At 34.4% G+C, this 121,896-nt stretch overlaps 1 protein-coding gene across 1 annotated transcript; it reads left to right on the top strand.

Annotated features, from left to right (window-relative positions):
• Positions 1-53,088: 53,088 nt before the first annotated feature.
• Positions 53,089-121,652, top strand: Cmc1 (C-X9-C motif containing 1). The gene is made up of 4 exons (XM_076843063.1): positions 53,089-53,286; positions 72,528-72,617; positions 118,429-118,519; positions 121,460-121,652. The coding sequence occupies exons 1-4, from the start codon at positions 53,268-53,270 to the stop codon at positions 121,578-121,580; spliced, it is 321 nt and encodes a 106-aa protein (XP_076699178.1). The 5' UTR covers positions 53,089-53,267; the 3' UTR covers positions 121,581-121,652.
• Positions 121,653-121,896: the final 244 nt, after the last annotated feature.

Below are 121,896 nucleotides of genomic sequence, written 5' to 3' on the forward strand. Positions count from 1 at the left end.
AAAAGAAATATTTTCAGAGAATAAGTACATTTTTAATGTCATCATTTTAATTCACTATTAATTATCCATTATTAATTTTGCTTTCTCCTTATGTTTGTATACCCTCCACTCCATGTCAAGAATCATCTTTTTTTCCTAATTTTTTTACTCATTACAAAATATTTAAATTGAAAGTTTCCTTACACACATTTTTTCAAATGGAGTATTATGAACTTTCACAATTCTAAAATATTTCAATAGAGCATTTGCTTTTCTTCCTATATCCATATCAACGTTTCAGATTAGGAAAACTGTAAAATAAATAAATTTGGAGTAGCAAATCAAATCTAATCACAAAAAGTGATATGCACACCAAATAGTCATTCTCAAACTACAGCCCTTAGGCAAAATCTAGCCTGTAGACTATTTTGTGTGTGTGTGTGTGTGTGTGTGTGTGTGTGTGTTCGCGTGCATGTGTGTGAAGTTTTGTTGGAACACAGCCAAATCCATTCATTTACGTATGATTTTTATTTGTTTTAACACTACAAGGACAGAGTTGAATAGTTGCAAGAGAGGCCTGTGACCGACACAGCCTAAAATATTTACTACATATCTCTTTACAGAAAAGGCTTGATAAACCATAATAGAAATGACTTAGAGGATGATGCCAGAAGGATTTGTGGTTTGGTCCCCACTAGAAAGAAAGACATTTTTGGGAACACAGTTTGAACCATACCATGAATGCTTTGCAATGTCTAGTAAACTTCCTGATAAGGAAAAAAATGAAGGCATAGTATCACAAGGAAAACACCGATGCCTAAAGGAAAATAATGTATTACTAGAAAAACAGCAATGACAACAAAAGTGATCTCTTTGCAACATGAATGAACTCGTGAAACAAGTATTTTTAACATTCCAAACTCAGAACATAGTCAGGTGTGCAATACCAGAACTTAATTACCCAAGCTTTTGCTCTTGATGTTAAACAAGTGTGGGGGAGGTTGGTAATTTGGTGGACGATGCTAAGAGCCACAGTGAAAGTATGAAACCTAGAGAGATAAGCAAGTGATAAAGAGGGATAGAAGGGTATAGTGGGAGCCCTGTGGCAAATTAGTTCACCAGCAATTAATTCTGGCCTTCCATTACTTCACATGTGAGAAAATGGATACTATTATATAGAAGCTTAAATAAGAAAATATGTGTAAAAGTGCCTGGCAAAATCAAGTTAATATACCCTTGACTAGGCTGACTGGATGCTATAATTAATCATGGACACTAACAGAGTCAACTCCCCATAAATAATAGTGATGATCTTTAGTGAGTACATTTAATTGTCCATATAGGGCTGCATTTCCGCAATTAGACATTGCAGCAAAAGCATTGCATTTTTTGTTACACGTGGTAGGAGGTTACAGAGTCATCTCACAGATGTGACACTTGCCATTTTGTAGTACTATCTGCCATGATATCTTTTCTGTGAAACTGTCCTGGTGTTTCTGTCTGAACTATTTCCACCAAGGACCTGGAATCACTATTAGATTCTCCTCTCTGACTTCCAAAGTCACCTGAGGAAATCCTGGCCCTAGGGATAGGCAGGTAGCATTACCTACTACCCAATCCTTCCTATAGTTTCTTTAAGACAATCTCTGATCTGGTCTGTTTGACAATGACTTTCCTAGAAGATCAAAGAATTGTGCTTATATGGCATTTTTCTTTGTTCTTCTATAGCGAGCATGCTTTCATTTGCTCCTTGAGGATGTATTATCTGCCAGATATTCGCCTAGGATTTGAATACACACTACTGAACATTAATATTTCTTAAGGTAATGTGAACTGCTGTAATGAATAAAACTCCATATTTCATTGCTTTAAACCAACAAACATATTTCTTAAGGCACATATGCTTCTAGTCTTTGTGAAGTACAATGCAGGGGTGGTCTGTGCCGTCTAATCACTCAGGGATCACACGATAGATATGCCAAATCTTCTATGCGTGGATTCCAAGAAGGTCATAAGCTTTGACATGGAGTTAATAATGAGGAGTATAAGAGGATAGAGATGGTCCAGGGCATCACAGGTTATGTCTGGAAGGGGATTTACCTCACTTATCCACATTCCACTGACCAGGACTTGGATTCAGTGCATGCTGAGAAATGGTTTCTATGGCTAGAAATTCTTTCTGCAGCTCTATGCTATTAAAGAACATGAACTTTTGCCAGACAGTTGACCATTCTGCAACACTTCCATACAAAGATGAGACACCATTAGCAATTACATGCATAAATATTTAAGCAGGATTCCAGTTCTGAAAAAAGGCAAGCTTGTCAAAGGAGACACAGAAGTTCACATTTTCTGTCACTAAACAGCTCACTAACAAATTTAATAAGCCGTATCAAAGCCTCTGAATGCAATCCATAGGAGATTTCACACCAAAAGCAGAAGAGGATAGACATACAAAAAAAAAAAAAACGCAAAATTAATGCAAAAATAAAATTTTTCTTTTTTTTTGTTTGTTTTGTGTGTGTGTGTGTGTGTATAACTATCACTTTTATTAGATCATTTGATTGTTTTCTTAAAACTTTTCCATCTTGGATTTGTTACTATCTTATGAGGGTATATAAAGTCTCTGTTTGGAGACCTGCTTAATGAATATCTGTCATGGTGTTTAGTTGTATATCCACAATAATCATAAAAATGCATTCACGATTTTAGCAGTCTTTATCTGTGCATCATTAAATTGTCTCAATTTTGTATTATGAAGTTTTTGTCAGAGGAGTGAGTAGAAGTTTCCAACTATCATAGGAACTCTGGGTCCTAATTAAGCAATTGGATTTGACAAAGTGTATATTAATGGAAGATCGCATACCTTGGGGGCATTGAAGTCTATTCTCTGAAAGTCAATTACAATTTGTAGTGTCACAATATCACTGTAAAATGGAACCAAAAGTATCTCCAGTGGTAAGCAGAGAGAAAGTTTTCATCCTTACACTGTAGGTCACTAGGTCTAAAAGACATTTACTTCTTAGTCCATACATAGTTTTATTGTGTAATAGTTCTGCTTGTTTATATATAACAATATCAGTGTGAGACTAATTTTTTAATATCCTCTCTTACATCTGTATTGCATCAGGTGATATTGCTTGTCAGCAATAATGATGAAATACAAAAAGATAAAACATTTTTTAAAAAATAGCACATTTATTAAAGGGCAATGTCTCCACAGGAGCAATAGTGCTCTTGAGGGGCTTTTGGAAATTTGTGGAGGGCATTTATTTGTTTCAATCATTGGATGGCACTATTGGCACTCAGTGGTAGTCCCCAGAGATACCAGCCATCCTGTGACATGTTAAATATCCCCATGTAATGAAGGATTATTCATAAGTTGATAGGGTTTCGCGTCTAACCAGACATTCTTGAGCTGTGCTATCCCTTCATTATCTGAGTTCAGAAGCTTACTGTGCCTTACATACTAACACAAAGTATTTTCTGTACAATTATTTTAGATTCACTCACCTTCCTGGGTTCATATCCGCCATGTAAATTGATGGAATCGTGTCTTTTGTTTTGTTCAGAACTTTAAAAAGACATGTTCACCATTTCAACAGTCACATTCCTACCTGTAATGCTGGTTATGATATTGAATCACCAGTATCATACAGCCAGCATTATGGCTCTCTCATTTATATGGATTCTAATTTTAAACAACCTTGTGACCACATTTTTTTTACAGCCCATACCTGAACTTATATTTTTCTTTCATTATAAACTACTTTCCATGTTTTGTCTGTCCTTTACTGTAAGTAAGGTGCTGGGGAATTGAACCCAGGGTCTTGTACATGTAAGGCAAGCACTCTATCAACTGTGCTATATCCCCAGCCCTTACTATAGGTAAGTTTTTATTGGACTTGGTTTATTTTGTTCATTTAGGGGCAGGGGTTGGTACTGGACATATAACCTAGGGGAACTCTACCATGAGCTACATCCCCAGCTCTACCCTGCGCACTTTTTTTTTTTTTTTTTTTTTAATGAGACAGGGGTCTCACTAGGTTGCCCAAGCTGGCCTTGAACTTGCCATTCTCCTGCCTCATCTTCTAAGTAGCTTGAATTTCTGGGCATGTGCCACTGCACCTGGCTTTTTAAAAATCTTTGAATATTGGGAAACTTGTAAAAGTTTTGTGGCACTGAGTCCGAGAGGATTGAGAATCACTATTTAGAACAGTGTAGGTTTTTAGGACTTTGATGAGATCATAATTATAATAACTGCCACCACTTACTGGTTGTTTAACATGCCCCAAGCAGTGTGCTAATCACTTCACAAGTATAATTTCATTCAATTCTCACAATAAACCTATCAATAAGTACTGTTTTTACCTTTACTTTACAGTGAGACCATGAAGCATTCAGAGGTTGAGTCCTTCAGCCAATGCACATTAACAAATAATAGAAAATTTCTTGAATCCTAATGTACCTAATCTTAGACCAGGGTGTGTGAATACCAGGCTAAACCAGCACTCTGGAAAAGACTGAGGGAACAATCAAAAGAAAAGGTAGTAACTATATGTCAGAACTATAATTGCTTCCAACACAGCAAAACAAGACTTATAATTTCACAAGAGCAGAGAGACTGCTAAAAAGTGTTTCTCAAACTTTAAAGGACATTAAATGTACCAATCCCCAAGTGAATACCTGGAGATTATATTAAAATTCATTTTTTGATTCATTAGGTGGCTGCCGGTCTACAGACCACTTTTTAAGGAGGAAAGGCCTAAAGATAAGTTTCAAATAGAAATTCATCCAATGTATAGAAATTTGTTAATTTTCATGTAGTTGAAGCAATTTAAAAAAAAGGAGCATGCAACATTTTTGACTTTTGATTGGTATGATGCATTAATATGACATAAAGAAAAAAACATTAAAAAATAAAATACTTAAAAAAAATAAGAAAATAGTCAAATAAATGAGGTTTATACACAACTAGGAATCTCATCAAAACCCCAATACACAATAAGTTCTAGGAATGAGAGATGTTTTATGGGAAAAATATAAATAATGAAATATTAAATGGATCTATAATGAAATGATAAAACATAGCAACTGGTCCAATATAAAAACATTAAACATTATTTATTTAAAAATCATAGTAACGCCAGGAATTAGCCACAATTTTGTTGTCAGTATGCTAGTTAATACACATACACACACACCCACATATATATACACATATATATCTAATATCTAATATATATATACATATATCAACCTAAAACTAGGTTGGTTTTGGCTTTGGTAAAATATATCTATTGACTCATGTCAGGTTGCAGTATGAACAAATTTGATCATTTCATAGGATAATCTTATTAAAACCTTGAGTAAGTTCATACTCCATGACCAAAATCCTTTGTACTACTAGGCTGTGTATAGTACCAAAGCTGTTTCTCTCATTTTAGGAGAAAAATGCAGCAGAAGTCTCTACAGGCAAAATCTTCTCTGTACAGCTCTTCTCTGTGAACAACTTCTTCATATACTCATGAAAATCTTTGACCCCTAAGAAGCCAGCATCCTTCATAATTATATCTCAAAAACAACTCTTTCTATGGTAGTCACTTCATAATGGATTCAGAGACATGAATAAAACATCTTAATTTTCAAGTATTTCTTTTTAAATTAATTTTTGAAAGAAAAATGTCTTGTAAAGAAAGATTTTTTTTTTTAAGGCATGCTGCTCTTGCATACAGGAATATAGTTTCCCTGGCCTGTCTTGTTAAAACTGTTCTAGTACCCATCTGATGCACACTTATTTATGGATTTTAGACTAAAAGCTCTTTTTTTGCCAGTTTTCTTCACGAGCACTTATCTTGACATCCTCATTAGGTGGTTTTTCTCTTTTCTTTTTTGTGGAGGCCTAGCCATGCCCTTGGTACTCTCTTTTGTTCCTTGCTGCAAAAGGAAAGGTTTTAAAGGCTCCCTCTCCACCAGTCCCACCTTTTTTTCCTTTGTAATTAGCCTTATTTGAGGATCAGAAAAGCAAAAGACTGGAAAGAAATACAAAAACTGTTGAACAAAAGGTACGATGTTCTTTACCCCAACCATATGCTGTACAGCTCGTGTACAACCTGGGTCAGATGACTTGCATATATGCCTTTAAAATGAAAAGAAAAAGAAAGAAAAAGCACTGACTTACACAGCAGCTGCATTGGTATAAACAGGCTTGGAGTAAATGGCACAGTCTAAGGAGAATAATACATTTTACCTTCATTGCAAAAGTAATTCACTTTAAAACCAAAGAATATGAAGAGACTAGTACCTGGTAACAATGCTTGCAGAGAGCCATTTGAAATATGTTAGTATTAATTTGCTTTAATGGGAATGATAGAGACACTTCTTTTTTTCTTCCAACCCAATTGCTTTGTCTTTTGAGACATATGCAACTGGAATTGTTCAGCTAATTCCTTTAAAATGGGTTCATTGGATACAGTGATGATTAACCAAACATTTTCTTCTGCCTCTAGCATTACTTCATTGGGTAAAAGCCTGTGTCTAACTATCTGTCAGCCTAGTATCTTGAAGTAAAACTCTAGCTTTTAAAATATTAAAATTCATGAACATCATGAAACTATTGGACTTAAAGAGTGTTCTGCATTCTTACAAAAACAAAAACAAAAAATTCTGTACCAATAAAATTTCATGAAAATAATCATCAATGGTAACTTTAAAGGGGTAAGTTTTACAAAGTATAGAGACAGGATTCTACAGTTGTCAGGAAACCAACTTCAGTCTTATAGTCCACTCTCAGTCATGAAGTTTGTTCATAGGACCAGAGGTGAAAAAGGCAGAAATCATGATCGAATCTAGAGAGGAAGCATTATAAAATGAACTTTTGGCTTTTGGAAGAGAGTTGTAGCCCACCCACATAACCTTAAAATACAGATGTTAGAGGAACAAATACCCTAACCCTTCTCTTTCCCTGCCTTCTGATTTTCTGCAGATGTCTCCCATTAGGCAAACCCATCTGGAAACCAAAGAGCAGAGAAAGCTACTGATGCCACCTATACAGATCAGGCTCCCATGCATAGAGAAGGTAGAAAAGGAACCCAGAGAGGGGCAGGGGGGCAGGGTCTGCAAATGAAAGTTCTCCATTTTTTTGAAGTAGCAAATAAATGTCTCTTTCTCCCTGCTTTTTTTTTCTTTTCTTGTTTACTATTGATAAAGTCATCTATTTCCTTATTCCCTTCAAGTTTTCTTTTCCTTTTACAAAAATCCAATTTAATGCATTCCTTTAGGAAACAACTCTGAACCTGGAGCTTGTGTCCTCTTTATGACTTTACCAAATCAAAAAGCTTAAGATAACAGAAAAAGGTTACCCTCCTTCTCACTCCCTATTGGTTAGAAGGTGATTAGTGGATATGGGCATTTCATTCAGCAAATATTTGAACAGTTTCTAGAGACAAGGCACTGTCCCAGAACCATGTGGTACTCAAATAAGTTTTCCATCAAATAAGTTTCCCATCAGTAGCACATATCTCTGTTATTCCCTGTCCTGCCTCACTTTTTGCTCTTTTTTTTTTTTTCCTTCTTTCTGTTGTCTGATATTCGCCATTGAGTTGGATGCATGACTCAGGCCAACCAATTCACATGCTGTTTCCTGTGGGTCAAAGGGATACTCAGGACAGACAAGTCACCTATGATAGGTCAGTAACAGTTTTATTTGTAACATCATTGCAAATTTATTAAGAAAGGGTTTTGTTTTTTTTCAAAAGGAACTTAAAAGGATGTGAAAAAAGTAAGTTGAGATAAGCAGAGGTGAAGAGTCAGAGACTGAGGCTTTGGCTCTAGCCATGCCTGAAACCCATTAGACTTCTCAGTGTTCTGAGACAATACATTATCTATAATTTTAGCCCTTGCAACCAGATGAAGCTTGGTGAATACATTATCCTCAAGAAATTTATACATAATAGAGAAGATGTTTGTATGTAAAACATGAAATATAAAGTAATAAATGCCCTTTTAAAAAGATAAAGAATTCAGAGAAGGTAGGTTTATTTCTAGAACTAGTGGGCCTGAACAATCGAGGCAAGTAAGATGCCATTTGAATTGGGCCCGAAATTATAGAAAAATTACAGAAAATTGATCTTTGGGAGTTGAGACATGAAGAGAGGTGGCAAATATAGTATTTCCTTTAGGAAATAATTCTGAACCTGGAGCTTATGTCTTCTTTATGATTTTAACATATCAAAAATCTCAAGATAATAGAAAAATGTTAATACCCTCTTTTTCACCTGCTATTAGTTAGAAAGTGATTGTGAGTACAGAGGGGAACATACTACAACTTACTGCAAGTAAACAAGGTACATCTAAACAAGGTACATGACTTTAAAAACATACAGAAAATTTTAAAACAAAGGTTGGCTTTTTAAAAATATTTCTAGTTGTGTGTGGACAGCAGGTCTTTATTTTATTTATTTCCATGTGGTGCTGAGGATAGAACCTAGTGCCTCAGACATGCTAGGCAAGTGCTCTGCCACTGGGCCACAGCCCCAGCTCCAAAGGTTGGCTTTTGATAGTAGAATTATGAATAATTTTTTTCTTCCTTTCAAGTTACATTTTGTTAATAAAGAGAAAATGTCAGAATTTGTTTCAAAAAAGGGAGGAAGGTCACAACTAATATCAAACTTTTTAAATGCTGATGTTTTTATTTGTTCTAATTAGTTATACATGACAGTAGAATGCATTTTGACATATCATACATAAATGGAGTATAACTTCTCATTCTTCTGGTTGTTCAAGATGTGAAATCACACCAATCCCATAATCATATATGTTCATAGGGCAATAATGTCCAATTCATACTACTATCCTTCTTACCCTGGTACCAGTTCCCCTTCCTTCATTCCCCTCTTTCTAATCCAAAGTACCTTTATTCTTACCTAGCACCACCCCCTGCATTGTGAATTAGCATCTGCATATCAGAGAAAACTTTTGGCCTTTGGTTTTGGGGAATTGGCTTATTTTGCTTAGCATTGATATTGTCCAGCTCCATCCATTTATGGGTAATGCTAGAATTTCATTCTTCTTTAATGGTGAGTAATATTTCATTTTATATATATATATATATATCTCACATTTTCTTTATCCATTCATCTGTTGAAGGGTACCTAGGTTGGTTCCATAGTTTAGCTATTGTGAATTGAGCTGTTATAAACACTGGTGTGTCTGTGTCACTGTAGTATGCTGATTTTAAGTCCTTTGGGTATAAACTGAGGAGTGGGATCCTGGGTCAAATCATGATTCCATTCCAAATTTTCTGAGGAATCTCCATATAGCTCTCCATAGTGGTTGCACCAATTTGTAGTCCCACCAGCAATGTATGAGTGTATCTTTTCCCCCACATCCTCACCAACATTTATTGTTGCTTGTATTCTTTTTTTTTTTTTTTTTTGAGGGTGGGGGAGGGTAGTGAGGATTAAACTCAGGGGTACTCAACCACTGAGCTACATCCCCAGCCCTATTTTTCCATTTTATTTAGAGACAGGGTCTTATTGAGTTGCTTAGTGCCTTACCTTTGCTGAGGCTGGCTTTTAACTCACTATCCTCCTGCCTCAGCCTCCCAAGCTGCTGGGATTATAGGCATGTGCCACTGCACAATCTTGATGATTGCCATTCTGACTGGAGTGAGATGAAATCTTAGAGTAGTTTTGATTTGCATTTCTCTAATTGCTGGAGATGTTGAACATTTTTTCATATATAAAATACTGATATTTAAGTCCATTTAGTTTTGAGTTTTTTCAAGTCTAAAGGTGCATTTATTGGTCAACAACAGTTCTTAAATTCATGCCCACAAATTCACTCAGGCCATTGCAGCTCCAGGCTGAATGCCTCTCCCACTCAGTTTTTACAGGTTGCCTAAGATCAATGTATGCGTCAGAGAACTTGTTATAACACTTCTGAATTGCTCTAGGAAACTAGATTTTAGTACATGGTTTTATCATAGCAAGCCAAGAACACATGCCACATCCTGGCATAAACCTAACACAACAATCAAAAAAGAAAAAATCCAAGCAGATTGTAGGGCTGCATCAAAAGCTAGGAAGAGTTTGAGCATTTACTTACATGAGGAACAAACTCATTTGAGTTGCGTAGAACAATGCTAAGTGTATACATGCCAGCCTTTAACCATGTGAACTATCAAAATAAAAATAAGATGTTTTTAAAAATTGAAAAAGACCATCCCCAGTTTAGACTTGGGAGGAGCTGAAAATCTTTTGTTACTCCATAGAAAAAAACTCCAGTACATTTTAGATTGTTTTACTTTACCCATTAAACAGGTTTATAATCAGAATTTGGGTAACACAATTCTTGGCATTCTTCCTACCCAGCCAACTTTAATCTTCTCAGTTTCTTTTTCCTCTAGTTTGACATAGTTTTCATTGTCTTTTATGCGACTGGAAGTCTGGGAAAGCAGGAAGAGAGGTTCTGGAGCCCTTGGAATATGAAATTTAAGATTGATTTTATGTGACATCACACAAAAATATTTTGTCAAGGTAACCTTTAAATTTGTTATTGGTTTCAGATATTGCTTGTTTTGCTGTTAGAGCTTCTTCTTATGGTTCCAAAATAAAATGTAATTTGTATATATTTCATTTTACAAAATTTTAAACGTGTGTTAATACATTTTACATATTTATATACACAAATACACAAACCTACTGTTTTAACACATCTGAATTTACTCATTTCAAAATTTTTGAGTGGGAAGAATGCTTATACTTGAAAGAAAAACACAATTTTAAAAATCATGCTATCATATGAATGGGGGGGGAATGGGATTACCAGGAAAAAAAAATCTAGAATCAAATCTATATTACATGCAGGACTTATTCACTTTAAAAACAAACAAACAACAACAACAAAAAAAAGCAAAGGCAAAATTCAATAAATAGTCTTATCTACTTAGGGAAAAAATACTATAGATTTACTGCATACCATCTACAAAAGTTGAAGAAATATAAATATTCAAAAATTTTTTTCTTTTTCAGTATCAGGGATTGAACCTAGAGGCACTTAACCACTGAGTCACATCCATAGCCTCTTTTATATTTTATTTTGATACAGGGTCTTGCTAAATTGCTTAGTGCCTCACTAAATTGCTGAGGCTGGCTTTGAACTTGCCATCCTTTGATTCAGCCTCCCAAAATGCTGGGATTACAGGCCTGTGCCACCATGCCCAGCTTGAATCATTTTTTAATGTAAGACATTATAGTAAAATAGATTTATAATCTTACTATGAATAAGACAATAAAATGTTTTCCAAGGAATATAGAAACTATGAAGGAAAATTTCTAAGCCATGAGTACACAAAATTTTGTTACTTTTGTTATTCAAAGCTACCATAAACAAAGATGACTTGAATCAATAGATTGAAATAAAATATTTTGAATACTTATCTCAGACAAATGGCTAATATCCTTAATACAAAATGCTTAATACAAATCAACAATGAGAAAAATAAGCAACCCAATTAAAAATAGCACCAGATAAGATAAATTAGGTGCTAAACTTATATAGAGATATTTAACCCACTAATAAAGACTTTAGTAAAATAACAATGAGATATGGTGGTAGTAATTTAGAAGCTCAATAACAAAATATTAGTAAAAATGTAGAGAAACAGGCAATTAACAACATAACTGTTGGTAAAAGTGTAACTCTATATAACCTTTAGGAAAAGACATTATGACAGTATCTATATGTTTAATCCACATACTCAATTACCCAGCAATTTCACCAGAAGGAATATATATTATGGAAATACTGACATGAGTTGCAAACGTATCTACAGAATAATGGATTATTGAATCTTATTCAAAAAAGAAAAAAAGACAAGTCTACAAACCCCAAACAAAACAAGTACCAATGCCTATAGTTTTTAATAGAATACCAGCAAAATGAATCATAGTGTATCTATACATTTCACTCATCTATTTATGTCTAATTAACCATTCCAAAACTTATGCCTTAACACAGCATAACTGATTAGATTTCACAATTCTCTGTGTTGGAAATATAGGGAATCTTTCCTCTCTATGTGATATTAGGCTGTGGCCAATCCTATGCTACAATAGCCAGTGGCTATCCCGGGCTGGAAGTTCCCAAATGCTTCACTCATATCTGGCACCTTGACATTCCTCCATACAAAAGCTGTCTCTTCACATTGCTACTTGAGCCTCCTCACATCATGGAATTTTCACAGTAGTCAGAATTCTTACAGGAATGTAACAGTCCTCTAAACACACAAAGATAATAACACAATTATTTTAAAAAGAAGAAGGATGAATCATTTTTTAGTTCTTGATTGATATAAAATTGTCCAATAAGTTTTTTAAGATATCTGATCACAATGCTTCTTTTTAAAGCAAAAATATAAATACTACTACATGTGCTTTTCACACATATGGTGTGTGTGTGTGTGTGTGTGTGTGTGTGTGTGTGCATGTGTGTGTATGCCTGTGAAAGAGAGAGATGGGGTGGAGAGGAGACCTAAAAGAGTGTATTCCAATACACTCCAATACACATCATCAATGGTAATTACTGTGATTAGGATAGAGCTTGGCAAGTTGTTTATTTTTTTTTAATTTTTGTTTGACTTGGATTATAATTTTTAATTCTCTTTTGTATTCTTTAAATTTATTACAAGTATTATGTGTTATTTATGTGGTGTTTAAAAAAACTTATTTAGAATATTTCCTTGAGTTCATGATACGGATACATAGCAATTACAACAAGTCATGTACTGATTGTCATCTGCCAAAACAGGATACTGTGGAGGGGCAATAGGTAAGCAGCATAGTACAGGGACATGAGTTATGGCAGGACAATCTACTGTAATGACTTTTTAAGCAGATTTCAAGTCTGAAGGATGACCTTCATAATCCCTCCCTTTTCTGAGCATTACCAATCCTAGGCAAATACAAGTGTGATTTTGGTAATGATTACAATTTGATTTGTTTTGCCACACACACACAGACACACACACACACACACACACACACACACAACCTTCTAGATGAACTTTTCATTTCTTTTCCTGTGTTGACAGGGTAATAATCAGAACACAATGATGATGATTGGTGGTGATGGTAGTGATGATAATGATGATGATGATTTTGATGTTGATAGAAATGGTGTTTAGTAAATGTCAAGCCCTGTGTTAGGCATGTCACCTGCACAACAGCACTAGGAAGTATCTACTACTATCATCTGTATTTTCAGTTGAGGAAACTAACACTCTCCCTTATTTTCAGTTGAGGAAACTAATACTCTCTCTTACATCATATAGACACTATTATGGAAACTGAGATATGACCTCATGCAGTCCTGGTCCAGAGCTCTTACACTGTTTCTCCATGGAATTGATGGTAGATGGTTGCTGTATTATATATACAAAAATATCCTTAAAGAATTAGAAGTCCTATTATCGATATAAGTCAAGGAAGGCTAATAATTGAAAGCTTACACTACTAAAACCCATTTTCTATTGTCATTTGTGGTACAGCTATCTAATGTCAAGTGTGCATTTATGCCCAGGATCTTGGCTTCCATATAAACACTTGATCAGTTGGCCAGCATATCCAGAATGATATATCAATTTCTCTGTGCCATAGAGTTGTTATGCCAGAGAAAATATGATATACCAATATTCTAATTCTGAAAGTGGAGATCTCAAACAACACTGATTGCACACCATGAGATCCATTAAGATCTGACAGCAGGTATATTCACCAATTTTGACCATAATGATGCAATAAGGAGATTTTCTGTTAAAGGGACAAGAGAACAGATATCTGGCACTGGGCACTGGAAAAAAGTAAGACAGTTTTAAACAAGTACCACATGTGGTGACTCATTAGATGTTGAGAGCTAATAAGAGGTTGAAGATTTTTAGCTTAGCACTGATGCTGTGGACAGCAGGATACCCTAACATCTAGAAATTGAGAATGAATCAGGAGTGGTGATAAATCCTGTGCTGCTGCCTGCTGTGCAGAACTGTTTTATTTTTAGGATAAAGGCAAAGATGTAAAAAATCCAAGAGAGTGCCAGGGAGAAGCATATATACTGAGACCGGCACATTTGTGTATTCATTCATTCACTAAGCAAGTGCTACACGATGGGCAGCATCCCAGGTTTCAGAATGCAGAAGTCCACTAAAAAGACAGAGCTGTATCAGAAAGGGAGCTGTGTCTAACAGAAAAAGAACTAGATAATGATTATAATATGTAATGGGTGTTATTATAACAGACATATAGGATATCGTGCACATCCTGGTCTAGAAAAGTGAAGAAATCCCTGTGGGGTTGCAGACCCAGGACAAGGAGAAGAAAAAGCACACAGAGAGGAAGGAAGTTCCCTAAGTAAGGACATTGGGAGACAGGAGAGGAAGCTTGTTAATGGTAGGACATCAGAAGAAAAAAAAATGGTAGGATATCAGGATGGACAATGGATAGATGCTGATGCTCCATGCAAATGCATCTCTATTTTTATAGATATGCAAGTTATTTTAATGGCTGCTGTTCCTTCAAAGCAGTCAGCTAACCAACATTTATATTTTGAGAAAATGCTATGTGCCACATAGTGAGCAAGACAGTTTCCGCCCTCCAGGGGAGGATTCAAACAATAAACTCATAAAAACAAATACAAATAAATACCTACCAACCACTAGGAAGAAACAGAGTGCCACAGAAGAGAATGAATGAATGAAGGAGCAGGGGGCACTCTAAGTTTGGTGGTAGAGGATGATCTTTCTTGAGAAAAGATATTTGAATCAGGATCTAAACAGAAGAGAAAGGAGGAGTCATCTGAAGGTCCAAAGAGAACATTCCAAACAGAAAGAACAGGAAGGACAAACAGCTTGTGGCAGAAACAAGGTGAGCTTGTGTTCAAGGCCCAGAAATTAGGCCAGTGTGGTCAGAAAGAGTGGCTGAAGGCAGGTGTAAAGGGGTGATGCCCAAGAAATAAATAGATGACAAATCTGTTGGATCTTGGAGGAAGAGTGACCTCACATCCAGCTAGGTCCATGACTATCCCAGATAGTGCTCCTTAACCCAGTTTAATTATTAATAATGACCCCTTTGGATGTTGTAGTCCAGATGAACCACTAGGGGCTTTTAAGCATGGGAGCAACAGGATTTGATTCATGTCTTTCAAAATTTGCACTGGCTACAATTTGAGGATGTTCTGTTAAAGGGAGAAGAATAAAGTTGAGAGCTCAGTCAGTGGGCCTCATACCTCTATCCATTCTGTTTAAGTCCCTGATACCAAATAGCTTCTAGCACTTCTTACAGTACTCTAAATTCTTTGAATTTGGAAAGATTCTGAGAATTCACTTGGTCTATTCTTTCATATCCTGTGAGATTGTTTCTACAACAGCTGATGCTTGCAACTGGCTCTAATGAAACTAAAATCAAAGTTAGCTTTTCAGTAGAAAACTGCAATGGGATAAAGAGACAGGAGACTTAAAGCAAAAGAGCAGAGTTTTTGGAGCAAGAAAGAGCCAGATGTCAGTCCTGATCCTTTACGAGTTTCATGAGGTTGGACAAATGATTTAACCTCTCTGAGTCTTCTATTGCCATTCACAAAAAAAGAAATAATAATAACCAATTGACTTCCCAGAGAGTATTAAAACTAAGGAGCTTTGAGTGCTGCCTGGTACACACCCAGTATTCCAATATTATAAAAATGAATTAAACAATAGAGATTCTCAAATGCTATTTCAAAACACAATCCTACAGCCCACCCTCAGCATCCCATCTTCTTGGCAAGGAAACTTAAAATTTTCTCCTTCTTGGGCTGGGATTGTGGCTCAGTGGTAGAGCGCTCATCTAGCACGTGCGAGGCCCTGGGTTTGATCCTCAGCACCCTATAAAAATAAGTAAATAAAGTAAAGAGATTGTGTCCAACTACTTCTAAAAAATATAAAAAATAAAATTTTTAAAAAAACCCTTTCTCCTTCTTTTGCTTGTACCCGTTTTCTACCTGTGGTCTAACTGACCTCATTAAGCAAATGGCTGTTAAAAGTGATTGTCAGGCACAAAAAAAGGCGAATTTTATGGAATTTCATAAGGAAAAAGGAAACTCATTGAAGGTCTCCAGCAATCACTGTAGCAATGTTTTTCAGTGCAAGTAGTTTCAGTCCTGAAAAATTTGGTCGTATTTGACTATTCCTGAAATATACATTCACAGAGTCTCATTCATTTCTGCAACTAGAATAAATGACCCAAATTGTTGTGATTTATCACTGGTGCTAAAAGACCAGGACCACAAACAATTATCCACTTCTAAAGGAGCCTCTTTTTCAGAGGACTTCATTGGTGACTATACTAGCTCTAAAAAGAAGTCATCATAAGGATACCAGAGACACTTTCATTCATTTTTTTAAATACTTTTTAAAATTGTAGATGGACACAATATATTCATTCATTTATTTTATGGTGCTGAGGACCAAACCTAGTGCCTCACACATGGTAGGCAAGCGCTCTACCTCTAAGCCACAACCCCAGCCCTGCTTCCACGTTTTACCAGCCCCTTGCATTCATTTTTTGAGAGCCACCATTACAAAGGTCCACAAACTGAGGGGCTTTAACAACATAAATGTGTTTTCACAGTTCTGGAGGCTCAAAGCGGGCAGAATTGAGTCCTTCCTAGGACTATGAGAAGGCATCTATTCCATGCCTCCCAAGCTGCTGGGATTACAGGTGTCAGCCACTGTGCCTGGCTGAACTTCTCTAGTTTTAAAAAAATTCTGACTCTTTAAGATCTTCAGGGTTACTTAGGACACTTCTTTTTAAAAAGCTATTTCCTTTGAAAGTCTTCTGCCTTGATTAAAAGAAAAAAAAAAAAAAAAACACAGCATTATAACAAGGAATTAAAAATGGAGAAGAATCTGGTGCAGATCTCCCTGCAGGCCCCCCTCTGCCACCACTTGTTCACAAAGTTGACATTTGGGTCTCATGGGCGATCACAAACATGGAATTCATTCGGAAAAATCTCTGCTACCCACTTGGTACAACTGTTTGTATTTATAAGGCACATGCTATGATGAAAGTTCCATTTATTTTAGATTAGTCTGGGGCCTGGCATTGTAGTTCTAAAAGTTTGAAGATGAAATTATAAATGTAAACAGCTTAAGTTAGTAGCCAAGCCTGCTGTTGGCTGTAACAGATGTCATCTGTGCTCTGCCTACTTGCATCCTATAAGCACTGTCCAACAGTACAGCCTGCGACTCTGCCCAAGGGCTTTCTTTAGGCCTGCATGCAGCACAGACTAGAAGTGCTGGGGGGTTTAACACCACTTGGAGTAACCCTTCCGTCAATGGTTGATGGAAGTTGGCAGATGAATGCTCCAGTTTCTTACAACTTGGTTAGGAAATGTCTCCACTGATTCCCAGCAACTCTAAGAATTCCCCAGCTGCATTAAATTTCAGTTGCCCATTCTAGCAACTTGATTTACAATGTACCCTTCATGAACTGCTTTCCTTTCCTTCTCTCAATTCCCTACCTTCCTAGCATTTCCTAAATAATCCACTATACATAGTTTTAGGAACCCAAACTAGACCATTATCTTCCCAACAGCCATTCCTTTCTTACTTGTTTATAACACTTCAATTTGCATGAAGTTCCCACCCTCCTTGCCAGTACCATGTATTTCAAGGGAGGCTGGCCACCCCGGCCCCTCAGAAGGGTCCTGCCTGGTCTAGATCAATCATGCCATTCTTACTCTGAGAAGGTGGTTCAGTTTTGACCAGTGAGACATGAAGCAAAGTCAGCCAGGGGTCGTGGAAAATACACAAAAAGTCAGTTTACTTTTAGCCACTGATTTCATCATGTCCAGATGAAATGTTGGAACTTGTGCAACTATCTTGCAGCAATGAGGGGAGCTACTGAGAGAGCAAAGCTAATGCAGCAGATGGCAGGGCATGAGATCTCCTAAGAGAGGCAGAGCTCTAATTACTGAGATGCCTGGTCTTCGAAATTCTTTTAATTTTTTTTTAAATCTACTTCTCCATCAGATTTTTTATAACTTTATTTATTGCATGAAATAATTCTAATCATTTAAAGCAGTCGAGTGAGGATTCTTTGATACTCCAAGTAGAAAGCATCCAATTAATACATGTTTATACCTGAAAAACTGTCCACACTCCTCAGAATGTCAAGAAGCTAAATATGGCAAATCAAGAGCCCAACAGGGTCAAATAGACATCAAGACAAACAGGTCAGGGGCAGGGGTAGGGAATATGGAATCATGTTCCCTAAGTAATAATGGTAAACAAAGCTAGAATGTATAGATTCCAGAAAGGGAGGACATCAATAGTGGAGAATCTGCTGATTGTCTTCTTTCTTTTCTTCCTTCTTTCCTTCAGCTATCATTTGCTGAGCACCTACTCCATCCTGGGCACCTGTGGGAATTATGCATTCAGTGGTAGACAGGAGCAACATGGCCAGAGCCCTTGAAAACCCTGCATCCAAGAGTGTCATGGGCAAGATAAAGCCTAGGATTACTTAGTAGTAACTTAGAGCAAGAAGAGGGAAGGTGGACACACATATAGGCCCAGATAAAACTCTGGAGCAGCTAGGGTACTGTTTCTCTATTCTCTCCCACAGGTGGATCTAGGTTCACATTGAATCTAGGCTTCAAAGGGGCCAAGGATGACTTCTGACCTCAGACAAAAAATACTCATGACTAAGCTCTGCTAAAGATAGAAAACTCTTCAGAAGGGCATGCTCAAAAACATATGAACTGGTCAATATTTGGCAAAAAACGGTGCTTAAGAAGAGAAAAATAACTTTTACCAAAAATACAATGTGAGATGGACACTAGTAGGTGGCAAATTATTTTTCTCCTCAGTTAAGCAATGGCCTAAGTTGGGAGCATCAGATAATAGCAACTGAAAATCTGTATTGATAAATCTATTCTCATTAGGGAAAGAAATGCTGCAATGTCCGCCATTGGCACAGAAAGGATGACAGCTACTAAAATACCCATCTGCAACAGCCTAATTGTAGGAAAACTTGGAAGTAAGATCTAGCCTTCATTCCTCCAAGAGAAATCACTTTGTACCAAAGGAGAATAGAACCAAAATGTAAAAGTATACTTATTTCTTTCCTTGAGATCAAATTTATGGCACAAAAACTGGGAATCCCATTTTTGCATATTGAGTAATAAATTGAGTCTGTTCAATCAAACCTTTCATATATGCAAAGTGCACATTACATAGGTAATTTAAATGTAGATTATGCTTTATTATTTGTGAGCCTCTGAGATTTACTTAAAACATTTTACTGGATTTTTATTATTTGAACATTAAATTTGATAGCACCTTTTTGTGTGTGTGTGTGTGTGTGTGTGTGTGTGTGTGTTTGCACTGACTTGCAGATGGCTGTTACCTACTGCTGTTCTGCTTTGCATATGCTCTGCTTTATTTTCAGACAAACCAAAAATATCCACATACAAACATGTAAGCTCTCTTTTTAAGGCAACATGGCTGATAAGGGTGTTATTGAAATATATTATTGCTAAAAAGAATCTTGTGGGTTTTATTTTTACATTCTGAAAGCATAAAGACAAGTTTTTATTCATTTATTTATTCGTTCATTCAACAAGTATTTTTGGAACACCTAGTAATTGGTAGATTCTAGAACACTGGGCTTGAAGCTAGATTTAGCACTCTCTCTGAGAACCAAACAGAGGTGAACCAACTTTTCTACTATAGCCTTAGGATGGAGCCATGAATTGTGTATACCAAGCTCTAGAAAGTGAATCAGTACAACATGGCAATTAAAAAGTTCCAAAAAGAAGAGATTTGATGATACATGAGAACCAAATTTTTTAAGGAAAAAAAAAAAAGTTGGGATAAGGCCAAAAGAAAAGTTGGGACAAGGTCAAAGTTATATAGTGAGTGTATATTATCAGTTACACTGTCTTAGATTAGAAGATTCAAGATAAAAATGATCAAGAGAGAGTATGAAGATCATGGGAAAATCGGAGGCCCCCAAACCACAGAAGCTTACAAATAGATAAGCAATCTTAGGCTGTGCTTACTTGATGTGGGCAAATTCTTACTGACAGAGAACTGTGTTGACGACTCTGAGCCTCATCCTTTTGTCCCAAATGGTGTCTGAGAGATAACATTGAGGGGCACAAGCAAAGTACTGTTTTCAACTAGGGAGATTTTACTATTTCATCACAGAAAGCCAGTCCTTCTCCAATTTCTATTTTATGTTTATTCCTATTAACTTACTGTTGCTTTCCACCTGTGAATGCAGAATTCCAACACTGTTTCACAGGAAGCATGATCTGGATTTCTTCTTCCACATTAATCTATATTGTATCTTTGATCCATGGTATAGGTTCACTAGGCTACCTAAATCTCCTAAGATACAAAGAACAGAATATCACATCATCAAAGCCAGAATATTAGAAAAAGGGAGAGATGAAGACAATAACAAATCCCAATAAAATAACCTCCTACTAATGAACAAAGTTTAGTAGGATGGGCAGGAAAGCCTGGCAAGCCTCCTCAAACAGCACTGGAATTTAAAGGAAAAACTCTGAACAATGGTATAAAGTCAGAAATTTTGCTTTTTTATTTTTCTCAAGGCTAACCAGGTCCTGGAAACTGATAGATTAACTACATCTCTGAAGAGATAGAAATACATATTGGTAAGTTGATTATTTATTTACAGGAAGGAAAGGTCAAAATTCTTATTTAACTTTTCCAAATCTCACAAATTTCTCAAACCTATTAGGAGTTTTATTAGGGATTGAAGATTAAGAATAACAAAAGGTAAAGTGTCTTGAGGATCTCTTATTCAGGCAGTGGCCAAGCTTGGTGATCTGATCCTATCCCAAGTCATCTAAGCTCTCACACCAGGCAGATGGGGCTGCAGAACTCTGAATAAGTCTCAATACCCATGTCCTACAGTTCTCAGAGTGAAGAATGAACACTGGAATAGATCAGAGTTGACCCAGAGCCTAGTGTGTGAAGCCAGTAGAGAGATAAGGGTAGAAGTTAGGTAAAAGAAAAGTCATAACTGAGACAAAGCACAAAGCTTAAGAAGACAGGAAGTAGAGGCACAAAATGCTGGGTCAGAGTCAGAGACCTTCTTCTGGGGTGCTTATCAGCCTCATCAATACATGGAGAGAGATCTGTCAAGGGTGCCAAGTGGCTCAGAAACAAGGCACTGGAATTCCATTAACTGGAAGCTTTTATGTTTCCATAGTTACTATACAAAATACAGATTTACCTCTTATTTTCTGAATTCTATGTATTATGGTTTGGATGTAAGGTGTCCCCCCAAAAATCTCATGTATGAGATAATGCAAGACAATTAAGGTGTAAATTATTGTGTTATAAGAGCCTTAACCCAATTAGTGAATTAATTCCCTGATAGAATTAACTGAGTGATAACTGAAGGTAGGATATGGCTGGGGGAGGTGGGTTCCCAGGGGTGTGCCTTTGGGATACATATTTTGTATCTAGTAAGTGGAGTCTTCTCTCTGCTTTCTGATCATCATGTGAATTGCTTCCCTCTGCCACACTCCTCCACCATGATGTTCTGCCTCACCTTGAGCCTGGAGGAATGGAATCTGCTGTCTATAGATTGAGACCTCTGAAATTGTGAGCCCCCAAGTAAACTTTTCCTTCTCTAAATTGTTCTGGTCAGGTTGAAGCATTGAAAAAGGTGACTAAAACACTATGAAAATCACAACCTTTATGCAACCCATGAGTCTTCTTAATGGTGAGACTGAAATACTAAAACTGAAGTGCCTGACAAGTCATTTGATCAATTTTACTGTACAATTCCTCAAATAGGAGAAAATTGATGATAAGATTATTTAGCAGTATATTTTCTTAGGATTTTGAAGGTTATAAGTTAAACCTAACATAGCAAAAAATATTACCTCTGTTAGATGTGCTGTGTTTGCCCTCAACATCTATTCTCTAACCTCATCTACCCTGCTCTGTGTTGCAGAAAGCTGATGTTTGTGGCTACATTAACCAAGTTAGCTCCTCTTCTGGCTTCAACCAATGGAACCCACTAGCAGAAAGTTAGAAAAATGGAAGAAGGAAAAGATTATTGCAGTAGGCCTCAAAGTGTTTGTTTTTGAAACTCATTTCTACTCCTAAGAGATAAAAGTTGTGTCTATTGAGTTTAGAAAGTATAACAAAAATTATGTATGTTGATATTATCAATGAAAACTGAAGCTGAAAAATTGACATTAATTCATTTTCAAAATAATAAGCCCATTGTACATTAATATAAGTAATACTTTTCTGAAAAATAACTATATTCTCCCATACAAATTATGATTAAATTGACATTGTTTGATATTTTTGCAAATCTCTTGAATATCTCGCTTAATATAAGGCAGCCAGATTTTCATATCAGCTTCTGTATTTGTGCTAATCAGTTTTCCATCATGGTGACAAAATACCTGAGATAAATCAACTTAAAGGAGGAAAGGTTTATTTTGGCTCTCATTTTCAGAGGCTTCAGCCCATGAGCCGTTCATTCTATTGTTTTTAAACCTGTGATGAGGTAGAAGATCATGGCAGAGAGCATGTGGCAGAGCAAAGTTGCTCACCTCATGGGCAGCAGGAAACAGGAGAGATTGGAAGGAGCCAGGGTCCCACTATCCCCTTGAAGGGAATGTCCCCAATGATCTAACTTCCTTGCTGTAGACCCACCTTCTAAAAGGTCCACTACTTCACAATAGTGCCACAGATTGGTGACCAAAGCCTTTAGCACATGGACCTTTCAGGGTCATTATAGATCCAAATTATGGTTACATTTAATCTGTTTCAAGTCACATTATGCAGTCCCTGAAAAACTCCTCTGCACATTCATGAGAAAATAAGGCAAAAGTTATCTCAATATTACTATAAAAAATATTATTGAAAAATAGTTATAAAAGGCCTTGGGACACCCAAAAGTCCCCCCCAAATTTCTGATTATTTATTTCCCTGGTTCCCTTTCTGCCACACTGGAAGTTGACAGTGGCAATGTTCCCTTATCAGAGTTGTATCTTCTATTGGGTAGCCAGCTTCCCCCTACACTTAAGGGATAAATTTTCCATTCTTCAGCCATCCTTTTAAACTCATGGGTGATAAAGGCTCCCGGTTATTAAAAGACCCAAGATGCTTCAGCATTCCTTTTTGGCCTTTCTTAATCTTGCTTATACCTTTGCAAATAGATCTTTCATTAAACTCTCACTCATATTTCTGTATGTGCATATGATGGACAACCTGGCCCTCCATAATCTCCACTTTGTGATATTCCTGATGTTCATGCCTTTGTATAATATCTTCCACTTGAGTGTGGAGAGGACCTGAGACTTGCTTCTCAATCATAAAATCTAAAAAGGTGATGGATGCCTCACTCACAATCACACCATGTTGAATAAGACCTATCTCACTAGTAGATGCATTCTAGAGACTCTTCCTCATGGCTTGATGAAGCAAATGATCATGACAGAGAAGTGATCATATGACAAGAAGACTTATGGGTGTCCCACAGCTTATACATACACCATGGAATATTACTTAGCCTTTAAGAAGAATGAAATTATGATATTTGCTGGTAAATGGATGGAATTGGAGAATATTATGCTAAGCAAAATAAGCCAATCCCAAACAGTCAAAGGCTGAATGTTTTCTCTGATATGAGGACACTAATTCACAGTGGGATGTGGGGAGAATAGAGACATTTTGAACTGGACAGAGGGGAGTGAAGGAAGAGGAGGGGGCATGGGGGGTAAGAATGATAGTAGAATGAATTGAACATTATTACCCTATGTGCATATATGATTATACAACCTTTATAACTCTACATCATGTACACCCAGATGAATGAGAAGTTACACTTTATTTCTGTATGATGTGTCAAAATGCATTCTACTATCATGTATAATTAATCAGAACAAATAAAAAATATTTTTTAAAAAAGAGTGCCCCACAGCCTGCAGCCAATAGCCAGCAAAAAGTTCCACCTCAACTCTCAGCCACAAGGAATAAATTGTGCCAAGGATGTGAGTGAACTTGAAAGCAATTCTTCCCCAATGAAGCCTCTAGTCAACACCTTGACTGCAATACCATGGGACCCTTAAGGATCTGCCTAAGCTGTGCCCATGTTCCTGATCCACAGAAACTCTGAGATACTAAAGGCACGTTGTTTCAAGATGCCAAGATAGTGGAGATTTTTGCATAGCAGTAGATAACTAGCAGAATGCCATTTGCTCCTCCCCCTAGAACTCTGACCCATAAATCATTTACACATTAACTGTAAAAACAAAAAAATACATTTTTTTTACCAGTCTTTCAACTTTTACCAGCCCTTCCAATATTCATCTCCATATCATACAATGGCTACAAAATCATTACCAATTAATAATGTGAAAAAGTAATGATGGTGTTAAGCATTTTGGTCGTTAGAAATTTTTATCCAGTTAACATTTTTCCAGGTTAGAAGGAGATAGTATATAATGGTTATACATATAAGACTCTTCTGTTTCTAATTACAGAATAATTAATATCAGTAAAGTACAAAGAATTTTTGCATTTGCCTCAATATAAAGTATGATTATATTTTTAAATGTATATAGTATCATGATCACTTATGTAGTCATCATCCACATTAGAAAACTGAATATTATGGAAACCTTTGATGCTAACTTCTTGGCTGTACAACTAAAATCATATTTTTTTGAAAAAAAATTATTATAATCATTAGTGCATAAAAATTGTAGAAAATACTGAGTCTGTGTACATTTTCACACATGTGCATAACATACTTTGGTTGTATCCACCCTCCCTAATTACTCTTTCTTACACCTCTACTCTCTCCTCCTGGTCTCCTTCCTCTTCCCTAACAGTCCCCCTCCACTTTCGTGTCACCTCTTTTTCCCCCTAGATTCCATATATGAGAGAAAACATGAAGTATTTTTTTTTTCACTTACTAGCAAACTACACTAATTTTAATGGCTGCTTGGTCCTAGAAATCAAATTACAACAGCATTGAAAGGATTGAGCTCTGAAATTTTAAAGCCAAATTATCTTTTTTGTGCTCATGTGTCTTTGTACATGACTAGTGGCACAGTATGGTAGATGGCTTTAGAGGAAGAAGAAAAAAAATAAAGTTCTATTCCTGATTCTGCTGCTAATCATCCATGAGTCCTTAAACAAATCACTCACTCTCTCCCAGATGCAGTATTTCAAATGCAAAATAAGAAACTCTACCAGCTAGTTTTCTACATTCTTTCTTATTCTAATATTTGGAATTCAAGTCTCAGGCTGAGTCAAGACATGATTCTCATGCTCTGCATTAAGATTGAAGCTTAAGATTGAAAACACTTAGTTATTTCTAGGGCATAATATTATTATTTATTTCTGGATGATTGTGTTATCATGTTTTTTTCTTTGAAAGCAGTATGTGGAAATAATGCAAAAAATATATTTGAAAGAATGGTTCTTTGTTATTGTAAAATTAATGAAAGTCACATTGCAAGAAATTCATATGGTAAGCTCTGTTATCTTGAGAATTAATCTGCTATAACTGCAGCATTTTCTTCTTTTTGGATCATGTTTTTATGTTGGCTTTTGTTCCATTTATATACTGCTACATGGTACATTATCCCAAAACTTAGTGACTTATTTTTTATGTATTTATTTATTTTTATTTTATTTATTTATTTTTATTTTTTTATGATGCTGGGGATTGAATCCAGGGCCTTATGTGTTCAAGGCAAGCACTCTACTAACTGAGCTATATCCCCAGCCCAACTCAGTGACTTAAAACATAAACTAGTTGACAACATTTCAGTTTTCTAGGTTGTGAATTCAGGCACCAGGGTTTCTATTCAGTTGGCAGCCAGGATGATCTGAAATATCCAAGAAAGCTTTATTTACATGCCTGGAACATTGGTGAGGGCAGCTGGAGAACTGGGCACATTGTGTACCCTCTCTCATTCTCCAGCAAGATAATTAGACTACTACTACTTTGTGACCCAGTGTTTCCAGAGACCAATGTTAAGGCTTCCAGAGGGCCAGATCTGAAATTGACATGGCATCATTTCTGCCATATTCTATTTGTCAAAGCAGTAAACAACCAGCTTGGATTCAATGGAAACAGTATCAAATAATTTATGGCCAGTTTAATCTTTCATAAAGCAAGACATATCAAATTCTACAGGATTCATGAAGGCCCCATTTAATCTTGGTTTCTTCCAAATAAACCACTGCTACACTACTAGCAGAAAGATAATATCTCTTAAATGCCTAATACATGATAGCAATTCCTGTTTGAAGGCATGCATTATGAATTACAGTTAGTTTGAATCTTGCCTTACTTACCTCAAGTGTTAACACCTATCTATAAAAGCATGGGAATATTTAGCACAATATTGGTGTATAATAATTGTACAAAAACATGATAATTGTTTTTCTGCAAACTTGTATACAATACAGCTAGAAAATCTGGTGCTTTATTTAACTTGTAGTAAAGAAAACATAGACTTTGTTCATGATCATGTCAAAAATTTTGACAATATCAAAATTTAAATGAATCTGTATCACAAAATATCATGTGTCCGCTTTCCATTACTATAGAAAATACCTGAAATAACCAACTTATAAAGATAAAAAAGGTTATATTATCTCACAGTTTTGGAGGTTTCAGTCCATGGTCGGTTGGCCTCATGGCTTTGAGTAAAACAGAAAATCATGACGGGAGCACATGATGGCAAAAACTGCTTACTTCATAGCTTTGAAGCATGAGAAAGGGGTTGGGGTCCCACTATCTACTTTAAGTGTACATTTCCAATTATCTAAAGACTTTCTACTAGACTCTACCTCTTAAAGTTTCTACCACCTCCCAATAGCACCTACCTGGGGACTAAGACTTTTTACACATCACTCTTTGGGGAATAATGTGGATCCAAAGTATAGAATATATAAAAAAGTTCAAAGAAAAACAACAAATTTGAATAAAATGTTTTCAACGTATATAGACCATGGATTAGTATCTAAATTATACAAAGAACACCAACAAACCAATAGAAAAAGATAAATCCCATGAGAGAAAAATGGACAAAGAATATAAAAAAGCCATTCACAGAAGCACTAAGAAACACTAAGAAAGTCTAAAAATCAGGGAATTGAAAACTACACTCAGCATAATAACATTCTATACTTATTCGATTGATAAAAAGTTTTAATATTGAGTACTAGCAATACTGTAAAGAGATGAAAACTGTGAATGGAACTGAAATTTGTGCAGGTCAGCATGATTTATGAAAACAAACAAAATTGCACTCTGTCAGGAATCTAGTAATACTGCTTTTCATTAACTTCCTTGTTGCTCAAAAAAGAAAGAATTTTGATTGTGTCAAACTTATTGACAAAATTACAACTTTTACTATACTTTTAAAAGCAGTTGGATAAAAATATCTGGCTTGCTAATTATCACCTACAAGTTTTGTAGGAGATAATAATATTAAGTGTATTAACAAAATTGATATTTGGTACATATATCATGTATAAAGAACTATGTTAAGAATTAAAAGAATTATAGCATCATTTGTAAGTATTAAAAAAAAGAAAAGAAAGTAACTAAATGTTAATCAATAAGAGAGGTGCTAAGTTAAATGTACTATAATCTCAGTTATAGAATGGAGACAGGGGCTGGGGTTGTGGCTTAGTGGTAGAACACGTGCTGGCATGTGTGAGGCACTGGGTTCAATCCTCATCACCACATAAAAATAAATAAATAAATATATTGAGTCAATCTACAACTAAAAAGTAATAATAAAAAAATGAAGGTAGGTTTATATGTATTTACATGAACTGGTCTCTAGGACAAAATGTCAAGTAAAAAAGGATATGGCAGAACTTTACATATAATCAAATCCTATTTAGGCTAAACAAATACACAAAAACACAATACATTAATTGTTATGATTTTGTAAGTAATGATATGTAAATGAAGGTAATAAGGTCTGGAATGACATTTACAACACTGCTCACACTGGTGATCTGGAGAGATACTGAGGATGAGGAATGAAATCTAAAGCAAGATTAACAAGGACTTTAGCCCCATCTGTAATACATTAATTTCTATCACAACAATGTATTTATTATGAAAAGTAAAAATAATTTAACATTAACCACAGAAGTTTTTATTTCAAAATGTTTAAAGTTATAGATTACTATTAGTAACAAAATAAGATATCCACTTTATACTTTTAGGTGAACAAAGTTAGTTTCAGTATGATTCATTTAGCATATACTTTCATTGGAAAAGGAGAGAAAGTCCATTACCTAGATGAATGCTGTACCTGAAGGGAGTGAGGTGAGAGAGAAGATATGGTACCCCTTTTTAAAAATATGTTTCTCTATTGTTTCAGTTTTATAACAAGCACACTCTTCTCTTATAATAAAATATTTAATCTTATAAGGGCCTCCATGGCTAGTTATAAAACATCTCGGGTTTCACACCTAGACCATGGACTATCTCCAGGTGTCACTTTTGCTTTAAAGATAAAAGCTCCCATATCGACTTGCAGGTCATGGGCTGACAATAGAAAACAGCCTTCTCACTTCACACGTGCACTGATAGGGCTCCTTCATTAAGAATCAAGAAAATAGGAAAATGTAAATTATTCTTTTCTGAAGATTAGTAACAGATTGCTTTTCATTATTATTATTGGTTTGTAAATCTCCAGGCAAAGTGTGTAAGAGCTAAATATTCTAAACCAAATCTTAGTCAAGAATTCAATCTAGAACTAATTATAAAGCATCCACTAGAAGAAACTGTACGAATTGCATAACCACATTTTTCATTAACTTAGTTACAATAAGATAAGTGTATAAAGCGACATAACTGTTCTTTTTGACCAAAAAAAAAAAAAAGAAAAAGATTTTTTTTTTTTTAAAGTGTCTGTTTCGATGATATCAAACATGGTAGGAAGAACCTCTTCCTTTAGTCGTTTCCTGTTTGTCAGTTTTCTATCTAGGTGTCAGGTTTAAATTTGGAACATGCAATATGCAGTGAATTTATCTCAGGCAAAGGAAGAAAAAAGAGAAAGGAAGAAACAAAACCTCAAATTACCCATTTTAAAATAAAATGTAATTTAATATATGATGTTACTTTTTCTAGTTATAAAAACTATAGGGCTATAAATTGAGTTAATTTGCAGGATGCCAATGAGTGCCACAAATAAATACAGCTCTAATTGCTTATGAATTGTTAGACTGTGATTTGAAGCCTGGTTTAGAAATTGCTGACATTAAAAGATTATGAAGTAAAAGTGATAATGAAAAGCAATAGATTCCAAAATGGAGGAAAGTCAAAAGTGGAAAATAAAGAACAGCAAAAAGTGTCAGAACCTCCCAAGAGAATGATAAGAAGTAAATATTCTAATACAATCAAGGTATACAATAGTGGCCAGGTGTGGGTGCACGCCTGTAATCCCAGCAGCTTGGGGGGCTGAGGCAGGAGGATTAAAATTTCAAAATCAGCCTCAGCAACTTAGTGAGGCCCTAAGCAACTCAGCTCTTGCTGTCTCTAAATAAAATACAAAAAGGGCTGTGGATGTGGCTCAGTGGTTGAGTGCTCCTGGGTTGAATGCCCATTATCCCCCAACCCCCCCAAAATAGAAAGAAATACAGTAACACTCATTAAATCATGTGATTTATATAAGGATTCACTGTTACAAAATGTAATTCTCTCTTAGCTAATATACAGAGAAAATGAAGAGAACAAAGCCCTATTCCACCCTCCTAAGGACTGACCTTAAGAATAGCAAAACACTAAGAGAATTCTCTTCATGCTTTCAGATCTAATTCTTACTTGCCTAATTCTCTTTATGTACCTGCCTAAATAGTAGGTAGAATAACCATTCCTGGGATTTTCCAATATAATGACAGATTACTTTTTAATTATGATATAGATGGCACAGTAAATGCACAAACCTTTTGTGTATAGCACAATTAATTTTTGTATATGTTTACATCTGTGATTACTATATGAAACAATCCATTACTTTAGAAAATATTTTTCTGGCCCTCTCCAGGCATTTTCTCTTCCTTCAGAGCTAGCCAGCCACTATTGCAACCCCTATCATGATAGTTTATTATTCATGATCTTGAACTCAATACTCACAAAATCTTATAATATGTAATATTTTATGTCTGGCTTCTTTCATTATTTTTTTTACTTGTTTTATTAATTAGTTATGCATGACAGTAGAATGCATTTATGTACTTTGATATATCATAAATAGAAAGAATATAATTTCTCATTTTTCTGAGAGTATGTGTTGCAGAATCATATTTGTCATGTTTAGTCACATATATACATACAGTAATAATGTCTGTTTCATTCTACTATCTTTTTCTATCCCCACATACCCTCCTCACCCCTCCCATTACTTCCCTCTACCTAATCTAATGCTATTCTTCCCTAGTGCCCCACCACTTTATTGTGAATCCACATATTAGAGAAAACTTTTGGCCTTTGGTTTTTGGAGATTGGCTTATTTCACTTAGCGTGATATTCTCAAACTCCAACCATTTACTGGCAAATGCCATAATTTCACTCTTCTTTAAAGCTCAGTAATATTCCATTGAGTGTGTATATATATATATATAACACATTGAAAAAATATATATATATATATATCACATTTTCTTTATCCATTCATCTGTTGAGAGACATCTAGGTTGGTTCCCTAGCTTAGCTGTTGTGAATTGAGCTGCTATAAACATTGATGTAGCTGCATCACTATAGTATGCCGATTTTAAGTCCTTTGGGTATGAACCAAGGAGTGGGATAGCTGGGTCAAATGGTGGTTACATTTCCAGTTTCTGAGGAACCTCCATACTGCTTTACATAGAGGTTTCCCCAGTTTGCAGTCCCATCAGCAATGTATGAGTGTACCCTTTTCACCACATTCTCACCAACATTTATTATTTCCTGTATTCTTGATGATTGTCATTCTGACAGGAGTGAGATGAAATCTTAGAGTAGTTTTGATTTGCATTTCTCTTTGAGACAACAAAAATCATTTGTTTTGTTACCAAATCTGCAACTTGATCAAGCTCAGTGGAGACAACTTATTTCCAGTCTATACAGCATCAGCCAGGGTTAAGTAACTAATGCTGGAGGATCCACTTCCAAGATGGCTCATTCGCATAGTCAACAGGTTCATGCATACTATCAGATGGGTGCTCAGTTTAATATTTCATTCCATTATAGCATCAGACTCAGGCTTGAAGTATTAAATATTATTGTCCAAGCCAGATTGTATTAGTTCAGTCTGCCATAGCAAAACATCATGAACTCAGTGGCTTAGGCAAGAGAAATTTATTTCTCACAGTTCTGGAGGCTAGAAAGGCCAAGATCCACATCCAACAGGGTTTAGTTTCTAGTGAGGGCTTTCTTCCTGGCCTATAGATAGCCATCATCTTACTGTGTCCTCACTTAGGAGAGAAGGGGAGGAGGAGGACCCTAATAGGACTGCATATCTCTCTCTCTTCCTCTTTTAATGAGGCCAAGTCCTATCTAATTAGGGCCTTGCCCTTATGACAACATTTAACTTTATCCCCTAAAGAATGTATCTGCAAACACAGTCACACTAGGTTTAAGGGATTCAGCATTTTTATTTTGGGGACACAATTCAATACAAAGCACAAGTCTACCTATAGACCCTCAGGTGAGGTTCCTTGAGTACAGATTTATGGGTAGAGTTTCTAATTATTATAGAACCTGTGGATTAAAGAAAATATTTTTCTCAGGCTCTGATGGTGAGACAGAGATTGCCTATAATAGACAGGCCTATCCAAAAAAGGGAAGGAACAAAGGTAAAAAAAAAATCACAGATTCCATGGCAATTCTGAAATCCACTCAGGCACATGGCACCAAGCCTGCTTGATAAGAGCACAGTGATGCTTCCTGAGTGATTATTCTTGGTCCTTGGCATGGACCTCTGGGTTCTAGGCTCTCTCTTTTGAATCATTTATTTCCCATTTCCAGGTACCATTGCTGTACAAAAAAAAAAAAATTACACCAAATTTTAATGTCTTCAGATAATAGTCATTTAATCATACATTATTATTATTATTTTGTGGTGCTGGGGATTGAACCCAGGGCCTTGTGCATGTGAGGCAAGTACTCTACCAACTGAGCTATATTCCCAGCCCTATACCTCATTATTTTAGGCCTCTGGAATTTGGTCAGAGCCCAGCACATCAGAACTTCCAGAAAGCGTGTTCCAAGGATACAAAGCAGAAGCTACCAAGTCTCTTCTAACTTAGTCTTGAAGACATACAATGAGTCGCTTCTGCTACATTATACTAGCTATGAATGAGTCACAAGACCTGGGGGTATGGTGGGTAGGAAGAAACAAAGAAATATGAATAGGATACAAAATGAGTATATCAGTTGAAGAATAATAAAAAGCTTTGTAATGTCACCATTCCTTATCCAATCAACAAATAAGAATGTTCAGCTTTTTAGTTATTATGTTTTATCTCTGTGTTATGTAAGTTAAACTTTCTGTACTTAGTTTTCTTTAACTGTTAAGTGGGGATAAGATACCCATGTCATAGATTTTTGTGATGATTAAATAGAGACTATAATATACTTACAGGTAAATGTGCAGCATAATAATACAAATGTCTAATATCTTTAGTCCTTATTCCTATAGGAATCCTATTGGAAAGTAATTATTTGTGACATAAACAACAAAATAGACTCATTGAAATTACCAAGATCTATTCATTGAAATGATGTTATTTTATTGTTGGGGCTCAGATACAGTCATAAGTTGTGTTGTGAAGGGGATATGTCCTCAGAAATGTGCCATTAGGTAATTTTATTTTTGTGTGATCACAGAATGTACTTATATAAACTAAGATCCCTATAACATCATTAGGCAATATAATCTCACAGAACCACTGTTATATATGCAGTCCACTGCTGACTGAAAGGTCATAATGCAGCACATGACTACATTCATAAATGGTGCTGTAAATGGTGAGTAGGAAGTTAGGACATTGATACATGTGAGCTCATCTTAGGGCAATACTGATATACAGTCCTAATTCTCTGAATGACTCTAGTAAATCTCAAGATTATTCTGAAAAATGTTGCAAAGACAAGATGCAAAGGTGATTCATGTCATTCACAGGGTCTTCTCTGGCTTAGATTACTCCACAGAACAGGAAAGGCTATCCTCGAAATGCTTCAGGGAATCATTCTGTTTCAGAGCCAACTATGAATTTAAAAGGATTTTCAGAATTATTTTACTGTTTTATTTTATTGCCCCGAATTAGAGGGCCTATAAACAATGAGGCCAGCCAATGTATGATTCTAATGGGCACATTTTTAAATGTGTGTGATGCTCTTACAGACATTTACTCTACTTTCAGGGCTGCTCACAGTATTCAAGATCTTAAATTTCAATATCTGCTCCAGAGAAAGACATCTCAGTTTCCCAGATCCCACATTCACCTCTCTTTCTACCCATTTGTGCTTTCTTAGGTCTATAGCTGACCAAGTAGCAGATTTGGAATAAGTCCCTCAGGGTATTGGTACTCCCTTCCTCAGGAGGTATACCCACTGAAGATGAAGGTGACTTTTTCTTTTTTTTTAAGAGAGAGAGAGAATTTTTTATTTATTTATTTATTTATTTATTTATTTATTTTTAGTTTTCGGTGGACACAACATCTTTATTTTATTTTTATGTGGTGCTGAGGATGGAACCCAGCGGCCCGTGCATACCAGGTGAGCATGCTACTGCTTAAGTCACATCCCCCCAGCCCCTGAAGGTGACTTTTCCAGGATCCTTTTGGATAGGAATAAGTCTCTGACCTTGGTCACATTTCATACTCTCCTTTTTTTGGTGGGAAGGAGCGGTACCCACTTAGCCACATCCCCAGCCCTATTTTGTATTTAGAGACAGGGTCTCACTGAATTGCTTAGCGCCTCACTTTTGCTAAGGCTGGCTTTGAACTTGCAATCCTCCTGCCTCAGCCTCCCCAGCTGCTGGGATTAGGCATGAGCCACCATACCAGGCTCATACTCTCCTTTTAAGCCAGTTTCTCCCAAACACTACTGTTTTCAGTTTTGAAAATGTCAGTGAGGCTGCTAGGGCTAAGTGTTCTCAGATGTTTGGTCAACTCAGATCTTCTAGGAAGATCAGAAGAGACCTGAGAACTACAGTGTCCTAAATCAAAGTGGGGTCATAATGAGAAATGATGGCCATTGTTAATGACTGCAGAGTGTATTAGCATGCAGTTGGGAATTTAAAGAAGAGTAAGTACATATGAATTTACTAGCCCATTTGCAATGATGCAAAATGGTAAAAATAGTATGCTGTATAATAGACTAGTTAGAAGTGTTGGAATGTTATATACTTCTTTCACTATTTACCTCTCTCTCTCTTTTATTTTGGAGGGGAGGTACAAAGGATTGAACCCATGGGTGCTTAACTACTGAGCCAAATCCATAGTCTTTTTTATTTTATTTTTTAAATTTTGAGACAGGCTCTTGCTAAGTTGCTCAGGGCCTCAGGTTTCAGGGTCTCACTGAATTGCTTAGCACCTCACTTTTGCTGAGGCTGACTTTCGACTTGTGACCCTCCTGCCTCAGCCTTGGAGTCACTGGGATTACAGACATCACTATGTCTGGCCTCATCTTATTTTCTTGCCACCCAAACCTTTAATGGCTTGGCATTTGCTTGCCTGGTATCATACCCAAATCAAAAAATAAGCAGCAATTTGGGGCTATGTATATATTGGGAAACATTTAAAGAATAAAGTTATTGCACAGAAATCTGAGAGCTTATCTAAGTGTCTAGAAGAAAACTTGTATACACTATCTGAAAAAAGAAGAAAGCATTGGAGATGAAAGAGACATTCTTTGAATGAAAGAAGTGAATTTTAATTTATTTTGGTACTGAGCCAACATTTTAAAGAAGACTCAAAGCATATTAATGATCAATTGCATTGTATTAGTGTAGCACCAAAATTAATGCTGGCCTAGGAATTATTATTTTTCATGAAGGATTAAAATTTGAGCTTATTTTTACTTAAAAAATGTGGTTAAAGATCAACCTCTATCTCTTAGTTCCTCTTTTCAGTCATGATACACTACACATTAAAACTAACTCACTGAGATTAAAAAAAAAAGAATCAGATACCCCATGACTTGGTGAGTCAGATTCTAAATTAACAGTCTTCATCATTAGGATAAGGAGACCAGCAGCAAATGAAAAGCCAATTGGAGAGATTCTGATGCTGATACCAATGCTGATGCTGATTTCAAGTTACCAGACTGCTCAGAAAGGCTCACTATATTTATTTAATGTCTCAGAGAACAAGTCCACAATTTCCAGCTTTGTCCTTGAAGTTACAGTGATTGTTAAAATCTCACAAGGAGTTTCTGTTCCACTTTCTAATTCCATGAAAGACTGACTCTTTTGTAAAATGCCTCACTTCATTCACTTATTTATAACTGAAGATATGCACCAATCTACTTAAATATTTTATGAAATAAAATTAAAAGTGTAAATGTGGTTAACATTTTAAAGATATGCCCAATTGAAAGTACTCCTTGAACTCATTTGACCAAGTATATTTTTCCCCATTTGTTTTGAAATCACACCTGTGCTAAGACATGCACTCTTTTCCTCTATCTGGTAAGCACAAGGTGTGGGAACTTGTGCAATGGATAATTAATCTCTATTGCTATCTATAGTTTCATAGTTAACACTGTCTTAGCAGAAGTGTGAAAACACATTCACACCTTTGAAAATGGATGATTAACTAATCAAATGACAATATGAATGTTAGACAGAATTACAGAAATGACTGCAAGGCAGAGCTATTTATGATTATAACATTCTATTTAATTTTTTAAGGGTGGATTGTTCAGTATAATCTGTGTTCCTCAAACATCTGAGCAGATTCTCAACTTTTTAATTGCATGACTCCTCAAAAAAGAATAAAGACAATTTCAGATTCTCCCTTAATTAAGTGTTTTTTAAATATAAGGGGTTAAAAAGGGGAAAGAGAAGTACAGGTTAGGACCATAGCAAGAAGGAGTCAATAGAGGAGAATCAGAGTTAAGTGAATAGTCAGTTACTTATTTTCCCCTTTAGGATTTGGCCACTTCCATTTAAAATGCAAACTAATCTGAATGGATAATTGAATATTTAGTCTATGGCAGCAAGTCCTCTTTTAATTGTCCAAAATATAAAAATCCAAATTGGAAGATAGACCTCTATTTTCATTATTTTGTTAATTTTCTAATTTTTATCTGTGATCTCTCTTTTAAAAAATAATCCTTGGAAAAGGGTAATGACACTGGTGGAGGATAGCAGACCTAATAACTGAAACTTTAAAACCAATATCCCATGTATATTGCTTTAAAATCTTTTGGAATAAAAATATTTTTCTGTGTTATATTTAAAGCTGAAGTATATATATGTGGCATATACCACTTATTGCCTTGTAGTAATTTTGAAGGCATCTTAATTGCCTTAGAAGCCTTTGCAATCTGGTTACATATCTGTCTTATTACCCTGTTTTTAATTAGCCCAGAACTTTCTTCTAAGTAGGCAAACTTGTCTACTGAATAAACACTAAATAGTAAACGATGAGCAAAAATTTGCCACAAAGTTGCATTCTCATGGAAAAACTTAATTGTTTAAAGCATAAAAAAGCATTATACTCAATTTATATGAGTCACATATTTCTTTGTTACATAGAAAATTAAAAAATGTATTAATTATCACTAGTTTACCGGTGAATGCTGTTATAGTTTGACCTCATACTTACTGTTGACATTTGGGGCATTTTAGGGGTACATGGACACCATTTTCCTACTTTGGTCTGTCCCCTTTGCTTTCCTGAAATCACCTTTGTTAGGGTCTTGACCATCTTTTTTTTTCCTTATAATTTTTAATTCTCAATAACATTGACCCCACTCATTACTTCTCCCCTTTTGAAACACTGCTTTCTCTTGGTTTCCTTGCTATGGCATGCTCCTGATTGGCCTCTATAGGCCAGAGCTCGTTCCCTCCTTTGGATTCAGTTACAGGGGAATATATTATTATATATATGTTAGTACATTTCATTATGCCTGCCAAGTTTACACCTCTAGTCCAAATCTTTTTTCATTTTCAGTTCTACATACGGATGTGAACATATGTGCACACACATGCATACACACACGCACCCACACACACCACTCTGTCCCCCAAGCCTGTCCTTTCACTGTATTTCCCTCTCTTAGTGATTAAGGAGCTATTTACTGTTACCCAAGTAGAAACTTGAGAATCACCTTTCAATCTTCTCTCTCATACCCCACCATATCCAATCTCTCACTATATCCTATTTATTCCATTTCCCAAATATTTCTTGGATTCATCTCTTTCCATCACTCCTATTCTCTACCCAAATTGGGCAACCACTGTCTTGCCCTGTGTATTGAAACATGTTCTTCTTGCCTGCAGTCTGTGCCCCTCTGTTCAGTGTCATATTGGATTCAAAGTGATTTTTCTAACAATCTTTTTTGCTCACAAGCTCTGTATGGAAATTTGGGAAAAAAATACACATATCCTCTAATGAATTTTTAAGTTGGCATAAAATTATTTTACCATAAGCTTAAATAATTACCAAGAACAAAATAAGTACCAAAAATAAAGAAAGAAAGAATATACATTTGGATACATTCAAAAGAAGGACAGCTGTGTTCTCTCTTGGATATATCCAAGTGAATCTAAATAATAATATTTGATACCTGTCATTGTCCTCTTAAAAATGCACAAACAAGTTCTTCTCTAGCAGTTAGTAATTTTATGGTTTTTATTTCCCTTGAATTTGTATTTATATTTCATCTTATTCTGAGGTAATAAATTTGAGTCTCTTATTAATTATCCTATCACACTATAGCAAAATTACATATAGTAGCTGAAGTTTCTGTTTATTTTTTGTACTGCACAAAGTTAAATAATATCTTACAGATTGATTTACTGTTATATATGTCATTATGACTGATGAAAACAATATAAATATACTTTACTTCTAGAAATATGCTTATTAAATAAATATAAGTAAAATTTTATAAGAACCCACATCTTTATGTTTATCTTTATAAAAAACCATATCTTTATGCATGTGGATAAGTATCATTATTTCTATAATAAGCATTCAGAATAAATTCTATGCCTATATTTGATCTTATAGATATAAATTTTGAGAAGTCTTGATACTGTAAATAACCATGTGGGTCAAAAAAAGTATATTATAGCAATGACAGTCATTTCTTGAATCTCTTTTCAAGTAATTTTCAAAAATTCACAGGATATAGTGTTAAAATTATTTTAATAAGCTATCAGTTTGGCAACTTGATTAGATCCTCCTTCAATTTATGAAAAATGATTGGACACCATCTACTTTGTGAAAGTAGCTTTTACCATTTATTAGAGTTACTTATTTGGTCAGTGTCCAACAACTATATTTAAAAAGTTATAGCAAAACATATATGACAGTTAATTTTATTCCTTCATTTAGAGGCCCCTTATTTATGGATTTAAAATTAGGTTAAGGCAAGTTATCTATCTACCCATCTATCTATGTGTGTATGGAATTCATGTTAGAATATCTCCTGTTATCTGTTTAATAAAAGACCTTTGCATTTGTGTCAAAGTTCAGTTTTCTAGGTCATTTCATGATACCTTAAAAGACACAGCATATCAACATAAATATAGGCTCTTTAGAACTGTTATAAATAGATAGTATAATAATGTCATTTCATGGTAAAAACAAATTCAGAATTAATTCTGTAAATCCACACCTAGAACAGTAGAAAATTAATCACAATAAACTGACAATAAATTTAGGTTCAAAGCATTTGCAAAAATTAATAGCAAGAAGAAGAGAAGGCATTGTTACATATTAGAGATTGCTATTCATTGTATTATTTAGAGTAGAACCTACAACATATTTTCTTAAAATTATTATCACTGTAGTAAATACTTGGAATTGAAGAATATTTGACTAAAAATGCTGATGAGTGACAAAGAGCAAGAGAAAAATACTTAGTTTCTATGTGTTTAGAGTACTGAATGCTTTCTAGGTAAGGTAATGAAATTGTTTCCTCACAATCTGAATAGAAACACAAAACATAAGCTTATCTTTGTTATATGTTCCTTTCATTAAAGCTATAAAAGCTCTTGAAAGTGAGTTAATTATTTTCTACTTTTTTCTCCTTGATATCAGATAAATTATGCAGCTAAAACATACATGAGAATTCACTCACTGGTGTTGGAGAAGTTCTTTGTTCTTACCATGGAAGATAAAAATATGTGCAGTCAGCAGTTTATTGGAAATTCTTATTTTCTAACACACTTTATACAATTTGGGATAGTCCATTTTTGAAACAGATAGAGGGGGGAACTCTGCCTTGAGTTGTTGCCTAGACAAAGTAAGGTGCCAAACTCATCAATGTTTTTGACTAAAATGCTGTTTCTTTTTAGGAGGACTGCATTATTTCATAAAGAATCAGGAATCAAAGGGACAGAATTCTTAAGTAAAAATTATCATTACTCCATCATCTCCACTTTGCAATTTATCTTATCCCAAAACATTCTAGCACTATTTTTGAGTCCTGAGTAAACACTTTTCAAGCAAGGGAGAGTCTCAAATCCTACAAAGTTTATTGTGCCTTGATAAAAGGAGTCTTCACCAATACTGATATTTTGAAATGTTCATGTGTTTTGTGCCCCTGATAATCCCACCAAAGCAAGACTCTGAATGGAGGAATGATATGAATTTTTTTAAAAAAAATAAGGAGGAAACAATACAGTTTTGATAGGAAAAGAGGGAAGGGAAAAACATTTGATGGCTTTTCCCATAAGTATTGGCTTTCTCAAGTAGAAAGAATTTAGAAAGGACCTTAAAAGTTGATGACCTTAAAACTATTTCAAACTGTTTGTCCTTGTGACCCTTGTTTTAGTCACCTTTTTCATCACTGTGACCAAAAGATCTGAGAACAATGTAGAAGCTCACAGTTTCAGAGGTTCAGTCCATGGTCAAAGGTCTCCACAGCTCTTGGCCTGAGGTGAGGCAGAACTTTAAGACAAAAGGGCATACTGGAAGAAAGCAGCTCAGGACATGGCAACCAGGAAGCAGAGGCTGTTCACCAGGGATCAAATATATACTCCAAAGACTTGCCCCGGTGAACTAAATCCCCCTACCATACTCTACATGCCTATAATTATCCGCAGATTATTTCTCTGATTAGGTCACATCTCTCATAATCTTATCATTTCACCTCTGAAAATTCTTGCATTGTCTCACACATGAGCTTTTGGGGAATACCACACATCCAAACCATAACAACTCTTGAGCCCCAGTACATGGGTTTACCCCAGTTTGAAGTCTTATTCTACACATGATTTCATGTTACTTCATGGACTAACCTGTAAGTGTCCTTTGTATGCTCTTAGGATCAAGGCTAATCCCATGCATGTTACCTATAAGGTCAAGAAGTCCCATGGACCCTGCCTGTGTCTAAAACCTCACCTCTTAGGCTTGTACTGAAGCACCAGCCATACTGAACTTCCTCAGGGTTTTCAAATCTATAGGCTTCTTTCCTTCTTTTGCATATTTTCCTCAATCTGGAATATTTACCTTTCCTGTTCTTTTTAGCCTGAATTTCTCCTATCTATCCCATTTTTCCAATGTCAGCTCCTCTTAAAATCCTTTTGAGACCACTTACTGCCCCAAGCAAGGCTGGATGAAGTACCCCTGTTAGGTACTTACTCTGTGCTATTTTTGCTACCTGTTTCCATAAGGTTCCACTCCCTTATCATCTTTATTAAATAAAATCTTACTTATAGACATAAGCATCTTGGGGGTCACCAACACTACTTTATTCACCATTGCATCATCAAAATACAGGTCAATACCTAGAATATCAGAGTTCAATAGTGAGCATGGTTTTTTTTTAAAAAAAAATATATATTTTTTCAGTTGTAGATGAACACAATATCTTTATTTATTTATTTTTATGTGGTGCTGAGGTTTGAACCCAGTGCCTCACATGTGAGAGGCAAGCACTCTAATACTGAGCTACAGCACCAGCCCATGAGTCTGGTTTTTAACAGTTATGAAAGAATTTATTCATTCAAATCAATCTTTTTCTTTCTTTCTTTCCTTCTTCATCATTTGAATTTGAAGTCTTAATTATCTCATCAAAGCAATGAAGAAATTAGATAAATCTTCATCTATTCTGCTTATTATTTAATTTTCTGATTAAAAGTTTTGTGTTGGAAAAAGGAGGTTGGAGCTTTAAAATTACTCTGAATTTTATGAAAATTAGGTTTCATTATTCCCATTCAAAACAAGTAACTATTGATATCATGTGTATAAAAAGTTTGACTATATTTCCTATGGAAACTCTATCTTGGAATTTTCTGATGATTTTCATTGATATATTAGTGTGTTTCTGTTTTTTTAAACTCACATGTTCAATAAATTAATAAATTATTATTATTTTTTACAATGTGTAAGATAGCCCAGCATGGTGGTGCACACCTGTAATCTCAGTGGTTTGGGAGGCTGAGGCCAGTCTCAGCAATTTAGCAGTGCCCTAAGCAACTTAGCAAGATCCTATCTCAAAACAAAAAATAAAAAGTATTGGGTTGTGGCTCAGTGGTTAAGCACCTCTGAATTCAATCTCTGGCACCAAAAATATAGACAGTGAAGAATTTAAAATGTCAAAACTGATTAAAAAGGTGAATAACAATAGTTGTACCAAGGACTTGAAATGAGTGAATTCATGACTTTCAGCAATTAAAATACTGTGAGTTTTCTGGTAGCTAATAAATAATGGGAAGTTCATTGAGTAAACGCATTCTATGTATCTGCAGACTTTTTCTCTCCTTGACAGATTCCACTGCTATGGTCTCAGTGTTTTTCCTCTCCAAAACTCATATTGAGATTGAATCTCTTGAAGTTATATATTAATGGAATTTGGAGGTGAGGCCTGAGAGGTAATTAGGATTATATAAGTTTATGAGGATGGCTCTGCATAACTGCATCAGTGACTTTATTAAGGGTAAGAGAGACCTGAGTTAGCAACTTTGCAGAGTCTTGCCATGTAATGTCCTTTATTTCAAAGTAAAATAATAAATAGTTTGAAGTAGAAATATAATAGATGGTATCATACCCTTCCTCCAGATTACATGCTAGCACCAGGCTCTAGTCTTTCCAACCTCCAGAACCATGATCTGAAATAAACCTTTTCTCTTTATAAACTATCCAATATGTGGTACTAGAAACAGCAACAGAAAATGGACTACATTACTCGTTAAGGCATAGACAAAATTTAACATAGATACTACACAAATATCAATATATTTGATACCTTCTAAGTCATAGTCACAACATTAATTTATGGAATTTCAGGTGAACTAGAAGGTTTTGATAAGCCAAAAATTTCATATCTCAGAATTGTTTTCCCCCTGTGGTACAAGACAAGACCTCTTTACTTTTTAAAACTGAGACAATGGCTCACTCTTAGAATGAGAAATCAAAAAGTCAAAATTAGAAAACATTTTGGCACTAAAGAATATATCTATTAGGCCCTATATCACCTGTACTTCTGGTTTGTTACCAGTCAATATTTGAAATCAGAAAAGTATAAGAAATTTCACCTAGTTATGATAACAATGTTCTTTATGTAAATGGGAAATACCATAAATTCCAACAGTAAGAAATTTTTTCTCTGATTCAACTTATTTGGCCTAAATGCAGCTAAAACTTTTAATTTGAAACTTGACATAATATCTTAGCTATCATCACTTCCATCTAGTTCATCAGAAGTTGACAGTTTTTCTTTGTTGTTTTTAACCTATGTATCTCTTGGGGGATATAGACTATCATTTATACTTCAAGCCAACTTACAAGGTAAAAATAATCTACATATTCAAGAAGGTGTATTTCACCCTGAAAGTAAACAGGGTATGCAATCTTTCATGGCAAATAATTTCTATAATTGGAATACATCCAATATAATTAATGGAGTTAGGTTATTCATCTTTTCTGAAAACCAGCTTATGTTGCCCTCTTAATGGTAAGTCAAAGAGGCTGTCATTAACAATATTTCACAGATGGATTGTGATTGAAAATTTTTAATTTATTTCTTTTCTTATCCAGACATTTTTCCCCTTTGTGATTTCAGAGTAAAATAATAAATAGTTTGAAGTAGAAATATAATAGATGGTGTCATACCCTTTGTCTCCTGCAAGCCCCAAGTGAAAGAAGGGATGGAAGAATAAAATAGAGAATGGCTGAAGAATAGGCCAGTAGAAAAGAATTGACTGGTGGGCACTAGGGAAAAGGGAAGAGAAGGAAGGAGGCTCAACCAGGGCCTTCCTCTAGATTACAATAACTGGCTGAACAGGCTTTTAGTTTAGTAGGTATAGTCAGTTTTAAAATCCAGGAATCAGTGAGCCAAATCAGATCTAGTTATGTGGTTGTGTTATTCTGGTAGGAATGCAAGCAAACAGAGATCTAGAGAACCTAGTCTTAACCTCAAGAAGCCAATGCCAACCAAAGAAGGCTAAGGGTGCCAGCCAAAAGAATGGTCAGCACAGCCTGGATAGAAGTCAGCTACATAGACATTTTGAATGTATGGGCTACTGGTAAGGCAGTAGCAGCTGATCAGAGTTCAAGAATGCTCCTTGATAGAGTCCTTTGTCATATCCTAATAGAGTGGAAGGAACTTTTTAAGATTTCAAGGTGATTATATTCCCCATAAGTGATTTACCTTTTCATACATTACTAAATTAGCTTTAAACACAAATGTAACGTACACCAAGCAGCTATTCTTGCCAGATATTGTGTGGATCATCAGAAATATGAGATATGGAACCCCACTCACTATCTAGTGAAGGAAAAAGACTTAGCAAGTGTTGAAGTAAAGCATGAATGTAAAAGTATGAAGATAGTGTGTGGTCATTATTAAAATTCTCTGAAAGAGTAAGGGAAGTCTGCAAAAAGGAGGAAGCTTTATTTTTATTTATGTAAGTATTAATTTTAATAGAAATAGTGGAAACTACCTAAACACAGTGAAATAAATTGTGGTATCAATAAACAGCTTTGATGAAGACTTTGATGTTTTCTGAGGTTCTATCATGAATAAAGGGAAATATTTGTAGATATATTCAGTATACGTATTATATATGATTGATAGTGTTTCAAGCAAAATCAAGTGAATGATTATTTCCCTTCTAATTTTTGCTTTCAAGGGCATAGGCATCAATGTCTTTATATATTTATTTGGCAGAGTTTTTCTGAGTACCCTGTACATCTCAGATATTTGAGGAGATCTGGGTGAGCTGGTTTGGCCCTTTGGGTCATTTGGGTGTATACATGTGCAACCATAAAATATGGGACTAAATTTTGATGTAGAATGATGTCCAGACAATCTGACAGTCACAATTGGGGTAGCATGATCAATGGGTCTTCGCAGAACCAATGCCTGGGATGAGTATTGGGAGCTGGAGTTTTAAGCTAAGCGATTTCCAGCCAAGGTAGAACAAAACCAAAGAAGAGTCGATCACAACAGACAAAGAACAGGTAAATAGTAGTCTGAGGTAATTCTGGAGACACTTGTGCCTGAATTTTTATTTTTTTCTCACGCAGTTCAATTACTTGCATGAACTTTATCTGCTGGGTGGTGAAGGAACTATTACAAGTATTTTTACTAATTGGGACAATGTCTTTGAGTATCAAGGAGTAGGAACCAACAAGAACCAGTTTTTAAAAGGGTTGAAGAGGGGAACCATGAACAATTATCTTTCAGCTTAAGTTGTGTTCAGGTATATTCTATTTAGAATATAATCCCAGGGAACAGGAGTGAGAAAGAGGGAAGAGTGAAATAGGAAAGGAAGGAAACAAAATGCATGGAAGTATTATTGAATTTCACACTATACAGATGACAGGTGCTGGTTACTATGAGATCTTCCAAGGCATCTTATACAATGTATTTCAAAACAGTCTGTCCAGGGCATGAAAGTGGAAACATACAGCCATTGTGTCCTCATCACTTCATCAGGGTGGCCTCACAAAGTCTTAACTTTCCCTTCACTTATGCATTATATATACATTTCTGCTGAGCCAGTCCCTGCAGGTGTGTAAAACAATAGTGGCAGAGAAACAAGTGAGAAGTTCAGGGTTGAAGCAATGAGCTATCAGGTTGCACTAATGGACGTGTTTTATAGAGTAAAACTTTGTAAACTAGGAATTCATTTGTCTTTTTCTCATTGGATATCTAATTATTCTTAAGATCTACTCCAAAGAAATATTTATATGAAAGTCTTCTGGAAGTTGAGTTAATTTCTTCTTCCTCAGGTCTCCTACATCATCTTGTATCAAGTTGAGTTGCAATTTTTGGTTCATGCATTTGTCTCTCTCTGCCCAGAGAACAGGGGCTTTATCTTTTTAATCCCTGGATTCAGTATCGTGTATGGTGTATAAGAATTCTCTGATTCAGGGGAGGAGTGGATGTTGAATGCAGGCTGTTTGTACTCTTTCAGATTAAGAGTGAAAAGACACTGGAGTGTAGGTCACTAAGATTTTCACTGACTTTATCTCCTTCACATTAAAAAAAAAAAAAAATTCCCTGACAAGCTTTCAGTACAGTTGGCCATTTAAATAGAATGTCACTGATATTTCCGACTCAGTACAAAAAAAGCACGACTGCTTTTGTTTGTCACATTTGTCAGCTTCTGTGAGAAATTCTATAAAGGGTCATAGCATCTGCTCAAGATCACAATAAGAGAAATCCAAAATAAGCCATGTTATAATATATATTATCATTAGTTTTATCATTATTCTGTCCTTTTTTAGGAATAAAAAGTCTCTGACCACAGAGAAAATTTGTGGTCTGTCTCAAAGGAGGCCACCCAGAAAACAATACACAGTAAAAACAAAACATAAAATATAGAAAGCTTTCCACAGAGGTGAGAGGTGATTTTTTTCACACCTTTTTTTCTCACCTGATAAGTGATAGGGCACACTGCTAAATCTCCTCTGTTCATTTGAAAGATGTTTCACACAAAACTGATTTAAACATATTATTACTTAGATTTCAGTCCTGAAGGCAGGGTAAGTCTGAACTATTAAATGTTTAAAACTTACTTACAATATAAAAATAGTTCAAATGAACAATTTTCCAAAACTGAAAATAGAAGATTAAAGGATAATTGTCCTAGTAACAATAGCTACAATTTAATGAATGGCCTACTAAGTACCAGAAACCATTATCAGCATTTGTAATAGGTCAATTGTTAAAGATAAGTTCAATTATCCTAGCGGGGGTTCTGTTTTTACAGATGAGGAAACTAGATCAGAAGGATAAGTGATTTATATCAAATGTCATATGAGAAGTAGCAGAAGTTATATACAGATACACCACAACACAAATGAATTTCATAGCTATGGGGCTGAGCCAAAGAAGGCAGAAATAAAGGATATACACTATATGATTACATTGGGATAAGGTTCCAAAACAGGCACACTTAAAGAAAGCTTATAAAAGGAGAGTATTACTTTTGTAGGGTGGGATTTTACTGGGAGGTTGTAACAAGAATCTTCTGGACTACTAGAAATGTTTTTTTATCTTGACATGGGTAATAGTGCAAAAGCATATACACCTGGTAGGGCCTGCGCCTATAATCCAGCTACTTGGAGGCTGAGGTAGGAGGAGGTATTTCAAGGCTAGCCTAGATAACTTAGTGAGATCCTGTGTCAAAATAAGAAATAAAAAAGAAATGTAGATGTAGATTAGTAGTAGAGCAACCCTGGGTTCAATTCCCACGTCTCTCTCTCTCTCATGCACGCACACACGCACACACACAAACACACACAGAGCTCAGGTGAGGTGGAGGACATCCAAAATCCCTGTGATTTAGGAGGCTGAGGCAGGAAGATTGCAAATTTGAGACCAGTCAGTAATTTAGTGAGATCCTGTCTCAAAAATAGAAAGGGCTAGAGAAAGCTCAGGGGTAAAAATACCTCTGGATTCTCCTCCCCTCTCCACACAAAAGGGTTGTGTTAGTAAGCTTTGCATTGCTGTAGCCAAAAAATGCCTCACAAGAACAATTTAGAGAGGGAATTTCTTTGTTTTTTTGGCTCATAGTTTCAGAGGTTTAGTCCATGGTAACTAGACTCCATTGTTCTAGGCCTGAGATGATGTAGAACATCATGGCAGAAATATGCTGTGGAGGAAAGCTGCTCAGCTCATGGCAGCTGGGATGCAGAGGGAGGGAGAGAAGGAGGGAGGGAGGGCAGGGGAGAGAGAGACAGAGACAAAGACAGAGAGAAAGAGAGACAGCCAGAGAGAAAGGGCAGCTAGGGACATGATATAATCTCCAGGGATGGCCCCCCATGGTCTACTTTTTAAGCCTGCCTACAGGTATTTCTTTTTCTGGTATATAGGAGGATATTTTGATATATATGCACATACATTGTGGGATGTATAAATCAATTAGCATATACATCATGCCATGTATTCATCTTTTTCATAGCAAGAACACTTAAAATCTAATCCTAGAAAATTTCAAATATACAATATATGGTTACTAACCAAAGATACCATGATGTATAATAGGTCTTTTGAACTTATTCCTTTTGTCTAACTGAAATTTTGTGTCCTTTGACTAATATCTCTTCAATCCCTCTCTCCAACTTCTAACTTCTAGTAACCATCATTTTACCCTGTTTCTATTATTTCTTTTTTTTTGTATTGTGAATGTAAATAAGATCATTCTGTATTTGTCTTTCTGTGCCTGGATTATTTCACTTAGCATGTCCTCCAGGTTTATTCATGGTATCACGAATAACAGGTTGTCCTTCTTTTTTTTTTTGTTGAACAGTGTTGTATTTCCATATAGGCTACATTTTAAATATTCATTTCACCTATCCATGGACACTTAGGTTGATTCTGATCTTGGCTCTTGTGAATAATATTGCATGAATATGAACATGCAGATACCTCTTCTACATTTTCATTTCACATCTTTTGGCTATATACCAAGCAGCAAGATTGCTAGGTCACATGGTAGTTCTATTTTTGTTCTTTGAGGAATCTCCTTATTGTTTTCATAGCCAGTATGGATCCTGGATATACTAATTTGCTATCTCTCTAACAATGTACATAAATTCCCTTTTCTCCATATCCTCACTAATACTTATCTTTCATCTTTTGGATAATGGTCATTCTAACAGATGTGAGGTGATATTTCATTTGTGGTGTTTATTTGTATTTCCCTGATAATTAGTAAGGTTTTTTCCCCCATATACTTTATGACCATTTATATATCTTCTTTTTTCCATTAGGAAAACAGGGTCAAAGTATATTGTATTGGGGAGATGTCTATATTAGTTTTCCATTGCTGTGACCAAAATACCCAACAAGGACAACTTGGAGGAGATAAAGTTTATTTTGACTCACAGTTTCAGAGGTTCAGTCTATGTTTGGCTGACTCCATTGCTTTGGACCTAAGTAGAGACACAATATCATGGTGGAAGGGTGTGCTAGAAGAATATTTGTTGGGATGAGAGAGAGGGGGGTAAGGGAGAAAGGTGGAGGGAAGGGGCCACAGGGAAAATACACTCTGGTAGGGCATGCCCCCAGTGGCCCACCTCCTCCAGCCACAACCCCACCTGTGGGGACATCTTTTACTTTGTGGGGACATCTCATATCCAAGCCATATTACAATGCCAAAGTTAGTAGGTTAGCAGTTCTCTTCCCAAGTGATTTGGGATTCAGGGAAGAGTTTTGGTTTTTATAAAGAATTAAAGAGTTTTATGGGATGAATTTCTCCTAAATTCATATGTGGAGTCTGGACCCCTAGTACCTAAGTATGTGACTGCATTTGAAGGTAGGATCTTTAAAGGGGTCATTTTAAATAAAAAGAAGTCATTAGGGTGGTCATAAAGGTGGGCCCTTTTGGTTGGTGTCCTTACAAGAAGAGATTAGGGCACTCACACACAGAGAGAATAGAGTATGAAGACAGAGGGAGAATATGGTCTTTCATAAGCCAATAAAAAAGACCACAGAAAAAAAACCAACACTGTTGATACCTCAGCTTTAGATTTCTAGCCTTTAATCGTGAGAAAATAAATTTCTGTTGTTTAAGCTACCCACACTGTAGCTCTCTGTTATGAAAGACCTAGCAAATCATACATGTGTCTCTAAAACAAGAGTTAACCTGGGTCTCACTCAATTCAAATCAGACAGGGCCCAGGCCATGAAGACCAAGTATTAAGTCATACAGCTCAGAAAGCCGCCAGAGCTGCCAGGAATATTTCGTTAATGATCTTAGCCAAAAATGAGTTCCAAATTCTATCCACTTTAGGAATGGGGCTTCTAATATTCTTTGAAATGTGATTCTCACTGACTCAACGATGTGCCAGAACAGACCTATAGGTGGAAAATCTTTAATTCTGATGCTGAGAAGAGTCAGATACAAGCAGAGGTTGACTGACCATCTCAACAAGCTAACTAGCTGAATATTAAAAATTTGCCAGTAAATGGTTGGAGTTGTAGAATATCATGCTAAGTGAAATAAGCCAATCCCAAAAAACCAAAGGCGAAATATTTTCTCTAATATGCAGATGCTAATTCACAATAAGGCTGGAGGGCACTATGGAAGAAAAGCATTACCTTAGATTAGGTAGAGGGAAGTGATGGGAGGGGAAGGGAGGGGATGTGGGGATGGAAAAGATAGTAGAATGAAACAGACATTATTACTGTATGTATATATGTGACTACATGACCAATGTGATTCTGCAACATGTACACTCAGAAAAATGAGAAATTATATCCCATTTATGTATGATATATCAAAGTGTATAAATGCATTCTACTGTCATGTATAACTAAATAAAACAAATAAAAATTTTTTTTAAAAAAGAATGAGGAATGCTGAGCCAGTCAGAATTGATAGACAAGATATTTGTTTCTGTTTGCACATTCCTTGAGTATTAGATCAAGGAGGATATGTGTGTGAGTGTGTGTGTGTGTGTGTGTGTGTGTGTGTGTATATATATATATATATATATATATATATATATATATATATATATATTTAATATCCAATGTACACAATGAATACTTAGTTCTTTTCCTTCACATGCTATACTATGATTTGACCACTGTCATTGCTTCTATGGGTTGCTGCAACTTCTTCCTTCTATCTTACTGGTCTTTCTTGCTCTCTGGCCTCCAGAAGTGAGGAATAAGGGCAGATTATTTTAGGTATGAATAGGCACATTGTCACGATTTTCCCCATTTGCATGTATATATTTGCCAAAGAAAGAAATCACCTAGAAATTATCTTGAGTCCTTGTCCTAGTCTCTTAAGTCCAATTCTTTCTTTGTAATTACTCTCACTTTCATCCTTTCCTTTTCGATTTCTACATTTCCTAGTACTTTTCAGATCCTCCTGAACTCAGAAATAGCCTTACTTTTCTGCTTAGCTCTTCTCTTTCTCCTTAATACCTAAATTCATCCTACATAAAAATTTTTATAAAACATCTCTATAAAATTTTGACCACGGTGCTATTTTCCTATATGTTAAACTTCAATAGCTCTAGACTGTCTGCAACAACAAGTTCCAACACTCCTGAGCCTAATGTTTAAGACTATGAGAATCTGGACTGTGCTAGAATAACCTTATTTACAACTGCTCTAGCATTCCAAATATTACAATGAATTGAAGTGGTGTCCTGTATTACCTTCCACAAGCCTCCCACCCTTATGCTTTTGCTGGTATGGTGTCATTCCCTAGCTTCTACCTCTTCCATGTTCCATCTGTCTTTCAAGACCAACTCAAAACCCAGATGCATTTGTTCTAGTTTTTCTCCCACTATGATGTGCCTTCTCCTCTGCCTTTCCATGCTATCCATCTTTTATGGGTAAGAATAATTTTAACTTAACTTTCAGATCTTTCCTAACCACCCTGGCCTTCAGTCCTTCCTGAAAGGCTATCATGGGGTCATTAGGTGCCAGACATTGTCTGAACCCTAGGGATCATAGCTAGATAATGTACAATTTCTAATGTCCAGGATGGTGTACTTTCCTCTCTAAACTCCTATTGCAGTCACTGCCCAAAGAATTGTCTTCCAATAATGGGATGTGTTAAAAAATTTTTTCTCTTTTGAACTATCAATTATATTTCTAGAATTTTCCTTTAAAAAATGACTTGTCTCTCCTAGTTAGATTATAAAGATTCTGTCCCCCAAGCAAAGTATCTAGTATTTATACAAGAATGGAGAGGCATTTATGTACTAGGCATGAGGTCCTATTTTTGCTAGTGTTCCTCCTGGTGTAATATGTCAATTTTATGGGGCACACAAAACCCATAATTTTACAGGTATTTTTGCTTAGGATAAGGTTAAGTAGACACTAGCTATTTAGGTTTTTTGAAAAGTGAATTAATTTAAATTTAAAAAATAAAGTAATACTGTTTCAAGTTATAGTTTTGGAAAAAAACTAAAAAGTGGTTCTTCAAGTGTGCTATATAAGAATGAATTTGCAAAGTAGAAAATAAAGCCCAGAAATACACTGGCTCTTACTCAAGTTACAAAACTTATAAGTCAGCATACAGGATTCAAGTGAAGGTACCAGATTTCTCTAACTGAAACTCTTTAAATTTGCCGCTTTTAGCATGTACCATGATACTCTTTTGCATAAAGATTAAGTTTAATTACTTCAATGTGTCTGACCTGTGTTTTTATATGGCTTCTCATCTCTGTAAGATTTGCTTTTGTTTTTTAAATCCTTCACTACCAGAAAAATGAATGGGGCACTACAGTGAATTTCATGTGTCTCCAAGCACATTTATAAAACATAGAAGGAAAAAGACCCGATTTCCTGCCTGGCTGAGTGAAACGTTAATTCTTCACGTTGGCACCTCAACCTGCAGCTGTAATCAGGGCTGTTATGCCCAAATAGGCCCTTAAACGGAAGCCCTGCTGAGCAGAGACCCACTTTCCCAGCCCCACTCAACTGCGTTGTCTTTTCTGCCAACTGACCAGGCGGAAGCAGCAGCAGGGGAGGAGGGACTGCAGGTAGGTGGGGAGGGGATCATTTTGAAAGCCCTAAATCCCTTGCAGGGAAGAAGCAGCTGCTCCTTGTTTTTCTAAACATCTGTCCCATCTGTGCTTGGCCTTACCTCACCGTTTGGTGGCTTGAGCTAGTTAAACCGTGTATTTGACGAGGGATCACTTCTGAATGCTGGTTGGTGAGTCAAATAGGCCCAAGTGCTACCCAGAAAGTTTCTTTTATTGAAAAGAGGGACAGTTGGGGCACTTAAGAAGGATGGCTGTTTATTTTCTTCTCACAAAACATACAGCTTTAAAGGACAGGGTCGTTATTTGTAACATCATCCAAAACGGATGTATGCCTTGGGGTTATTATTTTCACAAAAGTTACTTGTAGCTCAGATTGTACTTACCGGCCCCGATTTGAAAGAGTAATGGTACTTGCACATCATATACCACTTTAATGGTAGGATGAGCTGTGCACACGGTGTGTGAGCTGCGTCTCACCGATGGTCTTCAACAGCGTACGGCTTGTATTTGATTTCCTTGCTAATCCTGTGCTCTTGAGAATAAAGGCCTTATTTTTATTCAGTTGTTTTCCCTTAGTACTCAGAACCAGGAGTGGGACCTGGCGAATATTAAATGGAGCTTTATGAATGAATGACAAAGAAAAATAAAGGGCAGATGTTTCATTTGGTTCTCTGAAGGAGAGTATGGGGAGCGGGTCTCGGACTTTGACACAGCAGCGGAGGGAAGTATAGTTCCAGATGCGGAACCACAAGTCTTCGCTACGCCTCCCAAAGCCAGGCTGCGCGGTGGGAGACAGTCCCTGCGGAAGCGCGCGCAGCCACGCCCCCTTCCCTAGTCAAGCCTCTTGAGCTCCCGGGATAGGTTTCGGGGCGGGGCCCGCAGGGCGCAGGCGCAATGCGCGGCGGAAGTAGGAACTTGGACAGCGTAAAGGATAGGAGCTTTGCCGGGCTTTGCGAAGGGCGCCGCGCTCCTCCTCTTGCAGCGGGAAGCTGCAGCGGCGCACGTGCAAACGAGCCCAATCCCCTCCCCCATCCCACCCCCGCCCCTGTCCTGAGCCTCCGGGAGGCTGCCTTCTCCGCCCGCCGTGATGGCGCTTGACCCCGCAGGTACGGGGACGATCAGCGTGGTTTGCCGAGGGCCTGGGCTCGGGTCTCGCGCTGCGGGCTTGCGGGCGCGGCGCGGCCTGGGAAAGGTGCAGAGCTGAGGTTGCACCGCTTCCGCACACTTCCCCTCACGCCTGGCCGGCTGCTATAGGGTTTCCTGCCGGCCCTGGCGTTTTCCCCAGGTTGTAGGTCATTCTCAAGTGTTCGGTGAGGCGCGTTCCGTTTGTTGTCTGAACTTTCGTCCTGTTGTGGCCTAGGAACATCTTGCCGAGGGGGACTGGTTTCCTCATCGCCATCCTCACTTTCGCCCCTTTGGGGGCACCGGCTCCTTGCCACAGTGTGTCTTGCAGACGTTCTTGCCACAGAGAAAAATTCATTGTTGCCCCAGCGCACACTTTTACATTTCTTTTTGGTAGTTCATGGACCCCAAGTTCATCCTTAAAGCCCAACTTAATAGTTCAAAGGCTTCATCCTTGTGGCCACAGTCATTTTCTTTGGAAAGGATCCTCAGAGTCTTGAGTGCTCCTTTACTTTCATCTTTCCTCCAACTTGTCAGTTTCTCTCAATTTTTTTTTCCTTACAGTAAACCTCACCCAGTGTACTTTTTTAAAGGTTATTTATGTAAGGGTGTAGGTGAGGGACTTCTTGTCACTCCTTTCGTTTTAGAGAAAAACACGAAGTATTGAGAGGTGGGATGCTTTCAAACTTTCGGAGATTCTGAAGTTGAAAAAAAAAAAGTCCCTTTCATGGTTTCTCAAGGAGAATGAAAAATTTGTGCAGGACACAAATGATAAAAATTTGTTGAATATTTTATTATCAAGCAAAGTAGTCTCATTTATTCAAAAATAGTATCTGTTTTACAGAAGGAAAGTGAAGTTCAGAGAGGTTAAATTACTAGTCCAAGCAGGTAGTGGTAAGATCTGGTAAGAGAAAAAAGATTGCATAGATTCTGTGATGAGAGCAATAGAATTGGTGCAGGTGAAATCATGTGGTTAGAAAAAGGATGATGTAGTCAAGAAGATCTTTGAAATGGAGAATAGTGAGTTGAATTTTTAAATAAGTAAACTTTGATAATGAAAAAAGGAATATGGAAAATAAAGACTTAATTGAGGCAGAAAGGAGTTCTTGAACACATAATGATCATACAGGGTTGGGGCTGGATGACATTGGTCTAAGATGTATCTAAAACAGGCCAACATGCTTTCATGGGCCTAAAAACTATTGCACATGTTTTTCTTTTTCTAGAATTTTCTCTAGAATTTTCCCTCTCTTCTTCCCCAAATCTAATTCTGGTTCAGTTTTTGCTTGTCACTTTAGAGTCAATTTTGTAGGAGGCTTTTGCAAATTGTCACTGCTTCCCAGACTTTCAAAAATATATATATTTTTTAGTATTTAGAATTATTTAAAACCCACCAAAAATTTACATAAATAGTGTACATTCTTTGTTTCATTCTAGATCTGAAGTTTTCCCTTGAGAAATAAAAGGAAATAGAGAGATACAATGGGTGTACATGTAACAAAAATAATTTGAGAAAGACAAACATGATTTGGAGAATCATGTGTAGTAAACAATAAATATAGCTCATGTGATGTCACCTCTTTAAACTTATTAGGGAGTAGATGACTAGAAAGAGTAGACCCAGACTGCAGGAGATTGCCCGTTAAGGAGTAAATGCACTATTGTGGACTCAGCCCTAAATTTGTCTTTTTCTTTCAGATATTTTCATTAACCAATTCTAAACTGTATGGTAAAAGGTTTGAGGATGAGCAGTAGGGAGAGTAAGATACATTAGATATTTGTTAATGTTTCTTCAAGCCTTAAACTTTTATGGTTCTGAATACTTGTTGGTGTCCACGTGTAGTCAATTCACCACAGAAAAGAATATTTATTTGTTATTGGGTGAGTCAGTATCCTTATTTTTGTATAAGGTTGTTAATTTGTAGAAATCTATTATGTTTACAGACATCAAAAAGAAGAGAAATATCAACTAGAACTTGATACAGGTAACAATATTGTGCCCAATGAGAACACTGTTGTCCAAGTTAACCTTCTCCTCTGTGGGAACCCCTTATTATATTTTCACATTTTAAATAAAGAGATTGATGGCAAGATTTTTAAGACCTCCTGCCATTGTGCTTTTGCTAAAGGACTATTACTGGGAGATTTTTAAAGATTAAAAGGTATGTTAATTATCTAAGAATGAGTAATTGAGAGTAGAGAATTTCAGATGTTTTTTTCTGCTAAATAAGGATGCTTACCTATATTACTCACTATTGTATATGTAATCTCTGACTTAGTATTTGTTATATAATAGGTTCCTAGTGTTCCTAGTGTTTGTTGGTAGAATAAATATCTGTGACTATCAAATATTGAAATTCTCTTAAATATTCATGCTATTTGTTAAACAGTTATTGCACATTTACCATGTGCTAGGAGCTAGAGGGGTGTTCTTACTCTTCTTGAGGCTAGGAAATTGATTAACAAGGTGACACTTGAGTTGGTTACTGGTGAGGACTCTTTCTGCCTTTTTTCTTTATCCTCTTGCAGTTGGGCTAGGGGGATTCTCTGCCTTTTATAAAGTTACCAATCCTCTTGGGTTAGGGCCCCACCCTCATGACCTCATTTAATCATAACCCATAATATATATTATCCTTTATATAAGACACATAAAAATTTAAGTTGAGCAATTTCTTAAGTGTCAATTATATAGAACAACTATACAATTTTATAGGTGCCTTATATATAGGGATGCTGGGACAATGGGCTAATTACCTCCTCAAAGCACTATCTTAAAATATAGTCACTTGTGGGCTATGGCTTCAACATTTGAACTTTGAGGAGCAGTGGAAGAAAACAATTCAGTCAATACCAGTTATCTAGCAGGAGAAAAAAGATTGCATAGATTCTGTGATTAGAACAATAGAATTGGTGCAGGTGAAATCATGTGGTTAGAAAAGGATGATGTAATCAAGAAGATCTTTGAGATGGAGAATATTGAGTTGAATTTTTAAATAAGTAAACTTTGTTAATGAAAAAAAGAAGATGGAAAATAAAGACAGAAGATTGAACTGGAGTTTGGTTTTACAAGTTATTTGCTGGGTAATGTTAATGAGATTGTTTTGAGCTCATTTCTTCATATCTGCTTCTGAATGAAATGCTATTTGTAAATAATTTCTTCCACTTCTTTTTTTTTTTTTTTTGGCACCAAAGATTAAACTCAGGGGCACTCAACCACTGAGCCACATCCCCAGCCCTATTTTGTGTTTTATTTAGAAACAGGGTCTCACTGAGTTGTTTAGCTTCTCACTTTTGCTGAGGCTGGCTTTGAACTCACAATGATCCTCCTGCCTCAGCTTCCCAAGCTGCTGGGTACAGGCATGTGCCACTGTACCCAGCTCCACTCCTTTCTTCTTTCTGGAAATGTTTATTGTGCTCCTTCTGGATACATAAATGTAAGCTGATTGGTCAGCTAAGTAGCATAACTAATGGGATGGCAAAATTCAGGTTTCAATTATAGAAAATTTAAGTTAAAATCAGGATACTGAGTAATATTCCATTTGAGTATATATACCACATTTTCTTTATCCATTCATCTATTGAAGGACACCTAGATTGATTCCATAGTTTAGCTATAGTGATTTGAGCTGCTATATAAACATTAATGTGGCTGCATTATTGTAGTATACTTATTTTAAGTCCTTTGGGTATAAACCGAGGAGTGGGATAGCTAGTAAATGGATGGAGTTGGAGAATATCATGCTAAGTGAAATAAGTAAATCCCATAAAACCAAAGGCCTAATGTTTTCTCTAATATGTGAATGCTAATTCACAATAAGACAATGACACTAGAGAAGAATAGCATTACCTTAGATTAGGTAGAGGGAAGGGAGAGGAGGAGAAGGGATGTGGGGAAAGAGTAGAATGAAACAGATATTATTATTGTGTGTATATATGTGACTACATGACCAATATTAGTCTGCAACATGTACACTCAGAAAAATTAGAAATTATATCCCATCTGTGTATGATATATCAAAGTACATAAATGCAGTGTACATTTTAATGTATAACTCATTAAAACAAATAAAAAATAATTTAAAAAATTAAAAAAAATTGACTACATGAAAAAAAAAATTGAGATGCTGGTAGGATTTGGAAATTACTAACACTGTGACAGTAGTACAGTTATAAAGATGGAGGTGAGTACTGAGAACTCTACAGGAACACCATCTTTGAAGCTGGAATCTGGGATCACCTCAAGAGTAAGTGCAGTTAATTACCTTGGCAGCCTCTATATTTTTTCCTAGTATTGCCATTGTTCAGTATTTGTGAGACTGTTTTAAAATGTGCCTTCCACCTCTATGTTAATGTTAATATCTTCATTTTTGCAAATCTTGTTCTGAAAGTGAATTTAAATTTTAGTCAAAGTTTAGCCAGAGATAAGCCGATGGAGGGTGGTCAGTGATCATCCTGGGAAATGTTACCTCTGCTCTCTCCACCAAAAAAAAAAAAAAAAAATTATGGATCTGATCTGGTTTGCATGTTTGAGTGAATTGATTCTGAAGGCCATATTAAGAAACATGGTCTGATTTGAGCAAATGCTACATTTTTTTAATTATGTGAATAGCTCTCAATATAAAAAGTCCTGCACCTCATTATCAAAGTAGTATATGTTCTTTGTAGAAATTTTATGAAATATTGTAAGATAAGAAAAACCAGTGGACATAGGGAGAAGATAAGCATTGGAGAACATTTATAAAGTTTAAAATGTTCTGCTATCTTCTAGATGTATATGAGAGAAAAAAAAACAAGTCAGGTAATAACAATGCAAAGTAGGCCACAGGCAAACTGTCTTGTATTCTTCTATCAAATGTTGTCTTCTGTTCCCTATAACATTGATGTTTTTTTTTCTTTATTAGATACCAGTGGAAAATTGTACTTTTTGGAAAACATAGTTTCAAATTTTTACCAAAGAAAGTAAATGAAACTCGTTAATTCGTTTAAGAAATTATGGTTACATTGTAGTTTATAGCAGATTTCTAAATTTGACATGTCATATTGCATAAGTTGATTTCCTGCTTTGATCTACTTTTAGATTTGTTGAGTGAAAGGGGAAGTTTTCACGCCTAGCAATTTGTACAATCTGAAGTTCAAGAAATTGGTGGTATTGAGAAATGAACATCTACTGTGAAGGAGTTGGTTATTAATAGTGAAAGCTGATAAGATAAAGAAGTTCAGATGAAGTATGTCATTGTGGGATATAGGTAATAAATGACTCAGAAACTAAGCAGAAATAAGTGCATATACCTTGTTGATATAGTTTCCATATTTTGTAAGAGTTTGAGACTAAAATATTAGATGTTGCTAATTAACCTAATATTTTATATTCCTTCTCTTCAAAGAAAAAGGTGTTTGTCAGCTACCTGACAACTTGCTCTCCTCCTCCTCCTCCTCCTCCTCCTCCTCTTCTTCTTCTTTTTTTAATAGTTTTTCTCCCATTGGAAGGGGTCAGAATTCATTTGTCTTTACTTTCTGATCAAAAAATGAGAACTGTGAAATTTTGAATTTTGTTTGTTCCAAATGATAATTCTGAAATATACAGTTGTATTGTCTAAGGGTTATTTCCATGCTTTGGCATAACTGCAGAAAATCAATTAACCTTATTTGCCAAAGTTCTCTAAGATAGGCCCCATATGTGTGATGGTGTCATGGAAAATTTGAGACCTTGGTTATATGACTTAATGTTACCTTTCATCAGAGACTTGGGTCATTTTACCTCTGTGAGCCTCCATTTCTTTATCTGTACAATTTGATCAAAATATTTGGGAGGGTTGTTATGAAGATTGTATGGCCTTCATTGTCCTTGTCTCCTTTTTGTTTTGTCAGTTAAAATAGCATGAAGGTAAGACTGTATTAGACATATGGATCCTAACTGTCTTGATTTTCCCAATTTAAGACCTTTCCTTCATTCCTTTCCTTACGTTGCACTTTTATTATTGCATGAGGGTATGAGCAAGCTGGCAAGAACATGAAAATCTTGTTATGAGCATTCATATGGAGGGAACTAGAGTCTGCCTAGCTTCTGGTGGGAAGCACTTAGTGTTATGGTTTGGATATAAGGTTTTCCTCAAAAGCTCATGTGTGATACGATGCAGGAATATTCAGAAGAGAAATGATTAGATCATGATAGCTGTAACTTAACAAATTAATTAGTTTGATTGATTAATAATTTGAATGGATTAATGGGTGGTAACTATACACATGTAGGGCATAGCTGTAGGAAGTAGGTCACTGGGGGGATTTTATTATCCCTGACTTCTTGCACCGCAGCTCTTTTTGCTTGCTGGCTGTCAGGAACAGAGTAACTTTTCTCTACCATGCCCTTTTGCCATGATATTCTGCCTCTTCTCAGGCCCAGAGCTATGGAGTTGGCCTGCCATGGATTCAGCCTCTGAAACCTTGAACCAAAATAAACCTTTTCTTAAGTTTTTCTTATCAGGTATTTTAGTCACAGTGATGAATAGGAAATAAGGTATTTAGGAAGTAACAATTGAGAACTATGATCTTATTGTTCTATACTTGATGCTTTCTCTTTGATGCTCTTGGTAGCTAATAAAGGAGAGGAAAATAAAGATTGAACCTGTGCTAATGAAAATACTTTTGCAGATTTATTACAAGCATTTTTTCTTGTGTGTGTGTGTGTGTGTGTGTTTCCCTCTAGATTAAATAGTAGCATGGAATTGTCTTCAGGAACAAATAGGAGTACCTAGGAAGTTTTTTTGAATTGGCATTAAGAGCTGATTAATCTCAGTGGCTTGGGAAGCTGAGGCAGGAGGATCATGAGTTCAAAGCCAGCTTCAGCATGTTATCAAAGCCCTAAACAACTCAGCAAGACCCTCTCTCTAAATATAAAAAAGGGCTAGGGATGTGGCTCAGTGGTTAAGTCCCCTGGGCTCAATCCCCTGTATACCTCTCCCCCCGCCCCCAAAAAGTGGAATTAATTTAAATAAGAACTGAGTTAGTTAAATCAGAACATGCTATGAAGATTCTGTAATACTCTGATTTGTTTCACTGTTATCTTTGTCGATTCATTGCAAGTGCTGTTATCAGTAGCCTTATAATCTGGTGCTGCCATATTGCAAGAATACATGAGCCCCAAAGCAAAATCTGAGCTAACAAATTCAGCCAGTGAAAAAGGTGAAAATTGACTTTTAGGTGATGATAGAATGTTGAGAAGTTAGAGCTTTGGAAATTTTCTGTGGTTGTGTTACCCTGCTTCTTTATAAATTCATGTGACTATATAGAAGGAAACTTTCAAAAAAAAAATTTTTTTTTTCCTCCAGGCTCTTGTACAAATGTATAACATGTATACAACATTGACATGAAGGGAATCAGAAGTTTTTGAATTTTATGAAAAGTTCCATATCTATAATATTTTCAGTGTTGAAGATAGCTTTAAAGTTAATTAATTATAAAAGTCTAATTAATTAATAATTAATGTTTAATGACTGGTGTGCTACCAAGTGCAAAATCTTTATAAATTTGTAAATTTTTAGAAGGGATCTTTTTGATGCAATGCCAAGAGTTTGGGAAACTGAAATTAGTATTCATGCAATTCTGCAATTATTTATTTGCCTTAGGAGGTTTTAGAAGAATGATCAGAAGGAATTTTTGTAAGCAGTTTAAAGAACTTGTTTGATAGGGCTATTTTAACTTAGAATTCATAATAAAGATAAATTCCTGTTATAATTTATTTATGGAAAAATGGCTTGATATTACAAAAATGGTTCAGTATTACTAAATCTGTATCCAGAAAACTGATTTTAAAAATTGCTTTAGTTATGTGTGACCATTGCAAGATTTATAGAAAAAGAGACTCATTTGGTACATTATAAATAAGTGATATCAATTAAAACATAGAGGTGAAAGAGGTAAAACTTTGAAATTGATTTTCTAAAGTTGATCAGTATATCACAATATTTGAATCTGCTCAGTAGTTACACTGTTAATTATTGAGATCTGATTATGATTTATGCTATAACAACGTGAAATGAAGTGTGTGGAGATAGTCCTAGTTTTATTTCCTCTTTAAGTACACATTAGCTTTCTAGTCAACAAGATGACTCAAGAGCATTTCAAGTTCATCATGTCCACAACAACCCCTGGTCTTTTGCATTCTTTGGCTTAGTGAGTGGTCACATCATTTCACTTGGAGCCAGAAAACAGGGTGCCCTCCTTGAATCATTTATTTTCCTTTGTCCCTTCAGGCCCTGCCACCCTTGTGAAATCTCTCTTGAATCTATCTGTCCTTTTCTCTCCATTCATATTTTCAGCTTGTTCTATAAGCTTAGTTTTCTTTTTTTAATTTTGTGGCAGTTTCTTTCAAAACAAAGGGAAAGGAGAAAGCACAGATAAATAGTATAGCACAGATTTCAGCAAACTCCCTTGTGGGCCAAATCTGGTAAGGCTTGCAGAAGCTGGGAATGGTTGGTAACCTTTTTAAAGGGTTGTTTGAAAATATACCCCGCCTCCCCAAACACACATAGATGGTATGTAGCCTGCAAACTTAAAATATTTATACTCTGGTTCTTAAGGGAAAAACTGTCCTATCATAGGCAGCAAAATTGGGATACAACTAGAGGTGTGATAACGAGAAAAAACATCATGTGAACACCTTCATATAATTATTTTGAAATTTTAGGTGAGATAAGTGTCCTTGAGAAATTTAAACTTAAAAAACTCCAAGTGATCCAAGAATAAAAATCCCTTAGAAAATTGAATTAGTTGTTAAAATTCTCTTTGCGTCTTCATGCCCCACATACATATTTCCAAACCAAGGCCCTGATAAGTGATGGATCTGCATCTCATAAAAAGGAAAAGAAAGAAAAAAAAATCAGTAGGAGATCTATATGCACATCTACACGTCTATATGTGACTATCTGTATTTTAAGAGATTTATTGCAAAAAACTAGCTCAGCTGATTGTGGGCAGCAATTGGGCAAGTCTAGAATATGGAGCAGGGCAGGCTATCAGAAAGCGCAGGCTTAGTACTCTTGGTCAAGAGCTGAAGCTGTAGTCATCTAGTGGAATTGTTCAGGAAAGCCTGGTTCTGCTTTTTATCCTTTTAACTAATTGAATCAACTGCACCCAAATTATTTTGGGTAATTTCCTTTACATAAATATGCAAGATATCTTCAGAGCAACACCTAAATTAGTGTTTATTTAAAAAACTGGGTGTCTATAACCTGTAAAAGCTTATCCATAAAATTGACCATCACAGGTGGTTTCTGCCAAATTTTGAAGGAACAGGTAATAATCTTTATATAGGTTGAGCATTCCTAATCTGGAAATCTAGAATTTGAAATGTTCCAAAATGTGAAACTGCACAATTTAGGATGCTAAACTGGTAAAATCTATGTGAATATTCCAAAATTCTAAATCTGAAACACTTCCAGTCCCAGTCATTTCAGATAAGGGATATTCAATCTGTACAGAGCGATTCAAAGAATATTAGAGGCAGGGAAAAATCCCTAACTTCTTGTTTAAATAATGTAACTTCGATACCAAAACAATACAGACAAGAAAGTCATAAGTAAATCAGAAATTCTAAAAATTTAAGCATTCAAGATAAGCATCCTGTTAATTAATATTCACTATTTTTTTCTAAAGAATGTAGCCGTAGAATTAGAAGACACAAAACAGTCCCTAAAATTGTCTGCTTAGATACTGGAAGAGAATCTATTGTCAGATTACCAGAGTAATGATAGAGTAAAGTTGTATGGGTTTTAAGGACAATATTAAAAGAAAAATTGAACCTGTACACCAGCAATAAATAATTATAGCCTGTTATCTATGGAACAACACCTTGACCAATAGAAATTAAATTAAAAAATGAGCAGTAATCTTTAAGGAGAAAAGCATAAGATTTTTGTCTACTTAATTATCTAATTTGTAATAATTTATGTGTTAAAATATCTGTTAAACTATGTGTCTTTTTAAAAGCTAAATTATTTTAAGTTGAGATGACCAGCTAGTGACATTTACGGACTTCAAGTGAGTTTTCATAAGTGTATACTCTAATCAAGACATCCATCAGAATACCCCTCTCTACACCGGTAGACAATCACTGTTCCATTTTTGTCACTGCAGATTAATTTTGCATGTTCTTCAACCACATAGCTAAGTAGCAAGTATTTTTGAGATTCACCCATGTTGAGTGTGTCAGTATTCACGATAGTATTGTTTGTAGGGTATCCATAATACCTTTCTTTTTTGTTGCTAAGTAATTTTTGGCCATTTGGAATAATGCTTCCATAAACAGACTTGTATAAGTTGTTTTCTGGGCATAGTGAAGTTTTTTAGAGAAATTTACCATTTACTTTTATCAGTAATGTATGAAAGTTCTAGTTGCTTCACATTGTCTCCATTGTTCAGTGTTGTCTGTGTTTTAATTTTAGTCATTTTTGTGGTTATGAAATAATATCATAGGTTTCATTTGCATTTTTGATGATTAATGATTTGGGGCATCTTTTCGTGTGTAGATTTATAATTTGTTTAGCTTTAGTGGTATTTTTGTCCACTTTTTATTAGGTTGTTGTTTTTATTACTACATGTAATTATTATATGTAGGCATTCTTTATATACTTTGTATTCAAGTTCTTTCTCATATACATATGCTTGAACTGTTTCTCTTGGTCTCTGGTTTTGCCTTTTAATTTCCTTAACATTATCTTTTGATGAACAGAAAATACTATATTTGGTGAAGTCAAACTTATCACTTTTTTCCTGTACGGTTCTTTGTATTCTCTTTAAAAATTTTTTTGCTCTAAGGAATTAATTTTTTTAATAGTTTTAATTTTACTTGTAGGTTTGTAATCCATGACAAATTATTTTTATTTTTGTGGTATTGGGGGTTTAATCTAGAGGCACTTAACTACTGAACTGCATCTCTAACCCTTTGTATTTTTTATTTTGAAACAGGTCTTGCTAAGTAGCTAGGGCCTAAGTTGCTGACTTTGGCTTTGAACTGGTGATCCTCCTGCCTCAGCCTCTAGTGTCACTGGGATTATTTTTGTGAATAAAATGAAATAGGGGATCAATGGGATCAGGCTGATATTTTACATGTTCACATATTTGTTCTGCCACCATTTATTGAAAATGCTTTTATTTTCTCATTGACTAGCCTTGTTTTATTTGTCCAAATAAATTTATAGTCCATGAAAGTACTCTGGACTGTATTTTATGTTACTTTATTTGGTTAATCTAATTATGTCAGTACTACCCCAACATTTTGTGTAGCTTTATGGTAAAACCTCGTAGTTGCTGCAGGTCATCCAAATTTGTTCCCCTATTTTGGTGTTGATTTGGTTGTTCTAGATCTTGTGTTTTTGTATACATTTTTGACTTGTTATTATCATAACTTTGTATAGTAATAATTTAATATTCACAAGAAATTGCAAACTAGTATAGTTTTCATGTACCTTTACCATCTTTTTCTAATGATACTATATGACATAATCATAGTACACACTTTCCCAGTGGGTGTGATGCTGCTTCCAATGGGGACAAAACTTGTTATTGGGTGGAGGCAAAAATTCTGCTTCTTTAATATATAAAAGCCCTGTTACATATTCAGTATGTAACTTTAAAATATATTTTTGATGTTAATATTTTATGGGGGACATTAGGAATAAATATCAACAAAAGGCTCCTTTTAGGGAAAAAATGAAAAAAAATGTTGGGGGCACAATGCTATGATAAAGAAGAAAAACACAAATTGACATTGGCGTGATACTGTTGACTCAGATACATACATATCTTAGTTATAGTTATGACATTTTATCCTATGTGAAGATTTGAGTAAGATTTAAGTAACCATGACCACAGCGTACAGAGCTGTTCCATTACCACTAAGAAAATTCCTTATTACCTCCTAATAGCGTCACCCTCACTAATGTTTTCCATTGCTATAATTTTTTTACTTCCATAATTTTATATCAATGGAATTATATACTATGTAGCCTTTAGGATTATCTTTTTTTTCTATTTAGCATAATGTCCTTAAAGCCCATCTGAGTTGTTATTATGTATTAAAAGTTCATTTTGTTTTATTGCTGAGGAATATTTAACTGTCTGGATGAACATTGTTTATTCATTGACCTGTTGAAGGATTTTTGTGTTATTTCTAGGTTTTGGCTATTATAGATAAAACTACAATGACATTTTTATGTAGATTTTTGTTTTCATTTTTTAGGATAAATCCTGGGGAGTGCATTTGTTGAGTTGTAGGGTTAGTTTTTGCTAAACTTTGTAAGAAAGTGCGTACTTCAAAGTGACTGTACAGTATTGTTCCCTTCAGACCCATTTGCTCTGTATTCCTGTCAGTCCTTAGTAAAATTGTTATTTTTAAAATTTCATCTATTTTAATAGGTCTTGAGTAGCATCTGTTTGTAGTTTTAATTTGGATTTCCCTAATGGCCTATAATATTGAGCATCTCTTCCTAGACTTATTTTCCATTTCCATATCCTGGTATAGTGTCTGTTCAAATCAATTGCCTATTTCTAATTGGGTTGTTGGTTTCCTACTGTTGAGTTTAAGGAATTTCTCGTATATTCCAAATACAGCTCCTTTGTCAGAAATGAGATTTGTAAATGAACTTTCACAGAGGAAATGTCTGTAAATTTGGTGAAGTCAAATTTATTGATTTCTTTTTCTTTTATAGATCATATATTTGTATCATATATACCTCTTTGCCTAATTGTGTCATGAAGATTTTCTCATGATTTCTTCCATAAGTTTTTTCCTTTGGCTTTTTATTTTGAAGTAATGAAGACTTCACATGAAGTTGTAAAAAGTAATACATAGTGTTTCATGTAAGGTTATCCTATTTTCCTAGGAGTGACATAAAATTTGTAGTAAAATATCAAAACCAGGAAATTGAAGTTGGTATCATACTTTAATGAGATTATAGTGCTTTTCAGTTTTCACCAGTTCTAATATACATTAATAGGTGTGTATATAGTAGTACATGTCATTTTTTCTTTTTGCAATTTAGGGAATCTAACCCAGGGCCTTGTGTGTGCTACGCAAGCATTCTACTACTTAGTTACATTCCCAACCAGTTCTATGTAGTATTATTTTATGTTCCTGCTCTTACAAATAAAGTGTTTTGTGTTTTGCCACCTAGTGTGATGTTATAGGTTTTTTGCAGATTGTTTTTTCTACTGGCATTGAACCCTGGGGTGCTTAATCACTGAGCTGCATTCTGTAGCCATATATATATATATATATATATATATATATATATATATATATATATATATATATATTTAGAGAGAGATATATATATATATATATATATATATCTTTATATATATATTTAGAGACGGGGCCTAAATTGCTGCTGAATTGCTTAGGGCCTTCTTAAGTTGCTGAGGCTGGCTTTGAACTTTCCATCCTCCTGCCTCAGCCTTCTGTTGATAGTATCCTGCAGATACTCTTTTTTTTTTTTTTTGGTACTGGGGATTGAGCTCAGGGGCACTCAACTACTGAGCCACATCCCCAGCCCTATTTTGTATTTTGTTTAGAGACAGGTTCTCACTGAGTTGCTTAGCTCCTAGCTTTGAACTGGGGATCCTCCTGCCTCAGCCTCCTGAGCTGCTGGAATTACAGGCCTGCCCCACCACGCCTGGCTGCAGATATTTAATTGAGTTAGAGACATTTTCTTCTATTCTTAGTTTATTGGAGATTTTTTTGTTCATTTAGTTTTATGAATGTATATTGGATTTTGACCAGTCTTTTACTGTATCAATTGGTGTGATTATATAATTTTCCTTTTATAAGCTATTAATATAATGTATCATATTGAATAAAATTTTAGATAAGTGAATCAGTCTTGTATTGCTGGAATAAGACCTATTTAGCTGTGGTATATTTCTTTTATATTTTGATGTGTTCAGTTTGCTGAGATTACATTGTTGAGGTTGTTTGATCTGTGTTCATGAGGGATATTGGACTGTGGGGTATGTATATGTCTCTTTTATAAATACCGTGTTTCCTTTTGGTATAAAGGTAATGTTGGTTTCCTAAAATGTGTTGGGAAGACACTGTAAAATTGGAGCTTGTTTGCTCTTTAAATATTTTAGAAAATTTATTAATTAAGCCATCTGGGCAAATTTTATGGGTCTTTAAAGAAAACAAGCTTCAGTGTGTTTATCTCATTTGTATTTCTTTTGTCAAATTTATTGCTTTCTGTTCTTTGTTATTATTCTCCTTATATAAAGTTCATTTTTTCCTTTTTCTAGTTTCATCAAGTGGAAGCTTAGGATATTAGTTTGAGACTTTTCTACAATGAGAGTTTATTGCTATCAGTTTTCCCATCAGTACCCTAGCTTTCTCACAAAGTTGGTTTATTTTTTAATTTTTAACCTTTTACACTTATTTTCTGACCTGTAGATTATTTGCAGATGTACTATTTAATTACCAAGAGTTAGGAGATTTTCTTATTATTTATGATCAGAGAAAATACTTTCTTTTTAGTTTTTGAGTGTCCCCTTTGATTTACATATTGTGTTTACCCTGTGTTTTTCCTTTTCTTATTTTTATTTTTAATTTTTTAAATTTTTTACTTTTTTGGCACTGGGGATTGAACTCAGGGGCACTCGACCAGTAAGCCATATCCCCCCAGCTCTATTTTGTATTTTATTTAGAGATAGGGTCTCATTGAATTGCTTAGTGCCTTGCTTTTGGTGAGGCTGGCTTTGAACTTGAGATCCTCTTGTCTCAGCCTCCTGAGCTGCTGGGATTACAGGTGTGCACCACCACACCTGGCTTGTTTTTACTTTTTAAAATATTATTAGTATACTTACTGATGTTTTAATATTATGTGAACTCTTTTATTCTGTGATAAACTCTACTTGGTTCTGAGGTTTTATCTTTTTATATATTACTAGGTTCAATTTTTAATCTTTTGTAATATATTTGCATCTTCATTTATGAGGCTATTAAGATGCTGTTGTTGTTGTTGTTGTTGTTGTTGTTATTGTTGTTATATCTTTGTCTGGTTTTGGTATCAGGGTAATGCTGGCTAAGAGTAATTTTCTGGATGAAGAATTTTTGTAGAATTGATCGTTTTTTTCCTTAAATATTCAGCCAATCATCAGGGAGACTATCTGGGCCTGGAATTTTCTTTTAACTTTAAATTCATTTTCTTTAACAAATATATTGAATAAGTGTTGGTTGTATTTTTAAAGGAATTTGTTCTGTCATTTGTAGTTCTCAAATTTATTTGCCTAAATTTGTAGTTAATATTCTTTTATTATCCTTTAAAAACGTTTATCATTTTTGGAGTGATATTGGAGTTTGTGACTTGTGGTTTTACTTTGGCTGGTGGTTTATCAATTTTAATGATCTTTTCAAGTAACCAGTTTTGGTTTCATTGATTTTGTTTCTATTGTGTGTGTATTTTTTATTTTTGCTTTTATTTAATTGATTTCTGCTTTGATTTTTATCATTATTTTTTTTGCTTGCTTCATGTTAATTTATATTTTTTTTAAAAATTTTTTTTTTAGTTTTAGTTGGACACAATACCTTTATTTTATTTATATTTATGTGGTGCTGAGGATCGAACCCAGTGTCTCGCACATGCTAGGCTAGTGCTCTATCACTGAGCCACAATCCCAATCTTGACTTCTCAAGGTAGAAATTTAAGCTGATTTAAGATATTTCTTTTTGTATGCTGGCTTTTAGTTCTACAAATTTCCGTTAGCTGCATCACACAAATTTTGATATGCCGCTTTCATTTTCATTTATTTTAGAATATTTTCCAATTTTTCTTTTGGATATCTTAGGATCTATGAGTTATTTATAAGAGTATTAGTTAGCTTGCAAATATTTGGAAATTATCCAAAGATCTTTCTGTTATTGATTTCTAATTACATTGGTATCTAGGAACATACTTAAATAGTTTGAATTTTTTCAAATTTATTGAGATTTGTTTTATAGCCAAAATATGTTATTTTGATAAATGTTCTGCTGTTCTTTAATGGAGTAGTCAGTAAATATTAGGTTAAGTTAGTTGATAATATTATTCAAGTGTTTTATAATTTTAAAACATAAATTTAAAGCAAGACAATTTTGGCAAGAAAAGGAAATAAAAGGGATAAAAATAGAGAAGAAAGAAGTCAAATTATCCCTGTTTGTACATGATATGATCCTATACTTAGAGGATCCAAAACGCTTCTCCAAAAGATTACTAGAGCTTCATCAAAGTAGCGGGTTACAAAATCAGCATATAGAAATCAGTAGCTTTCTTTTACACCAATAATGAATCTGCTGGGAAAGGAACCAGGGAAACAATTCCATTCACAAAAGCCTCATGTAGTTAGATCTTATACATGTCATTTGCAGTAAAATAAACTTGAAAACATTATGTTAATCAAAATAACTCAAAATCAAGGGTCATATGTTTTCTCTGATATATGGAAAGTAGATAGTAAAAGGAAAGAGTGGGTTGGGGGTCATGAAAATTGAAAGGAGATCCTTAGACACAAGGGACCCTGGAGAGGGAGGTGGAGAGGGAAAGATGAAGCATTGGGAAATAGACAAATCACATAGTTATATGGCGTGTATGTACAAATATTAACAACAAATCCTACTATTATGTACAATTGTAATTCACCAATAAAAATATGACAAAAATTTACATGTATATTTTTCTAATATGCTTTGTATATTTCACATAAAGTATTTTCTCTATCACTTCTAGTCATAGGTTTTATTTTACAGAGATTGCATCCCATCCCTCAGGCTCTTTGATAAGGTGGCTTTAACACAAAGAATAGTGCCTACCCCTACCCCCACTTGAACATAGGCTGTCCTTAATTACTTGAAATTATATAATGTATCAGGAATAGTGTTGTGTGGCTTCCATGACAAAGTCAGAAAAGGCCAGAGGGAGTGTTCACTTGATTGTGTTAAAATGCTTGATCTGCAGACATTGCTTATGAGATTGTTCTTTCTCAGGACCCATTTGTCTTACTGCAAGAAGCCAAACCAAATGGAGAGGGCATGTTATGGTTTGGATATGAGGTGTCCCCCCAAAGCTCCTATGTTAGTGCAATAATGTTCAGTGAATGGATCATGTGTTGTAACCTAATCAGTCTATTGTAGTTTGAATGGACCTACTAGGTGGTAACTTTAGGCAGAGAGGTGTGGCTGGAGGAGGTAGGACACTAGTGGTACCTTTGCAAGGTTTCATCTTTCCTGTGGGACCCTTTCTCTTCCTCCCTCTGCTTCCTGACCCCACCACAACCTGAGCAACTTTCCTCTTAGGGGCTCTTGCACCTGATGTGCTTCCTCACCTCTGGCTCAGAGCAGTGGAATTGGCCATCTGGGTATTGAACCTCTGAACTTGTGATTCAAAATAAACTTTTCCTCCTACATATTTTTCTCAGGCATTTTGGTCTAACACAGGCCATGTGTAGGTGATCTGGTTTACAGTTCTAACTGAACCCTTCCTTATTCCAGCCCAGATATCAGATATGCAAGTAGTGAAAGAAGTAATTTTGCAAGCAGATCCTCCAGTCACAGCTTTTGCCTCTGTTAAAATTAACATCTGTCATTTGAGCGTTCCTGGATGAGGCCCCTCTGACTATAGGAACCTTAAGCATAATAAAATGTTTATTGTTCTACATCACTTAGTTTGATTAGTAGTTGTTGCACAACCAAAGTGTTAAGGAAATTACTTCTTTTTCTGTTGGGTTTGAAGGAGGTAAACATTTTAGTTTCTACATGTCTGAAAGTGTCTTTAACCTAACTTTTAATTGGTGGCTTACCTTACTATAGTTTTCTTACATATAAAGTAATTCTATCACAACCTTGCAGTTGTTTCATTGTCTAGTTGCATACATTTGCCAGGGAGACATGATGCACATCTGATTCCCATTACTTGTCAAAATGGAAAAAATTCTAACACAAAATTTTGACTTTTGGGTTTCAGATATTCCATCAAAGTGCATTTGAATATCCATGGTCTTTTTCCATCCAAAGACTCCTGTCTTTTTATTTGCCTAAAGATACTTATTTTACTTTTTCTAAAATCTTATTTTCTTTACTCTTTTAACCCTTTCAGGGATCATTTACTTTTTGATTAATTGTGATTGGATCTCCTGTTTCACTGTGTTGCCCTTCACCAAATTTAGATGATTCTTGGATTTTTGTTATTGTTGTTGATCTTGTTTGCTTTTTGAGAGCTTTTTTGTTCTCCTTTCTGAAAATATATATCAGTTCATAAGAGTTTAGGGATTCCTAGTCTTCTGAGTGTCACTGGATACTGGGAAACTTCCTGATCTTTTGGGAATAAATATCTTTATTTCCTTCTTTCACCCATGGTCTGACAGCAGCAAAGAAGGTAGCTATTTGGCTCCACTGAGGTACTTCATCAAATAACCAGTTTCCTCAAGGGAAGTTTCTTGCTCTGTGTGTTTACTACTTCAGAGCAAAGAGCAACACCCACTTTCAGCATCAGTTTTTTCCTGGGTGCTCTGTGGAAATGTGATTGTCTCCTTTAATCCAATTTCACCTGCCTTTTTGTCTTTCAGAGATTCCTTGTTATTTATTTTCACCAAGGATGCTTAGCTCTTCTTTGTTTTTCAGGGCACTTTGAGAATTTAAGAAGCAGGCAGGATGCTGTAGCAGTTGCTCCTTTTGCAATTTTAGTCTTATGGTGGAAGTTCTGTTTAATATGAACAGAAGTCTTAAATACTTTGTTTTGTATATGGATCTGCAGTTCTACTTTTTCTTCTGCCAGTTCTTTCTTAGGCTACTCTTTTTACTAGGTAGACAAACTATTCTTATATCACTTAATCTTGTATCTCTTCCAACTAGCTATAAATCTCAGTATCGATAAAAATCTTGTTTTTGAGGATTATTTTATTAAGAAAATGATGATGAATTACTTTAATTTTGACCAATCTACATTATCAAGTAAGTGTTGTAATATAGTTTGCAGAAATGTTTGGTAAGATGGTTGCCTTTGTTCCTCACATTGTATTGTATATCAAAAACACATTTCTAATGCTTTTTAGTGAGTAAAATAATCACAGTTTTATCAGTTGGTAAAAGCCGTTTAAAAATATATTTATAGAAGCTTTTATTTTAACAAACTAGAGTACTTCTTTTTCTCCTCGTCTGGTGATTTACTTCAGCCTTTAATAAGGATCTTTTTTTTTTTTTCTCCTCCAGAGCAGCATCTCAGACATGTTGAAAAAGATGTTTTGATCCCAAAAATAATGAGAGAAAAGGCCAGAGAGAGGTGTTCTGAACAAGTTCAAGGTAAGAATCCAATATTCCTATAAAGATCAAATTCAATTTTAATAATATGATCTGAATTTAATCCTTAGCCTCAGAGTCAAGTAGTCAATGAATTAATATGTATGAATTGCTTCTCACCCTTTCACTGAGATACCAGTATTTCAGCTTTCAGAACTTCCAGGCAGTGTTCAATTCATTTACAATTTAAAAATATTCTCCCAAATTACTAGTAAAAAAGACACTCTCCCCCACCAAGTATGGTAATGTATAGAGAAAAACTCGGTGTGAGTATTCTGGAGAAACAAGTTATTTTGGTGAGTTTGATAGGGAAAGAACAAACATCTAATCTAACGTGTACCTGTTTTTCATCTATCAGCATATTCATGTGTATGCACTACGGTGATTTTCTTAGAACTATTGTCTATTACTGAATTGTTAATAGAATCCCAATAGGATCTACAGTGAGTCTAGGGAGTTTTTAATGTGTGTGTTTCATTTTGTTTTGTTTTATTTTATGTTTCTAAGTAAAGGATATTTATGTAGATGTATGTTAGGGGTTCCCACACATGTATATTTTCTTTGAAAAATATTGTTAACATTTAAATGTTCCTATATACTATAAACTTTAGATATTATTGATTAATATGTAACATTCTAGTGAAAGTACAAACAGTGGTGATAGGTAAAAAATGAGGTCATAATACATCTGTAAATGATGGGTAATTAAAAAGCTGATGGCAGTATTTCTGTAGAACTTTCCTTTAAAAAAAAAAAACAAACTACCATTTGGAATAACCTTCAAAATAAGTGGTAATACTTTACTGACATAATCTGTTTTCTTCATTCCCCTTCTTCCCTTTCCCCTGTAGTATCTTTGTTGGGGATCACCATACTTGCTAGGAAATTGAATGCAGTTCCACTGCACCTTCTTAACAGACAAACAAGGTCGTGTCAACTCTAGTTTCAAGACTGTGCTAATAATTTTTGGATGCTTAGAACACTTCTTTGCCTTCCCCACCTCTAACCCTTGGAGATGTTCTTTGCAGATTGTGGATGGAGACAATAAAATAAGAGTAGTTTCTTACACTTCAACAATTTGTGATGATCACTTCTGTTTCTTAAGTTAAATGTCTTTTTCTGTGTGGCATTCTGTTTTTAAATCCATCTACAAATTAGTAATTTAAAATAACAATCATTCTGTGGTATTATTCTTGCTTTTACTTTCAATCAGTTATTTAATAAAAGCATCTTTCAGCCCCACTCCAGGTATCAGGAGAAATTAACCTATTGGCACCTGCAGATAGGGTTCAGGGCACATCTGGCAGTAGCAGGTATCATGCTGACATTCTCAAGAAGTAGCCTTTCACTTGCCTCCTAGAACTTCCAAAATTATGTATCCTGGTTCAGGTGAGGGAGGAAAAAACTTCAAAATGGAATAATCAAGTTTTAAGGTTAACTTTTCACTACTGGGAAAATTTACTTGTTACTGATACATCAGTCTAAAGTTATAGGTTGTAATTTATTCTGTTTTATAACTCATAATCCTGGTAGCTAGAATGAAAGAAAGCTAGACTACTCAATTATAGATTTCTTTCTTTCTTTCTTTCTTTTTTTTTTTACTGGTTATGATTCAGATGGGTTTCAGAACTCTGCTTATTCTTAGAACCTTTATTTTTGGCTATTTAAGTGAAAGAAGAGAGATTAACTAAACTGTTAATATTTGTGTATGTTGCCCAATGGTATAAAAAATGTTTATTTAATTTTTTTTTAAATCAAAAATTAGATTGTTTAGGATGTTGACATGGTTAGGGTTTTGTTTTCTTAAATGGAATTTTGTTTCTTTCTGGAGACTAAGCATCTGGAAATCTGAGATTCATTTGGGTTATATTAGTATGTTAATGCATTTGCCCTTATTAGAAAGCATGCTATATCATAATTGATATTTTAATATTTGAATTTCTTAAAGGTAATCATATGTTGATTTTTTTAGATCACATGTCCAAAATTATGTTTTAGAATATAAAATTGATTATTTTATAAAAGAACAATAATCCTTAGTATTTCCTCTGTTTAACCATATGAATTAGAAAAGAATATATGTTAGTATTGCCTAAACAGCAGAAGAAAGCTACATTGAAGCTAACAATAAGATGTAATTTAGAATAGGGATACTTTCATTGTAGTTTATTTACTATTTATAGTTTTTGTTTCTTTAAATAATTAGGGTTTTACATAAAAGCATTTACATAAAAGCTAATTTTATGGTTCTTGGATAAAGATATAGGAATTTTAATAAGTAATCTGACTTTCTGCTAACTGCCTGAAACATGATTATGTAGGAAAGCTTTTCTGTTTAATTTTTTTTTATGTCATTTCAACCCAGCTGATCATAAGAATTGGGTCATACTGCCAGCAACTTAGGTTTGTGAAGGGAATGGAACAGCTTTTCCAGGGACAAAGAGAAATGAAATCACTTTCAATGAAAGAAAGATGCCTCATTATAGTCACCAACAGCAGTTATTGACAGCTACACTTCCTATTAACAAGGAGCATTTAACTAAGAGTTTGGCTGTTGGATCTTTGGACTTGATCTAATTTGCTAGCATTAATTAGTTTCTTTTGAGCACAGACACTTGGTGCTCACAGCTATAGATTTGGAGGGCTAATTAGGATAGAAAATTGAACAGAATGGGGTAAGGCATTAACCTTCAACCATTACCAGCTGGGACACTGATAAAGACCACAGAGTCCAAATGCTCCCTATTGATGTGAAGAGTACCCTAATGAATATCAATTTCAGCCAGGTTGCTATATTTTTTTTACTAGTTCTCTATTCATTATAATTTTTTAACCAGCTTCCATGATACCTTCATTATCTATACACTATTGGTTTTTACTATACACTGATTTAATCTGAGTTGCACATTTCACCTAATATTTAAACAATTAAAATTTGTCTTAGCAGATAGCATTTAGAATATTTCATTGTTAATGCTTGTAAAATTTATCTTTGATCTATAATTACATTATTCTAATTCTACAGTACATTTGTACATAGTCATAGTAACTGACTCATTTCAATATGATGAAAACTATAACTTTATAAAAGGAAAATTTCAGCTTTTGGATAACCGGTAGTGTTTGTGTTATTAAGCTGGTACCAACTATAGAGTTTGTCTTTAAAAAATATATTTTTAAGAATGTAAAATAAGAAACATCAAAGTATATGTTTCTTTTTGAAGAGAAAACTAGTGCATACTACCTTTTCTTTGGGAACTTCATTGATTTGATTAGTAGAGGTGTCTTGATATAAAGATAGATATAGCATAGAGAACTGTGATCTTATTATTGTGAAGCTTTTTGACAAGATTATAAACTGTTGATAGCAAAATAAAGGTTATTGATTCAAATTCAACTTATTATTTCTCCAGTGATATTATTAGTAGTGAATAGAGCCATTGGAATAAATGACTAAAGTATATGTGTAGACTTCAACTCAATCAGCACACTGGAAATGGAACTGACAGAAAATTCTAGAATGGCCAAATCTCTTTTTCCACTTTCCCTATTACTCAAAAGCAAAACACAAATCCCCTTCTGCCAGCTGTGATGATGGAACCATGGTTTTTCTTGGATCTGGGAATTATCAACTCATGTTTTAGGGAGATGGTTTGACAAACTCTGGAGATTGTGTTCAGTGTTGTGCCTTTTCCCAGCTGTTTCACTTCACTGTATTAATGATTTAAATTTTCTGTATTAATCATATTTTTAAAATACATATTTTTGTTACATTTACTGGTAAAGTATGTATTCTGTATTTTAGTATTTAAAATTTTCTTCTGGAAATAGGGCTTCCATAAGAGGAACAGTTGCTGAATTGCAGTGTTTTGTAAAAGAAATTCCTCATTATATTCTGTTGTTCTTTTGACGGTCATAGTTGACATTTGGTATAAAGTCTCTATCTTGAATGTTGTTTGTTTTAAAAATAAGAAGAGCTTTTTTTTATTTTTACTATGAAAGATCAAGACCAAAAATTATTTTGTCATGAGAGAGCTTGGAAGTTTATTTTACTTAGCTGCATTCTCCTCATTGACTCTCCTATCTCATGGGCCTTCTTTTACAATACTTCGTATTTGTTTTGTGACTTTCTTATAGACTTCTTGATCTTTTTTCCAATAAGTGGGATATAGTTCTGAAGGAATTATATAAAGTACAAGGAAGCATGGATTGTTTGTGTTTTTGAAATATTACAGAACTGTGTTTAAAAAACACAGAAACTTGGTAAAATGCCTGCCCTCTACTATCACTCACATACAACTGCAATATGTTACTTTTTGCTAAATTTCAAAGATATATGAATAGACAAAAAAGAAAATCAAATTAAGGACACTTAGGATATTCTTTAGGAAATTTACAGGAAGAGAACTGGTAAAATAGCATTAACACAAGTGTGAGGGTTACAGACTACATTCTCCAAGTGATCAGTCTTGGTGCAACTGTATTACTTGAACCTGCCCCAAACTTCTCATTTATTGTTTGAACTATACCATTTTTATTACACATTTTTTTTTGTCATTTAATAAGTTTACCAATATTAACTAACACCGAGGTGGAGATCAGTATATCTTTGGACTGGTCTGGATAACATATAAGAGAATAATATATAAAAACATCAAATTGATGAGTATCTGTTACATATAAAACCATGGTATATACTCTAAAAAATATACGTAAATAAAAGACACAGTTGCTCCTTCTTGGACTTGTCTGGCCTTTGTCAGGGGTTCCCAGGACCATTCCTGGGTTCAGTTGTATTCTAGGAGGACTTATAAGACTCAGCATTTAGTCGTAATCATGGCTAAGATTTATTACACCTAAAAGATGCAAAGCAAAATCAGTAAAGGGAAAAGGCACATAGGACAAAGTTCACAGACAACTAGCTTCTAAGAGTCCTGTCCCAGTAGAATCTTTTAGAATGTGCTCAATTCCTCAAACATTAAATTTTGACAACACACATGAAATGTTACCTACTCAGGAAGCCTATTAAAGACTCAGTCTCCTGAGTTTTTATTGGGAATTGGTGAGATGGGCACCCTTTTCCTAATATGTACCCAAATTTCATACTCTCAGAAGGAAAGCAGGTATACAACATGAGCCATATTGTTTACACAAACAGTCTGGGCTCAGCAAGCTGCTCTATCAATTAGGTAATGGTGGGAACATTCCCAAAATCCAAGTTCTCAGTTGCCAGCTAAGAGCCAATCTTGCATGCAGTCCTTTCTAAGGATAGCAGCATCATGCCTACTATGTCAACTCTTTTTTGCATATAGATATTGAAAACTAGCAATATTTGTATATGACTAAGGCCTAATGTTATGTCAGTGGAATTAGGACAAATAAACTCATATGAATCACAAATAGTACTGAATTAGTCTTAAAACAAGTGAACAAAGTATCTGATGGTTATTTTTTATTGATTTAGTGGTTCTCAGGTTTCTTAATGTATTCATACTTTGGTTATCAGAACTGGTGGCTTTCTGTGATTTCTTTATTTTGATTAACAGGATAATTTTGCAACAAAATTATATGTAAGTAGATATAAATACTCTTAAGTAAAATGATAAGCTGTTGTCTCAGAGAAAGTGCAGAATATTGTAATTTGAGAAGTCAGTGAAATCTTTTAAATGGCAAGTACTTAATTTAAGTACTTAATTTAAATGACTAAGTTAGCATGAAATTTTGTCAGGACATATGAATATGATACTTTAAATAACCAATTATACAAGTCATAAATAATTGAGAAAAGTCAACATTTGAACACAAAACAAAGAATTGCATGGCTTGAAACTAAAAAAAAAATTGTTAAAATAAATAAACATTATTATAAATCATGACATAGCTTTTCTGCCAATAGTTCATTAAAAAGTTTTTATTATCATAGTATTCCTTGATAATAATTTTCAGTAATTTTTTGTGTAATAGACTTAAATTCTTGTATCTAATGAGAAGTTAATTAAAAATTAGTTGTAGTCTTTAAATAATACCCTTGTTTTAAAAATCTAAGTACAAAATCTTGCTTTGCTTAAGCTATCTGATGATCCTCTAGTTGTAATTGATAATCAGAGTCTGATACTGGTAAACTTTTTGTAAATTCTCACAAATAATTACATTTTTAGTGAAATATATTCTAATATGTATCTTATACATCTGTTGGGAGAATTATAAAGGAGGCAGCTTGGCTTGTACAAAACTTTGGAATGTGTTAGAACATTTAGAACCATGTAAAAAATAATCAGTCTTGCTGGGTGAGGTGGTGCACACTTGTAATCTCAGTGACTTGGGAGGCAGAGCAGGAGGATCTCAGGTTCAAAGCCAGCCTCAGCAATGTAGCAAGACCTTGTCTCAAAATAAAACATAAAAAGGCTGGGGATGTGGCTTGGTGGTTAAAAAATCCCTAGTACTAAAAAAAAAATATTCAGTCTTTTTTGGTGAGTGGAACTGGAACTTGCTTTGAACTGTATTGTCTAAACATATACTATTTATTACATTATAAACAGATAATATTTATTATATCATTTGATTTTGTTGCCTTTATAGTTCATAGAGTCAATAAGTAATGTTATTTTTTATGAAGAATATTTTGAATTAGCAGTTATAGATTTCAGTTGCAGCCTAGTATTTCTCCTTTCAGTTTATTTTTGTGGTTTTCTTTTTGAGGGGATGTGAAGTCTAGGGTAAATCTGAAGTCACATGTCATTCCTCATAGAAATAGAAAAAACAATCATGAAATTCATCTGGAAAAATAAGAGACCCGGAATATTCAAAGTAATCCTTAGTAAGAAGAATAAAGTAGATGGCATCACTATACCAGACCTTAAACTATACTACAGAGCAATAGTAACAAAAACATCATGGTATTGGCACCAAAATAGACTTGTAGACCAATGGTACGGAATAGAGGACACAGAAACAAACCCACATAAATACAGTTATCATCTCCTACTAGACAAAGGTGCCACAAACATATATTGGAGAAATGATAGCTTCTTCAACAAATGGTGCTGGGAAAACTGGAAATTCATATGTAGCAAAATGAAATTAAACTCCTCTTTCACCATGCCCAAACCTCAACTCAAAGTAGATAAAGACCTAGGAATTAAACCAGAGACCCTGCACATAATAGAAGAAAAAGTATACCCAAATCTTCATCATGTCAGATTAGGCCCCTACGTCATAAAGCACAAGAAATAAAATTAAGAATCAATAAAAGGAATGGGTTCAAACTGAAAATATTCTTCTCAGCAAAAGAAATAATCAGGTGAATAGAGAGCCTACAGAATGGGAGCAAATTATTACCACATGCACATCAAATAGTATAATTTCCAGGATGTATAAAGAACTCAAAAAACTTAACACTAAAAAACCCAACCAACCAACCAACCAACAAACAAAAATTGGTTAAGGAACTGAATAGATCCAATAAATCAATAAATTGGCTAAGGAACTGAATAGATCCTTCTCAGAAGAAGATATATGATTGGTCAACAAATATATGAAAAAATGTTCAACATCTCTAGTAATTAGAGAAATGCAAATCAAATGTCATCTTACTCCAGTCAGAATGGCAGTTATTAAGGACACAAACAACAATAGTGTTGGCGAGGATGTGGGGGAAAAGGTACACTCTTAGATTGTTGATGGAACTGCAGATTGGTGCAACCATTCTGGAAAGCAGCATGGAGATTCCTTAAAAAACTTCAGATGAAACCACCATTTGACTCAGCTATCCCACTCCTAAAGAACTTAAAAACAACTTACTATGGTGACACAGCCACATCAATGTTTATAACAGCACAATTCACAATAGCTAAATTGTGGAATCAACCTAGATATCCTTCAATAGATGAATGGATAAAGAAACTGTGATACACACACACACACACACACACACACACACACACATACATACAATGGAATATTATTCAGCATTAAAAGAGAATACAGTCATGGCATTTGCAGGTAAATGGATGGAGTTTCATGCTAAGTGAAGTCAGTCAATCTCAAAAGACCAGGGGCCAAATGTTTCTGATGAGTGGATACTGATCCATATTGGGGGTGGCAGGGAGCATGGAATGAATGGAGGAACTTTGTATAGGGCAAAGGGGAGGGAGTGGAAAGGAAGGGAGTATGGGGTTAGGAAGGATGGTGGAATGAGATGGACATGATGACTCTAGGTACATGTATGAAGACATGAGTGGTGTGACTCTACTTTGTGTACAACCAGAGAAATGAAAAATTGTGTCCCATTTGTGTACAATGAACTAAAATGCATTCTGCTGTCATGTATAACAACAACAAAAAGAAGTAGTTTTAAATTGTAATGATTTCTTGAGATTCACTCAAATTCTATACTATTATTCAATTAAATAGAGATCATAGAGGTTTATTCTTAGGCCCCGTAAGCATCTGACATCATATTTTAATATGACAATATTGATACAAAATTCTTGAAGGAGATGGAATGATATATGCAGATATCTCAGAGAAAAATGATGTGAGCGGAAGGAATAGCACATGCAGAGACCCTAAGGAACTCGGTGAAGCTAGTGTGTCCAGGGGATACCAAAAAAGTCCCTGTGGTTACGGTGGGATGAATTGGGGCCAGAGTGGAAAGAGAGCAATGCAATAAAAGAATTGGAGACAAAAATTTGTTTAAGATCATGGAGGTACTAAGCATTCATAGGTCCTGAAGAGAGAAACAGAAAAGCAAAAATGACTTTGAAGAGTGAAGTAAGAGTCTGATTTATAATTTAACATGCTATATTAAGAATAGAAAATGGCAGCAGTTGCAGAATCAAGGATGCCACTATGGATGTGCTTGAGACAATCCAAGTGACAGATTGGAAAGGTGGGTGGCAGTGAAGGTGATGAGAATGTGCACATCTAGGATCTACTTTGAATGCACAGGTGACACAGAAATGACTCCTTATAAAATTTTTCATGAACTAGTAAAAGGAAGGAGTTAATAACAGGGATAAGGAAGACTGTGTAGGAAATTTTATTTTTTGGTGATCAGTGGATCAGGAGTTTAGTTTTGGACATGGTAACTTTGATGTGCTTATTAGACATGTAAGAATGAAACCATTTTTTTTAGTGTAATAATAAACTAATAAATCTCTTAAAGAGAAAGAAAGAAGTGTGATAGTAGTGGTTCTAATATTTTTCTAATATTTTTGTGTAATTAGTGATAAGTTGATTTAGGGTATAATCAGTACATGTGTTCACTTGGACATTTATATGTTAATAACTGACATTTTTATTTTTTGATTTTCCTTTTAAGTTCTACACAGACCACTTCCTTTCCAGAGTGAAACATAACTACACTGATTTGTTAATTCAGTCAAACACTGATTTGTTAATTCTAGTGAAGTTAGAACTACCTTTCATTACAGCTATGGCAATGTATGGTGCTAGGTACAATGGAGAATTGGAAAGCTAGAGTCTCAAACCTCAATAAAGACAGTAAATTACCTATTCAATCTCCAGTATGTTAATATTAGCAGTGCTGTAATTAGAATTCAGGTATCTTAATTCCTGGATCAATGCTCTTTTTATTTTAATTTACTATTTGACTGTGTCAAAATAGCAAATACAGGGGCTGGGGTTGTGGTTCAGCGGTAGCGCACTCACCTAGCACGTATGAAGCACTGGGTTTGATCCTCAGCACTACATAAAAATAAATAAATAAAATAAAGATATTGTGTCCAACTATAACTAAAAAATAAATATTTAAAAAATGTTAAAAAATAGCAAATACTCTACAAATGGGATGAATCAGAAAGTGTATTGTTAGATTAAATGACTCTATCATGAGAGGTGGATTTGGCAAATGATATGTGTGGGTAAAAACAACTTCAGAATGGAAACAACAGGAATCATGAACCAAAAGAGAGCAATAGAAATATTTAAAAAACAGAAGGAAAAAAAGAGATTTTAAAAAATGAACAGAACCTTGGGGACTTGGAGAACAATAACATAAAGGAAAAACTCATGTAATTGTAATGGCATACCTACCAGAACGCTGTAATTAAGAATACTAACAACATTCACTAAGGATATATCTATCCAATGACCTAGCAGCTCTACTTAGGAGAAATGAAAATTATGTGCACAAAAAAGAATGTGCCTATACAATAATACTTATAGTAACTTATTTGTTTTTTTTTAAAGAGAGAGAGAGAGAGAGGAGAGAGAGAGAGAGAATTTTTTTTTTTAATATTTATTTTTTAGTTATCGGTGGACACAACATCTTTCTTTGTACGTGGTGCTGAGAATTGAACCCGGGCTGCACGCATGCCAGGCGAGCGCGCTACCACTTGAGCCACATCCCCAGCCCATAGTAACTTATTTGTAATAGCCACAAATTAAAATTAGTGCAGGTTTATCTCAAAGGGAGAAGGACCAGACCAATTTCAGTATATTATGCAATAGATTACTGGTTAGCAGTAAAATGGATTTAGATGACTCTTTTCTACAACAGCAGAGATAAATTTCAAAACTCTTATGTTGAGAGCTTCTACAACCAGCTTTGGCTCCTAACCACGATGGCTGTCAGCTTGGTGAGAAACACAAAGAAGTGGGATTTAACAGCTCCCAGCCCTTGACTCAAGGGTTACACAACCCAAAAATAAACATGAAGAGTGGCACAACAGCGTGAGCAATGAACTTGCATCCTTGCCAGTAGTTTTGATGACTACAGTGGAAACAAGCCCTTTATTTCTCATTAAGAATTTTTTTTTCTATTCTATCCCCCCTTTCCCCTATTTTTTAAATTTACTTTTTACTTTTTATTATTCATATATTTTAAAATTTATTTTTAAATGTTTTAAATTTATTTTTTTCACTTTTTTTCAATTCTGCATGGGTACACACACGTGTGTGTATGTTTGCTGTATAAGGAAAGGTTTGAAAATTACATGTTTTTCATATAATCTTTTTATTTAATTGCTCTGTATTATTGTATTGAAATCTATGTGGTGTTTAATGCCAAGAAATATAAATATATACATATATATACACATATATATAAATTCATATATAAATTTGTAAATTCATATTGGCTATGAATTATTGTTAGTTTTAACAAGTCCTTTTGTAGAAAACAAATATAACCTATAAACAGAATTGAAGAAATACAATATAATGTGTGCTCTTTAGTTTTACTCATCATTATGAAACTAGTCAATCCTTAAAAAACAAATGCCAAATGTCTTCTTTGATTTAAGGAGAGCAAATAAGAACTGAGCAGGGAGGAAGAGCATGAGGAAAAGATTAACATTAAACAGAGAAGAGAGGTGGGAGGGAAAGGGAGAGAGAAGGGAAATTGTATGGAAACGGAAGGAAACCCTCAACGATATACGAAATCACATATAAAAGGTTGTGAGGGGAAAGGGGGGGGAACAAGGGAGAGAACTGAACAACAACAGATGAGGTAGAGAGGGAAGATGGGAGGGGAAGGGAGGGGGGATAGTAGGGGATAGGAAAGGCAGCAGAATACAACGTGAATGTGTAACTGATGTGATTCTGCAATTTGTATTTGGGGTAAAAATGGGAGTTCATAACTCACTTGAATCAAACGTATGAAAGATGATATGTCATGAGCTGTGTAATGTTTTGAACAACCAATAAAAAATAAACTCATATATAAATTTATAAATTCATATATACATATATACACATATATGTATATATTTATTTTATGTAATTAGTTGCACTGATATTTAGGAGATAAATATTATCATTATTGTCTTCTTGTTGGATTGTTATATTTCTTTTATATGAATACAGTGGAATTTCAACACATCCCTATAGACAGGTCATCCAAACATACAATCAATAAAGATATTTACAACCTAAGTAATAGTATAAATTAAATGGACTATATCTAAAGAATATCTATAGAATATTTTACTCAAAAACAACTAAATTCACTTTCTTTTCAGCAGCTCATGGATTCTTTTCCTAAATAGTCCATACCAAATACCAAAAAATGAGCAAATGCCAAAAATTGATATAATATGATCTATCACATCATAATGAAATGAAACTAGAAATCAATAGCAAGAAAAATTATAGAAACCATAAAAACACATGAAGATTGAACAGTACTCTTTTAAATGAGGAGTGTATCTTAGAAGAAATGATAGAATAAAAAATTCTTAGAAACAATGAGAACTGAGATAGAAAATACCAAAATAAAATCTTTGACACAGTATGAAACAGTTCTGAAAGGAAAATCGATAGCAATAAATGCCTACATTAAAAAAAGTAGATCCCAAATACATAAATCTTATGTTTCACCTCAAGGTAAGAGAAGGAAATTAAGGGGATACAAATAGGAAAAGAAGAAGTCAGATTATTTTTGTTTGTTGATAACACAATCCTATGTCTAGAACACCTTAAAAAAAACTGCACCAGAGGACTTCTGGAACTAATAAATAAATTCATCAAAGTAGGATACAAGATAAACATTCATAAATAAATAGTTTTCCTATACTTCACTAGTAATTCTGCTAAGAAATGTATCAGGAAAACCATCTCATTTACAATAACATCAAAAAAGTTGGGAATTAACCAAGCAGGTGAAAGACCTCTACAATGAAAACTATGGAAAACTGAAGAAGACCTTAGAAGATGGAAAGACACCTTCCCGCCCCCACATGTTCTTGGATAGGTTGAATTAATATTCTCAAATTGACCATACTACCAGAAGTGTTATACAGATTCAGTGTTTGTTATACAATCCCTGCCAAAATGCCAATGGTGTTCTTCACAGAACTAGAAAAAAGTTTTTAAATTCACTTGGAAGAAAATATTACCCAGAACAGTTAAAGCAATCTCAAGCAGGAAGAGTGATATTGGAGGCATTGCAATACTTGATATCAAATTATGTTCCAGTACTGTAGTAATAAAAACATTATTGTATTGGCATCAAAATTGACATGAAGATCACTGGAACAAAATAGAAGACTCAGAGACAAAGGTGCCAAAAATATATTTTGGAGAAGAGAGCCATTTCAACAAATGGTGCTGGGAAAACTGGATATCCATGTGTAGAAAAAATAAAACTAGATCCCTTTCTCTCACTCTACTCAGAAGTCAAAGCAAAGTAGACAAAAAACTGAGGAATATGACCAGAAACTTTGCAACTGCTAGAAAAAACCCTAAAGTCAACATTCCAACAGATTGGCATAGGAACTGGCTTCCTTAACACAACCTCTAAAGTGCAAGAAATAAAACCAAGAATTAATAAATGAAATGGCATCAAATTAAAAATCTTTTGCACAGCAAAGGAAACAAGAGCTTGAAGAATGGGAGAAAATCTTTGCTAGCTACTCCTTTGACAGGATTAATGTATAAGAACTGAAAAAGTTTAAAACCAAAAAAAAAAAAAAAAAAAAAAAAAAAAGCCAAAAAATACCCCAATCAAAAAATGGGTAAAACAAAACAAGCCTTTCTCAAAAGTTGAAACACAAATGGCCCACCAATACATGAAAAAATGTCCAACATTTCTAGTAATCAGGGAACTGCAAATCAAAACTACACTGAGATTTCATTTCACTCAAGTAAGAATGGCAATTATGAAGAACACAATCATAAATACTGGCAAGGATGTAGGGAGAAAGGTACACATATATTGTTGGTGGGATTGCAGACTGGTGTGATAACTCTGAAAAGCAGTATGGAGATACCTCAGAAAACTAGAAGTGGAACCAACATATGACCCATATATCTCACTCCTTGGTATTTATCCAAAAGAATTAATATCAGCATTCTATAGCAATATAGCCACATTGACGTTTATAGCAGCTTAATTCAAATAAAGATATGGAACCTATCCAGGTGTCCATCAATAGATGAATGGATTAAGAAAATGTGGTATATACATACACTGGAATTTAACTCAGCCATAAAGAAGAGTGAAATTACGACATTTGCTGGTAAATGGAACTGTACAACATCCATGCCAAGTGAAATAAGCCAGACTCAGAAAATCAAAGGTTGAATGTTTTCTCATCACATGTGGAAGCTAGAGCAAAGTAAGAAAGGGATAAAGGGGGAATGGGTTGGATATCATAAAGACAGAGGTAAGTTTAGTAAAGTAGAAGAAAGAGATTGAGGGGGAAGGAGAAGGGATAGGAAAGGGGAGGATATGTGGGATGATTTTGACAAAATTACACTATGTGCATATATAAATATACCACAGTAATTCCACCTTTATATGTATAAAGCACTAGTTAAAAATAAATATGTGGAAGGCAGACCAGTAGAGTAGAGGAAGGAGAATAGGGGGTGGAAGGATGGGAGGAAAAGGGAAGCACCAGAGACTGAAATGGAGTAAATCAAATTTCATACATGAGTGACTATGTAAAAATGAGCCCAACTATTATGTACAATTATAATGTACTAATAAAAGAAAATAGAAGGTCAGGTTGTTGTATGAAAATGAACACTAACTGCCAGGTAGTACTTACAGAGTTAACTGTGGCATGATCTCTTTTACAGATGTCATTAGGTATGTGTTATTCCTATTTCCACAGAGAAATTGATTCATTAGGTTTGTCAGATTTTTGAATCAACCTTTTATTTTAAGTCTCCAAAGTTAAGGAAAACCCCACTTTGGTCTAAGAATGATTAAAATCTAAACTGTAGCGTATAGTAGTGCTCCTTTATTCAGTTTTGCTTTCTGGGGTTTTAGTTATCAGCAGTCAGCAATCACAGTTCAAAAATATTTAATGTAAAATTCCAGAAATAATTTGTTTTAAATTGCATAGTGTTTTGAGTAGCAAACGAAATCCCACACTGTACTACTTTGTCCCACCTGGGATGTGATTCATCTCTTGGCCCAGTATATCCCTGCTGAAGATTGCCACCTGTTAGTTGCTGAGTAACCCTCTTGGTTATTAAATGAACTCTTGTACCATCATCTTGTACACTCTTGTGCATGTGTTCAGGTAACCCTTCTATTATGTAATAGTGACCCCGAAGCACAAAAGTGGTGATGCAAAGGAGGCAGCAGGGCATGAAACATGAAGGAATAGTTTAACTCTGGTACTGTATAGAAACACCATAGGACATTCAGAAAAAAAGTATTCATGGGTTTGTGCAGTTTCTGGCATCCACTGGGGGTCTTGGAACTTAGCCCCTGTGGGTAAGTGGGGGGGATAGATAGTGTGTTCTCTTAATGTAAATGGAAATAGACTTCTTATTTAATTGGAAAGTTCACATTGCCTTGCTGCTTTTTCTTCTCCCCAGTGATGGCAGAAATCTTAATCTGCATTCTGATGCTGTGCATTTGCCTTTAAATGCGTAAATGAATGACTTGTTTACATTGAACTTTCATCCTTATAATGCTTCACCATAACCTTAAGTCTTTAGTTTTAATGATAACTAAATTCAAAAACAAAGAATAAATTCAACCTTGAATCTACATTATTATATATCTTTCTTTATTTCAACAATCTCTTCTAACAAACTTTAGAAATGTGATATGACTTGACTGAAATAGATTTATTAGGACACATCTTTCTACAAAATGATTTCCAGGTCAGCATACACAAGTTCAACTTCCTCTTGATTTTCTGAACTTTGCTATGTGTTTGTTAGAAAGTATTACCCTAGTTCAATCCTGTACTTGCCTCTGTAGTGTGACACTGCCAAAAAGCCAAGCCTTGCATGATATTACACAGTGGGCAATGTCCTTTATGTAAGACAGGTAATTGACTAGTCTTTGGTAGAATCATGGATTAATAGCAAACACATGATCCGAGTTCTTTGCAGTAGCATTGTCTCACTCTTTTATTAGTTGTCTTTCTAAGCTTATTGGATCTTTGAACTCTTTACATTGCAATTTCATTTCCATTCTGACTGACTTTTTCCAGGTATAGATAGTAGCCCTTTAGCTTAGGAGGTACTTAACCTCTCCTGCTGAGAAGGAGACTTGTGCCGTGACACTTGTATACACATTTACATTCAAAAGGTATTTATGGATTCAGATGTGCTTTTTTCTAGTACCTATATGTGTATATGTATATACATATACATATGCACACACGTGTATACACATAGATAAACATATACACTAATCCACACAATGTATATAAATGAATACACACACACACACATAGAGTTAGCCATTTAAAAATCTCACTTGGGTCTTAATATGACTTTCTTACCAGGTTGTTAAGTTATTACAGTCCCATATATTATACCAATAAATTCCCAATTCATTTGGTATGATGTCCTGTTGGTATAAACATTTTATATTTGTATATACTCTATTTCTGAGTTTCACCTAAGGTAACATTGTGAAGTTGTATAGGTTACTGGCCTTGCTAGCTAATACTGTTTCACATTAAAGAAATAAACTCCACCCCACCCCACCCCTCTGCCCATCAGTATTTTATGTGGACTGCTACTTCTTAAAACAGAGTTAGTTTGAATGGATAGTCAGGAAACTTTTGATACATTGAAAGAACATTGATTTTCCTGTAGTGGGTTATTTTGGGTAGTTTATAATTAATTATGATTAATTGTTATTGAACTTGGATTCTTTACATTTTTTTCTTATAAAATTTAACATGTCACTTAATGAATGTATGCATAGCATTTATATTAAATAGGCTTGCTAAGTATGTCTTTCCTATCTGCTACCTGACTCCACTAAGAGTTAAAATTCAAGTATTTATTCATGATGTGTATTATTCAGGAATATCCCTGTTGTACCACATAGTCTTCCATCTTTAAAATTCATTCCATAATAATATTTTCATTAGAGGATGGAATATATCAGTTTTCTTCTTTCCATTCCTTTTTTTGTTCTAAATGAAAAGTTCTGAGCTATAAGGAAATAGGTCATGGTATCTATAATCTGATGAGGAACTGAGGTCTATTAGGAAGTAAAAATTGAAGCTCAGTTGCCCTCTAGGGGTTCAGTTTTAATACAGCACATGTGGAATAAGTTAGTGAGATCTTTTGAGGTCTGGTATATCTGCTCAACGAAGGATCTCTATTTTTTGTTTCCTTAGAGAATAACTGGCCAACACAAAGCTAGTTTTGACTAATTATTAAAAATGAGAACTTATCCCCAATTTTGGGGGATTCTTTTTAAAAATCAGGTGCCTGTACCAGAACAATCCAACCAACAGCATGTTTCCAAGAATTATTTGGTAACCAATCCATGATTCTTTTGTAATACTTAATTTCAGTGTCACCACTGTGGCACTTTTAATTAAGCTTTTCCCCTACTCTGTTCAAACAGAAAAACACGCCCCAGAGTGAAGTGGCTTCGTCCTGAATCTTTTCATATAATTAACATGTGATCAGTATGAAATGTTTTTCCTTATGGTTTTAGTAACTTTTGGTTGACAACTTTGGATTTGTTGAGACTATTTCTTCCAGTTTCAGATTGGCTATTGGCTCTTTAGCCTAAATGGTACCCAGCTTTGCATTGCTTGAGGTCCAGTTAACCCATCGGAATCTGTCTCGGTGTAGAGTGCTCTGCTTTGTAATTATACAATTACACTTGCTGTTTTGGTAAGAGGAAGCAGTTTCTTTTTCCATTATTGAAAACATTAACTGAACTTTCACTTGCATAAAGAGTAAATTTTGAGTTTTTTGGTGTACAGATATTTAAATGTTGTGAATATTTAAGCACATTTCTATATCAGATATTAAAATTCACAGTTATATATTTGAAAAAGATTTTTTGTGCATTAATGCATGCTCCTTTATTCCATTAAAGAATGCTGTAAAACTTTAACCCTTTTAATGTATAGCATTTTTAGAAATGTTTATAGTTATATTATCCTCTTCTGTTTTTTCCCTTTAGTATTGAAAAGAACACCACTATTAATGATTAGAATCTTTATTTTTTAATCATCAATTTATAATAATATTTCTTTTAAAGCCTGTTGTTTTTTTTAAACTTTCATTGGATTTTTTATATATATTAAAAATATTAAACTGACTATGAAAATATGTCTGTACCATACAGTATGGTAGTCAGTAGCCATTTTGGCTATTTCACTTTAAATTTAGAATAAATAAGATTAAAAAATTAAAATTTAGTCTCTTAGAATTACTAGCCACATTCCAAATGCTCAACTTTTTTACCAGGTTGACTTTCTTACCAGGTTGCATGTGGCTGGTAGCTACCCCACATTGGACAATGCAGAATCGGTCAATTCCATCACTGCAGAAAATTCTGTTAGACAGGTCTATCATAGATAAGAGAATCATCTTCCTTAGTGTGTTTTTTTAAAAATATATTCTAATACTGGTAATTACCTGAGTAAAATAAGTTGGGATATGAAAATTTTATGTGTCTTATATTTTCTCTTATCAAAAGAATATTTTGGTAATAATTATAAAGCTGATCACCTGAAGTTATTTTTCTTTTGTTTTCCTTGAAGATCAGGATATACTTCCTATTAAAAGCTAAGTGTTATCAAATATTATAATAAAATTTAATATATTTTGGAAATATCAATACATTTACTTTATCTCCATCTTGTGGTAATAATATATGGAAATCTTATTCCCAACAATATAGGTAAAACTTATTCTTCTTTAATTGACATGCCCCTTCTCTTTGCCATGACTTAAGTTAAGTGTAACTTTTGTTATTTAGAAATTTTCAGGTCTTAGAGAGACAATCAAAAATTATTTTAGGTTTTATACTGACTATTAAAGGGAAATCTTGGGCTACAGTTGTCACATTCTGAATATGTAAGAATATTAAAACTGGGAATACAGACATTTTGATCATAGTTTAAAGGAAGAACAAAGCTTTAGCTGTATACTTAAAAATGTACTTTGTGTTATTAAGTAGGATTATGATGAAATATGTTTACATGATAAACCTATAATATTTGATAAATTATTTTTACTATAATATGATAGTTGCTTAATAATTTTCATATTCGTAGTTTTTAGTTTTTAAATTACTCACAAGTCCTTTTGTGTAAAATTATTATACAAGGCTGTTTTAGAAATAAATGAAAAAATTAGTATTACAGATTTGTAAACTGGAGTAGTTCGCACACACTTAATCTTGTTGTTTTTAAAAAAACAATATGAAAAACTTGGTTGAGAAGACTATCTTAAAGGTTTAAGAACATATTCAAATCAGGTTTACTTGATTTCATTCCTTTTCTTATTTTTTAGTTTCTTTTTCTCCCCTTTTTTCTCTTTTTTTTCTTCATTTTTTTTTTAAGTTGTACATAGACACAATCCCTTTATTTATTTTTAGTGGTGCTGAGGATTGAATCGAGTGCCTCACACATGCTAGGCAAGTGCTCTACCACTGAACCACAACCCTAGTCCATATTCCAATGTCTTTCTAAAGATATTTTTCTAAAAAAAATAAATGTGTGGCCCTCTTGGCCAAACTTAAATGTTGACAAAATCCAATTTTGCTTTCAGTATTGAGGGTAGTTTCTATTTCTATTCTAAGCTCTATTTAATAGTTTTTAGAAATTTTAGTTGCATTACTGAGTAGATCTGAGGGTTTTTTACTGAGTAGAACTGAGGCAAAAAGAAGCAAAAGTAGAAACCAAGTGCTCATGGTCATGGTGAAGTCACTATGGTGGCTATGAGCTCCCTGAGGATAGAGAGCTAGCTTATTTTATCCATCACAATGAACTCAGGATTAGTAGAGTATGTGATAAATGGTAAGCACTCAACACATTTTGGATAAATAAATTAATGAAGGAGTTCCACATACATGTCTCTGCTCTATCATGTTTGCCCAGTTGCCCAAAGTGTTCCTGACAACCTGCTGTATTTTTAAATTTTTATGTTCTTTGTGGTTATTTTGAGAATATTTTTTAGTTAATATAACCTATAAAGCAGTACTAATTTATAGTTAACTATTTAAAAAATATTTATTTATTTTTTTAGTTGTAGATGGACACAATATCTTTATTTTTATTTTTATGTGGTGCTGAGGAGTGAACCCAGTGGCTCATGCATGCTAGGCAAGTTCTCTACCACTTGAGCCACAACCCCAACCTCTACACTTAACTTTTTATATATGAAAGTTTGTGAGTACTCCAATAAGTTTGAAAGAATATTTTAAAGAATTTATGTGTTTCTTAATAAAAAGCATGGTTCTGGCTTCAATCATCAGAAAATTATGAAAACCATTCATATATTTGAGCTGTGGATTTCTTTTAATTTGTTCTTTTTAGTTATACCTGACAGTAGAATGTATTTTGATATATCACACATACAAAAAAAGTATAACTTTCCATTCTTGTGGTTGTACATGATGTGGAGTTATGCTGGTCATGTATTTATATATGAACAAAGGAAAGTTATGTCTGATTTATTCTACTATCTCCCATTCCCATGCCCCCTCTCTTCCTGCTGTATCCGCCCCACATCATTGCTCCCCCCACACATACACCTCCCCACACCCCACAGCTGCCTCAATCCAGTGAACCTCCAGTACCCCCTACCTCTGCCTATTGTGAGTCAGCATCTGAGACTCATTTGAGAGAGAACATTTGGACTTTGGTTTTTGGGGATTGGTTTATTTCATTGAGCATGATTGTTTCCATGTTCCAAACATTTGCTGGCAAATGCCATAATTTCATTCTTCCTCATGGCTGAGTAATATCTGTTGTGTGTATGTGCTACATTTTCTTTATCCATTCATCTGTTGAAGGGCACCTAGGTTGGTTCCATAGCTTAGCTATTGTGAATTGAACTGCTATGAATACTAACGTGGCCATGTCCTGATAGTATGCTGATTTCAAGTCCTTTGGGTATATGCCAAAGAGTAGGATATATGTCAAATGGTGGTTCCCTTTCAAGTTTTCTGAGGAATCTCCACACTACTTTCCAGACTGGTTGCAACAATTTGCAGTCCCACCAGCAATGTATGAATCTACTTTTTCCCCCACATCCTCACCAACATTTATTGTTACTTGTATTTTTGATAATTGTCATTCTGACCTGGAGTGAGATGAAATCTCAGTACACTTTTAGTTTGCATTTCTCTAATTGCTAGTGATGTTGAACATTTTTTCATATATTTGTTGATAGATTGTGAAGTGTCTGTTCAGTTCCTTAGCCCATTTAATTATTGGTTTTTTTTTATGTTAAGTTTTTTGAACTCTTTATATATCCTAGAGATTAATGCTATAACTGATGTGCATGTGGTAAAAATTTTCTCCCATTCTGTAGGCTCTTTCTCAATGTTCTTGATTGTTTTCTTTGCTGTGAAGAAGCTTTTTAGTTTGATAACGTCCATTTATTGATTCTTGATTTTACTTCTTGCACTTTAGGAGACTTGTTGAGGAATTTGGTTCATAAGTCAACATGATGGAGATTTGGGCCTACTTTTTCTTCTAGCAGGTGCAGGGTCTTTTGTCTAATACCTAGGTCTTTGATCCACTTTGAGTTGGATTTTGTGCAGGGTTAGAGATAGGAGTCTAATTTCATTTTATTACGTATGGATTTTCAGTTTTCCCAGCACCATTTGTTGAAGAGGCTATCTTTTCTCCAATGTATATTTATGGCGCCTTTGTCTAGTATGAGACAAGTGTATTTACCTGGGTTTGTCTCTGTGTCTTCTATTCTGTACCATTGATCTTCATGTCTTTTTGGTGCCAATACCATGCCATGTTTATCACTATAGCTCTGTAGTATAATTTAAGATCTCGTATTGTGATGCTTCCTGCATGCCATGGTTTTTTATTTTTAACTCCATATCTTTATTTTTAAAAATATTGATTCTTGCATGAAAGTATAGGTATACTTCCTTACCTCCTCTCTTTTAGGTCCTAGTTGTATTTTTACATTGTCAGAATTTGCAATACTTATATTCTTTTCTGAAATGATAAATTAGTCCTCATCACATCCTTTACTGTCTTTATTATTACTGAATCCATTTTGCTTGATTTTACTGTCATTTATTTAAGATCTTTGGATTCCTTGTCATCTTTCATGCTTGGTAATGACTGCATTGCCTTATATGTTTATGTCAGAAAGGGTGGATATTATATTGTCAGTTCATATTTTCTGTACCTCAGAACTTGGTACATATTGCATCTATGTTTTATGACACTAAATGTTGCTCTGAAATGTCTGAGGCTACCCTGATTTTCATCTCCACCCACCTTGCAAAAATTTTCCAATAGGCTGCTTGATTTTCTGTATGGATACTTTAGGAGAATCCTTTCTTTATCCTTGAGTTTGGTAACGTAATTAGGATATATTATATTAGTTCTTTCTGCAACTAACGTGTCCTTTTGGTTTATAAGTATGATTCTTTGAATCAGAAAATTTTTCTTAATTGTAATTTGAATTTCTTTTTTTTTCTTTTTAGGATTTATCTCCCTTAAAGACAGCAATCATCCTTGGAATTTTGAATCAAGGATTAATACATGGGGTGGTATTTGCTGCATAACTAATTACCCCAGAATGTAGTGGCTTGAGCGGCATGTATTCATTACTTTCACAGTTTCTCTTGGTCAAGATTCTAGGAAGAGAGCCTTAGCTGGGTCCTCTGCATCAGCCATTTAGCAAGATTGCAGTTAACATGTTGGCCCAAGATCCAGATTTCATCTGAAGCCTCAACTGAGGAAGGATCTGCTTCCAAGCTCATTCGGTGTTTTTTGGCAATAGTTATTCCTCCTGGGATGTTGAGTTGACAGCCTCCGGTCCCTTGCCACCTGAGTTTTCTCCATATAGCAGTTTACTTCATCAAAACCTGCAAGCTGAGGAGACCAGAGTTAGCTTCTGCTAGCAGGACAAGTCACAATCTTCTGTAAACTAAATATGGAAGTGACATCCCATCTGCATTATCATATTCTTTGGTTAGAAGCAAGTCACTAGGTTTATCCTATCCTCAGCAGGAGCAGTTTGTTCAAAGGCATGGATACTCACAACCTGGGATCATTAGAGCTTTCTACCATAGTAATTGCCTCCTGCAATTTGGTTATCTTTGTTTCCATTAGCTTTTAATTTTCTTTCCCTCTATTTAATGAGATTATCTAGCCTCATTTTTACAAAATCTCTCATTTGAACTTTAGCTGTCTCTGCCAGATATATTTCTAATATATTTACTAGCATTGTTGTGAATTTTTTTTGGACTTCAGCTTATTTTCTTTCTCTTTCATTTCACTCGATTTTATCAACTATTCCTTGAAGTCTAGTTTTCTTGGATTTATGTTTTTATTAAGTTCTTATACAGTGTGACATTTGAGATGCATCTTCTTTTCCTTAGGCATGTTTGCAGAGTTGCTCTGCTGCTTCTCTGAAAAATTGTGGGTGAATGCTCTTTAACACTTTTGCCACTTTTTTTTCCTGATGTTTGTCTTCCCCTGTGGGCTGGATTGTGAGGGCTGGGATATTCTTCTCTGTGCTTTCCTGAAGCCTGGAGGGAGAAGGAAAGGGAACATACCAGCCAGTGCCTGTTTTTTTTTTTTTTTTTTTTTTTTTTTTTTAATAGCCTTTAGGAATGTTTCTTCTTTTCCTGTGGGCTTACCTTGGGGGTATCTTCTTATTAAGTGTGGATCCCTGAGAATGGAGGTTTTTGAATTAAGTTTTTCTTTTCTTTCATTTTTCTACTTTCTGTAGGTTTCTTATTTATAACCCCCTTCTGTCTCTGGTGAGAAGGACAAGTGCTATTACTGGGGATTCTCAGGATATTTTAATTCCTTTAGTTTCTCCAGTATGCCGTAGGGTAAAAAACATGCTATACTGAACCTTATTGGAATCTTTTATTTCCTCGGTACTACTTTTTGAAACTTATGGTATGAGATTTTCTTTAATGGTATAGTGTTAGCCAATTTTTGCCTTCTTAAAACTGAGTAAGGTTTGTGATATTACAGTATATACTACAGTTTTGACCCAGATTTGTCCCCAACATCTTTTGCCTGAACTGGTGTATTAACATATGCACTAGCTTTCCCTATTTTGAAAATTTCCTTTCTTTCCTTTTCCTAATTTTGCCCTAAACATAGTTGCTAGATAAAGCTTGGTATTATACGTGTATATTATTCCCCACTGCTTATATGGTCAAGTCTAAAGAGTGCATTTAAAGTCACTAATCATAATTTCATTCTTTTTCCTGGTCCGTCTTTTCTGACAAATTCTGAATTTTTTTTTTTTTTTTTGCTTTCCCATAGATAAATTGTGTAGATTCTCAGAAGTGGTTAGTACCTCTTATGGTATTTATATACATCGTGGCTTTTAGACTTCTCAGTCTCCTGATAACCTTTCTATAGAAATATGCTCTTTATCAAGATCCATCTGAAAATGTGGTCTCCAGAAATGACCACAGATATGCTGTGAGCTCCTTGCAATTATGATCGGGGCACTGATACTAAGATTGGTTTGGATGTTCTATATGTTTCATCATATCTTTGAATATGTGGGGTTTATCAAATGTCATTCTATTTCTAAAAATTAAGACTTTTTGAAACCTTAATGTAGGAATTTGCATTTATCCCTAAGAAATTGAAAATGAAAAAAAAATTGCCAGATTGTCCATACTGTTAGGGTTATTTGAATATAGTAGTCACATATCTATATGCTAATCATGCCTTTAGTGATTTCCTACAAGTCTGCACAAGAAATGGCAATTAGAGGGAAGGTAAATGAAGTAGTTACATTATTTTTGCATACTTTAGATTTAATACAGTTTCATTTTCGTCCTTTGTCTTAGTAACTTTAGAGATAAAGAGCATGGTGGTCCTGTATAGGGGATCAAGACTGGATGAACAGTTGATATTAGAGAAAAGGGACATCTGTCCTTCGATTAAGCTACAAATAGAGGACCTGTTTATGGGGAGGTGATGGTGGGAATGGAAAGTATCAAAGAAAGCATGAGCAGGACCTGGTGATTAAACAGATCACTGAGGAGAAGCAAAGTGATGCCAAAAGTTTCATTAAAAATGATTTGTAAGAAACAATGAACCTAGCCATGTTAAGTTTGAGGTAGATGGTTGTGAAATAGCCAAAAAATAGCTGTTCGTGAAAACTTGCTCTGAGTCATAGGTATTTGTTTTGAAACAAAACATGTCTTTTAAAAGTATCTTTCCTGTAACTTGAAAATCTGCTTAATCCTGTTTAAAATTAAATCTGTGTTAATTTTCTTCCTAATGCCTTTTCTGGTTTGGATGTAGGGTTGAATTTGAATCGTTTGGTTATGTAGGAAGTTTCATGCATTATAATTTGATGTATACCCATTAAAATGATATATGTCAGTGCTAGCTATGGAGCACATACACAAATGAACTGTGTCAGAGTTATATAAATGGCACTGCAATCATGAGAACTCAGTGGTTATGTGTGATTATGTGCACACAATAGAGAAATACTTCCTTCCTCAATGTACAAATGTTTCTATATATTTGCCTTATTTTTATCCAGTTGTAAATTGTATGGTTAAGTAGCAAAATTTCCGGTATATATCTTTTTTTTTCTATATGAAATAAATTCCTCTCTTCTATGATATAGGACAAATAAATAGGTGAATCTAGAGAATTTGTCATAGGACTCACAAAGTAAGAGGAAGAATTTGTCTAGCTCCACAGACATTATTGAATACTGGAAATTAAGAAGTAATCTGCTTGTATTTAGCAAATAAAAAGAAATAAAATGCTTCAGTTACAAGTTAAAAGCTATGGAAGTTGATAGTTTATTTTTAAAGTTGATAAAAAATAATAATACAGAAGTTCCAAATTCGCTCAGTGTACTTCAATCATTTTATGAATTTAAAAAATCATTTTAACCTAGGGTTTTAAAATTCAATTTTCCCATTTTTATTTAGAAAAATACATGTGTGTTCATTGATTTAGGTAAAGTAGAGGACATAGGTTCTAAGCTTATGCTGCTGTGATTATTTCTAGTATTTGTCATTTCAGGTTACCAACCAGTACCCAAATCCCTATTACTCAGAGAACTAGTTTACTATATTAGAAATCAAGCTTGGGTTCTTAAATTATTTTGTTACTCATATTAGAAGTTGCCGAGATGCTTAGCTTATGTAGTTGATTGTTTAGAAAACTAAAAAAAAGAAAAGAATATTTAAACTCTGGAAGAAGTAAAGAATGCAGTTTTCATACCCCAGAAATACCCTAAGTATTTTTCTAATGGATTCCCTTTACTAGGAGCTAATTTTTCTACTAAGATTTAAATCAATTTTTTATGTGTGTCTTTTTATTTCAGCCTTTACTTTCATTTTAGTGACATCTTAAAATGAAGCCCTCTCTGATTTCCACAAGAGTAACATAGGTGCTTTTGTATTGACATTAGTAAATACATCTTCTCTTTAATGGTTGGTGGAATGGCCATCTGTATTAGGTTGAGGAATCCAGTAGTTTTTCTTCATTCTTATTTTTTTGTAAATTTTGATAGTTCATGTATAGAATTAGACATTTTAGTATTTCTTTTATGCTATCATTAGATATAAAGATTGATTTCTTCACTTTCTTTCCCCCAAAATTTTCCTTAGAGGAAACACCTTGCCTATACAGCCCTGCTTAAAATGCAGCACACTGTGTCCCCTTCCCATAATCCCTTCATCTCTTTCCTCCAGTCCCCCATAACTTTGTTGTTTTTGTTGTTGTTTGGGACTAGGGATTTAACCGAGGGGCACTTAACCACTGAGCCACATTCTCAGCCCTTTTTTATATTTTATTTGAGACAGGGTCTCCCTGAGTTGCTTAGGCGGCACTAAATTGCTGAGGCTAGCTTTGAACTCGAGATCCTCCTGCCTCAGCCTCCCAAGCAGTTGGGATTTCGTGGTGTGCCACTGTGCCCAGCTCCCCAGTAATCCTTAACTGCATTCTAGCATACTCCAAGGTGTTCTGGCTTCTTGTCTGTATCTTTTAACATAATCTTCACAAAGGCAGAGTTCTTGGGTTGTTTTACTCTAGTGTTTCAAGTATCTTGAACAGGACTTGATATTCAGAAATGCTTTAAATATTTAACAAAAGAATGAATTAAGAATTTATTATTTGAATTATTTTTCTACTATTGTAAAGGATAAGGATTAGCATGCTCTGGCCCTGTGACTTTCAAGCTCCCCCCCCCCTTTTTTTTTTCCTGGCCCCTGGTAAAATGTAAAAACACATTTTAAAATATAACGTAGGTTACACATACTTATGCATTTTGTGCATATGTATGCATTTATATAGATGAAGTGTTCAGTGTGCCTAATATATCATATCCTATTTCTTTTTTTAAAAAATGAATGCAATTGCATGGTAGGGTGAGTACAGACAACAGTGTACTCAATATTTCAGAAAGCTAGAAGAAAGGATTTTGAGTTTTTACTACAAAGAAATGATAAATGTTTGAGGAGACAGATATGTTTAACCTGATTTAAACAGTACCCAATGTACATGTGTATCAGAACATCACGTCATCCCATTAATATGTATAATTTTAGTGTTTTTATGTATAAGTTTAACTATCAATTAAAAAAAGAATGTTGTCTTTTGTCTACTATATTTTCATGATCCATGAAAGAGTTGCAAGCTTTATTTTGTGGTAGGCAACTGATAACCTAAAACAAAACTTAGGTAGATATAGAACCTAGTTTCTGTTTGTCTTATATGCCTATTTAGAATTATTTTATCTTTATTTCAGATTGATGTTTGGGGCTATTTATATCATTTTATTTTCAAATTTCTATATTAGTTGTTGGTATGTGAAACTTTTACAGGAACTGTGGATATATTATTTAGTACAGATAAACTGAGTCTGAAATGTGTGCAGTTTCTCCAGTGTATTTGTTAACTTTGAGTTCATTTCTTTTTAAAGAAGGAAGAGCCTCTTCCTGATACATGGGAGCAAAGAGGAGACAGACTGAGACTACATTGAGTTAAAAGGCAGCCTAGGATTCATTTTGAGATGGAATAAAATCCAGGAAAAAGTGGATTGGGAACAGATTGTTACAAATCTGAACTATTTTCTTCTCCCAGCTGTTACAAGACTTAGCAGGCCAGGAATTATGCATATATTCAGTTAACTAGAACATGACAAATACCTCCCATGTAATGCTGATACTTCCTTCAATGGTTGTTTGATTAACATGTAACCATGTGATATTTTATTAAAACCAGAAGATATACAAAATAACTTATTCCTGTTTGACATTAAAAAATATGATGATTCTCCAGTTTTCAAGTTTGTACATTTTGAGGAAGCTCTTTTTAGCCTAATGTCAGCAAAGCAGCTGTTGCTTGAATTTACTTTGTAAAACACTGAATTATTCATTTCCATAAACAAAACTTCCTTAGTAATTATTTAGCATTAATTTATTTCTCTTTATTTCAATCAACCCTGTTTACATTCTGTTTTAAAATTAAAAATATTCTTTGTGGAATCTAGCAAATAAGATTCTGTGAAAACTACTTTCTCTATTTTGTTCTGTTCTTGCAACAAAAGATTTCCAGATCCTGAGATGAACTGTTTTATTGTTTTAATAAAAGTTACTAATAAAATATGCAACAAAAGTATAAAATACTTATTTAGAAGTCTTTTATCACTAGCTTCTTAAAACCAAGTGCTGTGATTTTGACTTATTAGATTTGACCATAATGCTTTATGCTTAAATATATTTAACAGCTATTATCTTGAATTCTAACAATGTAAACTTATTAGAAATATTTTGAACAATTATTCATTTAATCATTTATATACACAGCTTGTTTAATAGACTATTTAGGGAAAAAAAGGTAAAAAGATTATTGTTTCACATTTCTTGTAACTCTTCCACCATGAGTTCTTACACCTTCAGACTCTCATTATTAGTTATTGCTTGTGGTTTTCTTGGGCAATAAGTCTTTTACTGCTCTGTTATATTTTTTTATCATTTCTACAATTGCTGGCTTTTTTGTTTTTCATTTGTTTAAGTGTGTCATTGTTTTGCTGCTCTATGGAGAATTCTTGATGTAAGTCTGTTAATATCTGCTGATTATAGAGGAGGAGACTTTATAAACTAGCTTTCATTCAAAAGAAACATTTTTATATTAAGATTTTCTCAGAGCATACATTTAGACAAGCACAACAACTGATATAAAATGTAATCCTTGTGAGTTTAACAGATTATTTAAGGGCTGATTCTGAATCCCTGATGTTAGTTTCTGAAAGGCAATAAATGCATCATAACCACCACATCTACAGGTGAACTTATAAGCCAAGGAGAAGTTTGAGGCTGTGAGAATTAGGTATGGAAAAAGACTCCATGTGACTCTTCTGCTTCTAGGTTTTATGATGCCTTTTAAGGTGATGATGGAGACTTCTACCTTAGCAGTTGTTGAGTGCATAATAGTTTTTGAAAGGACAGCCACATACACGTAATTATTCTAGAAACTGAAATGTCCAGGAAATTCTTCAAGCAGGTGACATGGACGTCAGCCTTCAGCCGGGAGCCATTATGCAGACATATTTATTTTTCCTCTGTGCAGTGTTTTAGAAAATAAAATGAACTATTTCAAATTATTTGATTTTATATAAAACAAAAATTCCAGTTTTTTAAAATATGAATTCTCAGATCTGGAAACTGTGTTTCCATTCCTGCAAGGTAAATAAGGATCTGGTACAGCTGTACATTTAAACACAGGACATGTGCTGTACTTGATCATTACAATTTTTGTGCTTGCACTGTTAACTTATGTATGTATATGTATGTAAATACATACACTTATAATGTGTGTGCATACATATGTATATATTGTGTGATACACAAAAGTTATCTACAGAAGAAATATTTCTTAGAAACTGAAACTATATTTCATTCATATATTTCATTCATATCTGTGTGGTTAAAAAACTTAGTCTTTTGTGAAAGTAAGAAATAGTCATTTATATTTAACATGCAAATGGCCCAACTTCTAAGTTCCTTAGGCAGCCCAGCCTTGGCTTATACAAATCTTAAGAGATCATCATACCTTGTTAAATTTTCATTTTAATGGTCTTAATTATAGTCTACCAGTAACTTATATGGCTGTTTCTCATAGGATATGAATTTTGGAAATCTATGCTTGCATATTGATTCTTGGTTCCTCATATTCTTTTCTATGAAGGTATTTATTTCTTTCATAAAGCTAGAAAGAGCACATATAAGTTAAGAAACACCTGTGACTACTTAGTGTATGATTAATAACCTGGTTTGTGAGGCTTAGAAATAATGAGTATATTTTATATATTCCACTTCATTTAAAACATTTTATATATAAAACATGTAATATATACATGAATATATAAAGTTGTATATAACAACTGTACAGTTTTGACACACAATACCTTAAATTGTATTATTTTCAGCTAGTAAATGGAATAGTTTGTTGTGATTTGAATTCTTAAATATGCTGTTGAAAATTTTCTGAATATTTGAGTCTGTTGATAAGTAAAACATCTACTTCTATTTAATTAATCCAGCAAATGATTGGACTTTCTTTACTCTTTATCTTAAATGTGAAGGGACAATAAGGAATAGGAGTGAAATTCATTGCATGTTATCTTTAGTGGTAATAATTACAACTACATAAGCATTTTGTTATTTTTGGATTTACTAATTTCCCTGATGAGTAAGGATGGGTTGGTGTGTTCTGCTTTTTCTGGAAAAGTCATATAGAAGTAGTTAGGTTGTTTTAAGGATGTGCATGCTTGTTTGAAGGGGTAGTGGTAGAAAGAACAGGATATAAAAAGAGCTGTTTCTTGCCCACTTTGTAAGTATCTGTGCTTGACACAAGCCTTTTCTTTGAGAGTAATCAGTCTTTAATAAAACTATATTCCTAACTACTTGAGCTGATAAACAGGTTTGTTTTAAAGAAGTCAAGTTTATTTTATGTCAATTTTCTATTTGCCCTGTATAAGGTATATTTAATTACTTTACTCCATCTCTGTGTTCAAATTAATCAGATTCTGCTACATATTGGTGCTCAAATTAGAATAATTCTTTAATCAACTGTGTTATCCATGCCATGGTAGACTAGAATAGAAAAGCTACTCGGCATATTGAAGATGCATGCATTTTATTTTCTATTGTAATTTAAAAGTAAAATCAGAAATATTGATTTCTACTTGACTGGAGAGATGATTTAGTTTGAATATCAGTCTGATCTTAATCAGGTGAGAATTAATTGAGTTGGAGGTATTAGATATTCAGTGATGTTAAGTGAACCATGATCAATCTAGAGAGAAGCTTTCTTTTGGACTATGTTAGAATTATCAAATAGCTCATGCACTACAATATAAAATAATCTTTTCATGTTCATCCTTCTACATTCTTGTCTCATTAAATGCACCACTAAATTCATTCTATATACAGACTAATCTTTAAAGTATAAGACTAATAAATCACAATTTAATAGAAAATTAATAGCATAATAATTTTGTCATAAAATGCTATTGTTGTCAAGAATTTTTATAATGATGTATTTTCTAATGCCTGATTTTAAAACTAAGTGATTAAACATCTGTTTTTCCAGTATACTTGGGACTTAACAAAACCTGTTTTACTATTTTTTTTTTTTGATGTAAGAAGTGAGCAATACAGAATTATTTTAATGTTTATTTCCAGAAATAAAAATAGAGTCTGTAGCATTATATTGGCCTGAAATGTGGCATGGGCCTTTCATTTATTTTAAGAGTGTGATAGCAATATCATAAGTGTTGTGAAAATATAAATGGTGAGATAACACCTCCATAGGACTTGCTCTTAAGTAGTAAAATTGTAAAGTCTTTAAATAAAACTGTAGCCAGAACTGAAAGGATCATTTTGCCTTGTTAACTAGGGATACTATACTTATTAAATATCTAATTAAATTTAGTATACCTTGTCTGTTAGTAACCCCCCTTTTCATTTCTTAAAACTGAAAATTTGGACCTATTTACTAAGAAGGTAGCACGTATTGTCACTGTTAGATTTCTTCCATTTTGGCAGTTGGTGTGACCGTGTTAAATTACAAGAAAGCCAACAGTGTGACATTTTATAGTGTCATTCTATCTTGGAATAGTGCTTTTCACTTGATAATGGTATGAGGGGAATAGTCTGCTGACCCATGCAGCCATGTATTTTGCAAAAAGCAATGTTCAGATTTATATTTGGGAACAATTAGCATTTAATGAAATTAACCTACACATGCAGAAACATCCCTAGAGTGTGATGAATGGGGAGTGCTTAGATGTGCTGGGGGTTTCCCACCTAGTTGGTAAGTAACAATTCAGGGAAAAGGCCCTGGGTGGGGAAAAAATAGATTGTTGGCTTTTTTGCTGCACTCATGAAAGCCACTACTCCTCTTATCTGGACTCCACTTTCCCCTCCCCTTCATCTAGAACTATTTCTTTCTTTTTTCTTAACATTTCATAAGGGGTAGAGAGAACCAGAACAAGCGTGTTTTTCAATTTTTGGCCCCTAGATTACCAGCTTTCCTCCTATGAGATAACCAATTACCTGTTTCTTAAATATTCTTTCCACAGATATTGTATGCGTGTGTGTGTGTGTGTGTGTGTGTGTGTGTGTGTGTGTGTATGTATGTGTAGTGTGTATTCTAAACAGCAACAAAAATATTTTATAATACACTTTACTGTTTTCAGTTTAAATCCTGGACATTACTGGGTGCAGTGGCATGCATATGTAGTTCCAGGTACTTGGGAGGCTGAGGCAGAAGGATCACTGGAGCCCAGGAGTTCCAGGCCAGCCTGAGCAATTACAGAAACCTAATCTTGGCAAAAGAAAAAAGTCTTGGAAATCATTCCCTGTCAGCATTTTTAATGGCTGTATAGTATTTCATAGTACAGTATTTCCACTTGGGTAGTTGTATAACCATGTTCGATTTGGTGGTATGACCAAAAGTCACCCTTTTGTAAAAAAATTTCTTATTTCAGCTGAGAGAAGACCAGATGAGGAATGGCTAGTGATGTTGTTCTCTATAAATGGGGATGTACTTACTTATTTTTGTTAAGATACATGCATACACACATACATACAACTACATTATTTTTATATTTGAATTGATTACAATTTCTATTGTGATTGAATTAGAAAAACATTATGGATTCTACTTTTTTTTTTTTAAATAAAGGCAGATACTGAGCTGTCTCAAAGTAAGTTGTTAAATAGGTAGATTGGATAAACCAGCATATTTTTTAGAAAGCATTTTTGGTAGTAATTGGACATAGTAACTTTATTTATTTACTTTTTTTTATATTGCATTGAGGATTGTACCCAGTGCCTCCCATATGCTAGGCAAGCACGCTACCACTGAGCCACAACCCCAGCCTCTAAAACATCATATTATATGGAAAACGACAAGGATTTGTTGGTGGTACAGAAACCACCCACATCCATTGAAGAGAAAAGTCAATAATGTTCAGACTGGCTCTGAGCCAAGAGGAAAATACAAATGTTGTTTTTACTAATATTAGATGAAGAGGCAGCATTAAACTTACTCTAGCTTTTTTCAAACTGTAATCTCTTCTCATCCCCAACACACATCCAATTGGAACTGGATACTTTTTTTATGAATTTTCTATCACCACAAGTGTTTAAATAAATTCAGGAAGGACTTTCTGAATTAAGAATTTAAAGTGACCTCTGATGTCCTTCTCATTCCAACCATTTAGATTGCAGAAATGAGAACAAGGCAGCTGGTCCTTTCCAGGACACTTGATAAGTGTTGTTTAATTGTCACTGGGCATTAGTGCCCATACTGAATGCCTCTATTTATCCCCAGGATGGGCTGTAAAACCACTTGCAAATGCAAAATAAATAAATAAATAAATAAAATAAAAGCATTTTTTAAAAAAATGAAAACCCTACAGCAGATTAGTTTGTTACTTGGTTACTGACAACATCCTACTTTTGTTTCCCCTTTTGGTGAAGGGAATGGGAAAAAACCTAGCACCCACTGGGAGGTGGCAAGGAAACCCAGAAGTCTCTGCATTCACAAGTGTGTCCACCTATTCATAGGTAGTTTTTTTTTTTTTTTTCCTTAAACATTGAAGACTATGGGGAGCAGAGATTTTTCTATGCAAGAAAAATGTGGTGTAAGCCAAACTCATTCACTTAATAATTGTCTTGCCTTGACACCTTCTAAATCCCTCACCTCTGTAGTCATTAATAATGCTTAAGGATCCTGCTATTTGAGACACTAAGGCATCTCATGCAGTCCTTTTAAAAAGGTAGGATAATTTGATGGTTAGCTTAGCCACACTAGGCTGTGCTGTGCTGACTGTGTACGTACTTTAAAATTCTAGTAATACTTAAAATCTGAAAAACAGAATTTAGTCCATTGTATTCAGTTTGGAGAAGCCACTTTCTAATGTGTAAAATTCCCATTTAAAATACTTATATTTATAGGAATTCTGAAGAACAGCTTATAAGATTCAGAGAGCTAAGGTATCTAATGCTATTTTATTTTAGATGTTTTCTAAGTTGCCAATTAGCAAAAAATCAGCAATAATCTCTCCCTTATTTTTCCCTGTGATAGTATTAGAATGTGCTGAGCCATTGCCCCTTGCTTGCCAGGTCTATCTTGTGATATCATATGAAAAAACAGGCTTGAGTTAGTATCTATTTGAGCATAGAATTTTCTAGTAAATATAGAGTTTTTCCTGGGTTCTGATCATAGAAAGGATTAAGTGGGGTCATTATACTTATATGTAGTTCATTTGAGTTAATTTTAGGCCTGGTTTTAAGCTAGTCTGTATGCCACATTATGTGATCTTGGAAATACATCCTATTTAAAACTCAGTTTCTTCTTCTGGCAAATGAAGGTAATAATGTGCCTATTTAATGGTGCTGTAAAATTTGTGTGAGCTAATAAATAATAAAGTACTTAGTATTGTGCCAGGCACATAGTAACATTCAGTATAAATAAATCATGTTGCTGTTAATGCTTTATTATTGGCACTTCAAAATGCTTGAAAAAAATAGTAATGAAGTTACATGGAAAAATGGGAAAAACAAGAAAAAGGCCACCTGAATTAAGATGATTGTTTCTAATGGAGAAATAAATTAAAAATTACTTAAGACCCTATTGAGAATTACTAATGCTTCTTTGATCTTTGACTTTCCTGAACAGAATTGTCTATGTTCCAAGTACTATGTACTAAGTACTCCTTGTAGGAATAACATTTTAATCTTATTAAATTTATATTCTAATAAATTGAAATAATGAGTCCAACTATCATCCTCACATTTAATTTCCATGGAACCCTGAAGCTTTTGTTACAGATTTTTGCTTGTTTGTTCTGAATTTTGTTTTTGGATAAATTCTGAAAACAACCTGAGCTGAACTGAAGAAATGATGATGATAAACAGCATTGTCAAAAATTTAGATCTATGTCAAAGAAATTAGATAAGAATAATGGGAGAGATTATTAAATAAAACCATATTTTAAAATATAAGAGCAAGTTAACTCAAGTCTGGTAGGAAATCAGAATTATAAATTGAACAGTCATTCATTTGGTTCACTTATCTATTTATTCAGCTGTTTGTTGAATACCACGCAGGAAAAGTTTTCCTGAATGATTATTTTTAGTACTTTAGGTTTTATTTCTTTAAGCATTTTATTTTGATTAGGTATTTTAATAGACTTAAAAAATGATGAATGGATAAAAAAATATGCTTTAAGGAAAACTAAAGAAGATAAAGAAAAGCTAAAGCCTAAAACGATGATGGAGTCAAGTAAGAGCCACATCGTCACCAGCTGCTTGTTTGTATTTCACCTTAAGTGTAAGGAACTAAAAATGTCTATATCTCTGGTAGTGTGCCTGCCTGGCATGTTCAAGGCACTGGATTCGATTCTCAGCACTGCATATAAATAAATAAAATAAAGGTCCATTGACAACTAAAAAATATTAAAAAAGAAAAGTCTACAGCTGTGTTGTCTAATATGGTAGCCACTAGACTCATATGATTATTTAAATTTAATTAACAATTATTAAAATGAAAAGTTTAATTTTTTCAATTGCATTAGTCATATTTCAGGTACTTAGAAGCCACATGTGACTAGTGGCTACATTATTGGAAAGTGCAAAGAACATTTCCATTATCACAGAAAATTTTCTGGGACAATATAATGCAAGCCAAATATATAATTTTAAAAATATATTAATCACACTTTAAGATAAGAAATTAATTTTAAAAGGTAAAATTAATGTCAGCATATTATTTAATCTGGTAACATATCCAAAGTAATATCTTTTCAACATTAATTATTATAAAATTATTTGCTTTCCTCTTTTTATCATAAGTTTTCGAAACCCACTATATATTTTATACTTAGCAATATAGTACAATTCAGATTATCCATATTTCAGGTGTTCACTAGCCATGTGTGACTGGTGTCATGTTGCACAGTATACTTCTAGAGGACTGCTAACCTAAGTTGACATGTCATAGACACAACTACTTGATAGTATTGAATTCCTTCATGTGTGTCTACCAACATATTATAAACAAATACACTGAAGTTAGGAAGTTAGGATATTTAATGACCACTTGATTAAAGGGAATAACCATCCTAGAAATGAAAATGCAAGCTGTGTTTAATGTATCAGACATAAGAAGTAAGGACTTTTGTTAATGCCAATCTCTTCCTTGGTATTATGTGAATCAGAGATATTTCTGATTTGTATTTTATTTTATTCTGTTGCAGTACTCCTGCATGCTAGGCAAATGCTGTATTACTGAGCTACATCCCAAGCCCTCAGAGATATTTCTGGATAGCAATATGATGTTTACAAGTTTTATCATAAAAGCTGATGGGTGCCTTTCTCTTCTCATTTTAGAAAAACATGTTAGCATTTGGCATTGGTGACGAAGCTTTCCTTAATTGAAACTATCCCAGAAAAAACAGGCATCTGGTGGACACCATTTATTTAGTTTTATATTTCAAAATTATTCACAGATAACTCATAAAAGAATAAAGGTATACTGTCTTTAGAAATTTTAATAAGGATTTAATCATAATAAGCCCCAAATTTTATTCCATGTTTTTCTTGTTTAGAACGAATTATATTTAAATTGGTCAGTGTCCTTTGAATCCAACTGGCTGCTTCTCATGAACTTGGACTATATCTATTTTGTAATTTCAGATTTAAAATGTATCTCTAATGGATTCTAGTTTACCATTAAGCCTGTTTTTCTGGTACTTGCATCTTTAAAATGTGTTGATATTTTCAAAAAACATTTATGGCTCAATTTTGCTGAAGTGATGTCTATCTTTTTTACCCCATAATTTTAACATGTTTTCATTTTTAGATTTATAAATGCTATAAATCCTATATACTTCTAATCACCTTTGTTTATACACCTGCCTTCAACATTTTGATCAAGTGCATTTTAGCACACAGAGAACATAAAAGATGGATGAATACTGCATATGTCCTTCAAGCGTAATGGGATAGTACTGTTTTTAGTTATATAATGCTGTATAAAAAGTCACTTCTGTTGAATGATTAATGGGATGAGCATACCATACTTCCTTTTGTCCTTAAAATTATATTACTCACTTTTCAGTTCCTGATTTTGAGAAAACTCATTAAGGATATTGTTAGTTGAAGATTCAAAGTCTGTGACTATGTGCTTACGTGCAATTTTACTATCATTTAAGTCCAGAGTGCTGTTTTCGTGTCTTCATATTCTTCTAGCTCATCTAATAATTGTGAAACATATTCTGGTCATTTTTTTCATTATGGAAATGTATTTGTTTCATATTGTTACTATAACAAATCATACAAGATCAGCAGTTTGAAACAATACACATTTATGGTATTTCTTATATTCTGTAGTTCCAAATTCTGACAGGTCTTACTGGTTAAGGTCAAGATACTGGCAGAGCTGTGTTCCTTTCTGGAAACTTTGTGAAAGAGTTTCTTTGCCTTTTTCACCTTCTAGAGATGTCTGCATTTCTTGACTGGTGTCCCCCTTCTTCCATCTTTAAAACCAGCAAGATAGTCATCTCTGTTCACTCTGCTGCCACCATTATATCTTATTATATTCTCTCTCCTCTCTCTTTCACTATTAAGGACCTTAGTGATGACTTGGGGCCATCCCACATAATCTAGGATAATCTCCCTATTTTAAGGTCTTCTGATTATCAACCTTAATTCTATCTGCATTCTTAATTCCTATTTGCCAGGAAACCTAATATATTCACACGTTCCAAGAATTATGACTTGAATATCTGCAGGTGCTATTATTCTGCCTAACATAGGCAGAAAATGGGGGGGAAAGGAAAAAACCCTCACATCTCAAGTATGTTGAATGAAAGCTAAAAAAATTGAAAAACTACTTTTTTTAATCTTCATGAATGATGTACATTACAGAATTAAGTGAAAAATGATGTAATAATGAAGGTTATCTGATTGTTGCATCATCCTATGCAGTTCCATTATTCTATAATTAACAAATCATGATGCAGTAATGCCTACAGTGAAATAAACTGTGTCAAGATAAGGGAAAATAAGATCACTGTTTTATATTGTTTCTTAGCTTTCTACAAAGATACAATTAATCTATTTGACAATTGCAAAATAGAATGCATTTTTATTAGAATTATATCAACTTCCCCCTCCCTCCTTCCCTCCCTTCTTTCCTTTGAGAAGGAAGGAGTCATGACATTCATCCTTGCAGTATCAAAACAGCATCTTCCCACTTGCTTCAGATGCATGGCCTATACCTACTGGACAACACCATTTGGATGTTTCACAGGCCTTCTAGCTGAACGAGGCCTAAACTCATCATCATCTGTATTCATTTTCCTCCACTAGTTCCAACCAAATCAGCAAGATCATATATTTATTTTTTTGATGTGCGTGTATTCTACATATATCAGTGTTTTTGATTGATTGATTTTCTAGTCTTTGTGTCTTCAAACTGCTGTTAGGCATCCAACAAAATTATTAAAAGTTCTCCTTAACTCTGACATCTATTACCCTCATGATTAATTATATTCTAACTCCTGTTAATTCTCTCATATTTCAGTTGTATTCATCCGTTTCTGTCCATTCCCACTTCCTCTGCCATTTTAGCCTCTTTGCCATCTCTTGCTTGGGTTATTGTACTAACTTCTTAACCAGTTTTATTATTACATTGAGTCCTGTTTCCCCTGTCTACTCTCTGGTTTTCTGCAGAAGAAAATATTATGGTGCTATTCCAGTTTTAAAAACTCTTCTGAGGATTTCCATTGCCCTTAGGATAAAAGCCTAAACATTTTAACACCATCTGAAGGTCACCTTTGATGCATGTCTTTCCTTTTTTACTTCATGTCCACCACGTGCACATGGACACACACACAACCTAACAATGGATGTTGCAACTATTCTGAATTATTCCCTATAACGTACCCGGCCTGTTCATCTGCAGTCCTCTTTCCTGTGTTTGTCCCTTTGTCCAGAATACTCTTCTTCTTCCTCTTTAGCCACACACTATATAGATCTTAGTTGAAAGTACTTCCTAGGGGCTTATAATCCCATCTATTCAGGAAGCTGAGGCTGGAGGATCCCAAATTTGAGGATAGCCTGGGAAAATTAGCAAGACCCTGTCTCAAAATAAAAAGGGCTAAAAGATATATAGCTTAGTGGTAGATTGCTCCTAGGTTAAATCCCCGGTACCTAAAGAAATTAATAAAATAGAAAAAGGCCTGGGGATGTAGCTTAGTGTTAAGAGCACTTGGCATAGCATGTATGAGGCCATGGTCTTAATTCCAAATACCACCCCCCCCCAAAAAAAAAAATGCTGCATGTGGGAAGTTTCTCTTGAATATGTCTGGGGTGCCCATTCTGTATTTCTACCCCTTCACCCCCACTTCCCTACACTTCAGAGTAGGTATGAAACTCAACTATTAGCACTTTTTAATTACCTGTCTGCCTCAGGGATTTTGTTAATTCCCACAGCAGGAACCCTTTGTCTTGTTCAGTATGGAAACCTCCAAACTAGCACAGTGGTAGGCACAAAGTAAGTACTTTGAAAATGGAGATTGAATGACTGAATGTCTATGAATCTCTAATAGAGTACAGAAAGAATATGGGAACATAATTTATTGAATCAGCTAATACATATAAAATATTAATTAACTCATTGGACTGTGCCTTGTACATATCAACTGTGTTAGCTTTTGTTGCATTGTGAAGACAGGAATGTAGGTGATTTTTTTTTTTCTTTTGTGCTCTACTTTGGAAAGTAAAGAAAAAGCTGATTTAATACTTCCAAATGGATATGTTCTTAAACATTAAGGTAATATCATGATTTGACACTTTCTCATCTGCAGTATCATATTTATATTCAAAAACCGAAATGTTTTTAAAGCTATCAATGCAATGAAGAAGTCTGTTGTCTTCAGGCACTTTGTGCTTTACAACCTCCAGAAGGGATGATGATTACTGAGACAGCACTTAGGCATTGTCTCCAGGGACTGACATTAGACTTCTCACTACAGAAATCTTCACATAAAAAGATAACCTTACTTGAGAAAATTCAATTTTGGATTTAAATTTATATTACAAATTTAAGATTACATACACCTTTGAAAGGAAATTTTACTAGATGTTGGCACCCAGATTCTGCCCAAATTGTATCATTTTTAGTCTTATATTTTTAAAGCTATTTCTGATTCAATACTGATCAAAAGATCTTTCATACATTATGTTGAAAGTAGTTTTCTAGCTAAGTGTGGTGGTGCATGCCTAAAATCCCAGTGTTTGGGGAGACTGAGGCAGGAGGTTCACAAGTTTGAGACTAGCCTTGGCAATTTAGGGATCCCCTATATCAGAATAAAAAAAATAAAAGACTGAGACTTTTTATTGTTTTATAGTTTTATAAACTACCATATATAAATTTAGAACTTCTGTGTTAAGAGTGCCCCTGGGTTCAATAATAGATTGCTCCTGGGTTTTCAATCCCTAGCACCAATAAATAAATAAGTATATAATAAATAAAATTATTTAAGTATTTAAAATAATTTAAACATTTATAAATACATAATAAAGTAAAATACTTTATTCTTATCCAGTTTCATATAGGGAGAGTTTTGTACATAAGATTTTCTTTTTTTTATTTGTTATTTTTAGATATAAATGACATTATGGTGTATCTTGACATATTATACATAGATGGGGTGCATTGCATTACAATTTTGATCCAATTCTTGTGGTTGAACATGATGTGGAATCATACTGGTCATGTATTCCATATATGAGTGTTGGAAAGTTATGTCCGATTCATTCAACTGTCTTTCCTATTCCTTTCACCACTCTCTTCCTTTCATTCCCCTTTGTCTAATCCAGTGAATTTCTATAATTTTCCTCTCTAAACTCTTTTGTTATGGGTTAGTATCCATATATCAGAGAGAACATTCGGCCTTTGGATTTTTGGGACTGGCATGATATTCTCCAGTTCCATCCATTTACCAGCAAATGCCATAATTTCATTCTCCTTTATGTCTGGGTAATATTCCACTGTGTGTGTATATATATGTCACATTTTCTTTATCCATTCATCTGTTGAAGGGTGCCTGGGTTCGTTCAATAGCTTGGCTGTTGTGAATTGAGTTGCTATAAACATTAATGTAGCTGTGCCACTGGAGAATGTTGATTTTAAGTCCTTTGGGTATAAGCCAAGGAGTGGGATAACTGGGTCAAATGGTGGTTCCAGTCCAAGTTTTCAAGATTTTCATTTGTAAAGGATATGTTATGAATTTGGATGATTTGGAAATTTACCTTGCCATGAGCTTTAATAAGCAGAACCTCCTAAATATGTTTCACTTAATTTGACATTCCTAATTTAAAGACAAAAGCCACTGTGGTGTTGGTGTAGTCTTGGAAATATTGTTTATGACTTGTGTGCAAAATTTCTACATTATATCCAGATAAATCTTTGCCTTTTGTAATGTGGGAAAAAATAAGCATTTAAGCAATACTGGTTAAGGAAAGAAAGCTACTGATAAGTTACAGATAAGTGCTATATCTAAAGATAGTTGTGAAAAAAGTTCATTTAAAAAAATCACAAGGGAGATATCTATAAACAGTGGTTCTAGTCAGAGACATGAAATAATGGGGATTTTTTAAAAACTTGGGATCTTTTGAAACTCATTTCTCAATGAATGCTTTATATCTAACTGGATAACTGTATTTGCAAAATAATATGTTGTGTAAAACTCACTAAGTGCAGAGAAAAATGTAAAAGATGAAGTGGCTGTCTAATATTTCTTGTTTCACGCAGAGTTGTTGCTTGATAAGTACTTATCTTTGGCTTAATTAAGGAAGCTTATAATTAAATATTATAATATGTTTAAATATTAAAAAATAGGGATTGGAGTTGTGGCTCAGTGGTAGAGTGATCACCTAGTATGCACAAGGCACTGGGTTCGATCCTCAGCACCACATAAATGTAAAATAAAGATATTGTGCCCACCTAAAACTTAAGAATAAATATTTTAAAAAATATTCAGACGTACCATAAATTGACTTAAAACACAATTAATTTCAATTCATTATTTTGGTATTGCTTTTACATAGTTTTTTAACATAATTTTTACATTATTATAAATTTTTTTCAAATAGTAAACTGGAAATTTTATTTTACTAGTATCTAATTGCAATATGAACGATTATTTTTGCCTGTTATAATAGATTAAACTTTCTATTATAGATGTTTTTAATCCAAATTTTATTATATCCAAAGAATGGCTTTAAAAATGCTTTATTATGTAGTATTAAGTAGTTTCTTTGAGAGAAATGAAGGTTGTACAAAAGAAAAACACAGAATTTCACATTCTTGATATGTTATAGAGAAAAGATCTTGAGTACACATTCCTTTAAGCCTTAGAATAACTTAACACTTTCTCCACATTGTTACTGTTACTCTTTACTGATACTTATTTTCACTGCCTTATATTTAATTGAATGAAATTTTATTTTCATAGTGTTTAATGGCAACTAAATAAATTTTTGGTAGAGTCAATTGTACATTTTCTTTAACAGTTAACATAAAATTGAAAGATGTAAGCATTTTAATTGTAAGAATTGTTTCAGAATACCATTTTACAAATCAGTTTGCAGAATTAGCAACATCACTATTATATGAATATATGCTAATGTAGGATGAAAGAAGAATCCTCATTAAAAATCTGGTTCCTAAACAAATGACAAAAACCTTATAAACAGCTTGAGGCTTCGGGTCAGTCACGATTACTCCAGAAGAGATTTGGACAAGTGTGAAAATATATAGGCTATGCCTTTAGTGTGATCAGAACACATAAATACTATCTTCCATCAGTTTCCTAATAATGGCATTTTTATTAATATTAGGGAAAACATCTTTTTCCCCACAGTTTTATTGGTGCATTATAATTGTATGTAATGGTGGGAATTGTTACATTTTCATGTATACACACAATATAACAATATAATTTAGCCAATATCATTCTCCATAATTTCCCCTTTCCCTTCTCCTCTCCCTCTTCCTTATTTCTTTCCTCTACTAATCTCCCTTCAGTTTTCATGAGACTGACCCCCGCCCACAACTTTCTTTTCCTTTTTCCTTTCTAGCTTCCACATGTGGGAGAAAACATGTGACTCTTGACCTTCTGAATTTGGCTTATTTCACTTAACATACTGGTCTCAAGTTCCAGCATTCTTTTTTTGACTAAAAAGGTAGACTTTTGATACAGTCATTGTATTTGCTTTCCAGAAAAGGACTGAAGTTTAGTCAGCTAAGATATTTTTTTTTCTTTGTTGTTTTTAGATGACAGTAGAATTTATTTATACTGTACATGCACGGAGTACAACCCGGTCCAATTAGGATCCCTTTCTTGTCTTTATACATAATGTGGAGTTATATTGGTCTTGTATTCATATATGAGCAAAGGAAAGTTATGTCTGATTCATTCTGCTGTCTTTAGGATATTTTCTTTAGGCAGCATTCACGATGCTATTATCTGTCTCCTAAGTAGGTATAACAAGATGACAGTAAGGGTAAGGTGGTACAGAGGAATCCTCCTCCTTGTTTATCACCACTACCAAACATGGCAGTTCTCTTAAAGAAGGGTTTAGCCAATTTAGTCAATTCTGGATTAACTTTGTGTATACATTTCCTTTGAGTATTGCACATGCTTTTATTTGGGAGATAATCTTAACATTTTGATGTGGCATTGGAAGTAGAAAAATTAACATGTAGGAAAAGAGAGGAATTCCAGAGTGAAAGTTAATGGACTTTTTGATAGCCATGTGACTGCTCCTTAGTGTTTCCACTGAAAGTGAATTGCCTTTGGAGTTGTAGTAAGTTTGTACTTGAAGGATATGAAGGAATTTCCCTTGGATTGTTGTGGCCTGTATGCCTGGCTTATCTGCACAGGAGCATTTATAGTTGGGAAAGAAGATATTCAATGAAGTTAAATCTAACAGGCTGGCTCGGGAATGAAATTAAATGGTGGGAGTGCTAACATTATATGAACAAGAAAAGCAATAGGAGCTAATTCTGTGTGACTGTGAAGGAGAATAGTACATATCACACATGTTATCATGCACATTAAATTATTTGAATTCAAATCATTTCTTGCATCCTTTGACCTTGTTCCTATTCCATATTTTTTTTTGCCGAGTGTAGTTAGGTTGCTGTGGGTACACATCTATGCTATAGTGCTTTTGTTCTGGTAAAGTCCTTCTAATGAGTTTTTTACACACTTAACAAATCTCAGTCATTTTTGGTTGTTTACAATTTAAACAACCAAAAAATTGTTGTTACTTTTGTAAAAAAATTTTTGTTGTAAAAAAATTTTTGTTACTTATTATAGGTATGTAGCTCATGGAGATTTCTAAAGTTTCCTGTCTGTGTTTTGAAAATCCTGAGTAATTTATGTTCCTCAGTAACTGGAAGGATAATGCATAACTCAAGGAATGAGGGAAATCTTGATTATGTAAAGTTATAAAAGATATTAAGGAATTTTTTTTTCCTTTTGGTCTACAGCTTCTTTGTGAGACTGATGTCGTGTTTTACAATCTGAAATGGAAATGGCTGATTACTTGATAGCAAGCAGATTAGAGGTAGCACAGCCTAGAATTGGATCAGTCAGTGTCAGAAGAAAGGGCCAGAATAGTCCAGGAAGATGGCTACAAGCAAAAGCACACTGTAATGTGGAAAGGATAGTAGGATTGATTCTGACCTAGCTATAAGACAGAGTAGCAAGTGGCCAACTGTGGGTAGAATATGGTGCCAAACTTAAGTTGATAATCCTGAAAAGACAGATACCAAAGATGTTAGTGCAATTTAAAAGGTAAGATACTGGAATGGGAATCTAACAGAAAACCATTTGAAATTTCTGGGGAATCAAGAGTTGACTTGAGAATGAAATATTAGAAGTTACGGTACCATTACTAGCTTATTTAAGAGAAAGGGGATCCTTTGATGCCATCAGGTTGGGATCCACCACCTCTGTCATGTACTGAGAAGATATATTAAGCCTGGACATCAGTGTCTAGAAACAATTTCCCTTTGACTCCGTAAGTATTTAATTCCCCTAGAATATGCCCTTTCCCTACTAGAAATGCTTCTGAGAATCTACATTCTTTCTTACCTTTACCTCAGATGTTCTGTCTCTCTTATCTCAAATATCATTTATTTCTACAAAGTGAACAATAGTCAACTTATTCTGCCTTTTATTAGTGTGCATGTCTTTTGTTGAACACGTACTATGTGCAAGGCACAGTTTATGTAATGTTGTTAATAATTTAGAACTATTAAAAATTTTATTGATATAATTACAAATTATATTTCTGTTTCCAATTTTTAAATTTCAGATTTTACAAAATGTTGCAAGGACTCTGGAATCCTCATGGTAGTAAAATGCCAGAAAGAAAATTCTGCATTGAAAGAATGTCTAACTGCTTAGTAAGTAGTTACTTCAGTGTTTTTAGTAAGTAGTTACTTCAGTGTTTGTGTGTGTGTGTGTGTGTGTGTGTGTGTGTGTGTGTAAGAGTGTGTTACTTAACTCATTACAGGTAATACATTCTGTACCTCCCCTAACCAAATTCTTCACCTTTTTGGCTGAATCTAAAATTGTAGTATGTTGAAAATTTATTCCAAAAGGAAAAAACCTTGCATATTTGTTAAACGATTTTTTCAAGTTGTCTGTCAACATTGTGTCTGATTAAAAATGTCAGCAAACAAAAATATATAACTTAGCATAACATCTAACAAATCTCTTTTTGTCAACAGGTTGATTTATAGAATTCAGTATAGACTGATTTTTTTTATTTCATCTAGCAGGAAGAAACTGAATTTAGAATATCTTTATATTGTGATTTATATAATTTTAACTTATAGAATTATAATAAATCACATGAAAAACACAAAATTTAGATTTTTTTAATCAATTTTTAAATAGCATTTTAATGTTATATTCACCAATATCTCATTGTAGTTCCTTTAGACCTGAAGTGAAAATATGCATGCAGGTGCTTTCTGTTTTATCTCTGTTTTATTATCCACATTATTGACAGATAATATTTAAGAATATATTAGAAAGTACTATTGATAGTTGTGAGATCTTAATTTTGGCAAGCTCTTATTTACTTTTATACTCTGCTTTTCAAGCCTCTGAACTATATGTATATGTCAGTATGGCTTGATCTTTCTTAGGGGACTAAATAAAATAATAATGATCTGAATCCCATATTTTTAAAATAACAAATTACATGTACATAAACTTACAGGTTTAGAATGCTATAGATGAGACTGTAAAGATGATCTAAACTCATCTGTACATTTATAGATGAGGAAACACTTAATATTCATTTTTTCTCAAGTTAATATCAATAGCAGCTTTTTACATCTGGGCCAGAAACAGTACTAAGCCCTTTATTGTAAAAGAATTCATTCTCTGATGTATTGTTCTTCCAATTTTGTTGCTGGTGCATCTAAGAGATATTTAATAAATAATCACTTAAACTTCATGTGTCTGAACTTGTTTTATATATTGATGAAGAATTTTTTACCTCTAGTTCAGTCATCATAATAATTACCTTGACACATTATCCCACCCTCCAAATGGACTGGTTCTAGAGCAGAGTAGACAGGAACACAGACTGCAGAGAGGGCAGCCTGAGGCATCCTGAGCTCAGCTTCTGAATCAGTGAGTTTAGCTAACCTTGTAAACTTGGACAAGATCCCTCACTGTGAGAAGGGATGCCTCTCCTGGAGTGATTGTGAAATACTCTATATGAACACATTTACCCCGGTGCCTAGTGTACTAGGTACTCAGTAAATGTTAGCTCTTATTGATCTGTACTTGTTATTAGATTGGTATTTATTTTGTTACCTGAATATTAATCATGGGAATTTTATTTCACATCTGCTAAAAACAGGAAATAATAGGTTCCAGTGGATCTGGGGAAGGGGTCTAGAGAGAGGCAACTGCTTCTGTTGGTTTAGAAGAGAGAGAAGCAGTGAAAGAAACAAAGGATGTAAATGGAAAGTTATTAAGAGAAATTTTACTTTAGATCCAGAATACTCAAGAAATATTGTGTCATCTTTGAGTAAGAAATTCTCTGCTTTGTTAATTACTATTTGACATTCCATGAATGTAACCACTATTCTTAATGACATCTTGAAATGTTAATGGTTTGTGCTCCTTTATTTCTACCTCATCTTCATTTATTCCTTGACACACTGTGATCTGATTTCTGCCCTGACTCTACGGAAATCTTATTCCTAAAAACTCAAACAAATAGTGCTCTTGGACTTGACCTTTCTCTAGCAATCACTTCTATTGTTTGGATCTTTTGATTCTCAAATATTTCTTTGTACTTCCCAATCTTTTTTTCCCTTAACCTACTGCTTAGAGTCCATATTTCCCTGGGTTCTCCTCTCATTTTTAATTCTGAGGAAGTTCAGTTTGTACCCATGGATTAAATCACTTATAATGAAATTTTTCTGCTTTCTTCAGATAACAAACTGAACCTGACTCCCTTTCGCTCTACCCACATCATGGGTCTTTGTAAATTAGAGAGTTGTCTGCTAACTCTAATTGGTGAGTTCCTGTGTCTCACCAAATCTAATTTTTCCTTTTCATTTTTACAGCTGCTCATTTGGCCTAGGCCCTCATTCATTCTTGCCTGGATTACTCCTGATTCTAACCTTGCTGCTGCCTTTTAGCCTATCTGCAATATGCTGTCAGATTCATCCAAAGACACAAAATTTTCTGTTCATCATGTTCTGTTGCCTTCAGGATAGATTTTAATTTCTTTGTGTGGTATAAGTGGACCATAATTATTTGGCCTTGAACATTCCATGCTTGTATCAGGCCTTTTCTGCTATGTGTAAGCCACTGTAGTGGTAGCAGTCACCTTGCATTCTTCATGCATCCCAGCTTTTCCTCATCTGTGTGCCATTTATATGGATTTCTGTTGGTCCTACATAATTCATCTTAAGCATTTCTTCATGACTTCTTCCTCATGTTTCTGTGGTATCCTGGGTTGTATCTGTCACAACAGTTTTTACACTTAATTGTAGTTCAGTCTTCACTTGTCTGCCCTGTAATATCATAGGTTCTTTGAGGATAGGAGCTGTGCTTCTCATTGCTCAAATCTGTGATAGTACCCTGTATAAAAGAATCTTTATATTAATATGTACAGTTAAAAATAGAATCTTTAGGTCTATGTTTTCATTAATTTGATAACTTAATGTTCACACTGAATTTGTGACCAATATATAAAAGTTTACTTAGAAGTAAAAGTCTGCTTCTGAAGATTGAACCTGATGTACTAGATATCTGAATATCATTGTTTACTGCTTATAATTAAAATTGAGATTTTCATTTCCTTCTTGTAGCTACAATGATCCAGCTTTTTATGAAGAATGCAAAATGGAATACCTGAAGGAAAGGGAAGAATTCAGAAAAACTGGAATTCCTACTAAGAAAAGGCTACAGAGGCTACCTACAAGCATGTAGACAAATATTAAAATGACAGGAATCTCATATTCACAAAAGTCTTTTATAATATAAATCATCTGAAATAATGGACTCGAATGTGTTTGCTTTATTCTAATTATGAAAATAATAATTTATAAGAAATAAAGATCATTATTTCAAAGTTGATTTATTAAATATGGGATGGGAGTAAATACTGGAATGAAATATGGTTTTCCTGATCATTCTGAATTTTTCACAAGCTTTTCCACAATTATAGTTCTATGAACAGTGCTAATGATATCCAGAGTTCCACATGGACTTTACCTTCTTCCATCGTATAGGGAAAAAGCTAATC

The sequence above is a fragment of the Callospermophilus lateralis genome, chromosome 1 (assembly GCF_048772815.1).
Source record: "Callospermophilus lateralis isolate mCalLat2 chromosome 1, mCalLat2.hap1, whole genome shotgun sequence".
Lineage (NCBI taxonomy): Eukaryota > Metazoa > Chordata > Mammalia > Rodentia > Sciuridae > Callospermophilus > Callospermophilus lateralis.

Bases quoted from the DNA above. Each gene is read 5' to 3' on its own strand.
- Cmc1 (XM_076843063.1), top strand. The intron at 72,618-118,428 runs GTAAGAATCCAA...TTTAAATTTCAG, and splicing joins GTGTTCTGAACAAGTTCAAG to ATTTTACAAAATGTTGCAAG. The intron at 118,520-121,459 runs GTAAGTAGTTAC...TCCTTCTTGTAG, and splicing joins AAAGAATGTCTAACTGCTTA to CTACAATGATCCAGCTTTTT.